Consider the following 121,896-nt stretch of genomic DNA (forward strand, 5'->3'; position numbering starts at 1 on the left):
ATTCACAGTAGCCAAGAGTTCATCCAATGACCCATCAGTGACTGTGAGTTGTTCCTGCCTTTATAGAGATGAGGGCAGAACTTTGACGGTGATGGGCAGGTGGTCCCACATCTTTGGGGACCACCCACAACACAAACAGAACACAACAGAATACACATGGACATAAAGAAACTAAATAATCAATAGCATGTTAATACAGAATATGAACAAAATAAACAAAAACAGCATTTGAATCTCAGACAGGGGCAATCCTGGTAAAAAACATGATATTAAGAAGACAGACAGAAGGTATAAACTAATCAAACCAACAACAGGATATTATAAAAAATAGAAAGAAGAAGAGAAAAAGAATGGTCCAAAAAGTGTTCAGGCTACAAACTTATAAAAATCTCCCCAGAGGAATTACAGTACTTCACACAATACACATGCACAATGCTGCATTGTTCCATGAAGAATGGGCATGAAAGTCACACTGTCAAGGAATACAAAAGGCTTAGATAACTACCTTTTATAAACATTCTTGAATATTTCATGGAAAAAAAAGAATAAACACAATATGCTCTTTTACCATATATTTTCAAATATCAATGTCTACAAAGAGAGTCAAATAAACAGTAGATAGTTAGATAGATAGATAGATAGATAGATAGATAGATAGATAGATAGATAGATAGATAGATAGATAGATAGATAGATAGATAGATAGATAGATAGAGACAACTTTTTTCTAATTTTGGTTCTGTACATTACCACAATGAATTTTAAATGAAACAACTCAGATGCAGTTGAAGTGCAGACTTTCAGCTTTAATTCAGTGGGGTGAACAAAACGATTGCATAAAAATGTGAAGCAACTAAAGCATTTTTTTTAACACAATCCCTTCATTTCAGGGGCTTAAAAGTAATTGGACAATTGACTCAAAGGCTATTTCATGGGCAGGTGTGGGCAAGTCTGTCGTTATATCATTTTCAGTTAAGCAGATAAAAGGTCTGGAGTTGATTTGAGGTGTGGTGCTTGCATGTGGAAGATTTTGCTGTGAACAGACAAAATGCGGTCAAAAGAGCTCTCCATACAGGTGAAAGAAGCCATCCTTAAGCTGTGAAAACAGAAAAAACCCATCCGAGAAATTGCTACAATATTACGAGTGGCAAAATCTACAGTTTGGTACATCCTGAGAAAGAAAGCAAGCACTGGTGAACTCAGCAACACAAAAAGACCTGGACGTCCACGGAAGACAACAGTGGTGGATGATCGCAGAATCATTTCCATGGTGAAGAGAAACCCCTTCACAACAGCCAACCAAGTGAACAACACTCTCCAGGGGATAGGCGTATCGATATCCAAGTCTACCATAAAGAGAAGACTGCATGAAAGTAAATACAGAGGGTGCACTGCAAGGTGCAAGCCACTCATAAGCCTCAAGAATAGAAAGGCTAGATTGGACTTTGCTAAAGAACATCTAAAAAAGCCAGCACAGTTCTGGAAAAACATTCTTTGGACAGATGAAACCAAGATCGACCTCTACCAGAATGATGGCAAGAAAAAAGTATGGAGAAGGCGTGGAACAGCTCATTATCCAAAGCATACCACATCATCTGTAAAACACGGTGGAGGCAGTGTGATGGCTTGGGCGTGCATGGCTGCCAGTGGCACTGGGACACTAGTGTTTATTGATGATATGACACAGGACAGAAGCAGCCGAATGAATTCTGAGGTGTTCAGAGGCATACTGTCTGCTCAAATCCAGCTAAATGCAGTCAAATTGATTCGTGATACAGACGGACAATGACCCAAAACATACAGCCAAAGCAACCCAGGAGTTTATTAAAGCAAAGAAGTGGAAAATTCTTGAATGGCCAAGTCAGTCACCTGATCTTAACCCAATTGAGCATGCATTTCACTTGTTGAAGACTAAACTTCAGATAGAAAGGCCCACAAACAAACAGCAATTGAAAGTCGCTGCAGTAAAGGCCTGGCAGAGCATTAAAAAGGAGGAAACCCAGCATCTGGTGATGTCGATGAGTTCAAGACTTCAGGCTGTCATTGCCAGCAAAGTGTTTTCAACCAAGTATTAGAAATAAACATTTTATTTCCAGTTATTTAATTGTCCAATTACTTCTGAGCCCCTGAAATGAAGGGATTGTTTTAAAAAAAATGCTTTAGTTGCCCTCACATTTTTATGCAATCATTTTGTTCACACCCACTGAATTAAAGCTGAAAGTCTGCACTTCAACTGCATCTGAGTTGTTCATTTAAAATTCATTGTGGTAATGTACAGAACCAAAACTAGAAAAAAAGTTGTCTCTGTCCAAATATTTATGGACCTAACTGTAGATAGATAGATAGATAGATAGATAGATAGATAGATAGATAGATAGATAGATAGATAGATAGATAGATAGATAGATAGATAATGCATCATGAGTGGGCAGGAGGAGGAGTATAGGGACCTAATCAATGACTTTGTTAAATGGTGCGACTCAAACCACCTACACCTGAACACCAGCAAAACCAAGGAGCTGGTGGTGGATTTTAGGAGGCCCAGACCCCTTATGGACCCCGTGATCATCAGAGGTGACTGTGTGCAGAGGGTGCAGACCTATAAATACCAGGGAGTGCAGCTGGATGATAAATTAAACTGGACTGCCAATACTGATTCTCTGTGTAAGAAAGGACAGAGCCGGTTATACTTCCTTAGAAGGCTGACGTCCTTCAACATCTGCAATAAGATGCTGCAGATATTCTATCAGACGGTTGTGGCGAGCACCCTCTTCTACGCGGGTGGGTGTGCTGGGGAGGGCAGCATTAAGAAGAAAGACGCCTCACGCTGGACAAACTGGTGAGGAAGGCAGGCTCTATTGTTGGCATGGAGCTAGACAGTTTGACATCTGTGGCAGAGCGACGGGCACTCAGTAGGCTCCTATCATTTATGGAAAATCCACTGCATCCACTAAACAGTGTCATCTCTAGACAGAGGAGCAGCTTCAGCGACAGACTGCTGTCACCGTCCTGCTCCACTGACAGACTGAGGAGATCGTTCCTCCCCTAAACTATGCGACTCTTCAATTCCACCTGGGGGGGGCGGGGGGTAAACGTTAACATTATACCTGCATTACCTGCATTATTATTAATCTTTAATTTAATATTGTTTTTTGCATCAGTAAGGTGCTGCTGGAGTATGTGAATTTCCCCTAGGGATTAATAAAGTATCTATCTATCTATCTATCTATCTATCTATCTATCTATCTATCTATCTATCTATCTATCTATCTATCTATCTATCTATCTATCTATCTATCTATCTATCTATCTATCTATCTATCTATCTATCTATCTACTACTTCCCCTCATCTATTACAATTCTTTTATTACTTGTATTATTTGACTAACACTTTCATTCAAGGCAACTTACAACATTTTTACACAATTTTATTCATCTTGCCCTCTCTGTTTGTCTGGGTCAAGTTTTGCAAAAGCACAATAAATATATAAATAAACAAATTTTACTAATATTAAGAACAACCCTGCTCAAAAACACACAAGAATTACTAAAAAGACAGAAAACCTCTGACGTGGCCAAAGACAAGAGAGCAGTCAGAGGGCATTATAATGGTGTACTGCCACAGGTATGAAGGAGACCCAGTGGCATTTCTTGACAAATATTCTCCTAAATAATTTATTCAGTATTTCAAAATATTACATTAATTTTACTCCATATTATTTTAGTCTAGCACATGCAACGCAACAACACAAACATACAAATCTGACCTGTTTTTAATTTTTTTTTATTAAAAGCCCCATCACCTCTTTGGCTGCAATTGGCTGTCCCCACCTTTTGTTACAAATTAGGAAAATGTATTCATTTTTGATGTTCACATTTTTTTATTAGAACAATGAAGGTGTTTTTAAAGGTTTTGATTACTTAGAATTCTTGTAATATTGTTACTTAGGTTACTGCTGCAGGATTCATTTGGAATTTTATTGACATTATGTTTTTATTTTACTGTGTTGCCATTTAGTTTTTTGTGGGTGCCCAGTATGGTGGGTGCAGCAATGCTCCCAACCTCCTCCTCCAGTTTGTTGCCATGACACAATACATTATTGTTAGGAACATGGTTTCTGGAAGTTCCAATGTCTGATGTTACCTACACAGTACTTTTTACAGCGCTACAGCATGCTATGCAACATCCATGATTGTGGGTTCTTTATAAAAAAAAAAAAAAACTTTGTGTGAAATTTTCTTTAAGGTTTTGGATTCTGACTTCTGGCAGTTCTTTCTTTGACTTCATTTTTTGATTAGCATTTGGATTTTGGTGACAGATTTACAGTCTCTCAGGTTTTAACCCCCATAACATAATTAGGTTATTTGTTCAACTCTAATATTTAGGCCTTCCAAGTTCCATCTCTTTGGTAGTACACTCATAACACTGAAACTTCACCCTGATGAGGTTACTGCTTAGTTACCTGTGCTTTTTTCTTACTTCAAAGAGCCAAATGTGGCTAATTATTCAGCTATTGTGGTCATCACATCCATACAGATGCCCCCTTCCTTTCTTGAAGCACTTGATACACAGATACATTTTATTGAACCAACCAATCAAACAATATTGCCTTCATATAGAGCATTTCAAAGAGAACACCATCCCATGGCATCTTACAAAATACACAAGAATAAATTTCAAAGCAATAAGCTGAAATTCAAAGTGATTTAAATGTGTTTCAGCTGTTCTGGTTCAAATTATGTGTGTACCTGTTCAGTGCCCGTGCGTAGTCTGTACATTCTCAGCATGTCTGTATGACGTTTTCATTCCAAACCCTCAAAAGATACCCATGCAGTCCAAAACTATTAGGAAAGTGACACAATTGTTATTAGTGTGGCCCTCTACTGAAGCCTACTAGTATCGAGATGATACAAAGGATATGAACTTTCATTGTAGACTTTCAGTATTATTTTAATTAAAAATGAGTGAATGATATGGAAGATTAATTGGCAATTTTAAGTTGAATGTTCATACAAGTGGGGACCTGGGTTCGCTTCCCGGGTCCTCCCTGCGTGGAGTTTGCATGTTCTCCCCGTGTCTGCGTGGGTTTCCTCCGGGCGCTCCGGTTTCCTCCAACAGTCCAAAGACATGCAGGTTAGGTGGATTAGCGATTCTAAATTGGCCCTAGTGTGTGCTTGGTGTGTGGGTGTGTTTGTGTGTGTCCTGCGGTGGGTTGGCACCCTGCCCGGGATTTGTTCCTGCCTTGTACCCTGTGTTGGCTGGGGATTGGCTCCAGCAGGACCCCCGTGACCCTGTGGTTCGGATTCAGCGGGTTGGAAAATGGATGGATGGATGGATGTTCATACAAGAGTAGGCTTTGTAATGGACTGGCACCCTGTAAAGAGCTGTCTCTTCTCTCCTCTCTTCTTGGAACTCCTAAAACATTTCTAATTCCTATGTTCCTAGATAGATAGATAGATAGATAGATAGATAGATAGAGTAGATAGATAGATAGATAGAGATAGATAGATAGATAGATAGAGATAGATAGATAGAAGAATGGAAACAAAACCTCCTCAAAACTACATTCCTTATCTGCGTATTAACCTACTGGTGCACTTCTTTATATGTGATGTTTAGTCCATTTGTGCTTATTTGTGTGTATGATAAATGCAACAGTGGTGGTCCGGGGAATCTTGGGCGGCCAGGGGGTGGTTCTTCGGTTTATGGCCCCGCCCCTTCTCTTCCTCCCCGCTCCATGTGTCTGCTTGTTCAGCACCACACGATGGACAGAGACTCCAATACGTGAATGTGGCTGATTATTCAGCTATTGTGGTCGTCGCATCCATACAGACGCCCTCTGCTACTCCTAATTTTAACCGGATGTTGAAGGATTGCTTTTGCTAATTAATTGCACTATTTTTTAGCTCTTTTACCTGTCTATTATGGAAACCATATCCCCTTTTTTCTGAATAAAACACCCAGATCGGAATAATGGACTCGATTACTGCTGAACAGGAGACATCGCTCAGGTGACGCCTTTTATTCTATTTATTCGTAAAGACAGCGGTTGCATGTAAACAGTTGTGATATTGAGCCGCTCTTGCTACAAAGCTAATACCTTTGTATTCTACCGCTAGCTGATTTTTGTAGAATTCGATCTTGTACCTACAGCAGGTGGTGAACAGCTGTCCTTCTCGTACCTGTGGTTAAATAGCTTTCATTTCATAAAGGCTGATTTTTTTTTTATAACAACTTGGAATTATCAACTGTATTTTCTCTCCTTTTTACTTTCCGACACTCGAGAGGCGGAAACCGACAGCTTAAGAAAAGCATAATATAGCGTTTGGTGAAAGGAGGCTGGGTGTCATTGTCATTATCATTATTCCTAACGACAGTGGAAAGCGGTTTCCTCTGCTTAAAATTGTCTTTCCAATTTAATATGGTCATTACTACATCAAAGGTGAAATCATTTTCATTGTACCGGCAAATTATACTAGGTTTTCTGTAGAGAATACATTTCTTTTAGTTAGCGACATCTTTTTGAACTGAAATCTTACCATTGGCGAGAATTTGTCTCCCGAGAAAAGATCGAGTACTTGGCCGATTAGACCGGCGAAAATTGTCTTTTTCCTCAGAAAAAAACCCCCTGATTGTTATGGTTGGCCGACCACCCGTTTTTTTTTTTTTTAAAACAACAACAACAACAACAATGTATTCATGTCATCACGTGGGGATCTTTTTTGTTTGATGCTAGCGTAGCGTTTACAACATGATCGATTATGACGGATACAGTAATACTCAGAAGTTAGCAGTTGTCAGTTTAAATCGTAGTCAACTTATAATGCTTCCCATTTCATGCAGAGGTAAGTACTGCAAAAAACAACGCTAAACTGCAGACGGTTTGCTTTTTATTACATTTTAAATTTGCCTTTATGCCGATATGCAGTAAATTTGTATGCATAGTATATGCAGGCATAAGTGGTATCAAAGAATAACAAATACATGAATAAATGATCATGTTGGGCCAGGAGAAGCAAGCTAGAAAGCTAAGCAACCGCCACTTTAGCGTCTAGTCGGTAAACATGGAGCATAAAGCAAACAACTAGGTGAACTTCAGCACTATTTAACACTCAATTTGAATCCACATGTTTTCATTCACAGATAGATAGATAGATAGATAGATAGATAGATAGATAGATAGATAGATAGATAGATAGATAGATAGATAGATAGATAGATAGATAGATAGATAGATAGATAGATAGATAGATAGATAGTACTTTATTTGTTCCATGATAGAAATTTAATATAGAATAGCCACATGTTTATTGACCAGGATTATTTCAGAATGAGGCTATCATTTGTCCTCCTATTTTGACAGCCTTCAAGTGGGAAGTGGTTTTTGAATAATGTCCTTCAGTTTTTTTTTACAAAATATATACTTTAATCTCTAGATGAAAAGACTATATTTAAAAAAAATAGAAGATGAATATACATTTATATACGCTTATATGAACGATGTATTAAAATATAACAAAATTGAGGGATGTGATGGACTATTGTCTTATCTGCAGTTGGTTCCTACCTAGAACCCAGTGCTTGTGCATTATATCACACAATACTGAATTGGATAAATGAGTTCCAGAATCTATATAACAAAATATATATGACAAAACCCAAGGGCAAGATTTCCACCAAAATCCATGTAACTATTTATCTATCTATCAAAAAAAAAAAAAAAAAACACTTATTCCCAAAGTAAAGCCAGAGGGAGATGGAAGCAATCAGTCCTGTAAGGGACTCTATTCCATTATAGAGAATATTTATACACCTTTGAAAATAAGAATACCCAGAGGAAATGGCACAGACATAGGGAAAAACATGCAAACTTCAGAAAGAGCCATGGATCTGTAACCAGATCTACATGTCTTTGAGGCAATTGTTCTTCACAATTCGTCACCATGCCATTCCATCCACAAAAAATCTGTTTTTAAATATGCAACCGCTTTGGAAGTGGCTTAGATAAAGTATGTACTATTTTTTAATTAGTCATTGCAGATATAGGGTCCTTTAGGGTATCTGCATATATTCTATAAATGCTTGAAGATATGATCAAAATTCTTAAACCACCTTCTGCCTAAAGACTGCTTTATGTATAGTGTGTTAATATTATGGGAAGGGAAGAAACAAGACATGGAAGTAGCAATTTTTGCAACACCCTCAACATAAATCAAAGTGAGAATGATTCATTGAAAAATGTATGCTGTGCAGTGTATGCACACCCACAAACATACTGTACAACAACATTAATTTATATGTTGTTAATGTCACTCAAAGTGCTTTACAAGATGAAATAAAAAGGAAGTTAATATAAAACATAAACAAAGAAGATTAGGCAATAATATTATACAGTAGGTAACAAAGAAAAAGGTAAGATCAGATGGCCAGTTGGACAGAAAAAACAAACAAACAAAAAAAAAAATCTCCAGTTAGGCTGGAAAAAAAAACATACTGCCATCTATATGTTTATGTACTGTGTGTGTGTGTATCTGTGTATATGTATATATATCTACTCTCTATATATAAAATCCTAAACCTAACAGTGCAATGATTTTGTGCAATGATTTTATGTGACTTTTCATGTCACGTTTTTTGTCACGCTTTAATCGGACTTATTTTAAAACCTACATACTCTATATATGTTTGGTATCATTCTTTTCAGAATTTATCGAACATTAATGTGATGTTGCTAGATTTTCAGATTCTTATTCCATTTTAAATTATAAACTAAAAAATAACAAGAACTCACTTCTCACAAGACAAGACTTTGTGCCAAGAGATTTAACCACACCCTGGGCTGGAAATAAAACACAAAGAGTAGGACAGCTGCTGTACAGGCTTTTAAATGTTTGAAGCGCAGTGCGAGATGCAGGTCAAGTGACATGGCAGCAGCAGCAAGCCAGCAGCTGATCGAGCAAAGAGGAGGTGAAAAAAAACCTGTATTTGTTTCCCATTGTATCACCGTTTAAGAGGGGGTTTTGGAGGAGCAACTGCATCTCCTTGGGGTGTGTTCAGCCCCCCTCTTCACAACACGAGTGGCAGAGACGTGAAGTGGCTGGTGCGTAGTGCAGGCCTTGGGGTTTGGCGAGCGAAGCAAGCGGGGGGGGGGGGGGGGGGGGGGGGGGGGGGAACCCCCTAGTATATATATAGTGCTTTTTTATTTATTGTAGAGCTGCTGCAAATTACTGTACATCTTTGTCTACAAGACCATTAATATGGCATAAACTAACAGTAGTAATTTTTTTCGTTTAAAGGCTGTATTATTTTAGAAGCAACAGAACATGGAATAGATCAGATAAAGTGTCTTACATGGTTGCATTTCTATTTGAATTTTGCTATCATGGGTACTTTTTGTGTTATTCTTGTCTATGTGGCCTTCCACTGTTTTGTTTAAATACATGCATGCTAAGTCCTTATCAAAGTATTTGTGGACAACAATGGACTGTTTTCTCTGTTAAATGTATTGGAAAGTACACAAACCCTGCTATAAATATCTAATTCAGCACAGTAAGAGGAGAAATATGAAAATAACTTTTTATTTAATTAAAAGAGCAGCACAGTTATAAATAATAATTGACCTTGAAATCTAAAAATGGTATGAACAAAACCCATGGCCTGAGGCTCTACCATCCCTGTGGATCAGAGCTGGAATTCACTGTTGTACAGCATGTTACAGCTGATAACTATCACTCTTTTTTCTGTTTTAACATAGCCTTCAGTGACATTGCAGTTTGGGCAAAGCTCGCTGTTATTTTTATTCCTGCTTTCTTGTTTACTTTCATTGAATATTTAGCACATTAGAGTTATTGTTTGCAGGAGTACCTGGCTAAATGTGTCTACTAAATATATAATACCATTATTATACTGGAGCGTAACTAAACTGACAGACAAAACTATCCTCTATAACAGACATAACACTGGTAGACAGCCATACTAAAACTATATCTATTATTGATATTGTCGTACCAAACACACAGAACTTTCAAAATGCACAAACATATATAATGCAGAAGTACACAGAACTGACAGAAAAAATATGTCACTTGGGCAGAACACACAAGGTGATCATCGTGGCCATTGTTGTATCCACCACTGGTGTCTCGTACACTACACAAAAGCCTACAGACATTACATATACAGTAAATCAATACACATACTGTACATAAAACTACAGAAAGCAGCCATTTTAAATGCATGTCATAAAGTAAGGAAATTCTTTAACACAAACGTGATCCTGTAAACCATATATGCATATACACACCACATAAAACTTCCTTATGTGTTGGCCTAGGCTTGAAATAGGCAGAAGCTAATGGACTATCCCAAAAAATATTTTGAATAACAATAATAATAATAGTATTAAATTTATTTATGACAATCTCAATTTAAATTTCCCAGCTAATATCTCATTTGACCATGTAATTACTAATCCTTTGCAAACCTTTTGTTTGGGATAAAAAAACCTGGCAACATAAAACTACAGAAATAATCTCCTTTTAATTATTTGTTCCCTAATAAGTGAAGGTTATAGAGGTTAGGAGTTTATCAAATGATACAGTAATGCAGTGTGAAGATGGCAGTACAATTTCCCTTATGTATGCAGCAGCTGAACAGGCTCCCAGTGCCTAATCTGAAGTGGCATCTTTCATTTTGTAATAGCCTGATGAAAATCAATTCATTATAAACAGAATTACCTTTCTTTTGTTAATGGTCTAGGCCTCAAATATATTAATTTTACTCAAACAATGCAAATATAAAGTACACCTTGAGACTAAATCCTCAGTTGAGAATGTCCTGTCCACCTCTCTAGATGTTTTTTTTTTGCACATAAAACCACTTTGTGGGTTCAGTGGATTTGGAGTTCTGCCTCCATTCCAAGTGGCAGCCAGTATAAATAGTTTCATTCTTGTGTTTTCTAGATTCACAAAGCAAATTCCAAAAGTACTCATTCTTCAATAGTACACAATAAGGGCACTGAAAGTTTAAAATGAAACTGACTCATATTAGTTCTGTGTACCTATGAAATGGTCCTCTAGATCTCTCTACACTGAACCCTCCAACATCTCTATGCAGTAAATTTGTAGCTGATGCTCTCTGTTGTGTGTATCTACTGGACATTATCAGTGTTTAACTTCCCATAAGGTCTAAACTGAGTCTTCTTGAAAGTTTAGCAAGTTAATTAACAATAGATAGATAGATAGATAGATAGATAGATAGATAGATAGATAGATAGATAGATAGATAGATAGATAGATAGATAGATAGATAGATAGATAGATAGATAGATACTTTATTAATCCCAGGGAGAAATTCACAAATTCACATAGCAGCCAGTCAGTCATTTTCAAACCCGCCTAATTCCTGTACGGGGTCATGGGGGTCTGCTAGAGCCTATCCCAGCTATCATAGGGTGTAAGGCAGGAACAAATATTGGACTGGGCACCAGTCCATGGGAGGGCAAACACGCACACACACCCAACCACACACTAGGGTCAATTTAGGATGACCAATCATCTAACCTGCATGTCTTTGGACTGTGGGAGGAAACCCACGCAGACACGAGAGAAAATGCAAGCTCCACTCAGGGAGTAACTGGGAAGTGAACGCTGGTCTCCTTACTGCAAGGCAGCAGTGCCACCATGCCATCCTTAATGATAACAGTGCTCATGTGAATCTAGAACTTTGATCGCTGTGATATGCACCTTGCTGAAGTAATATGCAGATATACAAAAATCAAATAAATTATGTACCTTTCTTTTTGACCAGTAACACACTGACCTTTGGAAAGTGTATCAGATTAGACTTGGGGTATAGTTAATCAGTAGAGTTTTAATATTTCACTGCCTGTCATCTCTATGTTTGTACATTTGTCTGTGTGGTTTTCTCTTCAGGCAGTCTCTTTTCATGCAATTTCTAAAATACTTGTTAATTTCACTAGCAACTCTAAATTGGTTTTGTTTGAGTGTGGTGGGTTCCTACCTTGTGCTGTCACCCTGAGGTGGATAAATTGTTTATAAACTGAAAGGATGGGTGAATGGATGGAATATAGTTTGTTAATCATCTGTTATTTTATACAGTGATTTTCCACAGTATAATTGTTCACAGTCACTTTATAGATGGATCATGGGTGGCTTCAATGACTTAGTTAAGTTTACTGAGTTTAGTGAGTCAGCTGATAAGGAGTGAACTGGAGAATTTATCTTTTCTTTAGACTATAGTGCCTATCGGTGGCACAGTGGTAGCGCTGCTGGCTCGCAGTTAGGAGACCTGGGTTTGCTTCCCGGGTCCTTCCTGCGTGGAGTTTGCATGTTCTCCCCGTGTCTGCATGGGTTTCCTCCTGGTGCTCCAGTTTCCTCCCACAGTCCAAAGACATGCAGGTTAGGTGCATTGGTGATCCTAAATTGTCCCTAGAGTGTGCTTTGTGTGTGTGTGTGTGTGTGCCCGTGCCTTGCGCCCTGTGTTGGCTGGGATTGGCTCCAGCAGACCCCCGTGACCCTGTGTTAGGAATACCAGGTTGGATAATGGATGGATGGATAGATGGATGGATAGATAGTGCCTATCACACAAATACATATGTAACATATCATTCACAAGCACATTGTATTAAATTCAGAGTCATGACAATTACACAAATATACTTCACAACTTTTCCATTTCACGTAAGCATATTTTTCCACAATAATGTGAACTTTCAAAAATGGTTCTGTTTAGAATTGAGTTTGGTTTTGTTCATAAATGTATGTTTTACTACTTACCTTAGTGAAATGTACAGTACTCTCCTTTACATTTTACTGGCCATTTACTTGCTCACAGAGAACCTCCTAAAATATTCCAGTATACACAGTAGACAGCTGCTGACCCATTGTTAACAATGACCATTGAACAAACTGATGACTAACACATCAGTGGTCACTGAGATACACTTTCTCCAGGCCCTCGCCTTCAACAGTTTTATCTGCTCCTTGTCTCATTTACTGATAAGGAATTTCAGATCATGGTGTCCTTTACACCTTATTCTAGTATTTATCGCCTGTATGAGTTTTACCTTCTTCCTAGACCTCAACTGCTTTTAGAATCCCGCTATATCCTGATCCTGTTTTGTACAAATGTACAGTATATAATGCAATATTTTCTTGGTTCTAATGTCTATTAAAGTCTTCCTCATTTATCTATCTTCCCATTCATTTGTATCTTTTCTGTACTGCTCAACTCAAGCTTAAGCCAGCACGGTCAGGTGCAAGTCAGGAAATAACCCAGGACAAGGTGTTTGTCTATTGCATGACATACTCATAAACCTAAGTTTTTCACATTGGATCAATTTACAGTCAGCAATCCACCAAACACAAAAATAAGGGAAAACCAGAACAGATGAAGAATGGACAGAGACACAGTGAAAATGTACAAACCTCACACAGCTAGTGCTCAACCTGAGATTTGAACCTAGTCCCAAATGTATTAGTGATAACCACTGCATCAGTTTTCCTTCATCAAATTGTCCCATTTTTTTATTTTCCCTAATCAACTGATTCTTACCTCCTCCTGATCCAACTGTGAAATTTTGAATGTTGGTGTTTCTGGATCCTCATCTCTATCACATTATCCTATTGGTCCACTTCTCCATCTCTGTTACTTGGGCCTTTCTTTGGTATATAACGTCATCTTTAGCAGTCAATCTGAATTTCAGTCTCCCCTTATCCTCATTCCTAACAGTCACTCTTCGTCCTCTTTGTATTACAAAACATATTTTTTTAGTGCTCATGTGTTATCAAGTCAAGTTTATTGTCATGTGTACATAGTATAATGAAACTCTTATCTTCATGTCTCCACAGAACAGTTGGTAATAATTTAATACCAACAAGGATATGCAAAGAAACAATTATATATAGCATGCAACACTGTTTTGTTATGTTATAATATTTTTTCTTATGATCGACTGTTCAGCAATGTCACGACCTGTGGATGGAAAGCACTGAAGTACTCCTGTTATTCGTCTTCACCTCTCATATGGCTTGTCACCTTTGTCTTCTGGCTGACATCTCAGACAGTCTTCACTTCACTCACATCCCTGAATTTGCCACTGAGTCACTTCTCCTCCTCTTGTTTCTTCATCCTGGATCTAATCTGCCTCACAGACTCTCGTCTCCTCCTGATCCACATCTCTGGCACAGACACATACTGCTCCTGTTTCTCATCATTTGTATGTCTTCTTAGTCTTCAGTCTTTACTAACAGACTGATGCTTATTGCTTAGTTGACTACCATTAAGAAGTAACTTAGCGTGTAAAATGCCAGCATTATCCTATTCTGTCCTGCTGGGTTTAATCACAAGATGTACAGTACATGTTCCCTGAGATAGCCACTGGCTGTGTGGACAAAGAACGGAGAGGACCAGCTACGTCCAGCTAAGCTCTCAGAGTCATTTGATAATCTTCATGTCATATTAAGAGACTTGCAGGCGCTGAAAAATCTAATCCTAGAGTAAACTCTTTCATCCCATCATCCTCAATTTTTTTTATGCCAAGGAAATGATTAAAAAAATGATTACAAGCAAAGCAGTCTGTTTGGTAGAAATTTAAATGCAGTCTTTGCTAGGACAGGAATGTAATTTCAACACTATTGGTAGTGATTATCATTACTTTTACAATAACACAATATTGTGTGATACTTTACCTCAAAGAAATGTTAACACTTTAATATTCTGTCATGGACTGGCTTAATTCCTTATGCCTGTTACTGCCAGAATAGAGTGTGTCCCCATGCAATTTTCTACTGGGATAAGCTGATTTAACAAAAGGATGGAGTGATGTTTTAATATTAAATTTTAAATATCTATCGCTCATTTCCACACACTCATATTCTGAGCAGGAGACAAGGTAACCCAAATAAAGTGAGAGTGGGCCATTCAGCACTTTTCTGTCTGTCTTTTCCCAGTCAGCTTGTTCCTGTTCTGTTTAGCATTGGCTAAGCTATATTTAGACACCCATCTGCAAAGAGAATAACGTCACACTGAGAAGACACACTTCTGTGACGCCTTGTGTGTCTGGCTGAAGCCCAGCTTTGAAACGTTTGCATAGTAATTGGTGTGAAACCCCTGACTGGCCTCCAAGACAGGGTTTTGGGAGAATGGGGAGGGAAAGATGAATCACAATCTCATGTCACTTAGGTGTGAGTCGTCTGCAAACTGAGGCTTTCAGTTTTCTGTGCCATTCTGTCAGGGAATAAATTGCAAACCGCTGAACAAAGTCAACATGTATGTAAAATAAGAGAAAATGTTACCACTACACTTACTGTTTACTTTTAATGAAGCAGTGCCTTTTAGTCAACAGTCAGTGTGATGTCAGGTAACTTTTGTGGGAGTAAGCAGGTCACCATCAGATAAGGTTTGTATAGATGACCACAGGCCAAAGAAGTGGGGTCAATGAACTTGGGCATAAGATAGATAGATAGATAGATAGATAGATAGATAGATAGATAGATAGATAGATAGTGTGGACGCTAGGGATCGCTGTTGCCCCCTTAAACCCAACAGACAGGCACACAGGACACAGGGTAAAAGCACCAAGAATATATTTTTTAATTATTTTCTTCTTGCACAGTGCCTCCAAAGCACCACAGCCACAATAAACACAATACTCAATAATAAACACAATATTCTCTCTTCTCCACACTTCCCAGCAAGTGCTGTCCGCCTCCTCCTGACTCAGGCTCGCTTGCTGAGTCTCCAGCAGTCCTTTATATAGTCCTTGACCCAGAAGCACTTCCGGGTCAGATGGAGAACTTGTGTTCTGTGCTTCCGTCCCCGTGACTTTGAAGTACTTCCAGGCTATGTAAATAGTAGGGAATCCCCAATCTCCCTGCAGCGTCTCCTGGTGGCACCCACGGTACCCAGCAGGGCTGTGTTACCGAACTCCGAGTCCCAAAGTGTCCTACAGGCATCCGGGGCACCACTGCAGTCCAGATAAGCTGCCATCTATCGTCCTGGGAGAGGCAGTGTCCTTGATAAGCTGCCTTTCCACATCCTTCTGTTACTGGGGTGTCCCAGCTGGGATAAACTGACGGCCATTCTTTACAATAGAAAGAGATTGTTTTTATTCTATACAAAATCTAAGAATTCATAAAAGACCCGAGAAGCTTCCAGTAGTCTCCACAACCTATAACTAACCAAAACTGTCAATCACCCTAATCTGCACTTCTTTGGGAATGTAGGGGGAAAGTACTACAGTGCCACCGTTTATTCTGTTCCAGTAAATAATAAATGCAGATAAAAGGCACCACAGTGCCAGAACATACTGTAAATGCTAATCATTAAGTTCTTTTCATCAGCAGGCTTTGAGCATTTTACCATTCAGAATGTAGCAAGTTTGGCAGCTGGCTTTAGCACAGACCAATAACTTCTTCATAGGTCCAACGCAGTTTCAAAGTGAAACTTGCGTTTTCTCCTGTTGATGGCAGACTACAGGCACAATCCTTCTAAGAAGCACAAAGTACACGCCACTTTTAAATGTCTGAAGCGTCAAGCCTTTGGGAGTTTATATAAATTATTCTGTCTGTACAATGCAGCTGAGTTCAGCTAGAATCATTACACGGCTTGAGGATGGTGCATGACACTATGGTGCACACTGATTTCATGATGAGACCATGAGAGGATCTGAGAGTGATAAGAGGGCCTCGTATCTGGGATGTAAAAAAGCAGAGTGCAGCTTTGGATGAGATGTATTAGTGTAGGTCAGCATAGAGTCAGAGGAGCACAAGAAGTGAAGAAGTGCAAGATCTCCTTCAAGTATTACTCTTTGGATGTTCCAAGTTGTTTTCTTGTTATTTTGCCTTCACCCTTACGTACAACTTGTATGGTCATTGTTAGGGTATCTGTGATACATGGCTGTCTAAATGTTGCTTGTGCTTCTCACTCCTGTGCTTGTATCGCACATTTAACTCTTTAGCATGTGTTACTCTCACGGCTCAACTAAGCATATGCTTTTGTCACGTCTCACTCTAGCGTTAATATGTTGATGATTCTCTGGGACTTACTCTTTGCCTGTATCTTCTAAGCTTAGCTTATACCTCTGTGTCTCAGTCTCGTTTGTGTTCTTTATGTCCCTCTATTCACTCTTGTGTACTCCTTGCTTGTAGCTCTGTATTTTACATGTGTTAAACATTCCACATGGCTGTGTAACTACCTTTATTTATTTATTTATTTATTTATTGTTTCTGTCTCAAGATGTCACTCGTGGGTGAGTGGGCACTGATGTGAAATGGCACCTTGCCCCCTCCCTCCATGATCTTGAACTGGATTAAATGAATTTGAGAATGTTATGTCATTAGTGTGCATATTCATGTCTAGCTCTCTCGCCATTGTAAATATGCTTATCACCATTGCATATTCCTTTCTGTTGACTAATTTAGCGTTGAATGCAATTTGTTCATGTTTCTGTACCTCACCTTTGTGGGCATTTTTCACAAGTCTCTATGACTCACACTTGTATATGTTTTTCTCCTATCTCTCCTTGAGTTTGTTTCTTTCATGTCTGTTATGAAGAAGGGGCCTGAGTTGCCTTGAAAGCTTTCATATTGTAATCTTTCTAGTTAGCTAATTAAAGGTTTTGTTTTGCTTAACTTCTCACTTTTCATTTTACAAATGTATGTGCCCATACTGCTTGGGCTTCTGAGACTCACCAATGTCTGTGTGTTAGCAGAATCTTACCCTTTGCGTACAGTATATGTAGATCTAGCCATAAGCTGTATGTATTTAGCACGAGTCTGTATCTCACACTTAAGAACACATGATTCATTCTTGGTATGTATTACACTGGGCCTCAGTATTTTTCCATGAGTTTTGAGTGTCTTTCTGCCTCACCGCTTTGTATGCATTCATCTCATCTTTGTGAATGACCATTGTTGCTCAAGTCTCCCCCCTTGTGTATTTATGTCTTATGATTACATTGCACACCCATGTGTGTGTAGTGCTAGCTTCTTTCTGGCCTTGTGTTAGTGTGCATTTTTCTTACACTTTTTCTCTTTGTAGATATGTTTCATGCCTCTGTGACTCACCCATCTCTGCTCATGTCTCAACATTGTAAATGCAATTCTCACAGCTTTAGTGGGTGGATTTTTCTCACATCGATGTATCCCACCCTCTGTATTTATTCCAAATGTCTGTGTTGTTTGTCTATTATTGAATAAACCACAAAATGAGTCAAAATGCAAACCAGAAGTCAATACTGGGAAGACTAGAAAGAGCACCACATTCCTAAACACTAAAGAAAACCCAAAATCAAAGAATGTATCACAGTCATTGAGAAAAGTCTTAACAATACCAAACATCAATTTTCTAAACCCTCTTTATCCTGGGCAGGGTTACCAGGAAGCTGGAGCCTATCCTGGCAACCACATGGTGCAAGGCAGGAACATTCCCGGGACTGGGCACCAGTCCATCACAGAATGAACACACACATATGAGGCCTAAACTAAAGTAAACATTAAGATATGTAGTTTTTACTTTTTATTCACAAATTCTGATGTTCAGTATATCACACTGTCAGATTAAATAACAGACATCAACAAAGTCACAGAATGCAACTTCTGGGGGCATATCTTTAACACAGGGTGACTGCACCCTAACAACCACAAACAAAGTGCCAGCACCTGTAGAAAACTGAAAATTAAAAATGTAAAGTTAAAGTAAATTATATGTCTTAGAAGAAAATTACAGTCTCAAAACAAAAATAACAGAATAATTTAAGGTGCAAGAAAAAGGGTTAAATCTTGTCACGTATTATTTTTGTAATTTTTCTTTTGTGTTTCTATTTTTCTTTTCATTTTGCTTCATTTGTTTTAAAATAATTGGTTGTAGTGGTGTGTAGTATGCTGGTAGAGATGAGACACCGGTAGAAATTTGTCAACCAGTAGAAATTTTATTTATCATTTTTAGCATGGTAGAGCACATTAGGAAGCCGCCTTTTTTACTTGTCACAAAAGGCGACAAGGAGAGTTTTTAAGAAAGTAGAAGAAAACTTTAAGCACAAATACAGTTATTGATTGATTGATTGATACAATTGATTGAAGATGGGGGATGGGGGGGTTCTCCTTGGACTTACATGGATCATATAGAAGTGTTTGCAGCGTGTGGCTTCTCAGTGGGGGAACCTGGATTCACCAATGCCTTGTATGTCAAAGTGCTGCATATCTTTAAAGTTAGAAACCGACGGAATAGGAGAGGAGATGTTTTGTTTCATACAAATAATTATATTTCTTCATTTGAATATCTTTTTTTAAAAATTGTCCATCAATATCAATTTCTGTAGAAGGAGAATTCTGAAAAGCAGTCATGTGACAAGTGTAAAGGCTTTCTTGAGTAGGCTAGGGTTTGGATTGATAGCCTCTGCTGTGGCAGTATTCAGTCAATGGAGATGGACATTTTCTTTGGTTTCTTTTTATGTAACCTTTCTTTCTGGTCATAAAGATGTTTTGAAGGGCAATATTAAAGTCTAGTTAGGCTTTCTTATTTTTGTTCAACGGCAAACCAAAAGAATTTAGAAGAATAGCTCTTTGAATACTTATTTTTTATTGTCAATCTTGTTGCACACATTTTCAAAGATTCTGTGTTTGTATTACACTTTTTATTCCTAGTTCGTCTTATTTATTTAGTTTATACATTACAGGTATTTTGAATATAAATTAATTAGATCAGCTGACTTAAATCAATCTTATAAAAAACAACTTAAAATACATTTGTTTAGGAAGGCATTTAATTTACCCAGACATTATGAGTGGTAATGACATTGTGCATGCATGTGCTCGGGCCATCTAGTGACAGTTAGTTAAGCATGTGTGCAGTGTGCAAGCAAGTTATAAGAACTAAACAAAAGTTAAAGGTATACATTTAATCCTAGAAGTACTGAGGGATATAGTTAATTCACCCAGTTTAGGTTCACAGAAAGGCAATGATCATCCCAGCAACTCTGGGCATAAGGCAAGAAGCAAACATGATGATTGGTATGCCGGTCCTTTGCAAAGCACAATCATACAGCAATTCAGAAAATAGTGCTTGTGCTATCCAGTATCAGAAACCTATAAATAAAGTACAGTATCTGTTTAGCTATAATCCAGTTATTTGCAAACAGATATTTTGAAATAGTGTGATCTGGTAGTGAAGTAGCCAGTGTTCATACTACAAATCATCAGGGGCTTGGGTGAGGACAGAAAAAGGGGGTGAATGTTATTTACTTCCCAGCACATGAAGGACTAAACAAACTTATGTGCTACCACTCTGTCTATGTTAAAACATCTCTAGCAGACTTAATAAAAAACTAAAATGTATGGTTAAAACTAAATGTAAACCTTAAGTATGTTCAGTTCTTATCACTTGATTTCAACATACTGTACATCATGCCTACTTAATCTCTCTGTCAATAGCTGTCAGCAGTTGAGAAAAGCACAAGTGTGCATGATGTTAATGGCAGCAGCAGGCAGTGTCTTTATAAAATAACGCAATACATTTTTTTTAAGTTGAGGGTATTGGCTATGCATATATTCTCATAACTTCTTTGCAATAAGGTTAATTTTACCAAAGAAAATAATTCCACACATAATTTTTTGACATTGATCTTTGATTCTCATCTTGGGTTTGGCATACAATCTTTTTTACCTGCCATGTTTGACTTCTGCTTCAGATCACAACTATTCTTTACATTCTTTTCCCTCAAGTCATCTCCTGGTCCATTTTGATTGTCTTTTTCAGGACAGTCTGTTTGTTTTTAATTCTTGATAGATTGCCTTGATTCCAAGCTCTACTGCTCTGTTTGGCTAGAACTGCTTTTCAGATATCAGTCTGTAAGCACTTCCAGGTGCTTACTTCTCTTTGCCTCCTCTGCTTCTTTGGTGAGATGCCATAATCATGACTTGCCTGTGGCATTCTTTTGCTACAAAGCTAAATCAATGATTCTAGTTCTTTTCTTGTTCACAAACAACTTTTGTAAAATGGAAGATACAGTTTTTGCAGAAGCTTAAGAATGTTGCTCTAGGTTCTGTATAGCCTGCTAATCCCGAATCCCATGAGAACTACCTCTGGGTCAAGGCAAGTTTCCCTTCAATCAGGAATACCGGGTTACAGCAACCCACAGTGGCACCTCTTGTCCCTAGAATCCTCGAGATACCTCTCCATAATATATATACAGCAGGGCCCCATTCCTAACACATTAGTCTCTGCTGCCCACAACTGTGCAGAACCTCACAGGGTTTGCATTAGATAAGAAGTCAATCATATGTGGTAGTGTTCATTTTTGAGTATCAGCAAACCTAAATGGAAAATGCACATTTTGTCCATCGTCTGCTCATCCTCCCACATCCCAAAGGCTTATAGGTGAAGTTAATTGACATCTGGTGAGTGTGAAAATGTGTATTTTGTTTCCTGTGAAGAACTTTTGTACCATTTAAGATTGGTTCCTCTCTTACACTCAGTGCTGTTAGGACAGTCTTTTCTGTGGCCCACACATTGATCTTAAATCAGATTAAGTAGGTTTATTAGTGAATTTTGTCCTTATCAGTAATGGCCACGATGAGCCCATGTTTTCTTTTATCACTCCACTGAATGCCATTATTTGGTGGTTTATGGGCACACAACAATTAAGAAGTGGGAGGTAAAATTTTCCTAACAGCATGAACTTCACCGTTATGTCCCATCTGCACATCAGTGAATACAAATGTAGGTTATATTTACTTTTAATCAAACTTATTACAACTGCCATCTGTGACACTATATTAGAAATGCAATAACATTTTTATTAGACATATTTACTGTGAGAATGTTATTATCATTACCATTTATGTAACTTTGCCATTCCTAATCCTAAACATATTGTTTGCATTAACAATATTATCTGCTGTACATCCATTCATTTCCTGCCCCATCTACCTAAGGCAGAGTATAGACAGCCTGTGAACATGCCAGTAGTAGCAGACAAATGGCTGGAACCCAAACTAAATAAAATGCCAGCTGAACTGAATGTATTTAATAAATTCTTGGATATGGTCTCTTTTTGAGGTCATTTTATTGAAATCACACATATGAGAAGTAAAAATATTACATCTGCTTTAATAAAACAAAAGACAACTGCCCCACAGGCATTTCAAAGCCATGTGCCTTTCCATGACAAATGAGGGCTGGTATTGTGTCATCTATTCTGAGCACCAATAAACCACATGACTTCCCTGTAGCTCTCAGTCATGCTGCTCGAGTTTGGCATAAAGAAGTACTATGGTAGGACAATTCAGCACAAACACACTTTATAACAGGTTGCAGCCAAATTAAACGACCAGCCTCCTTGATTTCCTTTGAGTGTTGTTGCTATCAACATGCTATTAGTGAATTTCCCCTTGGGATTAATAAAGTATCTATCTATCTATCTATCTATCTATCTATCTATCTATCTATCTATCTATCTATCTATCTATCTATCCATCTATCTATCTATCAAATGAGAAGCTACACTTGTGCCACTTCCTTTGTGTACCCAACAATTCCTGAGATCCAACAATGCACAACAAATGCCTTCCCCAGTAAAGTGTATTGAATGTGAGGGCTAAATATAAAAAAATTGTAAACATACACATTTACAAATGAATCTTAAAAAGGATGGCAGGACGATATAAACTATAAAATGGACACACAGGTATTTGTCTCTATGGCTTGCTGTTTCATTTCATACTCCTCTCAGTGCCCAGTTTCTCGTTGAGATGACATGTTGCCTTTTTGCTTTATTATTTTCCCTGTTGTGCTTTGCTGAAGAAGGCGGAAAGAAGATGGTGAGAGCGTGGGTTGTATGCAGGAGTCTCTTTGGCAGGATCTCACCACAACCACCCCTCTTGCCATCTGCTTTCAGTGAAAATTCAAAAGTGCATTTGAAACAGCTCGGGCTTCTGTCACACTGGTTTGCATTTGGTTTCTCTGTGTGTCACCAGAGCTGTGTTTACCATACAGGAAATAACCAGTGCCCTAAGTTTCAGTTCAAGGTCAGCACCTGCGTATGGTCAGCATTTCCTTCTGAGGAGATCAGGAGTCAGTTTTAAACAAGTTCCCGGATATTCTTTGTTTGCACAGTCCAATTATTAAACCAGACGTTCCATAAGTATAAAAAAATATTGTTAATTCAAGGCATAGTCTATGCAAACTTTATACAGTCCAAGTCAAATAAATAACTGAAAACTCTTGGCTGGCAGTTAAGTTAGAAACTGTCCAGACTAAGTAGTGGTGCCCACAGGCAACGAAGTGTATTAAAAAGAATGACCCAGCGGTAAGGGTCATTTTAGCATAGTGGTGTCCAAGAGCATCATAGTTTAATTCATCTGGTGTATCAGGCTATACGAACACATCAACATTCACCTTAAGCAGACCAGGGCAGATATTAGCATCACCATGTGCATGAAAGGGAACAAATTAGTATGAATCCAGGTGAAGCAGACTAACCAACTGCATTATCAATGAGATAAATGTTCTCTTGATTTTAATTGGGTATGAAGAAGTCATAGCAGAGGCTGTGTGCTTTGTGGCCTTCAATCCTACAAATGGCATGTCTACACCCCGTAAGTAGTCATACAGACACAACACTATCTATCTATCTATCTATCGATCTATCTATTGTGACAGATAGGGGGCGCTGTCGTCCCCTTGAACACTCAGATCAAACATCAGACACCAGATAAAAGTCCAATAATAATATTTATTAGGACAATAATGTGCACAAAGCACCCTCTTCTCCACAATACTCATTAATACACCAATACACAATAAACAATCAATCCTCCACTCTCCCACACGCGTTGCCACCCTTCCACCCAGCTCAGCTCAATGTCTGGGATCTCCCACAGTCCTTTTATAGTCCGTGACCTGGAAGTGTTTCGCTCTCTGTGTCCATGTGACTAGGAACACTTCCGGGTCAGATAAAAACTCCTTTTCTTCAACCCGGAAGCACGTCATTTCCTCTGTCCACGTGCTTAGGACGCACTTCCGGGTTGTAGGGAAAATACTCCTTGTTCCTCCCTGCAGCGTCCTCTAGCGGCCCCCATGGTATCCAGCAGGGCTGTGGATAAAAACTCCATTGTTCAGGATTCCCTGCTGGTCTTCGGGGCACCTCCATGCTGCAGGGAGGGCTCCATCTGGTGGCCTGGGGGTATTGGCCGGGCAGACATATGACTTCTAATAAACAATATAGTATTTCAAATGTTGTAATATCTTTTTTCTCTCACCTTTTGTTTACAGTGAGATTCTTAAAGAACAGCAAAGACCTGCAGAGTCAAGGACCAGGCTGCCCCAAACTGAGGGACACTACACATCCAGCTTGTCCAGATCAGATTCCGCACCACATCTATATCACCAGGCTTCGGAAGATTGTGGTGGATGTGCCAAAGCTTCCACCTGTGAGCCTCCTGTTCTAAGAAGTTGTCACCATTGTTGGCCCAAGGCACCAACTACAGGCAACACTCGACTAGATCGATACCCACTCATGGCAAGCCCGCGACTGAATTGCCATTCGGTCAAAGTCAGCCCTCGGCTGGACTGCCACTCACTGACAGCAAGTCCTCGACTGGACTGCCGCTCAGTAACAGCCAGCCCTCGACTGGACTGCCGCTCAGTTACAGGAAGCCCACGGCTGGATTGCCGCTCAGTCACAGAGAGCCCACGATTAGACTGCCACTCAGTGACAGAGAAAACTCAGCTGGACTGCCATTCAGTCATGGCGAGCCCTCATATGGACTGCCACTCAATGACAGCGAGCACTCGACTGGACTGTCGCTCAGTGACAGCCAGCCCATGTCCTAAAGGCCCGCCCATTGCAGTAAGAACTGCCCACAGCTGTAACTCCTCTCCAGGACCCTCCTGTCGAGACCGAGTGCATTGTCACTGGCTGCAGGGATCACAAGATTCTGGAAACCATCAGCCATTACAACATCACGTGGTGACAGTCAGGTAAGGCCAATCTGAATGAAAACATTTTACAGATAGGGTACAAACCACTTATGGTATTTATAGTCTGTAAGTAAATAACTTAATTCATTAAAGTGTTTGGCATATTCCAGGTGCACAATATTTATCACACTGTGTGGCAAAACAGCAGAATATTACTAAATCTACTTTATTATAGGAACGGGCAGCCAGCCACATGGACACCAGGGAGGGAGGTGGCATAATGGCTGCCCATGCCAGAAACATACAAGAAATATGAGAACAATCTCTTTGCCTCCTCTGCTTCTTTGGTGAGATGCCATAATCATGACTTGCCTGTGGCATTCTTTTGCTACAAAGCTAAATCAATGATTCTAGTTCTTTTCTTGTCAACTTTTGTAAAATGGAAGATACAGTATTTGCAGAAGCTTAAGAATGCTGCTCTAGGTTCTGTATAGCCTGCTAATCCCGAATCTGTTCTGATGCATTCTGATGTGAACAAGAATTCAAAAACTTCAGGTGGCACATTAAAAATATGAATGCATACTATTAAAAGATCTAAAATATGAAATTAAACAAGAGTAAAAATAACATTAATGGTATCTGTTATCAAGGGGAAGGCAATTAAATACAGGGCCTGCTTTTTGCTTCATCATTAGAATTAGAATCAGAATCACTTTATTTGCCAGTGTGTTGGGTACAGGAGTTTGTCTTGTCATCTCTGGAAACTGTTCAACACAGATTATCACAAAAAGAGCAATATACTGTAATTGCAAACATAATCAGTCTGGATCGGATGTGGATGTCTGCGACACATGGATCATATTTTCGACCATGGCTCTATAGAAGTGAATAAGCAAAACAGAGTCAAATGCTACATTTTTGAAAACCCAACCTTCTTGTTTTTTTTCCAGACAGGAGAAGCCAAACCGCATTCCCAGAAGGTCAGTAAATCTGCATGTTGTTGTATATGCCTTCGGACTGGGGTGTCCTGTCCTATTGTAAAATTGGTGATCTCCGCAAATGGCAAGTTTAGTAAGAGAGGATAGTCATCTAAAGGAAGAGACACAATAGAAAGAAAGAACCAAAAACTTTGTCCATTTCCAACATTGAAGAAAACTAGACCCATTATGATGCCAAAATTGGGACACTACAATAATAATGGTAAGAGATCAGTTATGAACAGCCATTTTGATGTAAAAATGTTGAAATGGAAACAAGACCAGACATTCAAATGATCGCTTATGACATCAATCCCTGTTCTGACTACAAAGTGGCGTGAAGGGACAAACCTTCATCATACAGCCACAACCACCTAGCTGCAGCCACAACCAGTTTGATGGCAAAACATCAAACATTAAAATTGCACCCTTTCTCATGGCAAACCACACTGAGTGGACAACCTGCTGCCTAAGCTTACCAAAAAGGCACAATTAGGCAATCAGGCAAGAAAACCAGTGCAACTGTATTAGAAAAATCAAGAGTGTAACACAATAATATTGTCAAGTGATCAATTAAGAATGTCTTCCCAAATGAGACCCAATCACTCACAGATTTATTTAATTATTTACTCAGGAAGTAGAAGTATGGACACAAACAAGAATCATAACTTAAGGGCAAGGGTATGGTGGACCAAATGTGCATATGTTTGCAGTTGGGCAAAAATAGATGTTTTAGTAAGGAGAGCTCGACTGCAAACATGTAATTCATCAACAAAGCCATACTCAATATTTCTTTACGTAAGGAGTGTTTTCTTTTGTTTTTTAGATAAGGTTCCAACAATAATAATAACATAATGCATCCGGCGCCGCCGTGAGTGGCAGCCTTTTCAGCAGCTCCGTGTATGACTGTATATGTATGTGTACTTTTCTACTTTTATTTTTCTATTTTTATTTATTGATCACTCCTACCACTTTATTTTATGTGGATTCCTTCCCTGGACACACTTACTTTTACAACGTGGGCATGGATTTTAACACGCCGAGACTCGCCTATTCAAGTACTCAACTTCGGGCGCTGAGAACAAATGCCAGTGCCGGTGTGGTTCCATATTTACCCGACGAGGTAAGAAGGCGGTATCGTGGCAGCAGAGCCGGCACTAAGCTAAAAAAGAAGCGGCTTGCGAGAAAGTGGCGTTTCAAGCCTTCGGTGCCTTCTGTGATTCTGGGGAATGTAAACTCAATCTCAAATAAGATCGACGAACTGGCTGCGCTGGTGAAAAATGTAAGGACCTACAGAGAATGCAGTTTGTTGTGTTTCTGCGAAACGTGGCTAAATAACACCATCCCAGATGCCAACGTGGAGCTACCCGGGTTTAGCACAGTTAGAGCGGACAGAGATGCAAGTACCTGTGGGAAGCACAAAGGAGGAGGACTCGCTCTCTATGTTAATACACGGTGGTGTCACTCTGGACATGTTAACGTCAAAATCTCCACTTGCTGCAGGGATATCGAACTGTTGGCCGTAAGTTTACGTCCCTACTACTTGCCCAGAGAGTTTGGACATGTCATTGTTGTCATCGTGTATATTCCTCCTCGGGCAGACGAGGAGTCAGCGAGTGACATCATCCATTCCGCTGTTGCTAAGTTACAAACGCAGCACCCTGAGGCGCTTGTGCTAATCGCTGGAGACTTTAACCATGTGACGCTGGACAAAACATTACCTGCATTCTCCCAGTATGTGGACTGTAACACCCGGGGAAATAAGACTATTGATTTACTGTATGCAAACGTTAAAGACGCATACAGCGCCACCCCGCTGCCTGCGCTTGGGAAAGGAGATCATAACCTGGTTCTGCTTCAGCCTCACTATAAACCAAAAGTTAGAGTCCTACCTGTAACCACACGATCATTCAGGAAGTGGACCCCGGAGGCTGAGAATACTCTGAGAGAACTTTTTGGAACTACAGACTGGGATATCCTGCAGGGATCTCATAATGAGAACATTGAGGAAGTTGTTGACTGCACTACTGACTACATCAACTTCTGTATAGACATTGTAGTTCCAGTAAGAACAGTACGCTGCTATGCTAACAACAAGCCATGGATTACAAGTAACATCAAGGGCCTTTTGAATCAGAAGAAAAGGGCTTTTAAAGACGGTGATCAGCATGAGCTCAAGCGCGTGCAGAAGGAACTCCGAGTCCAACTCAGGGCGGCGAAGGAGCAGTACAGGAGAAAGCTGGAGCAGAAGTTGCAGAATAACAGCATGAAGGAAGTGTGGGATGGGATGAAGATCATCACTGGCTGCAGCTCGAAGCGGGGTACCACCATTGAGAGAGACGTGAAGAGAGCAAACCAAATGAACAACTTTTTTAACAGGTTTGACCACCCTAACCCACTCTCACTCTCACCTCGGAGTACTGCACCCTCCACACATCCTTCTGCTGATACCAGCATAGGAAAAACATCCCCACCCATAATAACAACAGCACAAGTGAGCAGAGAGCTGAGGAGACTTCGTGCCAGCAAAGCAGCGGGTCCAGATGGAGTATCGCCACGACTGCTGAAGGTCTGTGCATCGGAGCTGGGGGGTCCTCTACAGCGCATCTTCAACCTGAGCCTGGAACAGGGGAGAGTCCCAAGGCTTTGGAAAACATCTTGTATCACCCCAGTCCCAAAGGTATCACGTCCTAGTGAGCTGAATGACTTTCGGCCTGTTGCTCTGACATCACATGTGATGAAGACCATGGAGAGGCTGCTGCTTCACCACCTTAGGCCACAGGTTCAACACGCCCTTGACCCTCTGCAGTTTGCATATCAGGGAGAAGGTGGGAGCGGAAGATGCCATCATCTATATGCTACACCGATCCCTCTCTCACTTGGACAGAGGCAGTGGTGCTGTAAGAATTATGTTTCTAGACTTCTCTAGCGCCTTCAACACAATCCAACCTCTGCTCCTTAGGGACAAGCTGACAGAGATGGGATTAGATTCATACCTAGTGGCATGGATCGTGGACTATCTTAAAGACAGACCTCAGTATGTGCGTCTTGGGAACTGCACATCTGACATTGTGGTCAGCAACACAGGAGCGCCACAAGGGACTGTACTTTCTCCGGTCCTGTTCAGCCTATATACATCGGACTTCCAATACAACTCGGAGTCCTGCCATGTGCAAAAGTTCGCTGATGACACTGCTATCGTGGGCTGTATCAGGAATGGGCTGGAGGAGGAGTATAGGGACCTAATCAATGACTTTGTTAAATGGTCCGACTCAAACCACCTACACCTGAACACCAGCAAAACCAAGGAGCTGGTGGTGGATTTTAGGAGGCCCAGACCCCTCATAGACCCAGTGATCATCAAAGGTGACTGTGTGCAGATGGTGCAGACCTATAAATATCTGGGAGTGCAGCTGGATGATAAATTAGACTGGACTGCCAATACTGATGCGCTGTGCAAGAAAGGACAAAGCCGGTTATACTTCCTTAGAAGGCTGGCTTCCTTCAACATCTACAATAAGATGCTGCAGATGTTCTATCAAACAGTTGTGGCGAGCGCCCTCTTCTACGCAGTGGTGTGCTGGGGAGGCAGCATTAAGAGGAAAGACGCCTCACGCCTGGACAAACTGGTGAGGAAGGCAGGCTCTATTGTTGGCATGGAGCTGGACAGTTTAACATCTGTTGCAGAGCGAAGGGCGCTCAGAAGGCTCCTATCAATTATGGAGAATCCACTGCATCCACTTAATAGTATCATCTCCAGACAGAAGAGCAGCTTCAGCGACAGACTGCTGTCACTGTCCTGCTCCACAGACAGATTGAGGAGATCGTTCCTCCCCCAAACTATGCGACTCTTTAATTCCACCAGGGGGGGTAAACGTTAATATTTAACATTATACATAGTTATTGTCTGTTTTTTTCACCTGTATTATTATCATTCTTTAATTTAATATTATTTATTGTATCAGTATGCTGCTGCTGAAGAATGTGAATTTCCCATTGGGATTAATAAAGTATCTATCTATCTATCTATCTATCTATCTATCTATCTATCTATCTATCTATCTATCTATCTATCAATCAAACAAATCATTACTAAAACCCATTGCTCTGAACGGCAAAGATACCAGAGTAATAGGAAGGCATAAGTAGGTGCAAAGCAAGGCAGAACATAATGATATCATCATCAAGGAGACACAAAAGAATGTCAACAATAAATGAAAAAGAAAGAAGACAAATGAAATGAACTACTTCATGAGGTAGAAGTACAGTAAATAATAAGAAAAGTTATGTCAGACATTTGAAATATTCAAATATGTGCTTCAATTCAAACGGTTAAAGTCCAAATATGCTCAATTGTAATAGAAATTTGTCATTTTTCACCCACTCATAGTGGGCCATAAAAGGCCATGTCCCTAGTAAAGGAGTAAAAATAAAATTTGTAATAAAATAATACTCGCAATCACTAAACTTTAAATAGTCTAAAACAATACTCCACCTGATTATGCTTGAAAGTTATAATTTGTAACCTTCTAGGAATTTGCTCTTAAAGGTCTAGGACCACCGGTAGACAATCCAATATCAAAAATGTTATCATATTGATGATAGGCATACTCAAAATGGTATAAAATGACACTCCACATGCCTATATTACTGATTCCTTTTTTTTTTTTTAATTTTGTGAAAAGGAGTAGTTTTGATCCCTTGTGTCCCACTAGGGGTGAATCCCTTGGGTTGGTTGATGTGGCATGCACAACTTTAAGTTCTTCTGATCATTTTTGCCAAAGACACCTATTAGTTTACTCATCATACGGTTGTCATTTCCTGCACAAAATATGGTCAAAAATGGCCTAAAAATGAAGGTTGTTGGGTTGATTGGTCAAGGGAACCCCAAAAAGCCCAACGTCTTGCATAACTAGATATTAAGATGAGTTGAACGGTATATCATATGTGGGAGTTTTCTTGTACCAGTGTAAGTGATTTCAAAGTGCTCAAAAGTAATTCTTATGATTACAATAAATTCCAAAAACCAGATAAAGCAACCAGAGATCATGGACAACACACAACTGTAACAGAAAGTCCCAGTGTGGGAAAAATGGGGCTGCTAGGGGGCAATATGGTAATGGTGTCCCAGAATTTTTGAAGATGCCAGAAAAAGAATGAAACAATGAAGGAGTGGGAGGAGAGCATGGCTCCCAGTTAGGATGGCTCTTTCCCTTTATGGCAATAAGCAGATCAGGAGCTGCTTTGGAGATCTGGCCTTTAAAAGCAACAATCAAGACAGTGCAATGAGTACACCATGTCATCTTGAGTCCCTGCAGTTTAGGAGGGCATTCCTGATAGAGAAAGAGATTCTGAGGCTTGGCTCAGAAATAATTCTGGGATTGGATATAATGGCCATTTCTTGCCCTGGAAACTCTGAGTCTGGCATTAAGAGATAAGCTGGGCAAATGCTAAATGGTGGTGCAAGAGGGGCCAATATCTACAGAAAGAGAGACAGAGATAATAAGGGAGATAAGGGGAGCCTTAGTAAGGTTTTGGGAGGTGAGAAAAGAGAGGGATTCACCCACAAGCTAGTCATGGCCGGGCTATGTAGATGGGGGTGCTTTTAGGAAGCACTTATGTTTTGTCTTTAGTAATTTGGTGGTCTCCCTGTAATTATCCTTTCCTAGCATGACTTTAACAATGAAAACATCTATTTGTGTGTCATTGGGAGGCTCTGTTCTGTTACACAATCAAACTCACTCTCCCTCTTTAATTGGTTGACAGCTATTCACAGCTGATTGCTGACTGGCCAATAGTGCTACTCTCTGCCTTCTCACTGCTACTGATTGCCTGCTCCCTGGCTGGCTTCCTAATTGGCCCTCTACCTGACTTCTCAGATCCTTTGTTGGTAAGCACCTTAATCCTCTTCAAAAATGTCTCTAAATAAATTTACTTTTCACTTCTGATCTGATTTTTCAACTTAATTTTCCTCTATTTATCTACTTGTTAGTAAAGGAAAAACATTTGGCTACGCAGAAAATTGTGCTTTGCAACGTGTGTTAATTTCTCATCTGAATTAACTGTGCAGCTGGACACCTATGTTTTGTGTTCTCTTCAAACAACTGTAGTTTACTTTTCTAATCCTTTGCAGGGATTTGAACCTCGAGGCACACAAATTGGGAAACGCCTATGTGCATGGAAAAAGCTGCAGGAGGATACGGGGCCTGACAAGCCACTGTCACTGTTTCCCAAGAAGCTGACAGAGCAGGGCTCAATCAGGTAGGAGTGATTGACGTATCACACTGTTTCCTTTTAGAAGCAAAAGCTCCCTAATTGGAATAAATTCTTTTAAATTGTGGTGTTTTAAGTAACCAGAAACTATATAAATATAATGTAAAAGGTGATATCCCTCCCATAGTGATATGGCAGAAAAAGAATCACGTAAGAGAAGAAATATAACTTAGCTTTCTTTACTGACGATTTACACGGCATTACAGACGAAAGGAAGCCATGACAACATTTTGTGTATAGTTTGTCATTTTCATCACTGCGCTGAAAGGATTTTCGGGACGGATGACATAATCTTCCGTCCATAGGCTTCAAAGTGTCTTGGCAGTAGTCCAAGCCTTATATACTGGTTTCTCCACGTGCAGGTCCCCACGTTGGCAAATAGTCCATTTCCAAACAAGGAAAGAAGATTTTGTGCTGACAGAGGACAGATATATACTATTCTGTCTTTAGGCTGACTATACATTCCTCCAGCTGTCTTTGTCTATCTTGTCCTATGCTTGGCTTGGCAATTCTAAATGCTGAGCCCCCTTGTACTAAATCTGGCTCAGCTATGCACGTACAAAGAAAAGCAAAACAGATTTTAAAATGTCTGCACAGAGACAGTGACATTAAACTTAATATTATAACAAACTTATTATAACAAACACTTAACTTTTCATTACAATGGGTTCCTGCTGACTGAGATTTGGTGATAGAAAATGACTAAGTTTGGGTGATATTGACAAAGATTCCTCATAATAAGGTGTAACAAGTCAAACAACTCTCTCAATGCTGCCGTTCAGAAAGAAACATTCCTATGTACATTGCTCACATATAGCATTCAGGACATACTGTAAGATGGCTGAGCTTATCAAGTGTTTAACATTGAGGGTACCTACTATAAATCAAAGTCTGCTGCAGTTCAGACAAGAAGATGAATATCACTAATGACAGCATTGCAGCTTTAAGAATACAGTACACAATGCACAGTTCACCAGGACAAAGAGGTGAAGAACAGACGAAAAAAGAAAAAAAAGATGCAACTCTTCTGAAGATTGGCAGTGCTGTGCCCATACAACATACAGATTGATGGTTATTAAATCTGTCTTATAAACAGCCTGTTATATATGCAGTTAATACCTGCATGAGATATCAGGACAAGTATAAACTAAACAAATGTCTTGTGGTAAAAAAGATAGCAGAGAGAATAATGAGGCAGATTGGGAGATTGGCGGGGTCTAATGAAAGGAAGGGTCAAAACCGGGTGATTGAGAGCAACCATAAAAATAGTCAAGGTGGTGAAACAAAAATAAGAGTCAAAAAGGAAGGCATGGTGTGATAGCAGTAGATGAAAAATAAAGATTCAAATAATGAAGTAAAGTTGGATAGTGGACTGCCTTTGAAGATGACCTTTAAACCTGTTGCGTTGTTAGCATCAGGGTTACAACCCAATGAAGATCCCCCTAACTAATAATAATAATAATAATAATACATTTTATTCATATAGCGCCTTTCCCATGCTCAAGGCACTTACAGAATATAATAAAGAACGGCAGTGTATACAGTATATAGCATTGTACAAACCAGATAAATAAATAAAGAAGATTAAGACAGTGAATTCTGAAAAAAAAAGAAACAGACAACATAATTGATGGTCTCGCACACACACACAGGTTACATTGGCATCTTGACAGAGAAGTAAACTGAGAGAAGGGTAATAAAGTCAAGTAGAGCTAAAAGCCTTCCTGAACAGATGAGTTTTGAGTTGTTTTTTTAAAAGAATTCATGGAATCAGCTGACCTGATTCATTCTGGTAGGTCATTCCAGAGTCTGGGCGCTATACAGCTGAATTATGGTGGTAGCATCCTGCTAAATAGTATTCAATATGGTAACGCCTGTCATTAACTAAACGGCGGCAGAAACAGTTCAAATAGAACACAAATTCCAAAACCAGACATTGTAGCAAGAAATGATTGTAAGAAATAAATTAATTGCCTTTAAAATCACAAATGGGAACTCTTAGAAGCACAGAATCCTTAACAATAAATGACCAAAAAATTGAACAAATAACTACATCATAACAAAATGAGCCTGAACCATTGAATGGTCTTGTCTCATTTCTAAAATTCAGTTTCTCTCACTTACTCCCATGGCTATCTGATTTTAAATGCTGAGCATGGTTTTTTTACTTTTTGACGATGATCACCAAAATTCCAAAATGTAGATAGTATTAACTCTTTGAGGGCTGAATATATTTTCCAAAAAACAATGGTTTCATTCAGAAATCAACATAAAACATCTGTTGCTGCATGCTGTGGCTGCCAGTTTGCCAAGAATGTGCGGCAGGCTTGCTGCCAGGCTGTCTTTGCGTGGCTGGGACACGGTAGCAGTGCATTATAATCTGGTTTCTACCTTTTATCATTGTTAAGTGGCAGTCCTCCCTGGCGAACACTGTCAGTACCATGATTAGCTGGGCACCGATCAGCTGAAGCTGGAACCTCACATTCGTTTTCGATCACTTGTATCAAAAACTGAGTCCAACAAGTCATAGTCCAATTCAGAGGTAATGGGCAAAGCGTCATTCACAGAGTATTTTGCTTTACGCATTCACTTTGACCTTTTGCCAGAAGTCAGTGCCATTTTTGCCATTGTGTGCACCTTGCTACTCACGAGAGCACAGGGAATCTCGGTCAAACCAATGAATCTAACTTTCCTTCTAGCAACGAGAGTCCAACTAAAATGTAACGGTTGGTTTTGTCACAGTTTACAGTTGATTACCATCGTCAACTCCTCCTTTTGACAAAAGTTGACATCAGCCCTGAAAGAGTTAATAAAACATCAGGTTCAATTCCACTGCCTTCACTGGAAGACATCATTTCAAGAGAAAATATTCAAATAAAAGCTTGCACAGAAATTTGATGTCATTTTCCTATTCATTTCCTTAAATCACATATCTGTTTCTACAGCAGCTACAGCCAGGCAAGCGACCCACTTGACAAGGCAGACCAACGACAGAGGAGGATGGTGGACTGGAACTTCATACAGGATGCGTTCTTCTGTGACTCACCAGGTACAGTGGGGTGTAGAAGAGTAGGGGTGTGCAACAAATCTTTATTTTATATGGACTTTTTACTTCAAATGTCCTGTACAAGCATTTTAAACAAAGGCTTTATTTTTCTATCATAACTGGAGTATACGCAGGCTCAGTGACTTTTTAAGGTCATTCTGGAAATTTACCATGGGGTTTGAATTTCCGATTATTTACTTGCCTTTCTTGCTGTAATCATGACTTTTATTGCATACTAGCTGTCTCCCGCTGCTCCAACGCCGTAGTAATGAAATAAGACAAACTTTAAAAATCAATAAACAAACAGGTTTCGCTAGCTAAGCGGAGGCAAGGTATGCTCCAACATGTGGCAAGAGGTAGCCTGAGTTGAACGGAGGCTGGCGCGTGAGTGAGGAGGGCCCCACTCCCCTCCCCTCAGCCTGCAGTCTTTTTCTCAGATTAGCGCAAATAAATCGCTCTGCAAGTGAACAGTGATACTTGGCATGATAAGAGAAGTCACAAAATCAACCGGAATGTTCAAGCAAATTATAGAAAAAAACCCAATGTAAATCCATTAAATAATTCTCTCGTGAAAAGCAGACAGACATGCAGACAGACAGGCATTGGATTTGATAGATAGATAGATAGATAGATAGATAGATAGATAGATAGATAGATAGATAGATAGATAGATAGATAGATAGATAGATAGATAGATAGATAGATAGATAGATAGAAAAAGCAGTATGCTAACAAGAAAACAGCACTAAAGTTTATAACTTAGCCTACTACTTCACCTCATCTATTACTATTCTTTTATTACTTACTTGTATTATTTGGCTAAAACTTTCATTCAAGGCGACTTACAACATTTTTACACAATTTTATTCAACTTGCCCTCTCTGTTTGGGTCAAATTTTGCAATCCATTTTTTACCCACTTTACCCCATGTTTTTTAGTTACATATGACCAAATAAACCTTAATATAAGAAAAAAACATTTTTTTAATTTTTAGTGCATTTTTGAATAAAATCATGCCACTTAATGTTTTTTTAATATATATTTTTTGAGATAATTGGTTACCTTTCTTTTGGTTTTATAATTGGAGCACAGGTAGGTGAACACATAGTCGGTAGGAAGACCAGAGTTTGAAGGACAGAGACCCTAACCACTATGGCATAGTGCCTGCCTAACGCTAATTACCATTAGAGTAATACTACAAGACTGTCTTTGGGATCTCATGGCACGCAAGCTGGACTTGCCTTACCACAGATGAATGCCTCCTGGCACTGCCTTAATAATTTCATTTAACGTGAAAACAGGCTGGTGATTTTGCTCACCATGTATTGTATAACAGTACAAAATTAGGACTTCTTGCTGGACAGCAGTGCTTAAAGCACTTGAGCTTTGGATTCTAGCCACTGTGTAACTTTGTGTGGTGATGTACTCTACTGTCATAATGACCCCCTTGCTTTTAGGGTATCTCATTGTATTTAGTATTTCACATCATTCAAAGCACATGCACTACAGCCGGCCACTACGGCTAAGGTGGTTGAGTAGTTCAATAAATTTATTCAACCAGAACAAGATGGAATGAAATATATCTTAGAAAAAGCACAATATAAGTTATATTGAGGAACTTGAAGTAATGAGTGAAATTCAGTTTTGAAGTGAGGCCAATTTCTCTTTCTTTCCTGTTCTTATGTGCTTTTACTGTTACAGGGGAGAACTATGCACAGCTGGTGTATCGCTCTGGAAATTCAGCCAGCCTTTGGAGCCTGCAAGCAATCCGCAGCATGTGCGAGATGGAGCAGACCTGGGTGAGTGGAGAGTCTTCTACTCTACTGAACCCTCTTTACCCCTACACTGTGGTAGGCTGAGGTAACCATGCAACCTGTTTTTCAGTTTGAAATGTCCTTAATGACCAGCTTCTAAGCAATTAGGCCTGCAGAGAAGGTACTAATTACTAGTTGTCCTTTTATAATTTAACTACTCATGTTTCCACAACAATGTCTGTTCTGTAGTTGCTTCACAAGAGCAGGAACTTCTTGGAATTAATGGGTTACACTTCTTAGAATGCAATAGCAGCACATTATCTACAGTATATCACTGTCTGTTTTAGGTACAAACTTTCCATTCAAGGATTTTTTTCCCTGTTCCTGCGGTGCATTTTGGGAAATAACCACACCCTCCTAAGGACATCATTGATAACCTTTTTATCTGACTGCCTACTGCTGCATGGTTTAGAGTGTTGTAAAAATCTGGTCATTCCGGAAGAGACCTTGCTAACATGACACAAAGATATACAGCAGGGGTGTGCAAAGCCATTCCTGGAGGGCCGCAGTGGCCACGGGTTTTTATTCCAACCCAGTTTAATTAGAAAACAATCCTTGCCAATAATTACATTTCATGGCTTTTTAGTGCTTTAACTCTGCTATGTCAAGTCATTCTCAAATCCTAGATTTTTTTTTTCCATTCTAAAGATATCCAAATATTTTGAAGTGTAAAACGGATGGGTAATTCTCAATCCTTGACTTTTTTGTCTTCTCTTTCCTTCCAAGTATTTAATTAAACCAAATAGTGCATGATAAATACACACAGGCGTAAAGGGTAACAAGCAAAATGGATAACTGCTGGTTTCTTTTGTCATTTGCATCTTATTGCTAATAAGGAGCAATTAAAAACCAAGAATGCAGCTGTTTAAGACTTAAATAAGCAATAAGGGTTCAAAATCTTAACGAGGGAGATAACTAAAATGAAGCAGAAGTGTTTCTAGAGCAATTAGTGCTTCTTAAGCAATTGGGTTGGAACAAAAGCCTGCAGCCACTGCGGCCCTCCAGGAATGACTTTGCACATCCCTGATATACAGGATTCTGAACTACATTACAATTTGTTTTATTCATTAATTAAAAGTAAGGTGGAAATGAAACCCTGTACAAAGTGTGATTCACCAGGGGCAGGGTTACTGACCCCTGTCCTAGGAGGTGAAATGACCTCACTTTGCTTTAATGCTGAAATGCCTTCTTCTCTTCTCTTTTAGATCCGTTCCCATGCTCATTTCCAGGATCTTTGTGTCCGTGAGGGTGAGGGTCAAGGAGGAGAGTGCTGTCCAAGTTGGTCTCTTGGAAACTACCTGGCTGTCCTGAGCAATGCTACCTCCTGTTTAGGGCTAAGCTCCTGGCAGGTGCTGGACAGCTTGAAGCTCCTGAGGTACTGTGCCCCCTACTACCATGATGGGAGTCTAGGGCCATCCTGTGGCGAGAGGGGAAAACCTGGCCGTTGCTCAAAAGTGCCAGAACAATGCAAGCGATCCAGTGCCGTCTACCATATCCTGCACTACCTGGTGGACAAAGACTTCCTTGGTCCTCAGACAATTAATTACCAGGTTCCGTCCCTCAAGTATAGCCTGCTTTTCTTGCCAGTCCGAAGAGGCAATTCAATGCTGGATATTTATTTGGACAACTTGGAGGGTCGTGACCTGACTTATGGAAATACAACCATTACCGGCATGGACCTTGGTATCAAACAAAGGCTCTTTCACTATTACTTGGCCCGAGACTCGGTGTATCCTGTGCTGGCGGCGGTGACGTTGTTTTTTGTCGTAACATTCTACATCCGCTCTGTCTTCCTTTCAGCTATGTCAACTGCAGCTGCTCTAGGCTCTCTCATGGCTGCCTACTTCTTCTATAAAATAGCCTTTGGACTCTCCTTCTTTCCTTTCCTCAATCTAGCAGCGACCCTCATTCTTCTGGGCAGCTGTGCAAACCAGGCATTTGTGTTTACTGATTTCTGGAATCTGCAATTGTTCCAGAAGCCTTCATTGACCCTGGAGAAGCGGGTGAGCCGTTCACTACAGGAGGTGGGATATCTTATGACAGTGTCTGGCCTGACCTCCAGCGCTGCCTTCTACTCTGGCTACATGAGCAGCATCACCGCAATTCGTTGTTTTGCCATCTACCTAGGCACAGCTTCTTTAATAAGCACACTCTTTGCTGTGGTTTGGCTGCCATGTGTACTGGTGTTACGTGAGCGCTACACTGTTACCACAGCTGCTGAAGCCCCTCGTGGAAAGACCTGCTGCATTCTGACTCGTGGAGGATTCTGGGAGTCCAGTTCCCGGAAACGTTGCCTGTTTTCTCTTGTACGCAGGATGAGGGAGCTCAGACGGGGCTTGGCAGACACCTCAGATCTGCTTTTTCAAAAGATCTTGCCTTGCGGCGTAGTTAAATTCCGATACATCTGGGTTTGCTGGTTTGCAGCAATGGCAGCCGGAGGGACTTACATTACCTGCATTGACCCTGGCATGAAGCTACAGGCATTGGAAGGCGTCATGGCTCAGCTTTTCCGTTCTAGTCACCCTTTTGAGAGGTACGACTCAGAGTATAGGCACCAGTTTATGTTTCAAAGGATAAAAAGTGGAGAGGAGAGGCCTATGAGTGTTACACTGGTTTGGGGAGTTCTCCCAGTTGATAATGGTGACCACTTGAACCCCAAAAGCAATGGCTCCTTGATGATGGATTCAGAGTTCAACATGAGCAGCTCCGAAGCACAGACTTGGCTATTGGGTTTGTGCTCACGTCTACGGAACCAAACATTTTACTCTCCTCCGACTTCTTCTTCTTCTGACGAGGAGGAGCAGGAGTGGCAAGGAGACAGCGTGTGTTTTATGGAGCACCTAGTGAAGTGGATTTCCAGCAGGCAGTGTTCACAAAGTGACAATGAGAACAGCCTCTGCTGTAGTAATATGCTACCCCCATTCCTTCCACAAGATCTTCAACACTGTCTGGGCATGATGGCAGCTGAGAGGCAAGCAGGAGGCCTGCCTTTTGACAGTGGTGGGCCACGATTTGACTCTGAGGGCAGTGTGGCAGCTTTAGTGTTAGAATTTCGGACCACACATTTCTATAGCTTTAACTATAGCCGCACTATGAGCTTCTATAAAGCAATTGACACCTGGTTTGAGGAGGAGATCTCCAGGGCTCCAGCAGGTCTACATAAAGGATTTTTTGTGAGTTATTTGACACTCTTTGACTTGCAGCAATGCCTGAGTTCTGAGACCCTGTTGGTGACAGGCTTTTCCATTATTCTTGTCTTTGCTGTTTTCCTCCTGACCACCTGGAACGTCCCCCTAAGCCTATATGGGGCTATTGCAGTAGGGGGTACCGTTTTTGTGACCATAGGCCTGATGGTTCTTTTAGAATGGCAACTGAGTGGAGTTGAAGCTCTATTCATTTCAGCTGCTGCAGGCCTTTCTGTAGATTTTGCTGGCAATTACTGTGTTTCCTACAGTCTGTCCCCACATTCAGATCGCCTGGGAAGAGTGGCACACTCTCTCAAGAAAATGGGATGCCCAGCTGCTGTGGGTGCTGGTGCTTTTTTTTGTGCTGGGGTCTTCATGCTACCTTCCACTGCCTTAGTGTTCCGGAAGCTTGGCATATTCCTGCTGCTGGTTAAGTGTGTAGCCTGTGGGTTTGCCACCTTTTTTTTTCAGTCCATTTGTTGCTTTTTTGGGCCCCAGAAGAACTGCGGCCAAATTCTGTGGCCTTGCAATGCTACTGACACCTACAAAGAGGATCCTGTTCCTGGCCTGCTTTCCCCTAGCTCAGCAACTTGTGGGGGGACATCTAACTATTCAGTCAATGGTGCTTTTGGCTGTGGTGGACGGTCCAGAGCAAGAAGAAGTTTTGGAAAGGGTGCAGGAGAAGCAATGCACATTCATCAAGGCCAACAAAGGCAGCGGGTTAGGCCTAGTGGTGGAGGCAGGGACTTAGAACAGTATGAGCTGCAACCTCTGGCCAGACACTTAAGTGACAGCTTTGAAAATAGTACCTGCACCAGTAAGTTGTCCAACAGGCCTTCTGTCCTCTCAGAGGATATCCAGTTCCGCAGTCTGACTCCTCAGATGAATTCAGACAGGCGGGCTACAGAGGATGACTATGACAATGAAGATGCAGGCAATGGGAACCTACAAACTTGCCCTCCTCCTGCTCTGCAGACTTCTTCACCCTACAAAGAGAATGTTCTGCGGTCAGTGCTGATTCCTGCAGCAGAAATAACCCAAAATAGACTGCTTTGTAGGAGATGCAGGGGCCAAAAGCAGTGGAATCCATCCTTATCGTCCTCTTCTAGTTTGGATGATATTGTGCTCAGCTGTCAACTGCCAGATGGAGATCACCAACACTCTGTTGCTCTAGAAGGGGCAAGTGGCATTCTTTATGAGCGTCATCAACATCGTTGCCTCTTGTATTCCCAGTCACAGAGTTCTTTTGAAGGCCTGGAAGACTCAAATGAGACCTGTTTAAGTGAAGTAGATACAGGACTCGCAGCTGACACCAATGTGGAACAACACCCTGGGCACCTCAATGGCAAGCGGGATACATTACGTTTGGCTTTGAAAGAGACAGTGTTTGACACAGGACTATCTAGCACAGGGAGGGGATGGGCAGGCCACACAAATGCTCCTGTAATCATTCCCAACAGCAAACCTGACCTGCCAGATGTATGGGTCAAGAGAGAAAACGACAGAAGCAATAATAGCTGATGAAGATTCCGTTTTTTGAAGTGGCACATTCTATTAGGAGGGTATGGGTGGTATATTTAAATGCAATGTGATGCCAGGCTCCTTAGACACAGAGGCATGAGATCTGTTGCCTTGGATGATTATTGCTATTCTGTTTCTTCAGGGATGAAACTGCTACAAACAGGCTGCTCTACATGGCAGTGTATTAAGTTTCCAGAGTCCCAAACATACTGTCTGTGACAGCCCAGCTGTATTTTCAAGAGGGTGCAAACAGACACCCTTAAAATAAATGATAATTAGCAACGGCACGATAAAACCCTTGCCAGCATTACCTAGAAGCCATCGTGTCTCTGACTGGGCAGCATCTGGTTCTCTTACATTCAAAAACATGCACTTCTTCAGATATGTATTTCAGCATATGTAAGAGGTTGGACTTTTCAGCCTAAAGAATTGAATCCCATCATAATATACAGTATCTTTAAAAAAAAAAAAAAAAAAAACAACAAACGCATACTCTAAAAAAAACACTGACAATGTGCACCTGCTAATTACATAGAGAATAGGTCATGCTTTAATAAAGAATATTAAAGCCCCATTCTGCAATAAAGCTTCTACAAGATGTCAGCCACAGTAACTCAGGTTGTGCAGACACTTTAGTCTCGGGTGGAAATACCTATAATTGGCTAAAAGCAAACCATACAATTCAGAGTTGTATTCAGTTTGGACTGCACCTTGATAACAACCATTATTAAAATGGGTATACATTTTTAACACTATCTACATTTGAATCCTAGTTGTTTTATGAAGACAGTCTCTCACAGACTAACTGATGTCTAAGTTTACAGAATTTTGTCCTTCTTTGCTTTACCACTGTCACCTTATACGTATTCAATTGACCATTGTCTCATGCACATTAGCAGGTGGAAGCAGTTATTTCTTGCGCATGGTTGTATGTACCATATTGACCAGTGTAACTAAAGATGTTCTCAGATGCCATATGGAAAGATGTTTGAAAGAAGGTGACCCTAAAATTCTTTATTTCTATTGGGGGAACTGAGTTACATAGAAGAAAACAGGAGGTTGGTGTAAGAATATCATTACAGCAATAAAAATCAGCATGCACAGTCTTAGTTCTGCAAGGCCATAATAGATTAAGGATTTGGTTCATATCTATTTATTAATACTGAATATTCTGTTATCTGAACTCCTTTTGTAAACAGATGACTTGCACTAGCTCTCTATTTTCTCTTTAACATATTAATGCGGAGGTAACTTTTACTCATCTATGAAATTCAGAAAGATGCTTGCCATGACTGTGACCTTTAGTACAAAGAAGTCTCTTGCATTTTTAGATTATTTAGAACCAAATTCTTTGTGAAGAAGTTTTAGTTCTTGTTTCGTTTATTAACCAAGCAATTAACTAAGAGTCGCACACAAAATTGGGGTGTGGGCAACAGCTAATAAGCTTAATTTTTTGCCAATGTGAGTAAAATATTTTGTTAAAAAAGAACTGAGGGGTACAAATCCAGGGGCACAGTCTTGGTTCTGCAAGGCCAGAGTAGCTGGAGGATATGGTTCATATCAATTTTGTTAATTTTCCCAGAAAAGTCCAACGTAGGTTTGTAAGAAATTTATAGACAAGGTACAATAATAGTAGTTTGAAAAAGACAAATATCTGATTAAATTAAATTTCTTTATAATTAAAAAAAATTGCTTAGATCAAACATCTACAGTAGATGAAGCCCCTTAAGACCAGAAATGTTGTGTCTTGTTGTGGCATAGCACAAATAAGAATAAAAGAGAGAGAGAAAACATGAAATCACCGGGTTAATTGTAATTTTAGGAGGCTATTTGAGGAAGCAGGAAGGATTGTGTACCACCAGGATGACTTTGTAAAAACACAGAGTTAAAGAAACAGAAGACATGGAGCAGAACTTAAGAATATACTGGGTGAATCAGAACACACCCAGCCTCTTACAACTAATATTGCGTAGACTGCAGTACACTTGCAAACAAATGTAGTTCTGCAGGTCTGAGAAATCTGAAAATATCCTTGTGAGAATAAGTTTTGTTAGAAAAAGTACCATAGAACAGCTCACACTTATAAAAGGGGATTATAATACAGAAACATCTCTCAAGGGTGAATTAATTCCAATTTGTATGTCAGTAAAAGTGCAAAAACACACATCTAATGAGTTTAAAATTTTGTAATTACTAGGAATGCATACTGATACATGTCAACCATAATCAGGTTCTAAATATTAGTGGCTTTAAACTACTGACCCATAAAAGTAGTACTAAAAAATGTAAGTCACGATAGAAATGCATCTGCTTCCATGCCAAATGTAACATCATCCAAAAGGTAATCTTCCAAAACTACTTAGTCCCATTTTCAAGATGATATTATGAAACTGTTTAACTCATACAGTATTACGCAATTTGTCTCAGCTCACTCAGTACAGGGTTGTAAGGGTCCAGGACCCTTCATTAAATTGCTTTCCTTTCATTATTTGCTTTATTTGCTTCTACCACAAAATAACTTTTACTAGATTTCCTCTATTAATAATGTACAGTATACACTGAGTGACTACTTTATTAGTTTTATTTGCCTAATAATGATATACAAATTAGCAAGTAATGAATTTCTACTCTGAATAGCGTGTTTCATCTTAAGAAATAAAAGCTTGATTTGACTAAGAAATGGTGATCTGCATTATGCTGAATTTCCTTTAATTTTTTTCCCCCCAGAATCGTCCTAGGACTTTTCTAGCTTTGAGTAATGCAGAAAATTGCTGTGACAAAAAACGTTTGCAGATGGGTACACAGCTGCTATAAAGGGATGGAGGTGAAGGTCGACAATGTTGAGATAGCCTCCAGATATAGCTGTCCTTGTATCAAAGAGACCCAGTGTGTACCCTACTCCATTACACTTTCCAACCATTGCCTGCATTTTAGACAACTAGCAAGCAGGATCCATAGACTCAAAGAGATTTTTACCTAATCCTTATCTTATTGTCCCTATGATTAATTAAAACTAGGACTCAGAAATAATGGGAATATTCCTCCAATCCTACAATATCTTGTATTTTCAGGTGGTGCAGTGGTAGTGCTGCTGCTTTGCAGTAAGGAGACTGTGGAAGATTGTGGGTTCACTTCCTGGTTCCTCCCTGTGTGGATAGCGCTTTGAGTACTGAGAAAAGCGCTATATAAATGTAATGAATTATTATTATTCTTTAAACCACAGTAGAGTGCTGACATAACCACCCATAACAATGCAGTCTGTTATTATATTTTATTTCTTGCAGCACCACTGTTGTACTTCCCTGTTACTTGACTGATTGTATCTCAGGTGGGTTTCTGTATATGTCATGTCATTCTTCTTTGGCCCCTTTAACCAGTGGTCTTTTTTTGACCACAAAACCACAATTGGGTAGATTTTTTTTAGGTAATGGCCCATCATTAGTAGACCCATTGTCTTCTCTGGAAATCCTATAGAGTTGATGTCCCAACACATGTATGATGGCACCTTTAATCTCTATCACTTTCATGTAGTTTAAGCCATTGAAATCCTACTATTTCACACATTATTATCGGAAAACATGAATGAGCATTCAATTATGTGCAGTGTGCAAGTGGACCTAATAAAATGGTCACCCAGGATATATATAAATTCATCAGTTCATTTAATAACCTGTCAGTGGCTATAAGATCATGAAAACCAAAATAGGGGTTTGGCTAGTGGATAAAGGGAGTCTAGATCTCTTGACGCAGGACTCACAAATATATTACGGTTATGCATTTAAATTCTTTGTTAATTGTGGTGATGGAGATTGGCAATTAACATATACGGTAAGTATGAATCTATATATATAAAATCCCTATGTGCGTCCAGGTGTCCGTGTGTGTGTGTCTTCTGGTGAAGTGCGCATGCGCTGGGCACGGTGCGACGCGCGATATTACTGTCAGAGAAAGTTAGAGGCGTTTTACGGAAATACAAACCAGTATTACTGCGAGAGGAAATTAAAGGTACACAATACAGTGACACATATTACAGCCACATACAAGCCAGTATTACTGTCAGAGGAGATTAAAGGCATATTACCGACGCGCACGCCTGTATTACTGCCAGAGAAAATTAAAGGTATATTACGGACGTACAAGACGGTATCCTTCAATAAGGTCGCGCACAAAAAGGCGAGCCCTTATTCGCCGCGCTCAATTGAGGTCGCCCTTTTGAAGCTCGACTTTTTGTGCGTGCCCTTATTGAATAGAGCCGTACAAGACAGTATTACTGTCACAGAAAATTAAAGACACACAATACACGGCGGCAGCCCACGGAGAACGGTCAGCTCAGCAAGTAAACATCAACAAAAGAAAGGCTGAAAGAAAGAAAAATACGACCAACAAAAACAATGAGGTCAAAGTCCCTTGCCATTTAATATAGACTGCTCCTACTAATGTTTATGCACTACTGTTCCAGCGCCCGTTATTGTAACGGGCTAAATGACTAGTTTCACTATAATCTGTACACTTGATACTTACACTACCAAACCAAAACAGGTACCATTTACATTTTCAGCTTAACTGCTTTCAATGTGGAATTATAGATGTTCATGCACTTGGGCTTTATAGCACAGTCCACGGGCCTGTTTGAACTGTCTGTCTTTTAGTGTGTCCTATACTGTTGGTAGAAGCTCTGGCTGCCCAAGACACGGGAAAGTACATTAGATTAGAAATAATTCATTTAGACATGTGTTATACACTATTGGGAAAGAAAATACTGTACACAGGTCTAAGCAGAAATATCACTTGCCTTTCCCTGGTGGCAGTTTTTGACAAATTATCGTGATTAAACATTCTAAGTGCCTTCTTGCACAAAATCTCCATAAAGTCATCCTTTGCTTGACTGTTCATGGTACCTTTGATAATGAACAGTGTAGGATGTACCAAGTACCAAGAGGATGAAATGCAAAAGATTCTGACATCTTGTGTAAGTCTCAAAGGGTTATTCACACATTATTTCTGTGAAATTTAGTTTGCAATTAAATAAGAAATTCAAGTGAGTCTACATGCCAGTGAGTAGAAGTGAACAATTTTAAACTTTTGCAAACTGCCAATGAATCATCTTGGCTGCAGGTTTTCCTTTTTGGCTTCTGCTAGCTTCTGTGTGCCAGCCAGTCCAGAATGGATTTTTGCCAAATGCTTGATGCTACTGTGTAGGCACCAATTCTTTTAGGGGGGTTTAGGGGTCCCTGGATATGTATATTTGCATTTGGCCTTGCCTTTTAATTTAATGAATAGTGAGAAACAAAATGTTTTAAGAACTGAAAAATGTCATATCTCAGAACCTAACACAGACCATTATCATTAAGTCAACAGTGAAATATTAACTGGGAATTGTATGGAAGCATGGGCCACTCAATTCCAGAAGATGCAAAGGCATGGCAGCCATAGAGGTGTTGGCCACACTGTGCATGTAAACCTGACCAAGAAAAGAAGCAACCAGGGAAGAGAGCTCCAATAAGCTATGTGCATCTTCAGGGCAGATTATTTTTTATCAATTGACTGTACAATATTTTAGGTGTATTATTTACTGTATAATTAAAAGGGAAAAAATCTTGATGGACAGGTCTCACAATGACCTAAAATGCAGAGTACAGAATAATGACTTTCCAACAAATGTAAGACTGCCTATGGTTTTTAGAATTACATTTTCAGAATTTGAATAGTTTAAGTTTGACTGAAATATTTAATAAAGTGATAATAAATTTTATTTTCAATGACATTTTTTCTGTATTCCTTATGTTGCAGAGTTTAGAAATTCACATGAACAAAATAAAGTCTGAAATAAGTCTCCAAATTCTGAAGTGGGACAGAAAAACTTTACATCAATACCACAAAAGAGAAGAAGAGTTGAAGGGTAATTCCATATTGAAACTTGAAAATGTGAGAAACAATGTGTTTCTAACTTTCCTTTTATATTTCAGTATGGAACTAATACTTATTTAAAACATGTTCAGAAAAAAATATATTATTAAAACACCTGTCTGTAACAAAAGCAACCAATTTTTTAACAGTCATGATGTAGTTGGCAAGAAAATTTTAATTTTCTTTTTTCTGCCATATTGTTAATGTTATTACTTAAAAGTCAGAAACACAAAGTCAAAATAATCCTCTTAAAGTCAAAACCAAGGCATTTTTCTAATCAAGATGTTGAACTGTCTAAACAGATATTTTTAAATAGGGTACACACATATAAGTTCAACCAAAACACTCAAACCTAAGACAAAGGTCCAGGCCAAAGAATCCTTTCCAACTGTAGGTTTGCGTGAGGAGAAAAATAAAACTCTTTTAACCAGGGGTGAAGCCAGAAAATCAAGATTCATAACACCCTAATTTGCTCAACCAAGATTTTCAAAATACCCGATTAAAATTTCCTTCAAATATTCCCTGAACTTAACTTGTTAATGCTCAGCATTGCAGGGAAAACCACTACAACAATAAGGGGCACTTGTTTTTTGCTATTCTGTATCTGCGAGATCTATTACCAGCGCATTGATCCTAAACTAAATCAGTTTAATGTGGATGTAGGACTCTGCTAAGACTGCGTATCAAATATCATGTTTTTTCATGAATAAAATAATGATGGGACAGCAGAGGCTTTGGAATGCTTCAGTTAGGGAGCTCATGGGGTTTGCTCATAGCTCAATCAGACTCTGATCCCCTACCTTTCAACGAGGCCAGTTTCCAACTAAAGGTGAAGTGGTCATGGACTGAATCATTTCCAGGAGGTCATAGTTCGCTCCTGAAGAAGAAAGGTATAGTCTTTGAGGCTGAGGGAGAAGCACCTACCACAAATTGAAAAGTACCGCTTCCGAGTCTTTACATGAGTGATGGACAATATGGTCATAGTCATAAAGCAAGAGTTAGGTGCTTGGATGAAACTTTAGATTTATTTCTTGTGAGAAATGCCAGGACCATGATAATACAATGATATTTTTTCAATACTGACTTATATTTATTATTCTTTTCTTTTCTGATTGAAGTTAAAGTTGAAATAAAGTTACAGAACAAATGTGACAATCTGCTACACTTAAGAAAAAAAACATTTAATCAAGTCCACCGAGGTGTTTCAACTGTAAAAACAAATTTCAAGCCTCTAAATAGCGGAAAATTAGTACAGTACGTAGCACAGACACTGGTACATCATCTGACTTTATTTCTTGGTTATGGCCTGTGGCGTTGCCATCACCTAAACAGGTGGTTTATGATTTAAGCGAATAACTTTAATATATGAATTACTTTGAATATTTTCAATTGTGGATTCAGTATTCTGTTAGCTACATTCACGTATGCACTCAGCAGCATGTTAATGGTCTCCGTTCACAGTAATTTAATTATTAAACCTGTTTTCAGGTTGCAGCGCTGATGTTAAACAAGCAAAGAGTGCTGAACTTATTCATGACTTAAACAATGTTTGGGGAAAAATATAATGTCATATTCCTATGGCCTTTCTTTTCCTGAGAAACATTGGATTCAGAAGCCAGTTTCCCCTGCTCAGGACGTGTAAGATGAATATGACATGTGGTTTCATGTGAGGCTTCTTCCACCCTAAACACTTGCAGTCCCATTGTGTGAAACAGAAATAAACTCTTGCAGTACACTATGTGTTTCTCTACTTCTTTCACTATGTTAATTTGGAGAATACATGATTTATAAGTGTATTAAGTATAAATCAGCTTTTAATTGACCCCGGCACCTGGAGGGGGGAAGAAAAAAAAAAAAAAAAAAGAGGCACGTAACGGGTTCTTCTAGATCAGTGTTTCTCAGCTTCGGTCCTGGGGACCCCCTGTGGCTGCAGGTTTTTGTTCCATCCAGATTCCTAATCAGTGACAACACCTGATAGCACTGATCTCATTTAATTAGTTGGTATTATTTTTCTTTTATCCTACATTCAGAAAAGCACAGCAGCATGATTTTTACATTTATAAGACATTTAGAAATATTTCTGCTTTTGCTATTGATTTAAATGCTTAATTCTCTTTTGTTGATTCCATCATATTTTGCCCTCTGTGCAGTTTTTCCCCTTTGTTGTATCTTATTAATGAGAATTAAAAATGAGCAGAGCAGACACGCTGGCAAACAACACTGAATAATCAAAGGCTGCAACTACTTTAGCATCAGATCCACTAATTAGTAAATGATGGATTAATTAAACAATTAGAACACCTAGAAAAGAAGAATGAAAATCAAAATGAAATTATATATATATTCCCATATAACTTCTTGGTACATTTTTATATATTTTTCTTTTTAACCAAACTTAGTTTTCTAATTTCTATATTGTTCCCAAAACACAGAACTTGGGAAATAACAGTCCAATTAAAAACAGAAGCTGGTTGGAACAAAAACCTGCAGCCACAGTGGGTCCCCAGGACCGAGGTTGAGAAACACTGTTCTAGATGAAATGAAGTACGGGCTTTTTTGCTATATTAGAAAACAAAAGGTTTATCTTTTTTACTGTTCAGAAGGCAATTATCATAACAAAACTAAAACGATTCATCCAAAAATCCACTTAGGTTTTTCCTGGAAGAGATTGCAATCTGAAAAATCTCACAATATTACACACCACATTCCATGTAACATGATACTAACTACAGATTTTTCAATTCAATTTTGAGTACTCAGTGCGTACTGAATTCATAGGTGATCACTGAAGCCCTGCTTTGTAGTTTGATTTTAACTAACAATGCATTCTACTTCTTTTCCCTTGAGACACTGTGAAAACCAAATGAGCGTAAACATGGACAAAGCATTGTGTATCACAATCTCTGCAGTCACACTACTGTCGGTATTTGATATTGCTTCTCTTACACCAACTGATCACAAGCAATTTATGTTGTCACAATGGAGAAGGAAGTGTTTAGAATGCCATCTATGGGACTCAAGATGAAATGCATTTTGTTGTGCAAATAAAAACATGGATTACAAAAATGTGGAACTTTAAAATACAAAAACAGAAAATAACATTTCCACTTCTTGTCCCTTATGTGTCAATAATATGTTACAAAAATATTACTTTACTGTATTTTTTCCCTTTACTTATACTCCCCATCGGTTGTAACTCATAAAAGAAAGCATTTGAATCAAAGAAGATGCATAATATGAAGCGGTCACAGTTACAGTAAGTACTTTTTCTGTATTGTATCAGTTGATACAGTATATGGGCAGATTTGTATAATAATTAGACATGGTTATAAGAAAGAGCTAGACTTCAGACTCAAAGCCTCTGAATTTTATTACATAGAACATAAATTACAGAGTATTAGGAAGAGGTTAGGAACATGCACTGATACAGTGCGTTGCTGCACACACCACATGACAAATCAACTCAGGATCCCAGATTAGGACCTGAGTGCAGCCATGCAATGGGTGACACCTCAGCACCACACTAGTTCAGATGGAGTGGAACAGTGGCTGGAGTGCCAATTCTGCCATCAACCCCCAAGTTTTCCCTGCAGGTTGAAGGGCCTACCTGCAGGACTGGATGCAGATTAAAGTCACACCCAGGATGAAGCAATTGCAGGTTAAGGGCCTTGCTCAAGGGCAGACTATTAGAAACATGGCCTGAAGATACTAACTGATGCAGTGGGTGCTATCAACAGTGATAAAGTTACTAGAATTGTTCACAATGACAAATGAATTCTGGGCCTTACACCGTTTTTTTTTTAAAGAACAAATCCATTGATAAGGTCATCTTTCCAGATATACACAATGCCCTCAATTTCTTGAAAGTTAACACATGAATATTTGGATATTTCTTACGGATTGCAGCTCTCCCTTGTACAGAGATTTTTTTTTCTGTAAAATAGCCTTGAATCTTTGAAATCTCGGTTTGTATAAGGCTATCTGTAACTGGATACTAAATTTCCTAAAAGGCAGACCACAAATGGCAAAGATGAGTACAAACACCTCATCAATACTGATTTTTAAACACTGTACTCAATGAAGGCTAATGCCTCAGAGCTGTACTGTGCACTCTTCCTACACCCAATCATTACCAAGTCAAAAGTACTCATTGTGAACTACAAGACTCTCCAAAAGGAGCCACTTTCAGATCAGCATCAATGGAGAACTACAGAAATCTACTGTACTTACAACCACATTCAGAGAATGTCGGAGGACCTGAAGAAAGAATAAGACAATATCCCACAATTGCTGATAACTCACCTACTAAACGTGCAACTCCTTTTGTTGTAAAGGCATTACTATGTGAAACACTAGCTCTTTGGTATTGCAATAACCACAGCATTAGTGGAAGCCTAAAAGTAAAGAGGAATAGCACAAGGGATAAAGTAATTGGCAGTCTACATTACAACACAAATCATTATTCTATAGTCCATCTTTCACCATTGACCAACATCACAAGCAAATATACAAAGCAGTATAAAAACAACTTCCAATTAAAAAAAAGAAAATTAAAAACTGCTACACTAGTGCCTGAAGTGGAACAACAACTTTACATAACTGCAAATTCAACTCTCGTCTGATTTAATCACAGTTCCCTATAATACAACTATTGCTTTTATACAGCACAGTCAAACAGGATGTCCTAGTGGTGCACTAGACCTCCAAGTTCCATAGTTTTGAGCTCAGTTCCTAACTAGGTTACCATGTCTCTGTGGGCTTTTTCTTTGGGCATTTCTGAATCTCTTCCAGAATCTTGTCAAAATTGAATTAGATAGTGGTGGTGGATTTGGTTTCAGAAATGTTCTTACTAAGTTAAACATTTTAAACAGTTACTGTGTGAAGTAGGAGTTTTGGAACTCTGCCTGTGCTCACTTTTTTTCTGTAACTGTAGTACAGCTCTAAACCTGTACTCAGTAAAATAAGCTGAATTTAACAAAGCCCACAGTTTTCCTCTCTCAACAGGAGTAACACTGGGATCTTCAAATTCAAGACTGCTCCAAGTTTTTGTCATCTGCAAACATGCACATTAGGTGGATTAAAAATCTAAATCAATGTGTTTTGTGATGGACTAATACCCAGAACAGGCACCACCATCGACACTTTTAACTGGATTAAGCAGGTTAGTGAAAATCAACAACCTCTACAGAGTAATAAAAAAATAACACATGCAGAGAAGGCAAGAGCACTGAAATAATAATTTTAAATAAAATCAATAAGCTGTACAGAAGATGCACTGCTCCTGAAGTTAGTTGAGGTTGTACATTTTATATAATGCTCCCCTACTGCATTTTACACATGAATAAAAATTATTTTAAGATATAGAGACAAAAGAAAGTGAAAGTAGATGATCAAGGAAAAACAAAGATATTTTCATTTAATAAGAATGGTGCTATCACACTGCAGTCCTACCAAAGTAAACTACGGATATGGCTGCAACAAAACTCTAGTCACTAGAGTCTGCAGGCACAGTGTGGCATCATTCCAAAAGTAGTTGCTGTTTCAGTATCTCTGGATTGGCTAAAGTGAATCATATTACTTAAAGCTGCAGAGATCACAACCATAGTGAGACGAGTATGGTCAACACCTTCTTTTTTTTTTTTTTTTATAAATATGAAGATGGTTGGGGTTGGCTCTATTAGACCCCCGTGACCCTGTCTTAGGATATAGCAGGTTGGAAAATTACTGACTGACTTACTGAAGATGCCTCAAGTTCTTTATTCATCATGCCAGTCTTCTCTAGCCCAAGCTGGCAGCTCAGTGGAGTATTTAAAATCTGGTCCTTTGTAACACAAAGCATGCAAGTACATAATAAGTTCTTTTTCCGTAGGGTCCTTCCTCACAATCTTACACTCACTACACAGAGGATCCTTAGTCACAGTATTTTGCACTCTGTCCACAGAACTATCTGTGTCCACCTTTTCTGGTTCAGATGGCAAGTTGAAGCACTTTGTATTTAAGCTGGTCTCAAAAAACTGTTCATTGCCTGCTCCATTTTGCATATCGTTTAAGGAAGCCGGTTCCTCCGAAGAAACAGAACAATCAGCTATTTTGCAGTTGGCACCAAGTTTTTCTCCTTGTGACCCAGTGTTATAAGATGTGTCCAGTGTGAGATGAGGAACACTGCCCTTGTCTGTAATGCCAGTTTCTGTTGGACAATCATTTCTCTGTGGCTCCCCTTTTTCATCCAGGTCACCCTCAGTAAGGTCCAGGAGATGAAGACTTTCTTTAGCACGGTGTTCAACTATTAGTGCCCGTAAAAGTTCCTCATTACTAAGGTTAACTTGACCACCTTTACCCCCTTCTGGCCCCCAGGCCTCCGAGCAGTATATAGGATCATTAAGGATTGGGTGACCCAAAAACTGCAGGTGTACCCGAATCTGATGTGTGCGGCCAGTAAGTGGAAGACAGCGTACTACACTGGAGCGGCCATTTGTACTCAGCCTTTGGAAAACTGTGCGGCAGGGCTTACCCTTAGGGTCCACACGGCACACTCCCACCTAAGCAAGAAAAAGGATGAGAAAAGATAAGGTACTTAATTTTATTTTTCATTCTTCCATATTTGTAGTGAGGAAAATAATAAAACTGAAAATGAAATGTTTAAATTATGAGAGAATTTCCATCCATCCATATTTCATATCTTCCAAAGCTAACACACAAATATAGTAAATTACCCTACAAAGGAGGGTGTCCAGCAGCTGCTAAAGGTCTTTTCCCATTCAAATGGGCATGTGCACAACAAGTTATTTTTTGGACAGCTTATTGTGTCTCCCTAAATAAAAGGTGCTATTTAAAGTCAAAACATGTATCAAAGATCTAAATCACGTTGCCTATTTTTAGCCCACAAGTAGGAGAAAGGATTCATGATGTGTAGACTATTAGTGGGAGTCACCGTATATACCACAATATGATGATACTACAATACTTTGGCCAGTATAGGAAACCGTAATTTATCTTTTGCAAAATATTTTAACGCAGTGATTTCATTCTGCTGTTTACAGCAAGCTGTTTTTCACTCTTACTTAATTAAATAAAGGTAAAATTGAATTCATATAGGTCAAAATGTGTGCATCTATTAAACCTAATAAGAATAACAAAAATATTATGACTTAAAATTCCAGTAATGCCCCAGTATATTTGGCTTAAACACATTTCATGAATATCTGCTCATTTTCAAGTCATTTCATTGAAACATTATGGAAAAGATGTGTGTGTCACAGGATGTCTTCCCAGCCTGCACTACTAGATCATACCCAAATGTTAAAACTTGCAAATCTTCCTAGAACATGTGCAAGACACAAATTTGACAGTATCCCTCATAAACCTAATTATTGCAACTCACAATAAAAATTTAATGTCATGTTTTAACAACCCATCACAGTCACTGAAATTTACAGTATACAGTACTTTATAGTGGCATCACAGGAGTTGGGATATGGCTGTGATCAATACCTTCCTGCATGCTCTCTACTAACAAGTTTTTTTTTTTTTTTTTTTTTTTTTTAAAAAAGGTGTGGTTTCACAATCTTTTGCAAATTAATACATCTGGAAGACTGTTGAATATTTGAATGCAGAAGTTCACCACAGATTGCCATAACTGTGTAACATCAGTTGAATTTTTAATATTTAAAAAACTAATGCACAGTCCAGATGTAGATTCCATTATGAAATTGTCCACTGTATATTTAATGCTTATTACATCTTCTGTAACAATTTTCTATTTATATATTTCATTATTTGTGCAAATTATAACTTCTAACTATTTTTGAACGCTCAAAAGGAAAAAAAATACTGTTTATGATGTTCCCTTCCACAGACAGTGACAATTGAGCTTGTCAGCAGAAAGTATGCACATTTCTGCCTTTTTCAGTGGCACAGAAAGTGAACCACTCTTCACTGGAACCTCTCACATCATTAAACAGAATGGAACATGTTAAGCTGAAGATTGCTACTGACATTTGGGTTTTAATATAAATGAACACAAGGAGTTTTGTTAAAGCTGATATTTATAGAATTTAAATTTATATTTCAGTTGAGTAGCTGGTTTGGATCTGTTATTTAAAACCAATGTCTATTTTCTGGTTCATTCGGTTTTCTAATTGAAATAACAGATAAATGTGACGTTCATCATCATCACTAATGCACTTAGTACTGTGTGCTTTTCAAAATTACTATATGGAAAAACTGGCAATTGGTATTGACCTTGCATAACCTATTTTGCTGCACACTTTAATAATCTTATCTTTGAACTCAAGAACCAAGACCAACATGTTATATATAATCCAAAGGAAAGTCACACACCCATTTTATAACACTGGTTTCATTCAAGTTTAGAAAGTATGGTTGTTATGTGCATCTGCAATTTAACAATTTACACAATCAGATTGAATACCACATTGCATATGTAAGATTTATTATAATAATTGAAAAAATGGTCAGATATAATAAATTTTATGTGAAGTGTATAGCTACTTATATTAATGCCTTACACACCACAGCCAACTACTTATCATGAAGAAATGCCATGTACTATACTTAATTTAAGATCAAAATCAAAACAGACAATAGTGTACTATTTTTATTGATTACAGGCAAACCCAAAATCCAATGTTTCGGAATTCCAATACTTCAGAATTCTATTATCAAGGATTTCCTTCTTGCACTGTGTTATATCATTAAATAATACAATATCCGAGTACAATAAAACCTCAATTATTCATTAGATGTCGAGACCGAGGCCGTGACGGATAACAGAACAGCTACTTTAAAAATTATATACCGTAGATTAGTTTAGTGAGTAGTCATATTTATTTACAAAACAAAACTATATTAACAATATAGTTTAACAAAATTAATGAATTCAAATAATATTGTAACAAGCAGCGCAATAAGCAAATACAATTCAGGGGTACTGGATTTTTCTGTTTTACTTGGAGTCTTTGTTCTGTAACAAACGGTGCCCTATCTTAAACTCCGTTATCGGAGTTACAGAGCACATCTCCAAAACAATAAAAGAAACCTTTCCCTACAAATCACTTTATCTCCTACCACTTACAATTTTTGTCTCAATATCGAAAACATTCCTGCTTATTGTCTCCTGACTCCCTACTCAAAACTTCCTTATAACACAGAAAAGTTCTGAAATGCTGTTAAAACTGAAGGTACGTAACTGACACTGTGGTGCTGTGGGAGAACACTATGCACTGGCATAAGGGAAAGTTGTTCCAGCGTGTAAAGGTCACAGTGTACTGCACAGCAGTAGTAGTACTTTGGCCCTGATGGTTAATTGAGACTGATGGTAATCGAGGTTTTATGGTACTTTGTTATTGGAAATGTCTTTCAAAACAATGTGGCATTTAAGGTGAAACAATAAGCTCACTACTGTTGGGGATAGTCAGAAACCAATGTCTTTCAGTCGATGGCAGAAAGGCAAAAGCATTAAAATTTTTTATTTTATTAACCATTGAATTAGGCACAATTACAGTTGATATTATTTCTCTTACATTAAGGCAAAACTGTGTAGGTTACACTTACATGACCTCAAGGCACTGTAATATGTTCATTTGGTGTTAAATAAATATGGACATTTACTTGAAATACACACACAAAAAAGATAAAAAGTTAACAAGCAAAAACAAAGCAATAGCTCCCACCTTGTATGAGACCACCAAGATTGGTTCCTCACAGATCACCTCCTCCTCTGGAAACACTCCTCTTACTCGGCATACATATTCCTTCTCTAGCTGAAACATAGAAGAACAAGCATCTCAAAAAGTTGTCTGTCAATACAGAGTTTATCAAGAATTTACACAGTGCAGCAGCCTCAGATTATTCTGAAAATGCTTAAAAAGAAAACAACAACACAGCAAATTTAGACAACGCTATAAAATAGGCAAAAGAAAGTAAACTCAGAGTTTTACATGTACAGGTTAAATTGCAAAAAAACAAAATCAGAAAGACAGGAAGAGCTAAGGTCAAGAGGCAGATAAAAGTAAAAAGATTGCTAGAGTTCAACAGCTAGTATTACACATTAGAATAAAGACACAGATTGACAAGAGAGGAACAAACCTGTCGGTCACGAACCAGTTGATCTAGTTTCTGTGATGCTTCTAAAGTGCGAGCGAACAGTAGTACCCCTGAAGTCAGGCGATCTAGTCGATGGACAGTGTGAAGACCACTAATCCCATGCTCTTTTCCCAAAATGAAGATAACGGTATTGTGGCGGAAGCGGCCACAAGGATGTACAGGGAGAGAAGCCGGTTTGTTAACTATTACCAGATCATCATCTTGGGCAAGTATCTCAAGTGGTTGGGCGCACACTGGTGGTTCATGACGGTGGACAGTATTCTTCATGAAGTCATTGTGCTAAAAGAAAAGAGCATTATACTCAGACTGTTATTACTTACTAGAGAGTGATAAACAGACTTCATAGCACACTCGCCAACATGTATCTTTTCCACTTTTCCCTCAAATACTGCCTCCGTTTACACCTTCATTTCTACAATAGTACAGTATGTACTGCAAAAAAACAGCAACAAAAAAATGAATGATTTTATTTATTGTTTTTAATTAAGAGACAAGGGGGCTCCCCCTGCTCGCTTCGCTCGCCTACCCCCGGTGTTTTGAACCCGTGCCCGCTGGTCAGCCGTAGTTTCAGACGCACGTTGTAGGAGCTTGCGTTGTTTTGAACCCGTGCTTGCCCTGCCTCTGCGGTTTGAGACGCGTGTTGTAGGCGTATATCCGGCAGTTGAGCTCGTTCGGTTTGAACCTGTGCCAGTTTTGCCCCGCAGTTTCAGACGGTGGATAGGAAATAAAGAACGCATTGTATGGCAAATCACAAAGATTTATTGGAATATCTCTGTATATACAATATTTGTAGTAAAGATGGTTTGTTATCCTTGAATGATTTTTTCTTGGTATTGGAGTATTTATAACTTTAAGTTTAATGTCAGATGAACGCCGAACTCATGAGAAGGCTACATAAAGTTGTCCATGTCCAAATATGCGCTCAGAGAGGTATATGCCAACTTTGTCCATGGTCTGTGCTTGGGATTTGTTGATTGTCATGGCAAATGCAGGTTTACTGGGAAACTGGCGTCGCCCAAGTGTAAATGGCAATTCAAGGGCAGAACTTGTAAGGTGAATTCTAGGAATTAAAACAGTATTGTCAGTATGTGATCCTGTAAGTATTTTTGCTTCAATAACATTGTTTGACATGGTGTTGATGACTAAACGTGTACCGTTGCATAAATTCTGTTTAGTATTAACGTTTTTTAATAGCATGACAATTGTTACGATTTTAAGGTTAAGATTGTGTTGTGGCAATCCAGCTGGGTTAATAGTGCTCAGATATTGTAAAGGGAAATTAAGATGTTCAATGTCGTCTGCAGAATCAATTTTGTCAGTACTTAGAAAGAGGCGGCTTTCTCCAGGTAGTAATGCAATGACTTGGTTAATTATGTGATCCACATCAATATTCTTTGGACATAATATAGCCCGTCGCGTTAACAGTGGTATCTGGTCTATTGTTTTGGAGGCGTGAGCGCAACTACATTAGTTCTTCCTTGTTTAGCGTTAGTAACATGGATAATGGGTTGCACTTATTGTTAATACGTAGCGTTTTCTGTGGTTGAATTGTTAAAAATGTATGACTGTAATGTGATGATTAAGTTATGCTATATAGTCTTCACATGTGAGGATGACGAACCTTTAATACGGAGTGTTCGTTTATTCTTATTGCCCATCAGGTGTTGTGCCTGTGTCTTGTGTGGTTGCACTGTAAATATTGTATCACTGTAATGTGATTCAAATATGTTGTGGAGTCCGTATTTGTGTGGTTTCTGTAGTATATCGTGTTTTTGCTTGTGGGTTATTAGAGGTGCGTGGATCATGCATGTGTAGTGTGTTTGCGTGCTGTCTCGCGCTTTCCGTACTCCAATTGATTTGTGACCCTTTCTGGACTCCGTAGTCTGTCCCGTTTTGCTTTGGGGTAGCATATCATGTCGGGTTTGATTTGTGAACCTTTCTCGACTCCGTATTCTGTCCCGCTCTACTCTGGGGTGGGGCGCTGACTCCTGTTGTTTGTGTGATTGTATCACTGTAATGTGATTCAAATATGTTGTGGAGTGCGTATTTGTGGGGTTTCTGTACTATATCGTGTTTTTGCTTGCGGGTTATTAGAGGTGCGTGGATCATGCATGTGTAGTGTGTTTGCGTACTGTCTGGCGCTTTCCATACTCCAATTGATTTGTGACCCTTTCTGGACTCCGTAGTCGGTCCCGTTTTACTCTGGAGTGGCGTATTATGTCGGGTTTGATTTGTGAACCTTTCTTGACTCCGTATTCTGTCCCGTTTTACACTGGGTTTGGGCGCTGTAATCTCGGGCTTGATGTGTGACACCGTGTGGACTCCGTAGTCTGTCCCGTTTCACTCTGGGTCGTGTGTGTGACTCCTCCTTTTTGTGTGCTATGGGCTTTGTGTGGCGCCTGCGTCTGACTCCTCGTTTTTGTATGCTATGGGCGCGTTGTCTCATTTCTTATTTCTGTTAGTGGAGGTGGGCTTTGTGTCTCATTTCTTATTTCTGTTAGTGTGTGTACTCCGTAGTCTGTCCCATTTCACTCTGGGGCTTTGTGTGGTGCCTGCATCCGACTCCTTTTTTTTGTGTGCTAGGGCGCGTTGCATAATTTCTTATGCGTTGCCTCATTTCTTATTTCTGTTAGTGGAGGGTGGCTTTTTCTGTGGAGGGGGGCTTTGTGTCTCATTTCTTATTTATGTTAGTGTGTGTACTCCGTAGTCTGTCCCGTTTCACTCTGGGGCGTGGGTGTGATTCCTCTTTTTTGTGTGCTATGGGCTTTGTGTGGCGCCTGCGTCTGACTCCTTTTTTTTGTGTGCTATGTGCATATCCAGTTTACCATTCTCGTTGGAGGGGGGGCTTTGTGTGTCCACGGGCAGGTCCCTGCGTCCATATCCGGTTTACCATTCTCGTTTCCTAATATGGATCATCCTCTGCAAGGCTGGCACTTACTGGCATTGCATTCAGCACCCCATTTCTAGGCAATGCAGTCTTGTAATTAAGACAACTGCAGTTTAAACCACAAGGGACCCGGGTCAATACTAACTGCCAACTGTGAAAAGAAAACATGTGTTTTTCTATAATTCAAAGCTTATAAGCCTGGTTATTATTGGTTACACTGACTAAAGTCATGTCAGGATAAGTTGCTATAAGTTTGCTATGGTTTATGGGATCATTAAAAGCAAGCTTTTGACTGAAATTCTGCTAAGAATAGATCAGAACATTATGTCCAGTCTAGGTTATGTTGTACACAATTAGGTTCCTTAATTTGCTTGAGGATTTTAAGGAAATGAGCAGTTTCAGGGCTGCAGGAGACTTAAGATATTTTTTAACATTTTGTGTACACTGCTTAATCATCTATAAAACTAGTAAGTCTTTGATGTCTCTGAACTGATCAGAATAGAGACTGATTTCTCTTTTCCAATACAATTGATGTATTGATCAAACTCATACTGACTTTGGTCTATAAGAAAGGGGAATTTGCCTCACGGAACATTCAGGATGGCCTTCTGGCAAATTATGCCACTAGCCTATTCTGTAACGATTAAAAACTCATGGTATATAAACAACTCAACCATAGTTCTGTGTGAGCTATAAGGAAAACAGATTAAACAGAGATTAACTCTTTGAGGGCTGAATATAAACGCAACGGCTTCACACAGAAATCAACATAAAACATCTGTTGCTGCATGCTGTGGCTGCCAGTTTGCCAAGAATGTGCGGCAGGCAAGCTGCTAGGCTGTGTTCACATGGCTGCACGGGGCAGCAGCAGCAGTCACGGTCACAGTGCATTGCAACCTGGTTTCTACCTCTTATCATTGTTAAGTGGCAGTCCTCCCAGGTGAACAGTGCCATAGGCTGTGTCAGCCTCATGAATCTGTTTAGCACCACGATTAGCTGGGGACCAATCAGCTGAAGCTGCAAAACCTCATATTTGTTCTCGATCGCTTGTATCAAAATCAGAGTCCGACAAGTCTTAGTCCAATTCAGAGAGAACAGGCAACTCGTCGTCCATGGAGTATTTTGCTTTACGCATTCGCTTTGATCTCTTGCCAGATGTCAGTGCCATTTTTGCCATTGTCTGCACCTTGCTACTCACGGGAGTGCAGGAAATCTCGGTCAAAACCAATGAAGCTAACTAAAATGTAACAATTGGTTTTGTCACAGTTTACAGTTGATTACCGATTATCGTCAGGTCCTCCTTTTGACAACAGTCGACATCAGCCCTGAAAGAGTTAAGAAGTGACATGACTAAAGTTTTCAAAATTACAAATTTTAAAATATACTTTACTTTAAAATGAGTTCATTAGGAACATGGGGACAGTTTGAAATTTGCTAATAGTAAGCTTTGCACAAACATTACAATGTTTTTTTTGAAACCTAGAGAATCACAGACAAATGGAATAAATTACCAAGCACTGTGGTACAGAGCTGGATTTTAAGGGCACTCAAAACTCAACTTGATACTGTTTTGAATAAATCAGGTGAATAGGATTGGCAATCTTTGTTGCGCTGGATGCCCGGTTCTTGTCAAAGGTTTTCCAACTAATGTGCCTTTCCCTATTGAAAACGGTTGCTTAAAAGAATGATGAATTGCTTTTACACCCAAAAGTAAGTGAATCATGGGTAAATTGCAATAAGCTGCCGAAAATGCACCAATATCGCTTTATGATATGTATGAGTGTATGATATGTATCATATGATAATATCGTAACGGTTGTTTTGACATTTTGCAAACTGAAATTATTGAGTATGTCACTCACTTTGCAAAAAACAATCAAAAACACGCCTTGAGAGTCCACACATTCATTGTCTCATGTAACCTAACAGGATAGATTACTGTGCATGCCTGCCCGGTCAGTGCACCACAAGTGATGATAGCGTAGCTGCCTAAAACATAGTGAGCAACAGTGCCAGGGGATAAATATGGTCATTCAGTTGTCTGGCAGTTCCAAATGGGATCTGTAAGGTCACATGCATTAATGGGCTCTAATAAGCAGCATCCCACCCCTGGCAGCAGCCATGCACCAAAAGTTGCTAGAAAGAGGCTTCCACTCCAATGACCATGAATTGAATTAAGTGGATTTGACAATGTTACTTTTTGTAGTCTCTTCCATAAAACGTCATGTCAATATCCACTTTAGAAACAAATAATTCATTCATTCCTGAGCAAGGATTACAGGGGAGCTGTGCCACACCAAATAAATGTCATCTCAATTCAAATGAGACTAAACAATAACTCTCCCGTCACCTTAAAATTGACTATACATCTTTCTCTGCTTTCAGCATTCAAACAAACTGACCCCAAAGTGTTTAGATTATTACTCAACTATCGTTTTCATTGCTAAGATGCAATTTAACCTCATCTGTTACCAAATATATCTTCTCGTTTTCTGTTGAAGTGTCTAGTTACAATATGTTAAGTTCTGAATAGTGCATAATGCGCAGATTCATTTCTACATTTGATTTAGACGGATTTATAAAGCGCTTCCGTTACTCTATATTGGGACTACCTACATTTTAACCCAAACCACGTCAGCCTCTGTTTTGTGTCACAAAACCTATTGTGTCCGTCGGAGGTTTTACCTTCAGAGTGATCCGGAGGTCCTTTATCGGCTGTTCGTTCAGTCTGATCCGCCCAATTCGAGCAGCCTCCTCATAGTATTCGATAGTCTCCGCCCGGAACTCGGAGCTGAACACCTCCAGAAGCGTCTTGCCAACCCAACGGCCCTTACAGTACGTCTTGAAGTCGAAGTAATAGGGTCGAACCTTACGGAGCCCCCCTTCGAAGTAATAGCTGGTCTCCTGGAAATGTTCCGGTCCGAAACTGATGCCCGGGTTTCGCTTCTGCGGTGGGGGCACGTACCTCTCTCCAGGTGGAAGTTTCTTTCCGCCGCGTCCTCTTCGCCTCTTCTTACGACGTTTCTCAGACACGTCGTTCTCATCACTCTTCCGCTTGTTGGTCGGTTCGTTTGGGTGTGTACTGGCACAGCCATCCTCAGACTGGCCGGTACCTACAGCATTAGGCGAGGAACTTTCTAGGGAGTCCATTGGAAGAACTATGGGTAGATGTAAACCAGGTGGTACAGCTGTACAAACACTCGTCTGTCTGATTCGCCACAAGTTTTCCCAACTGAATGTCAGCACCTGGCGGAGATACCATAAAGTGGCAACACACAAGTTTTCGGAGAACAGATTTCCGATACTACCTTCACGAGTTAGAATGGACGCCGCTTCGATGTTGTGGCATTCAGTTTCACTTTGATGCTGAATATCTTTATTCACAAACTTTTGGCTCCATAAAAAGGCGAGAATACGATTCCCATTTGCAGTTCGATTGCAACTAACAAACCAGGTGCTGCGCGCAACCTGCACTCCGAGTTCGCCGGTACTTATCAATGCAAGCCAAAGCATGGATTCTACACGCGAACCCTGCTGAGTGACTAGGGACTTACGTCACAAGTCGCGCTCGTGACGCGTAATGAGGGGGACTGGGGCGATGCCTGAGAAAAAAAAATCGCAACGAGTACAGAAATCTTCAAGACAGACTAAAATGAATCCGGAGCTCTGACTCGGTTTATTTTGTTATAATGAGCTGGTAATATCGAAAGAGATAATAGAAGAAAAATACAGCAGTGACAGAGGAGTTACGTTAAACAGAAAAAAAGTCTGCATTAGTGTAAGCCGCTCTAATTCGGAGTGTTCAAAGAAATTTAATAATTTACTTCATGAGTTTGAAGTGCATTATAAACACGAACAGCAGATTCAGACATTTAAAATATCAAAATGTATGCTCAAATTATAGTATAAAGTATAAATCGTCTCGATTGGAACAAAAAAATGGTAATTTTTCATAATGTGATAGAGGTTCATAGTTGGCTAGATTCCCAGTAAAGGATATAAAATATGTAACAAAAAAGTAAAAAAAAAATCATATTTGTGATCACTGACCTTCGGGTCAGGTCCGGTTGGGGAGCATGCACTGATAACAGCGTGTTGCCGCACCCACCACAGGGCACTTGGGATCCTGGTTGGCAACCCCCCTAGGCAGACCTGTAGTCCAGTCCCACCCTCTGGAAATGACCATTTATCTGCCACACCCGGGTGTTATGTGGGCGTCCCTATAGCCTGGGCCAGGTCCTCAACAATGAGGATTCTGCGAGCTGCATCACCCTCGGGGAATCACGCCACATAGCTGTAGTGCCGTAACTGACGCTCCCTCACAATGCAAGTAATGTGCCTCATTTGGGACTCCATGAGTAACCACTCATTCAACACAAAGTCAAACCAGCGGTACCCAAGGATTCTTCGAAGAGACAGAGTACCAAAGGAGTACAGTCTTTGTCTTGGGTTACTGGGTTACATCCATGTCTCGCAACCATATAGCAAGACAGGAAGCACCAGGACTCTAAAGACTTGGACCTTTGTCCATTTGCATAGATATCAGGAGCACCACACACCCCTTTCCAGCGACCTCATGACCCCCCATGCTCTCCCAATCTGTCTACTGACTTCATATGAAGAGTCACCAGAGACATGAATGTCACTGCCAAGGTAAGTAAACCTCTCGACAAAGTCGACACTCTCTCCACAGACAGACACACTGCTGATGACTGTGCCCAAGAGGTCATTAAAGGCCTGGATCTTGGTTTTTATCCAGGACACTCGCAAGCCCAGAAACTGACCTTGAAATAGTCTAAAACTCATTGTGTTTGAAATGTGTCATTTTTAAACTTTTAGAAGTGGCTGTTAGACGGTTAGGACCACCAGTAAAGAACCAAATATCAAAAATATTACCATGTTTGGTATCAGTCTCCTTGAAATACCTATAAAACAACTTTGTCCCCTCATGACCCATTTCGGTAGCCTGAACCTTGCGGTAGATTGATGTGGCATGCAAAACTTCAAAACCCTTTGATCATTTTTGATGAAGGCACCTATCAGTTTACTCTTTATAATAAGGGTCAAATTTCCTGAACAAAATATGGTCCAAAATGACCCAGAAGGTAGAGTTTATTTGGGTCTGGAGGGCCAAGAATAAGAAGCAACCCCAAAAAGGTTGACATCTTGCATAACAAGATATCAAGATGTGACGAATGGTATATCATATGTCAGGGTTTTCTCATATCAGTGAGTCAGGAGGAGCCTAAGAAAAAAAACCTCAAGTGATTTCAAAGTGTTCGTAAGTAAGTTTATAAACCCAATAGTATTACAGCCAAGTTGCAAGATTTTTCAATTTTTTAATACAAAATCCTTCATAAACATGTATTAATTACATCTCACGTGCAATATTGTAGCAGAGTGCTGTTCTAGCCCACAGTGACTCTTTGTATTTTGTTGCTCTTTTAATTCGCTTGCTATTCTTAGAAGGCCTGCGCAATTTGCTACACTAGGATGGTGACAGAGTTGCTGTGGCGGGTTCACCTTTCTATAACCCCCACACCCATCAGCCACCCCCTAATGGGTGGTGCTGAAGCTGCTTGACTGAATAACATTCTGCCAGCTCAGACTGTAATCATTTCCATCCTTGAAACTGTTGCTGTACTTATTTCTCACCTCCACTACTGCTACTAGATTCAGCATTATTACAACAAATGACATTCTGAGTCAATAAACATATAGTGATCATGAGAAAAGGCAAAATCTTAAATGTAAAATAAATGCAAGAGTTTTTGTTCACTTTTTATTTTTCCATCGTTGAAAGTTAGTAATGTGTTTCAATTTCAAGAGATTAAAACACTGGGATTTGCAAATGACTTCTTAATTTTGTTAATACAAAATTTTCCAGAAATCATAATCAGGTTAGGTCAGGTTGGGGAGCATGTACTGCTATATTCCTTTGCTGGACCCACCACATGATGAAACAGTATGGGATCCCAGTGGGTAACCAGCTTGGGCAGACATGTGGTCCATTCCCACCTTCCAGAAATGACCATCTATCTGCCTCAGCCAGATGTTATGAGGCCACTCGGGTCCTCAGCATTGATGATCGTGTGAGCCAGTTCACTCTCAGGGAATCCCGCCACTTAGATAGATAGATAGATAGATAGATAGATAGATAGATAGATAGATAGATAGATAGATAGATACTTTATTAATCCCAAGGGGAAATTCACATACTCCAGCAGCAGCATATTGATAAAAAACAATATTAAATTAAAGAGTGATAAAAATGCAGGTATAACAGACAATAGCTTTATATAATGTTAACGTTTGCCACACCCTGGGTGGAATTGAAGAGTCGCATAGTGTGGGGAGGAACAATCTCCTCAATCTGTCAGTGGAGCAGGACAGTGACAGCAGTCTGTCGCAGAAGCTGCTCCTCTGTCTGGAGATGATACTGTTTAGTGGATGGATGTTCACATGGCTGTAGTGCTGTAACTGGCGCACAATGCAGGTAATGTGCCTCATTCAGGACTCCACGAGCAACCGCTCGTTTGACTTAAAGTCAAGCCTGCGGTACCCAAGGAGTCTCTGAAGACATACAGTCCCGAAGGAGTCCAGTGTTCATTTCAGGTCACTGGATAGTGTCCATGTCTCACAGCCATATAGGAGAAGACGAAGCACCAGTACTCTAAAGACTTGGACCTTGGTCCTTTTGCAAAGATATCGGGAGCACCACACACCCCTTTCCTGTGACCTCATGACTAATGCTCTCCCATTCCTTTTACTGACTTCACAGGAAGAGTCACCAGAGACATGAATGTCACTGCTGAGGTAAGTAAACCTCTTGACAAGGTCAAAACTCTTTCTGCAGACTGACATACTGCTGCTATAATCAAACTACATAAGTGTTTTTTTTTCTTTATGTTCTTTTTGAAGGCTAAAAAATGATGGCCATTCAGCAATACAGTACAATGCTTTGTGTAAAAATGCTGCCACCTATCAACAGTCCCATCTGACTAACAAAAAACATCCTTTCATCCATTCATGTTCCAGCCTGAAGCTAACTTTTCCTTGCATGAATCTGCCACATTCACTGTGTGGTTGTGTTCTGTGCTGGGCTGACATCTCCTCAAGAGTTGCTTTCTGCCTTCCATCTGATTCTGCTGGGAGAGCATGAATACAGAGTAGGTGGAAGTACACATGATTCCACAATAAAGGGGAAAATATGGGCCTTTGAACATTAATCATCAGGTAAACCTGATGAAAGCTTAACTGTCCAAATACAACGTTTCAATGTTTCTTTTTATTATATAGAATTGAATTAATTGTCAGTGGTTTTCAAACTTTTTCATTAGGCTGACATTACTGATATGAGTTACATATTCTAGCTGTTCCACTAGTCTCCCTAATAATGGCATTCTTAGAAATGAGTCACTCATTATTCTGTCATTTTTAAATTAACAATAAATATTAAAAAAGCAAATATATTTAAGCAAGAAATTTTCTTTGACAACAGAGATCTAATTAAGTTGTTAGACAATGAGTATGAATCTGGTGGTGAGTCAGGTGGGTGAGATGAGAGCCCCCAGCTTGTGTCCTCATGTCAGATATAAGCAGAGAAAAATTTCTTCTGCGCATCATCAACTCCGTCCACACAAGACGATGTCACATATTTTTTAACCTCTAAAAAATTGTGATGGATGGCTGGCAGCTCAACCCGGCCGGGATTCCCCTGGAATGGAAGGATGGGGGAAGGCAGCTACTTACCGACACTGCCTCCCCCAAAATGCTAGATGGCAGCTTCCCTGGAGTGTAGCGGTGCCCCAGATTCCCACAGGGCATCCCGGGACTTGGAGTTCAGTTTCTCAGCCCAGTTGGGTGCCACCAGGGGGAGCTGTTGAAGGACCTGAGGACTCATCCATTCCATATAGCCCAGAAGTACGAGGTGGTCACGAGGACGGAAGCCCCGAAGTACTTCCGGGCTGAAGAGAAAGGGCAGTTCCGGGCCAAGGACTATTTAAAGGACTGATGGGAACCCAGCAAGTGGGCCGGAGTTGGGAGGTAGAGGACAGAGCTAACTGGGAGGTGTGGAGGAGAGAATTGTGATTTAATTGTGATTACTAGTGTACTGTATTTACTTGCCTGTTTATTGGTGGCGGTGGTGCTTGAGGAACCATTGTACAAAAAGAAGAAATTAAAACAACTTCTTGGTGCTTTTAACTCATGTTGTCAGTGTCTGTGTATTGGGTTAGAGGAGCAACACCGCCCCCTAGTGTTACAAAATGTTTAATTTCATTTCAATAACAGAGACCAGGAGCATGAGAGTACAGTGCTTCTGCCTCTCAGTATTAGGGACATGGCATGGAGGTTTTAGCTAAGTCACTGTGTGCACATGGAGTTTGCATATTATGTCCTCTCCTATCAGTGGTGTTTTTGTTATGCATGCACCCATTTCCTCCCGCTAAAAATGGGTGCATTTTAGGTTTTCACCTTTACATTGGCCCAGAAATTACAAGAGTTGGCAGGTGCTCTATAGTAGAAATGCCTTACCATCTGGAGTTGGTTTTTACCTTGATGCCAGTGGTGATGGGACAGATTTAGGCTCTATTTGATCCTGAAGTGGAAAAAAATGGTTCCAGAAAATAAGCAAATGAATTGAACATCAAAGACCTGAAGTAAGTGTTAACTGAAATTATCTGAGCTCGCTAATGACTCCAAGTGAGTATTTGAGACACATTTTTTGACAGAAGAGAATACAGTGACAGATCCTTGTCACAGCTCAGGCTTGCACAGTAGGCACCTTCTTGAGTATATTAAAAAGACAAGACACTTAAATTAAAGAGAATATGCTATAAGGTGTGTCAGAAAACAAAACATAAGGTGACCGGATGATCTATAAGGAAATAAAGTGAAAAGCTAGAAAAGCAGTTGAGAAGGCACAAGAAACTAAGAGATGGGAAGTTACAAGTGAAGTGTAGATTGAGAAAGGATTATTTTCAGGATCATGAAACACATGGCAAAATAGAATGAAGCATATTATCAAGGGAAGAGTGGTGCTCACAAGATTTCATTATGGGTTGGCCTAATGTTGTGCACGCACACATGCACATAAAGGGCCCATGCATAGTCTTATCACTCCTTTAGTGCGCCAGACTAACATAAACTAAAAGAAACCAAAACTGGTGTCCCCAAGACAATGGAGGCAACTGCATCTTTTACTGTCACTTACAATGAAGAGCTAGTCCTTCCGGTGCTCCCCACTATTAAAAGTGTCCCTTTACAGGTGCTAACCCTGTGGGAAAAAAATAACAACCTTCTCATATCAGGTCCCCTGTAATTTATTACCTCAGTCACCCAATATGTGCAGATAAAGCTTAGAAATACACGCCTAAATATAAAGCTCTTATTAACATACACCATGGACTGAAAGTCAAAAAGCTTCACACCAGTCAAAAAAGAAAGAGAGTTGAGGATATGAAAGCTGAGTAGTGCCAAAGGATGCATCTGTGTGAGGGGGGCGACTTGTCTTAATTCAGAAGTCAGGCTTGCTCCATGGACGGTGAGTCTGACATCCAGATAGATGGTTGTTCTCTGTAGCCTCAGGCAATTTGTCCTTTATGTCATTTATCTCATGTAAGGTATTGGAATCCACAGTTTCTCACAAATAATAAGCTAAATACTCTAATAAAAGCTCAGCCTAAGAGCTTGGGTTATTAAAGTATGTGTAAAATATCAAGAATGCTTGTCTGTATGTATCAAATTCCCTTGAGATGGATGCATTCCAACTGATCTTGTGAGTTGTAAATTAACCAACCATTCTGACTTAGGGTATTCATATCAGTTATACACTGAACAGACATTTAGACAAAATACATGCATAAGTATTTTCTAACCTAGAATTAATAAATTAGCCTATAATACAGAATCCTAAGAGCCTCTAAATAATAGTAAAGTTTCAAATGTATAGCAAAAAAAGGTCACAGTGCTTGAAAAATTCTGAAAGAAACATTGCGATTGATAGGAATGTTATTAAGGATAACTGGGAGAAGTATGTGGAGAAGATGATGAATTACAAAAATTAATGGGTTAATAATATTTTTTATAAGAAACTACAAGAACAGCTGTAAGTTTTCAAAAGAAGAGGTCACAAAAATGCTGAAAAAGATAAAGGTTGGTCAGGCAGCGGTCCCAAATAAAGTAGCATCAAAAATGTGGAATGAATAGGAAGGTCCTGGAGTTGAATGGGTGATAGACCAGTGTAACATGATTGTGTTTGAGGTGTGTACCCCACCACATCACAAAACGTGTGCATGAGGCTAACTGGGAACAATGTGATGGTTCAGTATGTGTTATTGGGGTTTCTGCCTTGCCTTCAGTGTTACCAAGATGTGCTTGAGCTCCTCAAGTACCTAAATCTGATAAAGCAGGCGTTTAAATGAATGGATTAGGAGAGAGATTTAATTTATAACTGTCAGGGCATGTTCAAGGACCATTTCCACACAATGATACTTTTTTAAGGCACAATACTCAAAATTTGCTGCATGTCATTCAGAAAATGGGTATTTGAAACAAAGTATGTAAGGGAAGAAATTGTATAATCCAGTACATAACTGATAAAAGATTGTTTATTGGCCATATAATGGAATCAGTAACAAATCTGAAATTAAAAAATAAAAAATAATCTGTGAGTGTGTGTCTGTGTATGAAGCAATCAGTTACGCTACTCTGCTGGCAGCTTATTCACCACTGGTGCAAAGTTAGACTCTTTCCTGTGTCTGATGTAGAAGGAAGTTTACTGGTTTTAGAGTTACTGTGTGCAAAGACAAATGGATGGTAAGATACAGGCATATGAATGTGGTTGTGACATAAGTACTGTCTTTTTCTTTTTTAAGAAATCCCAAAAATCAAGTTTTTTGTCCGTGTGGTGGTGCTTTAACATTTGGGATGTTGTGTATACAATAAACAGCAATAAAATACAGAAGACAAGACATTTATTATTAAGTTCATCAGCAGATTGAGGTATAAGTAAATGAATTGAAGTTCAATTAAAGAATGGTATTGTAGGTGCTGAGAGTTGATTAATATTTCAAAGAGTTCCTCCAAAATGGTTCATCAGACCACTGTTGAGTATCCACAGGAACTCTTCTTTAATTTAAATGGTGCTCACAATTCATTCCTAGAAATAAGAAAAAAAAAAATTAGGTGTTGATAATAAATTGTAAATTTAACAACTCATTTGGCTTATTTTTTCCACCCGCCAAACAACTGCAGTTCCTATAGCACAGTGCATATGTTAATAGTGTGAAACATTATATTTTCTATGTGGAAAATTAAGAGAGCTTGTTTCTCTTGGTACAAAGAAATAATAACCTTTTATCATTAATACCACTAACAGGTGTTTTTCCTTTTAACAGGAGGAAAACTTGTGGCCAAGTAGTTTTTGAAAAAAAAAAACATGATTTAAGTACAGCTATGTGGAAATGCTGGTGTAGTGTGACAAACACAATCACACGTGCTGAATCACATACACGCATAATGGTTTGAAGGCAGATGTGTACTCAAGTGATATGATATTTTTACTAAACCGTGCCACATTCACAGCCAAGTTCCCCGTTCCATCAGTACTTCCAGCTTCAGCATGGTACAATCTTAGATTGAGGTCAACATCTTCATGTAGCACAAGCCAAGAAAGGAGACTGCTTATGTTTGCATTTGCATACATTGTTTGGCTTCCTGTGCTTGTAAAAACAAGGGAGTACTGCCTTCTAGTGCTATGCTCTTTACTTATGGCCTGTGCAATCCACAATGGCGTGATCTACTTTCTCTGCATCAACTTGATGCTAACTGTCCACTTTGTACATGAGAGGGCAAATATTCCTTGAATTGTTACAAAAAAAGAAACCTTTATTATAAAACTTGCAGCAATTCCCTTTTAGTCACCTTTAAAATGCACTCCTTGAGGTGCAATGTTCAACCACTTTTTCTATTCCTGGAAACTTTTCCTATTTTCCTCTTTTGTTATTGTGTCAACAGCCTCCTGCAAGTTTTTTTCTTTTTGGATTTCTTACACAGTAGAAAATCTTCTTACTTTGTCTCAATTTTAATTTTGGGAACAAAAAAAAAAAAAAAACTCCCAGGGAATGAGACCTGGTGAATTTGGGTGGTGCAAAACAACAACCACATTGTTTTTGGTCAAAAACTACTCTTTGACTAACAATGCAGTGAGTGCAGGTGCACTTGTCATGGTGTAAAATGCAGCTTTGTATGCACCTCTGCTCCAGATGATTTTTTCCTGACGCTTTTCCACAGCCGCCTAAGCAATTCGGTGTAATGTTGCTGATTAGAAGTCTTATTCATAGGTAAACTCTTTATTAACAAGTCTGTCAATTTGCAAAAATGTAACTGTCATTGTTCTAATGTTTAATGTGACCTGATGTGCTTTGTGAAAAAAAAATTGCCAAAGTCACGATTGCATGATTATAAAATTAATGTCAGAAATGCACTCCCAATCAACTCAGCAAAATGCCACTCAGCAGACTAATTAATCAGACTGTAGGCATAAAATTCCTAGTAGCATAGTCCATAACTACACCCTACTCTTGTGCTGTCGTCCAGTTCTTGGAATTTTCAGGTCCCCCCTCATATAGTAACAGCTTTGTTGCTGAATCAGACAGTTGGCATCATGTGTTATAAGTCAAGGCAGAGCATAACCATCCATCCATTATCCAACCCGCTATATCCTAATACAGGGTCACACTGGTCTGCTGGAGCCAATCCCAGCCAACACAGGGCACAAGGCAGGAACAAACCCCGGCCAGGGCGCCAACCCACTGCAGGGTGCACACACACACCAAGCACACATTAGGGACAATTTAGGATCGCCAATGCACCAAACCTGCATGTCTTTGGACTGTGGGAGGAAACTGGAGCACCCAGCGGAAACCCATGCAGACACGGGGGGAACATGCAAACTCCATGCAGGGAGGACCTGGGAAGCGAACCCAGGTCTCCTTACAGCAGCGCTACCACTGCGCCACCATGCTGCCCCAGAGCATAACCATTGATGAATTATTATCTTTATTCACTCAGGGCAGGTCAAACAAATCTGGCAAGTCTGGCATCAAATTTTAGATAACATCTGAGATTAATAACAAACATGCATTAAGTTCTATTTCTTACTTGGAGAAGGATCCCACTCAGTTACCAGGGAAAGACAGTCTGCAACTGTGGTGATGTCACTTGTTGAGTCTTTCACACGTAATAGGAGAAAAATGACTGCTGAAAATATTTTCCTATCACATTCCATTGCAAACACTTGTCAAAAAACAAGTGTGCCAATTAATTGAACTGCAATAAAAAAATAGACAGGTGCTGCCATACTTCTGTGAAAAGTGCAAAGGCAGGGCAAGGTGAGAGGATGCACACAAAGCAAAACACAAATAAGTAAGGTTCCACTGTTTAACATTTGGGAGCCACTCACAAACTGCAAAAATAAGTGCAGACTGCTGATGTGTACAGTTTTACAATCAGTTCATCATTCCTCTTGCAACTTTATATACAGTACATAGTTTGTGAAACAGGCAAGTATGAGTGTAATATTTGCAAATCATTTACAGTATTTTGCACACCATAAGGCGCACTGGATTGAAAGGCGCACTCTCAATTGCGGGGCTTATTTCTGTACTTAAGCCATACATAAGGCGCACCGTATTATTCGGCGCATGCAAAAACAAGGTAACAGAAGCAAAACAATGAGTTTAGTTAAACCTTATTCTACTACGTATTTAAAAATACACTCACATTGTTTTTTGATCAGTTTGTTGTCACAAATCCATCGAAGTCCTCACCTTCTGTATCTGAATTGAACAGATGGGCAAGTTCGCCATCAAACATGCCGGGTTCCCTCTCGTCATTGTCGGAATCAGTCTCGTTGCCGGGTGGCTGTTCAGCAATGATTCCAGCTTTCGCGTAAGCTCGGACAACAGTCGAAGCAGACACCTTAGCCCAGGCATCCACAATCCATTCACATATGGTGGCGTAACTCACCCGGCGCTGCCTTCCAGTCTTAGTAAAGGTGTGTTCGCCGTCTCTCATCCATCGCTCCCATGACGCTCGCATCTTCACTTTGAACGCCCTGTTTACACCGATGTCCAGCGGTTGGAGTTCTTTTGTTAATCCTCCTGGAATGATGGCAAGCTCCGTATTCATTTGCTTCACTTGTTTTTTCACAGTAGCGGTGATATGGGCACGCATGGAGTCGCAGATCAACAAAGACGGTGATGCATGGAAAAACCCACCCGGTCTCTTCACATACACCTCTCTCAGCCACTCTCTCATTTTCTCCTCGTCCATCCAGCCCTTTGGATTGGCCTTAACGATGACTCCGGCTGGAAACTTTTCTTTTGGCAGCGTCTTCCTCTTAAAAATGACCATAGGTGGTAGTTTCTGTCCATTACCGTGGCAACCAAGAACAACAGTGAAAGCCGATTTCTCATGCCCCGTGGTGCGTATGGATACCGTGCTGGTCCCCTTTTTCTCCACAGTATGGTTCACGGGGATGTCAAAAGTGAGAGGGACCTCGTCCATGTTGGTGATGTGGTTGGGCTGGATTTTTTTGTCGGTAATCTTGTTGCTGCAGTAGGTGCGGAAGATGGTCAGCTTTTCTTTGTAATCCGCTGGCAGTTGCTGCGCCACGGTAGTTCGTGCGCGGATGGCGAGATGGCGCCTTTTCATAAAACGAAAGCACCAAGACGGACCTCCTTGAAAGTGCTCGAACTTCATGTCTTGTGCTATCGTTATTGCCTTCAGTCGAATGGTGACTGTAGAGACGCTTCTCCCGGCTGCTCTTTGTTCAAGAATCCATTGTTCAAGTTGGTCTTCCAACTCTGGCCACCTCGCCTTGTTCCCGCGGAAACTCTTTTTTGTCTTTTTAACTTGGCGCAATTCATTCTCCTGCTTCCTCCACTTCCGAACCATAGATTCATTGATTTTAAATTCTCTCGCTGCTGCTCTATTCCCATTTACAACCGCGTAACTGATAGCCTGTAGTTTGAATTGTGCATCGTAAGCATGTCTCTTCTCTGATGCCATTTTCAGGGTCCTTAGCCAAACAAATGTGGTTTCGCAGTGCACCAGTAGTACAATATACCTACCTGCCGTAGGCGTGGCGGAGGTAAGTGTACGTGGCTTTACGTAATGTTCTGCAATTGGTTTATCGCTGCCAGCCTTCATAGTGTACGTATTACTACGTCCCTATGTCGGCAGGAAATGGTCTGACAGTCAATCAAGCAGAGCGCTTACTAAAATGCACAACAACATTTTTACAGATTTTGGAACTCAGTGCACACATAAGGCGCACCGAATTTAAAGGCGCACCGTGGATTTTTGAGAAAATTAAAGGCTTTTAAGTGCGCCTTATAGTGCGCAAAATACTGTACACAGCAAAACACTACTTTTTACTTAGTTTATTATTTTAAGTTTCCAGCTTATTGAAAAATATTATTTTCCCTTTTACAATTAAATACTGAAGTGTTTTATGCCAAGCAACAGTGCAACTTTAGAAAGTCGCTTATGTCAGCATCCCTTTGGGACTGTCTTGATCCAGACAGAACAACACAGTGCCAGGTGAGAAGATACATACTCAATATAACAAAAGATTAAGATGGTATAAAATGTCACCATGCCAAGAATCTGTTCTGACTGCTGTCTGTTTTATATTAAGCTGACAAGCTACTTGCTATCTACAAATGTTTGCAGATGATTGCAGTTCGGTCCAGAGGTTTGTTTTTTTTGGCAAGTGTTTGCCATAGAAAGTGAAATATTGTCAGTCGTGACTTTTCTCCAATTACTTGTGAAAGACTCAAGAGATTATGATAGTGTGAAGTATCACCATGCTAAGAAACTGCACTGACTGCCTGTGCAGACTATTTTATAATAAGCCTGTAAGCTGCTTGCCATCTATAAATGTTTGTCATATCCAAAGGCATATGTGAGTATGGTTGTAAATTTTCAAACTATCTCTATAAAAAAAATTCTGTTACACTTGATATTTTATGTTTTTCGCTAATTGCAATATGATTGTTTTGCTTTCACTAATAAATACTGATGCAGTTTTCTTCCAGGTGTAGTGCAACCCAGTGATTTTTTTTAAAATGAAAAAGTATGGAAACATTTAAACTCAAAATACAGTGGTGCCTCATAGTTCAAACAATTCTAACTTTGAACGTTTCACAGTTTAAATGCTAAATTCGAGAGAAATATGATCCAGAGTTCGAACGATACCTCTACATTCGAACTGTGTGCGCAATGAAAAAAATACAGCAACAGATGGGGCTTATGATAGAGCGTAAATGTCATACATTATGTGCAGCCTTAGTGTTAGTACACCAGCTGTTGCTGAAATACCTTCTCTGTCCGGTCCTGTCCTGCTGGTGTACTATGCAGCCTGCTAACTCGATAGCTGTATCTGGAATGAGTGAATAAGTCGAGGTCTCTGTAATTAGCAGAATGCAACCATCCTTAACAATCTTATTCGCTGCAACCCGTAGCTTCAATTTGTTCATCTTATTTGCTAGGGATCTTGCATTGGTGAGAAAAATACCAGGAAGAGGCAGCTTGTGTGGCCGCCTTCGAAGCCTTGCCAGCATGCCATACCCTCTTCTTCCTCCTGTCCCTGCACTGCCTCCGTCTCCTACCTGTGGGGATGGTAATCCACAGGGAGCCCTGATGCCTGGCTATGTCCACCGGGATGTCATGGACACGGAGGAACCCAGCTATAACAGTCCATTCTCTGCATTGTCCTATTTTTAGGAGATCGTGCCAGCTGTAGACATTATATGCCCAGCAGTATGTTATTATAACAAACAGTAACACATACACAAAAGGACAAACAATGCCCCGAAAGGAAGAGTACCAAGCTGTTGTGTCTATACATTTCATTTTGTTATACAGTATTTACATATTTTATTTGTTTTCATGTTTTAATTTATTATTTATGGCATTTTACTGTGTTACTTTTACCTTAAATTATATGTATTTGCTTTTCAAGTTTATTGAAACGGGTATTGTTTAGGGTCTGGGAATGGATTAATTCACTTTCCATTACAGTAATCCCTCCTCCATCGCGGGGGTTGCGTTCCAGAGCCACCCGCGAAATAAGAAAATCCGCGAAGTAGAAACCATATGTTTATATGGTTATTTTTATATTGTCATGCTTGGGTCACAGATTTGCGCAGAAACACAGGAGGTTGTATAGAGACAGGAACGTTATTCAAACACTGCAAACAAACATTTGTCTCTTTTTCAAAAGTTTAAACTGTGCTCCATGACAAGACAGAGATGACAGTTCTGTCTCACAATTAAAAGAATGCAAACATATCTTCCTCTTCAAATGAGTGCGTGTCAGGAGCACGGGCTGTCAGAAACAGAGAGCAAAGCAAACAAATCAATAGGGCTGTTTGGCTTAAGTATGCGAAGCACCGCGGCACAAAGCTGTTGAAGGCGGCAGCTCACACCTCCTCCGTCAGGAGCAGGGAGAGAGAGAGAGAGAGAGAGAGAGAGAGACAGATAAAAACAAAGAGTGAAAAATCAATACGTGCCCTTTGAGCTTTTAAGTACATGAAGCTCCGTGCAGCATGTCGCTTCACTAAGCAGCTGCACACAGAAGGTAGCAACGTGACGATAATCTTTCAGCATTTTTAGACGAGCGTCCGTATCGTCTAGGTGTGCAAACAGCCCCCCTGCTCACACCCCCTACGTCAGGATCAGAGAAAGTCAGCGCAAGAGACACAGAGAAAAGTAAGTTGGGTAGCTTCTCAGCCATCTGCCAATAGTGTCCCTTGTATGAAATCAACTGGGCAAACCAACTGAGGAAGCATGTACCAGAAATTAAAAGACCAATTGTCCTCAGAAATCCGCGAACCAGCAAAAAATCCGCGATATATATTTAAATATGCTTACATATAAAATCCGCGATAGAGTGAAGCCGCGAAAGGCGAAGCGCGATATAGCGAGGGATCACTGTACTTCTAAAGGGGAAAACTGATTCAGACTTCAAACTATACAAAGTTCAAATGGCCTACTGAAATGAATTAAGATCAAAGTACGAGGCACCACTGTATGAAAACAACACATGCTGTATACCAAGAATTATTTATTTTTACATTCATTCAAGCTCTATTTGGCTATCTAAGTTATAGGGCAGGGTGGATGTGCTATCAGGATGCTGAGCTGATGGGCCATTGGCAAGAACTAAGGGGTTCAGATGCCAATGCATTATAGTACTAAAAATGTGTTGTGGTTCTAGTGTTAAAGGGCAAAATGTATCTTTCCTGATGGAGTATCTCATATAGTTAAGTTAAATTTCTATTGACCATAGGTGGGCTCACCACATGCAGGAGACTTCCTCCATTGTGGCCACTTTTATTCAGAATTCAGAGAATCGGCAGTCGTACAATGGACCAGTATTTGTGGTTGGCTAATCTCAAAAAAGTTGACAGCCATTGACACTGGAGCTTGGACAGTGTAGGTGATCTTCCATTTTTGCTTCCACTTAGGCAGCTCTGCAGATACCGAGTGTAAACCAGACTGATACCCCTTTCCCTTATAAGTATAAATACACTAAAATATCTACCTATTCACTAGTCATCTAGTAATTAGAACCCCATCCTCCCATTTTTTATATTAACAGAATAAACCAATTCCAAACCTATCTGAATGACTTGCATTTCCTTTTCCTTGGCAATTCCAACTCCTCCTCTACATTTGCTATGCCATAAATTCTATATCCAGGTCTGTTGTGGAGATTGCCAAGGAGATAACCTCCCCAAATGATCAAGCTACTTCAAACAAATCCTCTTTATCAGTAGGAGAATTGTGAAAAGCAAGCTCATACCTTTGCATTTGTGCTGTTTCATCTGTCAAAGGTATGAATTGAACACGCATCATTTTTTTTATGACCACAGTACCGTCCTCTTGTTTGTCATGCTGCTCAAGGTACTGTATCCCACCATATTTCCCAACAGGCAAGACCATCCTGCCACCTGGCTTCAGCTGTGAAAGAAGCTGCGAAAGACAGATATAATATGTTCAGAATTAACCTGCACAGATTTCAGAAAATATTACCTATGTGCACAGTGCTGATAGGCACAAGTCATTTTAATTTCATTCATGTGAAAACAGTTTATAGTCACTCTGCATTCAAAATGATTTCCTATTGACGTCAAGGACATTGTTCCAATGAAGCATGACATATTAGAGAGTTTGTTGTCCACCCTTTATACTTCTTACATCTTACCGTCTTAGGAACCTCGACTGTGGAAGCACCAACATAAATGACATCATAGGGAGCAGCAGCAGGATATCCTAAACGCCCATCACTGACTGAAGAGAGGCGAAAGATTAAATGCCAACTTTGTGCATAAATGTTTGAATTAAGTGTATTCTACTGATTTAATATGTTACTCTTTAACAACAGCATATTATTATTATTATCATATAATTTCAATTAATATGCTTTTCTCCTCAGCTATGACTTACCAAAGAACTGGATGCGGCCACCAGTAAGAAGAGTGGGGTCATCACTATTGATATTGGCAATTGACTGTTCCACAAGCTCAGGAATGTGTTCTATGCCAATCACACGGCCAGTAGGACCCACCTAAACCAAGAATGCGAGGTTTTGTGACACACCATCAGGGATTTCATTTTACATTCAGTAACTTGAAAGAATTACATAATATTTTGTCTTATTTGACATGCACCTAAAAAAGTAATTATAAATGGTCACCATGGGTAAAGATGGCATTCAGTATCATTAAAAAGTGTGGATACTTACCATTCTGGCAAAACAGCTGGTGAGATAGCCGCTCCCTGAACCTACATCCAGTACAGTAGCTCCTTCTCTCAGCTTATCATTGAGTGCATCCAAGGCATAGGCATGCTGTTGGAAGAGAGGTAGGGGTCAAAGGTTTGCTTAATGTCTAAAAGTAGAGTGGATTACAAGAAGTGAACATTGATCAATTCACATACCACTCTGTAAGTGCAGTTACTGGATGAATAAATAACGAAAGATTTTTTTATAACAGAACTAACAGAATAGCTACCTCTAGACATTGTTAATGAAAGCAGAAAATAAATCATGCATCAGTTTGTTTTCATTGCAAACCAACACAATAAGGCAGTAGTTAGTGCTGCTACCCTAAAACTTTACAATGCTGGTTTCAAACCTTTACCAAGACAGATTGTATACGTAGAAGTAGCATACTATTCCCATATCTGAACAGGATTTCTCTCAGTACTCTGATTACCTTCTGGTGATGTGCAGGTTCGGTGGGCTGAAGAGTTTAAGATGGTACTGTATAAGTCAGGGTTGGGAAAGTCGGTCCTGGAGGGCCGCAGTGGATGCAGGTTTTTGTTCCAACCCACTTTTTTAATGAGAAGTCGATTATTGCTGATGAAGCACTTGTTGCTTAAGTGACATTTTGATGCTTCATTTTAGTGGTCTCGCTTGTTAAAATTCCCCACCCTTAATTGCTTGTTTCAGTCTTAAACAGTTTCAGTCACTGTTTTAATGGCTCCTTACTAGCAATAAGATGCAAATGACAAAGGAGCCAGCAGTTCTCAATGTAACTTGTTTCCATTTACACCTGCGTGGATTCATCATGCACTATTTGGTTTAATAAAACACTTAATAGAAAAATGTGACAAATTAAAAGTTATCCATTTTAGGCTTCAAATCATTTGGATGATATTCTTGGAAAGGAAAAAAATCTACACTATAAGAAGCCAACATTGCAGACTAACAAGTCATAAAATTAAATAAGGTCTGAGATTGGCAAGGATTGGTTTCTAATTAAGCAATTGGGTTGGAATGAAAACCTGCAGCCAATGTGGCCCTCCAGGATCAACATTGCCCACCCCTGGTGTAAGTGAGTGTGGACATACTGTATGGGTGAGTTTGGCTTCCCATTCAGAGTTGGCTCCTGCTTTGTCAATAGTGCTGCTGGAAACAGACCATGGCTCCACAAAACCTGTATTGGAATAAGCAGTTTCTGGAAATGAATGAATGAATGAATGAATCTACTATATAACAAAACACTAAAGTCTGTGTCTCCAGTCCCTCTGAGCAATCTGATTAGTCAGTTTGGCTTTGGTGTGATTGGTCGGCTTGGCTTTGGAGACGTGACAAAACAGGAAGTGTGAGTGTAAGACATAGGAGGAGAAACATCATGCGAAGAGACACCTTCAAAAACAGCGCGTATAAAAGCAGACAGGAGGCGAGTAAGGCCCCTCAAAAATAATGACAAGAGTCTGAATAGCAGGCTTTATGGGAACATGCTCACGAAAGAAAGCACTATTGAATAGAGGTTCAGACACATGTGGATACCGAGGAAAGGCACTGAAGGTACATGTAGGGGAAGGGATTTCAAATATTATAAAATGGTTCTATTACCTGTCTTTGACAGGTAGCATAGCTAGTATTTTAATATTAATGTAATTAGCAGAATCATAAATAAAAATTGATCTCTTGGTTGAAACATTTACACTGTAGAAACCATCACATCAATCTATACTAATAAAAGGCAAAGCCCTCACTCACTCACTCACTCACTCATTCATTCATCACTAATTCTCCAACTTCCCGTGTAGGTGGAAGGCTGAAATTTGGCAGGCTCATTCCTTACAGCTTAATTACAAAAGTTAGGCAGGTTTCATTTCGAAATTGTACACGTAATGGTCATAACTGGAACCTCTTTTTTGTCCATATACTGTAATGGAGGAGGCGGAGTCGTGTATCGCGTCATCACGCCTCCTACGTAATCACGTGAACTGAAAACAAGGAAGAGCCCCAAAGAGCGCTGAAGAAAACATTCATTACACAATTGAGAAGGCACAAGAGAGCGGCTCACGTGAACTGACTGAATGCAGCACGAGTGATCAGTTTGATACTGCGGAAACAAAGCACGGTGTAAAACGTAAGTTTAAATTAAGTTTATAGAAACGCTACCGCTGCCGTTTGCAATACCATATTCACGAGATACAAGTTTAATGAGAAACGCTCCCACTGCTGTTTGCAATACCATATTCGCGAGATACAAGTTTAATGAGAAGACACGAGGTATAAACGACACTTTGGATGACTTTGTAACGGATTAAAAATTGCTGTAGCGAGAAACTTTTAAGTGCCGGGTCTTAGCTAACTGCATGTAGAACGCAGCACGTCGGAAACAAAGCACCGTGTAAACCTAAAGTTTAAATTAAGTTCATAGACCTACAAAAGCCATTGATTTGAGGCAAGATTGCTTTTCTCCTGTACAACTATACGTTGCATTCTTAACAGTAAGCTTGCACAGCTTGGTTATATTACAACCGGAGTGCTGAACTGACAACGTGGTATACAAACAGAACTATAACAATCGTAAAAAAAGAAAAAAAAAAAGCGAAGAACCCGTGGATTAAATAAAAAGGCTCCTTCCTTGGCAAAGCAAGGAAAAAGGAAGACCTTATATGCCGTTCATTTATAAAACAGCGGAAAAGCTGTGTTAAGGCTGCTTCACAAAAAAACAGATCCTTAACAAATTGTTATTGGTATATTTTCCCTCAATTTAAAAAGGTTTTCTTTTCTTCTTAATAAAAATTTAAAAGCAGTACTTCGCGGGGATTTAGATATATATATATATATATATATATATATCTATATGTCTATATATATATATGTAGATATGTATATATATGTGTATATATATATGTAGCTATGTATATATATATATGTAGATATGTAAATATGTATATATATATATATGTGTCTGTATGTGTGTGTATATATATATATATATATATATATATATATATATATATATATATATATATATAAATGTATATATATATATATGTGTGTGTGTGTGTATGTATGTATGTATGTGTGTATATACAGTATATATGTATGTATGTGTATATATGTATGTGTGTGTGTATGTGTGTGTGTATATGTATGTGTGTGTATATATATATATATATATATATGTGGATGTGTATATGTATATATATATATATATATATATATATATATATATGTATATATATATGTATATGTAGATATGTGTATATGTAGATATGTATATATATGTATATATGTTTATGTATAAATATATTTACATAACCTCTTTAACACACTACTTCTCCGCTGCGAAGTGCGGGTATTTTGCTAGTGTTAGATAAATGAAGAAAAGAATTCTCTACAAGTAGAATAAGCTGGGTAAACAATGGAAAATTAATGGATGTAATAAATGTACGAAAATCAGACACAGCAGATCAAAAGCAGATCACATTTGTGGATAAAAGGGAAGAGGAGGAGGAGATTAAAAATGGGACCACCTCCAATGCACAGGACTTGGTTGTGAAAAGTAGGAGAGAATATGATTCAGGTTGGACAAGGGCTACAATGTCTCTCCACCTTATGCATATTTTTGGTACATTTGTGATTAGTGGACTCATCCTTGAGGACCAAGACCTAAGTTTAACACCACAGGAGAAAGGATGGGAAGAGAACTTAAGGATACCTTATTTGACTCCAGCAATAGCCAAGAGGGAGGATCAGCAAATGAGGACATCCATTGCCAAGACTGGATGCCTTGTGTAAGCCCAATCTATAGTTCAAGATCCAGCAAGGGAACTCCACACTCAACTTTGTCACAAATCAGTGTGGAGCGTTTAATAGTGGGTCTTCTGTGTTCCACAGGAAGACAGATAAAAGTGAGCTTACATTAGATCAGTACTTAAGGAGGGAGAGGAAGTGGAAGCATTGCATTAAAATATTGTGGCAGGGGACAATATTCTTTTTTACAATAGTCAATCTGGAGATGAAAGATAAAGGCATAGATGGACAAGTAGTTAGACACTCTCACATTATTGACATGTACCTTTACACATCTTATTCAAGCTTTTCCCAGTCATATACAGTATTGGAAAAAAGCAGATATTGAAGCACAAGGCATTATGCTGATAAGAATGGGGATAAGGAAGGGCTGCTTGAAAGTGCTAAATTTGAAAAAGCCACCAAGGAATCCTTAAGTGTTCCCCTTCCTCTTTTCCCTGTTTCAAAAAAGTACAGAATTCTGGGTCATAAAGAACAAGTATGTAGAAAATATTTTTTCAATAGTTTGCTGGCCATACACTGTCCAGCAAACACTTGGCCACATGGGGGTTAGCACCACAGCATCTTGTGTTCAAGTCATGAAGTGTGTGTGGTTTGTGTGTTATTGTGGCTTGTCCATTTACATCTCAAAGCGGTTTGATTCTAAACTCGAGGTGTTGCTGTTTTAATTTAGGTAGTTCATAACCATTGATTTTCCTGGGCATCAAGGCTGTCATTTTACTTAACATTTACCTATATGGCTGTATTTTGTCTGGCGATGACATTGTCAGATGGTGTCACAATAATCTGATGCTAATCAAGACAGACCAGGCACCAGCATCCTATCGTCTGATTGATTTTTTCATGATGTGAAAAATGTGTGAACTTGCGCAGCTCATTACAGTAGTCATTAGCAAAAGACAAGACAGATATTATTAGTTAGGTATGCTAATATTATTGTTAGGAAAGCTTTAATATGGCCCTGGGAGGGCAGCCTCTTCTTTGAAAAAATGGCAGGCACAGTTGTCATGTTCATAAATATAAAAAGGTGTTCATGTTAAGTTAAATTAATGTAATTCCACTATGTACATTGGGAAACCTACTGTACCATTTTTGTGAATATAACAGGTGTTCACATTGGGTAAAATTTAATTAAATTAAATTAAAGTAAGGTAGTTAGACAATGGCAACAATTGCTGAAACTAATTATACCTCAGAGATGGTTTAAAGAAATGCAGTGTGTGAAATAAAGGTATCAATGTTACATTCAAAATAGTAATTTCACTATTGTAAAGAAAATATGGTGATTTTCAGTTAAATAAACTTAAGGTAGATATACAGTATAAAGAAAATACTTCCGTGATTTAATTTTTTTAAGCGTACACTGGACTTAACCGCATTTCCCACATGAAGGGATGGCAGCATCAGAGTATGGCTGAGAAAGGATAAGAACACTAGAATGCACATGCAATAAACGGCACACTGCAAACATATACCAGTTAGCACACCTATAATCCATGAAGAATACAGTAATAAACTCACCAGGAGGTGGCCTTTTATCAATTTTAACACCTTTTGCCAGAATTGGCAGTCCTTGCCAGCAGCAACAATGAGTAAATATCAAAAGACACTCCATAGCTCTACTCTGATCAGTGTAATGTCTTGTCCTTGAAGCATTCCTGGTAGAAAATATTCTTTCTTTTTTACATTATTGTAGCAACATTTAAGGGAGCAAATAATACTGGTCTTTTCATAATTCATCACTGACTTGTATTGCATAGCCTTGACTGAGAGAAACTCAAACTTTAATTGTAAACAAATGATAAAAAATGCTCCTTTCTCTACCAAGTGGAGGGCCTCCACTGCAAAACTGAAAGTTCATGTTGCAAAAAATAATATTAGATAAGAATATAAATTGAGAATATGATGGACAACTAGAAAGAAGATTAAGAAAACTCAAAGTTGAGTTTGCTATAAATAGTTTGATAAGAAGTAAAAATTATTTTGGGGAGCTTATTAATAGTTTTGTATAACAGCACCATCTGGTGGTTCTCAAAGAGGCTGTGCCCCTTTAGCTCCTAACACAGAGTACACCACAAGTTAGAAATAAACCGAACATGAAAATGTCATTGGTGGCTTTGGAAAAGAGCAAAATGAAAATTCCAGCATTATACTCATACAAAGCAAAGAGAAAAATAAAACATAAAAAACAAGCCTATGGGCATTCAAGCACAGAATTAAGGCTTAAAAGGCCTTACAAAAGTTTACAATGTAGAACAATCCATGCACAACAGTTAGGTGTTCATGCCCACTTTCAGAATTGCAATTCTTCCACTCCTGCCAGATACAATCAGCTAACTTGAGGCTAAACACCTGCACAAGGTGCATATAGGATGAACATCTCACTCACCAGATGAGCCGCACTGATTCTAGATTTGTAGCCTATAATCACAAGTCAGAAATACAGCACTGTCATAACATAACACTCCTGGGACATTATGATGGCCAGCACTTGGGAAAATTTATTTTTGGCACTACTTCATTTAAAAAGTATAAAATATATCAAACTGATTCACAATTTTCCATTTCTACATACATGCACAACTGGGCATTGGGTCTAGTAATGAAAGACGCTGCAGGCATTTCATTCAGTTTACCAGGAGGGACACTGGCCATAGCACTCTGAATTTCATTCAAAACATTCTGCTCATTTCTTGCATAATTAGCTCTTATTGTTAGATATTTGGTTATTTATAGTATTTTTTAGGTTGTGTTCTTCATTTTGTTTTCAAGATGTTGCTTAAATATATATATAGTTGTGTAATGTATAATTTACACATAAAGGATATTTTTACGTACATTCTACTGCACATGCGAAATTATGTCCATTAACTTGTCTTACCAATTTTTTGTGGCCAGTCCTGGTAGGGATTGATTTTTGTGTAATGGCTGCGGTTTGTGGCCATCAAGATGTTAAATGCTCTTTCTGTCTTAATAGTCCCTACTTCTAAAAAAGTAAAAAAAGAGAGAATTTATATTGTGGAGTTTATTGAACCATTGAAGTTGGCTACTCTTTGATATGCACAGTATGAATGTTGAACATACTAACACTCTTCCAGCTCCCAAATTATAACAATCAGAGCCCCCCACAATTTGTCCACATTTATTTACTCATAGATACCCCTGAGTTTCGTCATCAGATCTTCTTGAGAAGTGCCATTATAAACCCAGGCCATTATTTCAGAACTTAGCATTCCCATCAAGAACAAAAGTGAAGCTTTTCGGATATCCATAATTATTCTCCACTGTTGGTTCAGCAAACCACAGAAGAAAATATATATTAACAGCCAGACTTTAAGAACAGAATTATTTATGTTAAGAACATTACTTCAACCTATACATTTTCAAAAAACATTTTGTTTCTTAGGTGGCAAGGTGGTGCAGTGGTTAGGGCTGCTGCCTCACAGCTCCAGGGCCCTTATGCCCCAGTCATCATCTGTGTGAAATTTTCAGTTTGTCTCCATGTCCCTGGGTTTTCTCCAGGCACTCAACAGTTCTCTTGCATAATCCAAAGAAAGGCAGGTAAACTTAACTGGCATCTCTAAATGGATGTGTAATAAGTAAGAATGGCTAATTGTGTGAATGTGCCCTAGCATGCCATTTAGGGTTGGTTACTTTCATTTGCTTGCTGCTGCCAGGAAAAGGATGAAAGTTCCCATATGCAAATAAAAAGGTAGGTGGATGGATAGATGGGACTTACAGACAGTCGGGTACTGAAGTAAATTGGTGACAGTGGATGCAAGTTTGGAATCCAGTCCTACCCATCACAAATCAGAGTGAAAGTTAAAGTCATGGTTCTGAATCAACTCCAGAGGATGAAACTGGCAAAGCCTAGTTTTCTTACTCAATCACAATGAACTCCTTTGCGAAATTTCTTGTTTGACTACAAACTATTTTACTGTCAAAGAAGACAGCTCAGACTAAATGTAGTATAAAGACAAGTTTATACTTTACGCACATACTGTACATAAATTTCTAATCAAGGCAAACTGCACTACAGCTCTTCATTGTTTCCTATGCTAATATCTACTTCTAATCTAATTCCTACCAATCATTTTCTGAAGCTGCTCACCCAGGGCTTTTTCTTGTAGCAACATGAGCAAGGCAGAAACTAAACCTGATCATTACTGAGCACACTTACACACACAAATTAGGTCATTTCACATTGTCCAGGTAACTTAGGCGTTTCCAGAAGAACTTAATATGAAAACAGGGTAAAACATGCATGTTCAACACAGATTTTATCCTGGTTGGGAGTGAAACCAGGGTTTATGAGCTGTGAACCAGAATTACTACCTGCTGTGCTGCTACCTCAACCTAAATCTGAGCCTTCTGTTAATATATTTTTTTTTTACTTTTTAATCAAATGATAAGCAGAATAAACTGTTGTTTCATCTAATATAATGAAATTGTAATTTGGCAATTCCTCCATAAGGTATCTAATTGCAGTAAACACAGCCTCACTGTTTTATTGTGCAAAGTGAAGTCTTTGGTCATTAGAAAGGTTAAATGATGTAAACCATTATGTTAATCTCAAACTTTTATTTTACAGGTAACTTTTTATAATGAACACCATCTTGAAGTGCCTAATAATTTCATAATGGTTTAAATGACTAACTCAATTTGAACTAGAGTTGTTATAGCAAACATCAATATGCGCTAAAGAAGCTGAACACATAACTAATGGAATGCATTTTCATTGTGAATGGCATTTTGTATTGTATCCTACTTAAATTACTCTCTTTGTTAAGCTAATATGCAATTTACAAAGTGCTAAAATTATTAACATTTTCCCACAGTCACTAGGTTTGTCAGGTTAAGACGCTTACATGCTGTCAGTTGTACTTTCAAATGGCACAGCAACTAGATCAGAACCCTGGGTACAGGTGGAAATGTTGCAATACTGATCAACAGAAATCAAATGCTCCCCCACGCAAGTTTCATTCCACTATTCCTGTTATTTTTTCAAAAGACCTACACGTGAGGCCATGTTGTAGTGCTCCTTTCTGAGTAAATACCATGAAACCTGCATGCATATCTATATGGATTAATAAAAACATATTGAATGAACTCAATCCACGAGATCTTCTCACTGACTCACTACATATGGTGCAAGCTCAACGAAACTCCGTCCAAGTCAATAAAGCTGTACTGTACTGTACTGTATGTAGTACATGCTCAGGTGTTAAGTACAAAATATTTCCCCCTCCTCCATTCTGGTTTTTGCAGTCACAGCGGGTTAATCTACGAGCTGCCAAAAGCAAATAAAAGAGTTAAACTTCATACACTTAACTCGTTAGAATACAGTTTCCGTATGTACTATATTTAGTTTTGCACCTTGAAAAACTCAGTAAGCTATAGCAAGAAAATCTTCATTTCAAAACCCACCACTTCCGAAGAATATGTACTCCAGTAGTGCTATATCAGCAACCTGTCACTGACGATCAGTTGAAGCAGGCAGCAACGGGGGCGTTACCAACAACTTTTTAACCAAACAGCAGCAGGAAAGCAGCCGGCTTAGCCACGTGATCGAGATTGACTAGGCCATAGACCAATCAAATTTCAACTGGAAACAACGCTTGAAGACAATTGGTTCAATGACGTAACGCTTAATACAACATGACAGGAAGCTGATCCTCTCTCACTATTCAAATAATTTAAAACAACAATTTTTATATTTTATTGATAAAAGGCAGAATGCAAAATTATTGTGAGAGGTAAAGTGAAAAATAAGTTGGCGCGGTGTTACTGAAAACAGCACATTTCCATTTTTGTGTATGTTTTCATCACTTTAACCCCATTTAAAGGACCGATCGGATACGGCCTATACAGCACAGATGCTTCAGAACTGTCTATGAATCCCTCCTATCTGCCTTTAAGAAGAAATAAATAGAATAAGAACAAGATCCCCTTAACGTCCATGAGGACCCTGTAATGTATGTATATTTGATTTGTTTATATGTCTGTTCGTGGCTAAATTAAGTGCAGTGTCCTGAGAAGATGGTTTGGCTCCGACACCCGTGGTATAAATGGAATAAGAATACTATAAAAACCGTTAGGTCAAGTTTATTGTGTTGTGTGCCTATAGAGTACTTACTTACATGTCTATTTAGAATATATGCCAAAAATACAATGCATAAATAAAAAGTATGAATAGCATGCGACATATTTACACAACTATTTTAGTAAGTATGTATTGTTAAGTAATATACTGTATATTTATACGCCCAGTGTATGTTACAATGTTTGAGTTCTTTTCATTGATTGAATTCTTGTGATTGATTATTCGGTAACATTACAACTTGTGAATAGAAACTGTACCTGAATATAAAGGTGTGAGTACCACTTGCCCAGTGCTGTTTGCCAGAAGGAAGGAGTGAGAAGAGGAGCGGAGCAGGATTGCTGAGGGCTCCAATGAAACTGTTAGCCTTTCTATGGTAGGTTATGTTATTTAAGAACAGAAGGCATCTGGATGCCAGTAATGTTTGTGCCACTCTCAGCATGTTCTGCACTGCTTTATGGTCTTAAGCTGAGCAGATGTTGTTCCAAGGTGTGATGCACGCAAGGATGATGGATTCCACTGTGCACCCGTAGAAGTTTGTGTGAATAGATGGAGAAATCCAAACTGTCCTAAGACATTTAAGGAAGTAGAGGCACTGGCAAGCTAAAATGTGTCTATCACTCCAAAGAAATTTAAAGTTGCTTACTCTTTCGGAAGTAACCCCTCTGATACAGATGGAAATGTGGTCTGTCTTGTTCTTCATGAAGTATTTTACCAGTTCCTTGGTTTTTCTAACAATAAGGGTGAGATTGTTGTCTTGGTGTGTTTGAGTCAAGCGATAGTTGTCTTTTCTATAATCTCGCTCATCATTGTTGGTGATCAGTAAACTAAACGATGGAGACGAAGCTGTTTCTGCACACACAGTTGGAGGCAAACGAGGAGTACAACAGGGGCTCATCACATTACCTTGTGGTGTGGCTGTATTAACAGTCAGTGTAGAGAATGTGATGCTGCCAGTCTGCATGTGCTGAGGTCTGTTGGTTAGGATGTCCAAAATCCATGTACAGAGTGTGTCACTAAGTCCTAAATTGAGGTTTCTGGTTGTCAGGATTTGATTGCACAATAGTGTTAAATGCTGAGTTGTAGTCTTTAAACAGGACTCTAGCATAACAGTTTTTATTATCCAGATGTGCCAGGTTGATGTGGAGTGCAAGGGATATGGCATGTATCCTCTGTGGACTCCAGGTACAACATTGAAGCATACAGCGCTCAACTCTGTAATGGTCAGTGCAATTTTCTATTCTATGGTGTGTTGGACTGGTAACATCACTTCAAGAGAGGCCCACTGAATCAACAGGCTAATTAAAGGCCAAGCTCAGCTTTAGGACGCACTCTAGACCCCCAATTGTGAAGGAGAGAATTAAAACAAAACTGAGTGCCATTATGAGCAATGCTGCACATTCTTTCTCTGACACACTAACACTGAGGACTTTCAACGAACTAATTATTCAGCAGAAGTGAGTCAAGAAACACTACTGGGGCTCCTTTATACCAAGAGCAATACGTCTGCATAATGCCTCACTATGTCAGAAGTTTTCCTTCTTTTTATTTCAATTGCTTTTTAGTCATTCTGGTGTGCGTTTAGACCAGGGGTCTACACAGGGGCAATTATTTTTTATGGGGGACCACAAGAACTTGTTGAGGAAGGTCGAACACAATCTGTCAACTGTTACATTATAAAACACATTTTATATTTCTTTTTTTCACCATAATAAAATTAATATGGACCACTTATTCACAGATTTTGTTTGATTTAATGAACCATGGAACATACTCACACTAGCATGCTTTCTGACACAATCAACATTTCCTGATCGTGTAACACAAAAAAACTGAATAAGAAATACATTTTACTGCATTCATCGCTGAGAGGGCAGAAGTTTTTTTTAAAATGTTATCCTCATTGCAGCAAGAATTGAGAATTTAGTGGACAGAGGAAGCAAAAAGCAGATGGTTGTTCTAGAACCAGAAGGAAAATCAAATAGAGAGAGATGGTGGAGATGTGCTTCAAGTGTCAAGATGAGACAAACTAGGAGGCATCAAGGCCATGATTAAAAGAGAGCCATAAGCATGGGCCTTACTCCAGGAAAAGAGGCCAAGTATGGCCCGTTAAAATTCTTGAAGGATAGGGGCAGCAGTGTTAAATAGTGTTGTACCAAAGTGAAAATTCTTGGCCAAAGCCAAGTTTCTGAAAGCACTGAGTAAAATGCTTTTTTTTTTTTTTCATTTTATTTTTTGCCAAATTTAAATCAATTTTACTTTTGATTTATACTTTCCAATGAAATTCAATTATAAAGCTGATATTGATGAAAAATCCTTTTATTATTGTGGCTTGTCTTTTCAAAGGAGACATATTAAAAAAAATCTCAGCATTTCTGCAATATATAAAATTATTTTACAGTCCCTCCCTTTCAAAGATCCAAGAGGACAATGGGAAAAAGATCTATCACTCAACATATCAGAAAAGGAGTGGAAGGTAGCGATGCAGAAAATTCACTCGAGCTGCATATGCGCAAAGCATACAATTATTCAGCTTATAATAATTTTTTTGAACACATCTGTCTCGCTTAAAATTGTCCAAAATGTTTCCAGGACAAGATCCAATCTGCAAATGCTGCAATCAAGTCCCAGCCTCACTGGGTCACATGTTTTGGGCCTGTACCAAATTAACATCATTCTGGACAAAAATTTTTAAATACCTTTCAGACAGCCTTGGTGTCATAATCCCTCCTAACCCACTAACAGCTGTGTTTGGTGTTCTTCCAGATGGGCTTAAAGTGGAGAAGGACGGACAAACAAACTGTGATTGCCTTCACTACACTATTGGCACACAGACTTATTTTGCTAAACTGGAAGAATCCTAACTCTCCTCTTTTAAGCCAGTGGGTAATTGATGTTCTTTATTATGTGAAATTGGAAAAAATCAAATTCTCAGTTAGAGGATCTGTGCAGAAGTTTTTCAAAACCTGGCAGGATCTAATAAATAATATTTTAGAATAAGCTCTTAAAGCAATGAGGAAATAGATTCTCTTCTCATTTTGTTTTTTTTGGTTTTTTTTTTTTATCCGCCTATTAAACTTATCAATCTATGTAATCTGACCAGCTTTAAGATTTACTCCGCTGGCCATGCTCTCTTTCTCAGGGGTGGGGGTTGGGTTGATTTGTTTTCGATCCTATTTTTTGTTAAAATTTGATCTATCTGTATGGAATATTTATAATAAAATCAATAAAGTTGGAAAAAATAAATAAAAATCTTCGCTGCAATCATATAAACGAGTGAATAAAATATTAACATATTATGAAGAGTCAGCTTGCTGGGGTGCTTTGCCTGTGCCTTGGCTGGCAAATGATAATTGTTTATTAAGCTCAGCTTGTTAAAATAGCATTGCCTTGCATTCTAATTCTGTTTTTCCCTGTATGATCCCTTCTCCTTCTCCCTTCCTTTGTCTGTTTTCCTTCTGTTTTCAGATAAGGGCTGTGCTTTCTTGGGTATGCCTCTACTACTTATTCGTCATTGTAAATAACCAATACGGTCCTCTAAAACTGGTGTCCATTCCCCATACTGCAATGCAGTGTGACGTATCACTCATTATTATAGGAGCACGAGAACGTTTGAAGGTTTCCTCTATATCTAGCACAGGAGAGCAATTGAAACAGCATCACACATTCACCCAAAAAAACTGTCAATTTTGCTTATTTGGCTGAATATTGAATGCAGTTTCGGTGGCCAAATATTAGTTGCATTTCTAGTTTTAATAAGACATCTTGATTGCTTTGTTCTGCATAACTCACTTGAGAGAGCTGCTTTACCCAGGATGAAGCAACTGCCTGTCCCTAGTGTCAGTTTTTTTTTTTTTTTTTTATTTATATAGCACATTTTCATACAAAACGTAGCTCAAAGTGCTTTACATAATGAAGAAAAGAAAAATAAAAGACAAAATAAGAAATTAAAATAAGGCAACATTAGTTAACATAGAAAAAGAGTAAGGTCCGATGGCCAGGGTGGACAGATGAATCAGTGATGGGGAAGACTGTATTTATTATAAATAGTGACACCAATCTCCATTTTCACTCTAGCCTCTGACCAAGATTTTTAATTTTGTGTTGTGTTATGGCATGGTTTTTGTAGTAACGTAGGCTCTCCAATGGAAATATAAAATAAAACAAAACTGAAAGTTTTAGTAGGCTGCTAATAAACAAGTCTTCACATCACTCATGCTTTAACCACTTTGGAGTCAGCAGCTTAGTCACCAATTTGCATTTTGAAAATTTGTTGTTATTATTATAAACTTTTTGCTTGTGTGTTTAGGGTTACCTTAAACATATTGGTGGTATGCTTGACATTTAGTAATGTTTCTCTTCCCGTTCTGTTTTGCAGATTCAATTATTTTGTTGTCTACCTGAAAAAAATAATGATTGACAGCTTTGACTCTTGTGGTGTGCAGTCCAGCGGGGACCTGTGGGCCCAAATCTGCTCCACCTTACCTAGCACAAATAATGATGCAGGCTCTACGGAGGAGGTGTTTACAGACTCTTTTCAACCTGAGCCTATCCTTTCAGTGTGTGAAGGCCAAGTAGAAAATGGGCACCCACAAACCAGTACAAGTATGGCTTCGTTTAATATGTTTCAGAATACTTGGGCCCCCATGCCTGATTCAGAGGTGTACATTGCGAGCTTAGGTGAGTTTAAAACTGTTTTTTAATTTCTCAAACTGACTGTAAATCCAGTGTAAAAAGCATAACTCAATGTCCTTTTAATTTCCTTTAGAATGCTATTTGACCTGTGAAATTTGCCTGTAGGCTGTAGAAACTTAAGGATCCTTCAAATTTTGTAGTTTTTTATTTTGTTTGTTTTTACATTTCATTTTGTATTTTTAAGAAAATCGTCTCCGAAGGATTAAAGGTCAGACACAAGAAGTGACTTCGCAAGGTATGCTCAGAACATTGTCCCAGGCCAAAAAAGAATGCTGGGACAGGTTCCTCCATGAAGCAGAGGAGTCGCATCTCTACCAAGAAGGAAATGATTTGGACCAAAGGTAAGACATTCACAATAAAATACAACTGAACATACCAGCTTATTACAGAAATCAGATACTGAAAACCAAGCGTATTAATCTACACTGCTGTTATCCCCCCCCCCTTGCTTTTTTTCTTTCATCCACCTCATTGACTGCTCTTTCAAGCGTTTTTGCTGTTTGTCCCTGACAAGCTCTTCCCCGTTAATGTGAATATTATCTTCATTTGTTATTTTTCCTTGTTTGTTTGGGCCGCACGTAATAATTTAAAGTGGCATTAATCTAAAATGTGCAAAAATAGTTCCCATCTTTTGATAGTATGGAATGAAATTCAATGTTTAAATAGTAAGTCTATGACTGGAAGGTTCCAAATTTGTCCTGTTAGAGTGAGCACTGCATTGGTTGGTGTTGTTTCCTGTCTGACACCTGATGCTGCCAGGTTGGGCGGTGGCTACATGGTACCCTGAATTGTATTATGCTTGTTAGAGAAGGTTAATACTGTAAATCAGCTACATGATATGTAAATCGTTACCCAAACCTATGTCATATATGCTAAAAATTACTAAAATAGAGTACTTAGTAAACATTTTCTAGGAACATTTTATCAATTTTCTGAACATTACTATTCTGGTTTACTTTTGTGGGAAGCTACATTCTATCCTGGTAAGGCACAAGTTGTGCAGTTAACAATGGGCAGAATGCCTGACTATCACACGAAGACTCACACACATATAAAATGTAACATGCAAGTTGTTTGTATGTGGGTGAAAACGGAGGTACCTAGGCAAAGGACATATTTGCAAACTCTACACTGGCAGTGCTGAGACCAGAATCTGGACTGAATTCTCTAGAGCTGTGTGGTAGTAGTTTGCATCAGTGTACCACAGTATAGTCTTCTTCGTAACAAAAGAGAAGAAAAAAGTAAAAGCTTCAGGATGAGACAAACTCCTGCCGGCCCCATTCTAGTACAAAGAGAATGTCTAATAGACTTACACTATTTGTATCTCTCTCTTTGTTCTGGCAATGCACAGACAAGTGTGACCTAACAGTATTCAAGGCTCAGTTTCTTTACATTTTTCTACAGTGCTCTGGAACAACTGAGAAGATGGCTACAGCCTGAGAAGGTGGCCATCAGTGCAGAAGAATTGCAGGCTCTCCTTCAACCAGAGCCACCTCATTTATGTTTTGAACACCTGGAGCAAAATGACCAAAAGGAGGAAGGAGGGGAAACAGATAAAGAAGAGAGCCAGGTGGCTGAGAAATGAGCCTCTTAAATTTTCCAGAGACAGAGAGGCCCTGGCTTCATGCACCTTCTCCCTCTTTATTGTACAATGTCAGATACAGAAGAGAACACTTTCCTGGTCCAGAAGAGCAGTTGTGAATTAATGTGTTACTTGATTTTGTGTATGAAAGATATTTCTTACAGAACAGATCTTTATAAGATGCACACAAATGGAGAAGAATTAATTTCATTACACCAAGTAGGTTCTTTTGTAGCTGGATTAATTTATAAAAATAAAATGATTGGGAAACAAATAGGTCTTACTGTAGAGGTTTTGTTTCACATTGATTCTTCAGCATTATTTATAATGTGGTTAGGACACATTTACAAAAATTAAGTTATAATGCATAACTTTTCGAATTTGTGTTTGGAAATAATTTATCAGAGAAATAAAATACATTGAGTTAAGCTGAATAACGGGAAGCTGGGCTACATCAGTGATTCCCAAATTCTCTTTTAGCACCATCTAGTGGCTACTGGTCTTTATTCTAGCAAATTACTGAGCAAGACCTTGTGCATTTTATGTTGCTCATTTCCAAGAAATGTAAAAGTTGTTTCAATTCAGGATCTATTTTCTTCTAGTTATTTTCATTCAATTTTTTACTTTTTTGTGATTTCTTTTGTTATTGTTTCATCCATTTATTGTAAATGGCAAAAATGGAGAATAGAATCATGTTTATATCAGTATGGTGTTAATTAAAATATTTGAAATATTTATAAACAGGATTTTTAAACTTATTTTAAAAAAGGTTATCTACACCTTGATGGAATATGTACTGTGATAAATAACCATGTATAAATGGTCTGCATCTTAAGGGCAGTCTTGTTACATGACAAAAGTTTGGTAAGCTGTCAATCTTAAAATGTATTAGGTCAAGTTTTATAGTGTCTGACATTATATGGTCATTTATATAATACTAAACAGCTGAAAGTTCATATTTCCATTAATTGCAACACCACATGACTAAAGGGAAGGCTTGACAAACATATGTGTCACTGAAATGTGCAAACTGATCTTTTCCTTAGATGGATTAAGCTCTGCCTTTCCAGAGTCTGTCCTGCCTTCATCAGACTGCACAGGATGACCTAACGCTGAATGAAATGCCATGTCATGACTGGATCAGCTATTGAAAGCCAATTTTGAATCTCTAGTTAACCTCAAACATACATTTTTTGGGAGGTGGTAGAAAAATGAAGAACACGGAAATTTCACACAGATGACGACTGAGCTAGGAATTAATGTCCTGAGGGCTATGTCTCCCAATAATAAACAGAAATATGTGAACACTAGACAAATATGACCAAAAGTCACTTCAGCATTTATGGAGAAACTGGAGAGCAGACTTGTAATGGTGCAAACCAACTTCAGCAATACAGAGTCTAAGTAAAGTCTGCTAAAAAATTAAACTGATAAGAGTTGTGGTTAAAAGTGTAATGTGGAAGGTAAGAATGATAAAGCTCTACCTTAACAATGATAAAGAGAATGTACTTAAAAATGGAACAAATTGGAGACGAGAGCATATCATTTTATCTGTATAACGCAGGGGAGGAAGAACATTAGATAGTTGTGATGAGTACAGGCCATTCAGCTCAAAAAGCTTGTCCCCCTGTTTATCTAGATTGTCAAAAATCACATCAAGTCAAGTTTTCAAGGTCGTTAATGTCCTACTCTCTTCCACACTACCTTCTAATTTTTTCCATGTGTCTGTGGTTCTTTGCGTGAAGAAAAACATTCTGACATTCCAGCCTTGTCCCCGTATTGTTTTAGAACTCATTTTAAAGTAGCAGTCTCAATCCACTGTACTAATACTTTAATCATCTGAAACACTTCAGTCATGTCACCTCTTAATCTTTGTTTGCTTACACTAAAAATCCTTCAGTCCCTCCTCATAGCTCATACCACTTAGTCCCAGAATCAGCCTAGTTGCTCTTCTCTGGACTTTTTCCTAGTACAGCTATGTCTTTTTTTGTATCCAAGAGGTCAAAACTGCACACAGTACTCCTGATGAGACCTTATCAGTGACTTGTATTCTACACATTGTGCTATATAATGTAAGATTCTGTTATCTGTTTAATGGCTTCTGTACACTGTCGGCATATTGATAGGGATGAGTCCCCAATGACTCCCAGGTCCTTCTCCTAAGAGGCACCTTCATGTTATATTTACATGCATTAAATTTCATTTGCCACATGTCTACTCAGGCTTGTATGCTCTCCAAGTCCCTGTGTAACGATTTGGTTGATTCCAGACTATCTGCTGTTCCACCTAGTTTAATATTGTCTGGAAACTTAACCAGCTTGTTATTTTTGTATTCTTGTTATCCAGATCATTTTATTTATATCCTCTTTAATAAAACCCCTGTGTGCGTCCAGTGTCCGTGTGTGCATGCGCAGGGCACGGTGCGATGCTTCAAAGGCCGCCTGACGCATCACACAAGACAGAGAGGGCAGGAAAAATAAAATATCGCGCGACCGATCCAATCGGATTTCGGTAAATGAGGTAGGACCTAAAACATAAAACACGAAAAATCCAATCGGGTACTGAGACGCGGAGACCAGCTTCCCCATTGTTGTGCAAGTGTTCACTCTGAGGATGTCAGATTTGCGATTAAGAAGCTTGGCTCGGGAAAGTGTAAAGTGTTAGTCGTTGAAGGGGTTTTCCTAAATATACGAATTTTCATGATATTACAATACAATGACTTTTAAAAGTAGATTTATTTTCACGCACATTAAATCAGTTGCTGGGGAGAATCTGCTGATTACCCACTGTTGTGACAGAAAATTAAACGCATATTACGGACAGCAAAGCCAGTATTACTGTCAGAGAAAATAACAGGCATTTTACGGAAAACATTTAATGAGGTAAAAGGTCCCTTGTCATTTAATATAGACTGTTCCTACTAATGTTTATGGACTACTGTTCTAGTGCCCGTTATTGTAACAGGCTTAATGTCTAGTATGTATATATATATATATATATATATATATATATATATATATATATATACACATAGATAGATAGATAGATTAAAAATAACAGTGACCCAAATACTGTCCCCTGAGGAACACCACTTTTTACAACATCTAATTCTGATACCATTCCTCACACCATAACCCTTTGCTTTCTGTGTTTTATCCAATTTAGCACCCAGGATTGCTTCTTCAGTGTCTGACTTTGAGTCACTGTGGGACCCTGAGCATGTCACTTAACCAGCTTGTGATACTTTTATAAAAAATATGTGTAAAAAGCTTTGGAACAATGTTTACTGAAAAAATGCACTATGTAAAAATTAAGATGAGTTCTTTTGATCTACCTGTCTAGATAAAATGTTAAGCTACTTTATCATGCTCTTACATTGCTTGGAGGGACTTTTTTATGGACTTTGTATACAAAGTATCACCAGGTTTCAACAATGTCTTTGTTGAACAAAATCCTCAAACCCCTTAAACCAAAGTCTCCTTACACAAGTTTTCCCAGCAATTTTCGATCATAGACTTCATTTCCATAACCTTAGGGAGCTGAGGGTGGTCATTGGTGTGTTCCCGAGAAGGCCACTCGTCTGGTCTGACATACCCGGCGACTCAGTCCAACCAGTCTGCGACTTGCCCAACAAAGCCAAACAGGACTGATTTTGTCTTAAGCTGAAGGGATGGGCTCCATGTACGTATGAGAACTGACAACCAAATTGTACACTCCCAGAAATACTCTACATATAATGCAGTGACGAGGAGTAAAGAACGCAGGTGTTTTGGACCTCATCTGCCTAATGTCTCCTGATTTAGGAACCACAACAAGATGGAAAAAATAAATAAAAAAGGGACAAGATTGCAGCTGAAAACTCCTTCACGAGAGTCTGGCTCGGTCAGATATCACGTTATTGGCTGAAGGAATAAGTGGTGCAATACTTGGAATACTTTGGAAGTGTTCTGGAAAGTCATCACAAAGTCACATAATTTGACATACCGTTCAAACGGCAATCGTCATCTTTGACATCCCCCTAACTAGAAGTCATGTAATGTGACATTAGCTGTAGTGCAGGAAGGGCAACTGGCTTCCCCTCAAATATGGAACGTCTTCAAAAATACATTGCTGAATTGGAAAGCTGTTCACTGAAACTCTCCAGAATGCTTTTCTTGACTACTTGTATCTAATAAACCAGCCGAGGTCATCTAACTCTGATCCTCCTGCTGTTCCAGCTCTAGGCAACAGCTCATTCATGTCTCTGGTTTCTAGAACTCTCTATCACAATAAGTAAGACTTCATCTGTCTCAACATTCATATCCGGACTGAAGACCCACCTCTGCTTTCAGGTAGTTGCTAGCCCTCCATTTCTGAATTTTGATAGTTCTTGTTTTCTCTGAAACAACAGTGTTTACTACATTTGTGTAATTATATTATTTTGGCCCACACTTGAAAGCTCTAGAATGTATTTATTTTCATCCATAAAAGTATGGGCACATGCATGGGCTCTGTGTTGGACCAGCACATAACCAGGAGTTGTGATGTCAAGATAAATTCTGGCATTTAAGCCTGAATTGGATTAAGCAATATTGAAGGTGTTATTTTTAGATACTTAAATCATATATACTGTATGTTTGAATTCTCGTTTGGACTCTTCAATTATCTTAGCAGGCACATCTGTGGATCAAAATTGATGCAGACAATTGGAGGACAAGCAAACTCCACACAGTAAAGAACTGCACAGGACTCAAATCTGAAATGGAGGCTCAATGTGACAGGGCTACTGACTAATGCGCCACTTTGCCACCCAGCCTATATTTTAATCTTGCCTACATTATATTCTTTTTTTTTTACTTCTAGCAAGTTTTTTTGCAGTTTGGGGTCCTATATATCTGGTGGGTTATCCCCTGCTTTTCTCAGTTAGACCGATTATAAGAACAACTAAAGAGGAAGTAAGAGCATTTAAGCCCCTCATTCAGGAAACAGAATTGTCTGGCACTGCCCCTACTTAGTTTTTGAAAGAGTGAAGGCCGCTTATGGTCTTAATTATTAGGAGACAGCCACCAATGTCCATTTTCACTTAACTCTATTAAAGTTCCACTCTCCATTCGGACTAGATTGGTCCTGTAGATGTTCTGCTGTTAATTGGGGCTGGATTTCTTTAGGGATTTTGTAGCAAGCAACCATTAAGAGTTCTAGTCTGAGGAGTGAATGGGGAGCAAAAGTACAAAAGCTACAAAATTAATTTCCTTGAAATGGTAAAGCTGCCCTAGTGTGCAGTCCGTAATTAAATCTGATTTATTGTAGCCTCAGTCGAGAGTTGCTTCATTTTCTGTGCCATTTGGTCTTTGTATAGCCATGACTCAGCCCAAGTATTGTTCTGTTTTAATATTTCATTAGTTGTCCCAGAGTCTTGCTGATTTGGAAAGGGTGTGCTGGCCTTGTGAATTAACAGGGAGATGGAAGTAAAACAAACAGGTTATGTTAATTGGTTTAATGAATTAGCAGCAGCAAATTGGCTCTGGTGTGTCTGTGTGCGTGAGTGTGTCCCTGTTCCTGTCCCGGGATTGTTCTTGCCTTGCACCTTGTACTTGCTGGGATAGGCTCCAGCCTCCCAAGGCTCTACTTGGGACAGCCTCCCAAGACTCTACTTGGGATTAAGCGAGCTTTAAAAATGGTATTGTAGAGAAACAAACAGGATGTGTTAATTGATTTAATAATTTGTAATAAAAATGATAACTCTATAATTTTGAATAATTAGGTTGAGTCTTTTGATGAACCCCAAACCTGAACATGCCTGTGCCACCATCAAACCTTTGTCTTTGCACTGCAAGTTATAATTTGATCATCACCAGAGATGCTCAGTTTATTTTTGATATAAAACTAAACTGTGTAGAACTAAAAGTGGTGATCCTCATCTTAATGCTTTGCTATTGAGTTAGGTGTGTCTGTATGCTAAGAAAGTATGACCTTCACTCACCACTGATCAAACAAGGTTAGCAGATGCATATTAGTCCCTTTTTTAACACTTTTAAGTTTGTGGAACATCTGTAGAGAATGTGGTAAAATTCTTTCAACATACATCCTAGAGAGCGAATCAGTCCAAAGACCATGTGAGTGTAAAGATCAATCAGTCTGGTGGGATTGGTTTCTGCGTTGTGGCTATGCAGCTGGGATAGGCCCAAACTCCTCATGTCCCTGACTTAGACAGAGTGGTTTGAAAATGTTATGTCATTATTCTATAATCCTCACATGTATTTATTTTAGAGTATTAAAGCAGAGCAAAGTGATGGAAGGTGAAGGGAGAGGCAAGTCAAAGAAAAACCTTGAGGTCTTTCTCCGCAACCTGGGATCAATCAACTCCTCAGTCCACTTTATGAGCCCATCTATTCAACCAGCTGCCCATTTTCCCAACCCACTTACAGCACTTACCTGATTCAGAGAAGTGTGCAGGAGCAACCAGAACATCTGTTGGCAGCCCTAATGCATAATGAAAGAATCGACTCTGAGAAGAACACCTGCATGTTTCAGGTCCCCAGTTTATCAAGCCCACACATCACAGCTGGTGTGCAAGGAAAAACAGCACATACTTTAATTCCAAACCTTAAGAAGTTGTATCTTCATGCAGAACTGTACACCTTGTGACAGGACAGGACATTGTTTTGTAGTGGTGTTCTGCCTGTTGCTTTTGGTAGCTTTTTGGTTGCTAAGGATACAAGCCAGTAATGACTGGAATAGATGAATGGATGAAATACTCCCTACAATCAGACTCATTTACTGTTTAATGGAGAAGCTCTTATACAGAACTCCTCAATTTAGTTGTACTCACTGCCTTGCAAAGTCATAACTGTGGGATGAGTGTACTCTCAGATGTGACATTTTGGGCTTATCAACATCAAGCCAAAGTCGCATTTGTACCTCATGTTTGTTGGCCCCTTTTATAAACCCTCTTTAAGAAGTTCTTCACTTTCAAGTCAGACTTCAAGACAAACTTGAACACTTCTGGTCAGCATGGTAGTGTAAAGATTAATGCTGATGCTTTATAGATCCTCTGGCTGCCTTTTCTGTGAAATTTGCATGTTCTCTCTGCATCTCTGTGGCTTCTTCTTTGAGTACTCTGGTCTTCATTCCAGAGTCACACATGTGAGATCATTGGTGATTCTAAGTCGGCCCTTTTTGTGGGTAAGTGCACCCCATGATGGATTCCTTCATGCCTTGGGCCAGTGATCCTGAATTGGATGAAGTGGTGTAAAGATACAGGGGGCCAGGGCCTGAATTGGCATTTAGAAAGGGTTAATCACGAAAACAAAGCTGTCCCGGTGGGAATGCCAAAAGATGGCAGAGCAAGAACAGATCTATCCTCAGGGCCTTCTAGGTGCACATCCAGGAGACCATGACAGCAAGGGGCCTTTTCATCAATTAACACATCCTACCACATCCCCCTACCCTAAACAACACTCCACCCACACACACTAGCGGAAATGAGCGAGTTTCAATGTGCTGAAATCAAGAATAGGAAATACCGTGCTGCATTGTTAAAATTATGATCAACTCTCTGTTAAGGCTCCATTCTCATTACTAATGTCATTGCTCAATTCCAGTTTTTTGCTCAGAACGGAATGACCGGTCTTGATGGTTCACATTCATAAGTACAAATGACCTGCATCTAACTATAATGTAATGTGAACACATCTTTCCTCCAAAATGGCACACAAGCACACATTAATGCATTTGTGCACAAGTCATCTGCATCACCAACAACAAAAAACGTCATATTTGAGAGAAAACTTGTACTGCGTTCCATTTACCTCGGATGTCGGAGCTGGGAATGACGTCATACCCAAATTGACCACATTTCATAAAACATTGGAAAAACAATGTGGATGCCTTCAGGAAAACCTTTGTTGTGCTACGTCTTTGGGAATACAGACAACTACAGAACAATGCATTACGTAGTATTTCCCACAACATCCAAACACTGTAGCAACATGTCCACTGATAGAGGTTAACGAGACACAAATAGTCAGAAGTTCTAATAAACAGTCCACCTTTCACTAAAGTTTGTGGTAAACTTCACCATTTTGGATTGAGTTAGAAAAACTCAGCTTTGACAGACCAGCCTTAAGTTTCTGAGTAGGAAATCAGTCTTGTGGAAGGTGTTCTAGTTGACAATTCTGACTAAGAACTTAGAAATTCCATATCCATTCTGGAGACAAAATAATATTGGAAGAACTATGGGGAATGAAGAATAAGGGCCTGCTATGAGCGCTGATGGGTTTTTGATTTGATATACTTTTTTAATCCCCGAGAGGAAATTGTCTTTTCACATGACCTATAGGGTTCAGAGCACAGGGTCAGCCATTGTACAGCACCCCTGGAGCAATTGTAAGATTAAGGGCCTTGCTTGAGGACCCAATAGAGTCATATCCCTTCTGGAAGTAACAGGATTTGAACTAGCAGCTTTCCAGATACCAGCATAGATCCTTAGCCTCAGAGCCACCACTCCAGGTCACCTAGGCTTTTTATAAGAAATTGGCTGAGAAGTTGGCAGGGTTACTTGAGGAAGCTGGGTATCATCTGGATAGAGCATCTCAATAGCTGTACAGGGCTGGGTCTTTTTTAAATGAGACCTGAAGTGTCCCATGAGGTGCTCTAAGTATCTGACAAAACAAAAGCCAGTGGTCATAACCTTGGAATCAGGAGAGGAGCAGTTGGCATGGGCTCATCAGGCAGGAGGACAAATGACCAGAGTGGTTCTAAAAGGAAGTGACGGGGGTCGTTGAAAGGCTTGTCAGTGAGTAGTAATTGCTGGGAAAGTGGAAAAGCCACATCAAGGGCTAGAGAGGGATTCTATATAGTATAAGGTCAGCTCAAAAGAGGTTCTAGTCTTTGTTATTCTCATTGCTTGTTGTGCTTTGCAAAACCTATCTTTGTTTATATTCAATTAACTGTCCATTTGCATTTACCTGGTTGTGTTTGGGTTCAGAGATTATCTCTGTGGTACCCCAAAATGTCACAGGGAGTTTGAGAATGTTACGTTATGTATTTAAGAATGCTTCTCCGTTCTAATAATTCACAACTAAGTGCTGTTTTTTTTAAATAACAGGGCAGAGGTACTGTAAATTAAATAATTAAAAATAAAACTTTTTTAAGAATATAACACATTCAGTTTGAAACTAAATGAATTGTTGCTCTTAATAATTAAGGATAATTACAGTAATTTTAACTGATGTTGACATTAAACTCAACAGCCTACAATCACACATCTCATTCAATAATAATTTTGTGAATAATGATGATTTTCTTTTAATTGCATCATTACATGAACGATGTCTGAATATACTGAAGACTTTCCTGCATCTGGTTACAATTTTAATTATTACTAAGGAAGCAAGTACTGTGTCATCCATTCATCCTTATATTTTCAAAGTGTTGAATCTTTTCTTTTTTCACATCCATGGATCATTTCACTTTCTTGGCACTTGGCTTTTTTCTCTTCAGGATATACAGAGTATTTATATAACGCTCACTGCCTAAGAAAGGCAAAGAGTATTATGAAAAACCTCAACCATCCTACATCCATCGCTTTTCTCCCTCCTCCTTTCTGGTGTGTTGGTCAGGACCACTTACATGTGCACCACTCATTTGATCCACAGGTCCTAATGCGGCTCAGCAGCCACGTGAGTATTTTTTATAGATCTGCTGATGTTGCTTTAAATCAATGATGCAATATTCACAGTCAGGGTTTGTTTTCATTGTCGGTTGTTGGTATTGAATTATAGTCACTAGTCTGTGAGAGAAATGCAAGTAAAAATTTCATTATATTATGGACACATGAAAAAATAAAGTTGTGGAGAAGCATAGTGTATGAAGTGTGCAGCAGACTGGAATCAAGGCAAGAAGAGACTCATGACCTGGCACACTCACTCTTTTGTCCACACTTGCTCACACATGTCCAGTTTGAAGATGTCAGTCCATCTGATAGGTAGGTCTTTAGTTAATGCTAGGGTAACAGCACAGTGTAGGCATGGACAGGATGCAAAACATTCAGAAAACAAATAAGTGAATAACGGTAACAATCAAATGTGGAAATACTGTGGCTTTTGAAGGGCCGCCTGAAGTACCACTTGTCTGGTGCTTGAATCTTTAGGGCCTACTACTTAGATACAAATTTGGCAATGAACAAAATAAGTTTAACCTGACTTTAAATAAACATGAATATCATTTGATACTGCAGTTGCTGAGGGCCATGGCTCAAAACTCAATGATGTGCTTATCACAATTAACACGTTTACATGCACCTGTTTGCATAACCTGATTATTCACAGAGACCTGATTTCTAAAATGCCATATACAGTAAACCAATTATTCCAGTTAGTAAAATTGAGTTATTGACTTCAGAGAAAAATGGTTAACAGATTTCTCATTGAACAATCTGATTATGTTGTCATGTAAACCCATAACTAAGTTGCTGTTAAGCATTTTGTGGTGTGCGCATGTCCATTGCACTCTGTCAGCCTGGGCATGTATTTGCTTCACACACACTTTCAGTAGCCCATGGGTAAAAACATCCACAAAATTAATTTCCAGAGGCTAATGTTCAGGCAATCACATTATTCCTTCTCCTGGCTGAAATAATCTGTCTAAATGTTTCAGAAATCGCTAAATTTGTACTGATGAGCTGAACATACAGTGTTAAACTCAGCAACACAATCTTGAGAACAGTAGGGTAACGCGTTACATAGTCCAATTACTTATTAAGTGACAAGTAACCTAAGGCAATACTTATTTTATTGCAGTAAAAGTTCCTACATTATTATTATTCAAGCAGCACTGGGTGTAACACAAGACGCTCACGTACCGGTATGGTCATACATAAATCAACATAAAATACTTATTTTTGACAAATGTCACTCTGTTTGATGTTGTAAATTCACATACTTAATACATACTTACTACATACCTGTTTGTGTTATCACTCATCAGCTGAAAGGCAGTTTATGGAAAAAAAAACAGCTACTTGTGTTTCGTTTTCGATTTCCAGATCACTTGCTTCAAAATTGGACTTCAATAAGTCAGAGTCAGATTCAGCAATAATATGCAAAAAACAAAAAAATAAATATATAATGCACACAGAGTATTTTGCGTTGCTCACTTGCTTCACTCCTTCGGGCAATGTTGATGCCATTGTAGACCTTGTTTACTCTGCGCTACTAATGCACACACAGGGATTTGATGTCAAGTCAACAAGTCTAAAAGTCCTCCTAGCAAAGAGGGCCTACCTATAACGTAATGGCAGGTTTTGCCAACATTTACAGCTGATTATTGCCTTCTGCCCCTAGATGTCGATTAATGTCAATATCCACCCTCAACCCCTGCTGTCAACAAAAGTCGACATACACCCTGAAAGAGTTAAATGTGTTCATGTAAATGCAGTGAGTGAGTGGAAAGTTTGTTTCGTGATGCAGCCTGTGTCGACAGAGGGCAGTCTTTTCCAAAGAGAAACGTCTTCTCTGCAGTTTTTACCGATTTACTAATTAAGACCCCAGTAACTAAAAAAGAACTTTATATATTTTAGCTGCAAATTATATTCTCTTTGATGTTTTTTACAGTGTAGGGTAAAATCAAAGATAAACATTCATCCATTATCAAACCTGCTTAATCCAGTTCAGGGTCATGAGGGACAGAGGCCAATTTGGCAACATTGCAGCAAAATTAAATAGACCTTTCAACACTAAGAATTTATATGAAGTTAAGAATTCTGTAAGTATCCACCTGTTATAGTCAATATTTAATAGAGAAGTTAGTCTTTTTACAGAACACTACAATGGACCTGCTCACTGTCCACAGTTGGTTCCTGCCTGACTGCAAGTATAGGCTTTAGCCCATCATGATCTGAAATGGATTAAGTAGGTTTGACAATGTTACCGTATTGGATCCAGTATTCTGGGTTCCATTCCTGCACTTGGCCATTATCTGTGTGGAGCTTGTACTTTCTTCCCATGTTTGCATCAGTTTTTCTCTGATGTCCCCAAAACAGGCAGGTGTGCTATTTGGCAACTCTAAATTGAACCCTTATTAGTGAGTGAATATGGGAGTGTTTGCAGGAATAGGTTCACCAGTGGGCCTTTTTCTTGTTAGGGTTGCAAGGAAGAATTCCATTGTATTATGCACAAATAATAAAAGTGAATTTGAACTTGAAGAGCCAGTAATGATGGGGTAACTGACAGCATTGTCAGAATATTTTCCATCTTATTGCCAGAGTAGTTTCCATCTTATAAAGTTCCTCCACACTCCCAGCAGAGGACTTCTCTGTTATATTAATGTCAAAAAATGAAACTTCTGAAACCCTTTCTTCACCCTAGGTAACTCTGATGTATATACTGTAGACCATTTTTGGCCCAATAGCAGGTCTTTGTGCCTTAATTGGGGAAAAGGTATAATGTTTTTTTTACTAAATTAATAATATAAAAACAAAAACAGTATAGTCCAAGATAACATAAGTTAATGCAAACAAAAGTTGCATATACATGATATAAAAATGTAAAAGAAACAGTCGTAAGAGGAGTTGGGTCCCAGCCTGGACAAACCCCATTCAATTAAAAATAGTAGTAAAATGTAGTAGAGTAGTAGTATTTAATTAATGTAGTAGTAGAATCACGGCCTGGTGTTTCATTTCACAGTCCATTAGTCTGTGATCCTCCAAAAGTTCTCCCAAGAACTCCTGCTGGTTAAATGGGTGCCTTTACAGCTCGGAAAAGCTTGGCTTGGATGGAGCAGAAGTGAGGTGCATTCACGTTTCTGTCTGCATGAGGACAGTAGCAGATATGTTACCCAAACAGAGACTACAACCTTTATTATGTATCTACACCTGTGTCCTTTCAAATTGCTCACAGTAGGGCACTTAACAGACTCACATGTGTGACAATGAATTAATATAATCAGGTTACTATGGTTTATATAGTATGTGTACTGGTAATCTGTGTGCTTCTTTATTATGAAGAATGCTGTATATTGTAAAATGAGAACAGAATGGTAGTGTAGTGGCTAGCACTACTGCTTCAAGGATACAATGGTCTGTTTTCAAATATTGGGAGCAGTTGTTGTCCTGAAGTTTTTATGTCCTTCTCATGTATTTGTGGATTTTACTCCAGGTACTCCAGTTTTCCACCTATGTGCCCAAAAATGGTCTGTTTAGAGTAACTGATAATTCCAAATCAAGTGAGTTTGTTCATGACTGGCTCCTGCAATGGAGGCTCCCATTTCCTGCCCTGCACCAAGTGCTGTCAGGATGAGCCAATTGCCTTGTGACCCAGGATTGGATTAAGCAGGTATGAGAATGTCATGTTATATACAATGAAATGAATTGAATGAAACCAAAAAAATAAACCTAGGATTAAAAGCTATTGAAATGAGTGTGTATAGTCTGTAGCCACAAGGGGGAGCACCTATTTGCAAACCATTCACTCCATTTAAAATAAGCTCAGCCGGAGATGTTTTGTTGTTGTTTATCAGGAGTAAATTCATTGAAGCAGAATAATTACAAGCTGCAGAACAACAGGAGCTCGGCAGCATGATATGTTGGGGAAGAGTTCTGCAGAGGTAGATAAGATCCATTGCAATTAGCTGGCACAGTGTGTACTGGCCAATTTAACGAATCAGTGCTCTCTTATCCTTCTTGCTGAATCTCACTGGAAACACTGCTTCTTGTCTTTAATTATTGAATTGTTAGGTGTACTTAGTGACAAACGCCTCTGTAGTTCAGCATCAAGATGCATGACATTTACCTCGGGGCTGAGCTACTTTAATGAATTTATTGCATCAGTGCTGCACTCAGCTAATGGATCAACTGGCAAATTCACCCCAATGGAACCAGACTGTGGACACATGCAATATAAGGTGATGCCGAGGTATCCCCACCAATAGACCAGTACATACTGCGTGTGTGAGTGTTTGAGCAGTATACATACACACACACACACGCACACATATAACATTATGCTACCACCACCATACTTTCTTGAAGGCACGGTGTTTTATGAGGTGTGGGCACACATGTCTCTTTGAATTTTGGCAAAAAAGCAATACGTTTTCTCATCTGATCACAAAACCATTTCCAATTGTAGCCGAGTCACTCTCATGCTTTTTGGCAAATTCCAGATGTGCCACCTTCCTTACAAGCCAGTGTTAGATGGTGCTGTTCATGCAGTCAACTGGTGCACTTTTACTCCAGTCTTATTTGCTCAGCTCTGAAGCACTTCCAAGTGATTTATGGCCTCTCTGATGCTTCTCTCACAAGTCTCCTTTTTGTTTGTATCGATAGTTTTAGTGGAGAGCCTTTTCTAGGCTGAGTCTGAATGTTCTGAACTTCATTCCACTTCTTGATAATTAAGCCAGCAGTGTCCATTAGGAATTCCAAATACTTGGATATTGTTTTGTGCTCTAGTATCTTAGCCAGCATTGGACATCAATGTGTGAAGAAAATATTGACACCGGAGTATAAACTGTAATGGAGAATCAAAGAGTGATGATGTGTGAGATAGCTTAGGGGGTCACTCTTCACAAACAAGAGGAAGGTCTACGCATGCTGAGTTCTCAGAACGTTGATTACTGACGTAGAGAATCACTACAGCCAATGTTCCAAGGAGAATCTCCAACTAATGAATTCAGAATAGGAGAAATACAGGCAGCATTTCATAACAGGGTTTGGGCTAGGCCCACTACTTCCAGTAAAGGATAATCTTAATGCTTCATCATACCAAGACAATTTGGACAATGCTATGCTTCCAACTTTGTGGAAACAGTTTGGGGAAGGCCCTTTTCTATTCCAGCATGACTGTGCCCCAGTGCATAAAGACATTGTTGGATGAGTTTGGTGTGGAAGAACTTGACTGGCCCACACAGAACCCTGACCTCAACCCCATCAAATACATTTGGGATGAACTGGAATGGAGATTGTGAGCCAGACCTTCTGGTCCAATATCAGCGCCTGACTTCATAAATGCTCTACAGAATGAATGGGCACAAATTACCACAGAAACACTCGAAAATCCTGTGGAAAGCCTTCCAATTAGAGTGGAAGTTGTTATTTTGTTATTTTTTATTTTTTTTATTGTTGCCAATTGGGTTGACTGCATATTAAAATCTATGTATAGAATTCAAATTGTTGTTATGTTAGGACTTTGACTGGGCCACTCAAGGTCAGTCAAACTTTCACTACATTGTGCTTGGGATGAATGTTCACTGAAAGGTGGTTGTTCCCCTAAATTGAAAACACATCCCCTGCAATATTTTCTGCCACTGTACTTCATTTTTTTCATCCCTAATAAGATGCCCAGTGTCTGCTGCTGTGAACCACTTTAAGACCCTTTTGTCACCATTGCTTACATTGTTTATTGTAATCTATTGCTTTTCTTGTTTTGAACGGTACGGTGAATCTATGTTAGCCTTCCTAACTTTTGACTGTGTCAGCCCACCACGGTATATACTGTATATCACAAATTCTGGCTGCAATCAACCTCACTTCAGAATGCCTCTCAACCCTTTGCGCTCTTTCATGCGCACCATAGCCATCATCACTTTCACATCAGGTCATCTCCTTGAGCAGAGGCGTCACTCTGGTAAATCTGACACCTGTTTAGAAACTCAATTATTGTGACCTACTGTCCTTTTCAAAAGTCATTAAAGTCAAAGACACAAGCCCCAGCTGAGAAACTTATCATACGGTGAATTACACTCACAAAATGGGAAAATGCTTCACTGCAGTCTGTTTTTTTTAACTGAACCAATTTAAAGAAATAATAAAGCTGCAAAAATAAAAAGAGGTTAAGCATCCAAGAATAAATTTCTTGAGGTGGTAAACAGAGATAAAGTAGCGTGCAGGGTAGGTGAAGCCCCCAGCTTTGACATCCCTTAAAAAGAATGAGTAGGCTTCCTTCTTCCTAATGTACTGACACATTTCACACTGCATCCTATTGATATTTAAATGTGATTCCCCTTTCAGGAAGATTAGATAAAATTAAAAATAATTGGACCCTCAGCTCAGTGGAGCAATGTTCTAGTGATCCGCCCCCAAAGGCTAATTAGCCTCTAGCAAGTCCTTCTGCACAGTGAGCTTCCTGCCGCACTGGCTGCCTCCCTCCACACTTTCCTGTAACTTCGATGAATCTAGCTTCAGTTATTTTAGTATTTTTCTCTTTTTTCTGTAGTTTATATTTGCATGTAACACCCATAAGACTGGTGCCCTGTGCTGCCTGATATCCAAGTCTTCAGCCTCAAGTAGCCTCATGTAAATTGGATTTTCTGTGTTTGACGATCCTTATTGTGTTCTACAATGATCTACAATGTGTTAGGGGCTTCGTGTGGTTCACTCTAACAGGTGGGCAGACTAGTGTAGTGGCTAAGGCCGCTGCTGCAGATCCTGCTGTGGGACCCTCACTAAGTTACTTAACCTGTCTTTGGTTCAACTGTAAAATATCTCTGTAAGCTGTTGAAATGTATACCAACTTTGTATGTCACCCTGGATAAAGCTGTGTACTAATTATAAAAGAGAACATCTGGATGTCAGGCTAACAGGCAAGCGTAATGATGCTGGACTATATGTGTGTGTTATAATACCACAGGATGTTTCAATTTTCTTCATTTTTTAGAGAAAACATGATAGCTACAGCTAATTCTGTCATGGTGTCATCAAATGAACTAAGAGATTGACAACATGGAAAAGAGAAAATGTAGTTGTAAGAAATGAGTACAAAATAAGGTCCATGAAAATGTGTCCACAGTAAACATAGGAGGTATAATAAACACGAGAAGATATATGAATAGTTGAGATGAAACTCACACCAAGGTCAAGCAAACGGTAAGATGAAATACTTTTTAAAATATTTTTTTCAATGATGATAAATATCAGATGTACTGTATGAAAGCCATTTGAATCATCACTTATCAACAAAAAAGCTGGGATTATTAAATGGACTTTAGTTATTGTGAGAAGAGACACACGCAGCTTTACAGAACATTTAAAAAATCTTTTAATTCTTTGAATTCCATCTGCTCTTAAAAAAAAGAGAAATATTTGTTACCCTCTTCCCGGGCGTTTTACCAAAAATATAGTGATTTAAAAAAAATGCACACTTGAAGTTCATTTAAGAATTCCTAGCTTTTCTTAGCTCCATTTGATAAATGTTGTTCAGTGCAAACAATGTTCTCTCTAACCTTTTTTAATTTAAGTAGCACTCCAGATGATTTAGTACGGCCTTAGTATTCCTGTAGGTCCATTTAAAAATGTCAGACCAAAAATAAAAAGGAGAAGCAAGATGGTGCAGTGGATTTTGCTGTAGTCACAACGGATCTAATGTTCTAGATGTTGTTCATGTTAAGTCTGCACATTGGTTTCCTATGGGTATTCCAGTTTTGAAACACATCCCCAAAGACATGTGGGCCACGATAATTGGTTATTCCAAATTGGCTCTGTGTGAGAGTGGGAATGTGAATAGGTGGGCAACATCACAGACTGGCATCCCATCTAGAGCTCTTTCCTGCCTTGAGCCTAGTACTGTCAGTCTTGAATTATGATAAACCTTTTTGAGAATGTTATGCTGTTGTGTTTATGTACTGCATATTTTATTTCATTCTTGCTTTTCTTACTAAACTGTATCTAGTACTTGATTTTTTTGATAAAACACATAAAAATACTCATGAAGTTATTTTTGCATTATTAGCAGTAATTCTCTCAAATTGCCCATTACAGCTTTCTTTTATACATTTAATATTTTGTGCCAATAAGACCTATGCTGAGCACTGTCATCATATTTCCTTATAATTATGTTCTGTTCATTTTCTCGTATTTCCTTTCTTATCCACTGAGGAGATCTGCTAGTTTTCCTATTGCCTGTAATTTTTACCATGAATGTATCCTGCATTATGTGATGTGTTCTTTGAAAACCTGCCCTATTACTCCGCAGCAGGTTCCACAAATAGAACTTTATTCCCAACTTATTCACTAGTGTCAAATTAAATATAATAGGATTCTCTTTCCTTCTCTTAATGGTTCAGTAACTTCTGTATTCTTCATTCTGTCTTTTGTCACCTGTCATTTGCACTTGCACAAGGAGCACACATTTAGCTGTTTAGTGTCGACTTTACTACAGTACAAGAAAAGCCAAGCCACAGGACTCCTGCACTGTTCCTAAAGGTATAGCTAACTGGGCAAACCCAAAATGGAGTGCTGATCTGAACAAGTCAACATGAGAACAGACATGACAAAGAGATAAAGCCAATGTTGTTATTATTATTTTAATCAGTAATCCAAAGAACGGTTGATTAAAATAGAAGTCAAAAGGCACAAAACCACAGAGCACAGCAGAGGTAAATGTATCCATAACATTGTATAAGCCAACTGCAACAGCACAGGAAATGAGTTAAAAAGCAATAATACTAACATATTCCTTTAATATTCTTTTAAAAAAACACAGGATTGGCAGGCTAGACACTTTTATAAACATTGGCAGCACAATGCTGGAGTGTAATTCTTCTGATTGACTCCCTCTTTTATTCCTCTTGTACCACACCACCACATGACTGTCACCTGATTGATGTTGCAAGGCAACAGACACTCATGTGTGGCCAAAGGCACTTTACAAGCTAAAGCACACAGTGCCCTCCTTAGTGTGGGGCTTTAAATCACGTCGTAACATTAAGAAAAGCAGACAGTCCAACACAGACCAAACAGGAGTCACAGTCCACTACAACTCCTACTGTGAATGAGACAGGAACACAGAAGCAAACAAATACAAGGATGGCATGAGAACCCTAGTTGCCTCACAACCTGCTCTTCTTTTCTTTCATGAAGGAGATAGAAGTCATTTAGAATGGACATGCCAAGGAGGATGTCAGTAGGATCAAGTGAAACAGCCTAGCCCAAGAAGGTTAAGAAGGAGGCTGCCCCTTCTGGTTACATGTTCCTGGGTGAGTATAAAAGGGAGTGAGAGTGGTAGAAGGTCAGTTTGCCAGATACTGTCCTACTGACTAGAGCCCCAAACTGAGACGCTATTGCCTATATACTGTAAAGAAAGAGTTCCCTAATCTGCTAATCATGGATTGAAGTAATTTGAGCCGTCATCTTTTAGTGATGTATAAAGCACTGTAAATTTCATTGAATAATAGTACTTGTTCCATTTGTCACCTAAGAGTGCCTCAGTATCCAATACACCCTTGCCCATTAGTGGAAAACAAAGATTACATCCCTGTATTACAATATTTAATCTTCACCTTTAAAGCCAAAAATCATCAAACCAAATTCATAATCCAAAGTAAAAAACCTTGAACAAGAAAAGCCAAAATAAATGGTTAAAAGGCTGCTAAATGTACAAAAGGAACAAAAAAGGGAGAAGAGAAGACAATTAATGAAAACTAGTGCCATTGCAATGAACGTGACGTCCAACGGACGTGAGTGTCAGTCGGCTTTGCACTCTAGGAACCAAGTTACACAAACTATTCTATAACATTTCAGCAATTATTTACCACTCTGATGCTGATCTTTCTGATCATAAAATAGGTCATTACGATAGCAACTGACAAGAAAAATTCATAATTAATTGCAGAGTTGCAGTATTTGAGGGTTCCTCTGTAGTGCCTCCTTCTCTTGCATGATTTGGCTCAAAATCCATTCAGCACTTCGTCATCTCATAATAGGTTTAAGTTTCGAGTTTGGTATTTTTCCATTCTGACATTTTAGCCCTAGACCATCCTCAAGAAACTGTGACACACTGACATATGCAGAGAGACACACACAGATCATTGAGAAAATGTTGAGATCTGTTAAACACCTGAGAACAATTTTTGACGAATTGAAAGATTTCACTCATCCCCCATAGACAATAGGTTGTGGTGGGGAGGATGCAAAGCAAAAAGAGGAAGTGAAGGGTCAACACCACAAAAGACTATTGAGTAATCAGATTAGAGAAATAAATACTTCAACAAATAAACTCGGATGAGGAAGTGCTTAAAAAGATGACCTTCTAACCCATCAGGCTTTAATCCGGAGGTCACGACCTTCAATGAAGCACCCCTAAAAATACATGTGCTGATCTAATGATGGGATAAATAAATAGCGCTGTCTGTAAACAGCCAAATTGGTACTAATGACGGTGCAAAGTCTTTTACAACACAAAAAAAATAAGCAATGCTTCAATAAACTAACTTCTGAATTAAACCCCAAAACGTGTGTAGGAGTATACCTTTAAATATACAAACACCCATACAATATTTTAAAGACTGTAACTGGGCGGAGTGGTGGCTCAGAGGCTAAGGATCTGCGCTGGTATCCCGAAGGTTGCTGGTTCGAATCCCCGTCACTGCCAAAAAGAGATCCTACTCTGCTGGGCCCTTGAGCAAGGCCCTTAACCTGTAATTGCTCCAGGGGCGCTGTACAATGGCTGACCCTGCGCTCTGACCCCAAGGGGTATGCGAAAAAACTAACAAACACTGTTGTAAGTCGCTCTGGATAAGAGCGTCTGCTAAATGATGTAAATGTAAATGACACTTACAGCTTGTTTAGTGTCTGCTCATTGTTTTTTCAAAGATAGCACAATCTCTCTCAATTGTTTTCTCTGTTGACTGTGTCAAATCTTGCTTGGTTTAATGTTTAATGTCTTCGAGTCTCTGTCTATGTACATCTCACATCTTGCTTTGCCCTATACTGTTGTTCGTTTCTCTCTTAGTGCAACTGGCATTGTGTGCCTGACTTCGATTCTGAATTTGTCAATTAAAAACAAGAAAGCTCTCTCTTTGTCTGCCTCTTTCTCCCTTCAAAGTCTTTTCCCAGGGCATTACATGTCGGTCACTCACATAAATGAGGAAAGGCTGCTGTTGGCAGGAATTTCTATCGTTGTCACTGAGAACATTTTACACATTTGTCAGTTTTCATATCAAGACTATGTGAGCTTGACATGAAAATTCACAAAGGATTTACCGCACTTCATGAAATGCCCGGGGTTAGCTCTAAGGACCTCTGTTGGAATGCTTTACCACCCAATAGCATGTGTCCAGTGCGAGTCAGTTTTGCACACATAGGAAAGAAATGTTAGTATTTGCCCAAGCTTTACTTGCAAAATTAGTGTAACACAATTGGACTATTTCTTGATTTGATCAGAACAAATATGGAGTGAGACCAAGACATTTAATAAGAGGGTAAATTCCATGGGTATTAGATATTCTCAGAGGCTGAGTATTTGGAGGCCATTGGTGTCAGCCCACAGGGTTGACTCTTTTGGATTAATAACTTCACAAAAGATACTTAGGGTTGTGATTTTAGAGTACTTTGAGCTGGCATTCTTGAAGAAACTGACCTTACAGTCAACATCTCCTTCATCTCAACAGGTTGGTGCTCTTTTATCAGCCTACTTTAGAGTCCTCTGCTACCGTGCTAAGAGACTCATCACCATTTTGTGATGCCAACACTTTTGATGAAGCTACTGAGAACTGCTTTTAGCTGTGACTTGTGAGTTTACTCGCAGATGTTTCATACTTGAAGCAGTGGCCACTGGACTCTGCATTATAGTTTGATACATGATATATCTTTTATCTATGTTTATACCGATTTTTGCCTGATTCTATAAACTCAGTTATGTTTCAGTCAGTTTGTTACCTGCCTTACGTTTGTTTTTACTTTTTGGTTACTTCTGTTATTTTTGAATTATTATTTATTACTTATTCTCTTTTTGATGTAAGTTTTTAAAATATTGTTCTGTTTATTTATTGTTTGGCACTTACGTTTTGTGGATGTATGCTGTTTACTTAAGTTCCTTGTTTTCTGTGAGTGGACCCCCAAGATGTACCCACAGCTTTCATATTTCTGGTTGAAGTGTGAGTTCCTCTGCACATCATTAATTGTCGTGGAGTGTGTTTTATTATTGTAAGTATTTTCTTGGATTTTCTTGTGCATTTTTGCTGTCTTTGGTTACTAAATACTGGATTGTGAATTTGTCACTTGTTAGCCTTTGGTTACCTTTTAGGTAAACTTTCATTGCCTGTTTTTCTTTATTTTTTAATTGTTCAAATAAATTTTTCATTTATAATGATTTTTTAAGTGCCTGTGTCACTTTAAGCCAGAGATTTATGAAAAACCTCTTCCTTGAAGAGCACATTTGTGTATTATGAGCATTTAAATCTGCCTGAGCTGAATTTTGGGACTGTGCAGGCTTTGAACCTACTTTTGAGTTTGGGGCCAGGCTGCCTGGGGTTAGGCCTATTTTAGGATTAGACTCAGTGAATTCTTGCTCTGGATAGAAGCATTTGCAGGCATATTCACTCATTTTTCCTTTTTATGCTGCATTAATTACACTTACAATATAATACCAGGTTAGAATGACCAGTCAGTTTATAACTAAATGGTTTGGTGAGATAAGGTCATCCCAAGGGAAAAGGATACAGTACAGACAGACACTTTTGATAAGATTAGGGGATTTGCACATACTTATTTACATGAGGGCCAGAATCCCATGTGGAAACATGGCATAAAGGTCACATCACCTGAAAAAGCTCATCCTTCTGAATGTCTGCCATACCGTCAATGCAGCTACCTCACATCTGAATCAAGACAAGCAACATGACTCTTCTTGCTCACTTTCTCCCTTCCACAGTTGAATCTTTGGTGGGCACTACTCATCAGCTGTCATATCCTTATTGAAAGTATCATTTCTAATTTGGTCAGCATTAACCTTTTTGTCTTTGAGACTAGGGTGTATGTTTTTCAGGTATTTACAGACTTTTCTATCATTCATTTTTGATATTTTTGCTATGACTTATTTTATTTGCTAATGTTTCTTTGTGTTTTACTCCTATACTTTGCCTTCACATCTTGAGTGACTGAGGGAATAAAGTAAATAAAGGGCATTTGGTGTGTGTAGACTGTGACTTCTCTCCCACAGGGGTAGACGACTGAAGAGAGATGTCTCCAATAGTAAGCAGCAGGATGAAGTAACATGCTGTTGGTAAGTGACACTAATAGACCCCCCTAGCCTCCTTTGTTTTACAAACACCCATTTGGTCTGCTCTAGGATATGTTAGTGAGTGCCTATCTGAAGAAATAAAGGACTAGTAGGTTGTGCTGACACCAACTATAGCCACAGTGTTAGTGTATGTGTGTGTGTGTCCAGTTGAGGATGTGCAGGAGTAGGCCAACCATTAACAAATCTAATAAGCCCCAAGATGAAACAGCTACATATGTTTTTCACATCCAAATTTATGTAACGGGACAGTACCATGCAGAGTACTGAAACTCTTTATGCCCTGTATCTGTGTGGACACCCGGAAGCAATAGTGTGTGCTGTAACCTGGACAGGCAAGTGCCCAGCCAACCAAAACACAACGTGTTTGAGCAAGACCTTTATCCCAGATATATAAAAGGCTTTCATGGTCATTCAGAGACAGGTAAACACAAAGTAATAGAAATCGGCAATGAGTAAATCAGAGTTTGGCAAATCAAGGCCTTCTTTTTACTGAATCAGGCCCCCTCAACACTGTAGGGCAGAGTTCCTTGGTAGTGGATTTGTTTTATGCCTCTGGAGAGTCCTGGGCGGAGTTCCATTCCACTTGGCAGCTGACAGTGATGTCCTTCCTGTACTCGCTTTCAGGGTCTTGACCTCACTAGGCTTGGCAAGCACCCTAGAACTTGATCTCACTTAGATCTTCTATAAGATACTGCTTTTCAGGAAAGTAAAGAAAACTTCAGGTTCAGACAAAGTTTGCTCTGTGTGAGGTAAACTTTGAATTGGTAGTCAAATCTGTAATTTAGACAGAGAAAGCAAACCTTGGAGTGTGTGCACTGGAATTATAAAGAATTGAGATAATGACCAGCGACGCTGAATTGCACAAGAGGGCTTCAAAAAGTGAACAAAGTTTATTAACACCTGTAAGTGTGCTGGACATGAAGTGCAAGATTATATTTGAGGCTGACTAAGTGGTAAGCAGGACATTTGTTAGTGCTAAATGAGAATGTTTGGGAAAACACGCAGACAGATTGTATTTAAAGATAACTGTCGAGCAATGAAACACAGCAAGACTGAGTTGTTGAGAAAAGAGCTAAAGTCTAAGCACTGACTGCTGCCAATATGCCCTCCTCAAATATGGGAAGGAATCCAAAGATTGGAAGTTATAAGGCAGTCAGTTTTTAGCAGGCAATGGACCCCACTTTATAATCAGAGCATGACAGGAACTTTCTGAATATTCCTTTGACTAAAATTTGCAGCAAATTACCTCTATATAATGTGCAGACATCCAAAATCTGGCATGTGCACCATAGCTGAGCAACTACACAACACACAATTTCTCAAAATAATCAACAAAACAAACCATGAACCCCCATTGAGCCTGGTATGCAGAGGCTTTGCCAGTTTCTTTGCAAGGGCTGCCTTTCTCACCTTTCCATCATCAAAACAGCCGTCTCTGCCTTCTCCCATTTCTTTATCTTACCTAAGATAATTGTTCCTCCCTTTACTAAAGTCGGTTTTGGCAAGGGGTTGCCTTTAAAGTTAATCGTGGTTGTTAATTTGGGTCTATCCGTGCAGTCAGTGGTTGATGGGGGGGGGGGGGGGATGGGGCTCCACTGTTAAATCATAGTATCTTCTCGTGGGCCTGGTAACACTGGCTTTCTGAGTTCAAAAAGCCAGGATTATAAGATGAGGCCTAGGTTGCCTGTCCTCTAATGCAGGCAGTTCTTTGACGTGCTACCATTCACTTGTCTGGAGAAATGAATTTGCCTTCTTGCTGAGGAACTTATATTTACAGGGTTACTGTCCTCCTACCTGTCTACCCACATTGGCACTTGGACAGGTTTTTTAGTCACCAATGCAAGATCCTTTTTTTAACAGCACATAGTGGAGTCATCACCTGTCCATATATACGGTTGCGTTAGGTTCATCTACTCTGACATAAGCTATCTAGAAAAGAAGACTGTTATAATGGTAAAACTATTTTGAGATGGGATCACTCACTTTCACTGCTGGAGCAACTTCAATAATATAATATAATATAATATAATATAATATAATATAATATAATATAATATAATATAATATAATATAATATAATATAATATAATATAATATAATATAATGTCTGCTCTCTATATATATATATATAAAATCCTAAGCCTAAAAGTGCAACGATTTTGTGCAATGATTTTATGTGACTTTTTATGTCACGTTTTTTGTCATGCTTTA

The 121,896-nt window shown here is 39.1% G+C and overlaps 4 protein-coding genes across 4 annotated transcripts; 2 read left to right on the plus strand and 2 right to left on the minus strand.

Moving 5' to 3' along the window:
- Window positions 1–5,635: 5,635 nt before the first annotated feature.
- On the plus strand, window positions 5,636–43,605 carry disp2 (dispatched homolog 2 (Drosophila)). Its single transcript, XM_051919846.1, has 8 exons — window positions 5,636–6,013; window positions 24,297–25,004; window positions 25,895–25,924; window positions 31,688–31,811; window positions 32,055–32,182; window positions 35,140–35,243; window positions 36,942–37,039; window positions 38,260–43,605. Exons 1-8 carry the CDS (start codon window positions 5,976–5,978, stop codon window positions 41,758–41,760), a joined length of 4,731 nt encoding a protein of 1,576 aa, XP_051775806.1. The 5' UTR covers window positions 5,636–5,975; the 3' UTR covers window positions 41,761–43,605.
- A 7,203-nt stretch (window positions 43,606–50,808) lies between these two features.
- On the minus strand, window positions 50,809–64,264 carry rpusd2 (RNA pseudouridine synthase domain containing 2). The gene is made up of 4 exons (XM_028821460.2): window positions 63,365–64,264; window positions 57,775–58,071; window positions 57,360–57,449; window positions 50,809–54,206 (listed from the first exon to the last, which is right to left on the minus strand). Exons 1-4 carry the CDS (start codon window positions 64,190–64,192, stop codon window positions 53,424–53,426), a joined length of 1,998 nt encoding a protein of 665 aa, XP_028677293.2. The 5' UTR covers window positions 64,193–64,264; the 3' UTR covers window positions 50,809–53,423.
- A 7,374-nt stretch (window positions 64,265–71,638) lies between these two features.
- Window positions 71,639–87,631, minus strand: pcmtl (l-isoaspartyl protein carboxyl methyltransferase, like). Its single transcript, XM_051919847.1, has 8 exons — window positions 87,478–87,631; window positions 87,199–87,303; window positions 86,707–86,738; window positions 80,499–80,603; window positions 80,201–80,321; window positions 79,959–80,044; window positions 79,557–79,726; window positions 71,639–71,840 (listed from the first exon to the last, which is right to left on the minus strand). The coding sequence occupies exons 1-8, from the start codon at window positions 87,587–87,589 to the stop codon at window positions 71,828–71,830; spliced, it is 744 nt and encodes a 247-aa protein (XP_051775807.1). The 5' UTR covers window positions 87,590–87,631; the 3' UTR covers window positions 71,639–71,827.
- Window positions 87,632–89,945: 2,314 nt separating this feature from the next.
- ccdc32 (coiled-coil domain containing 32) lies at window positions 89,946–97,417 on the plus strand. The gene is made up of 4 exons (XM_028821995.2): window positions 89,946–90,292; window positions 94,796–95,097; window positions 95,297–95,453; window positions 96,517–97,417. The coding sequence occupies exons 2-4, from the start codon at window positions 94,830–94,832 to the stop codon at window positions 96,695–96,697; spliced, it is 606 nt and encodes a 201-aa protein (XP_028677828.2). The 5' UTR covers window positions 89,946–90,292; window positions 94,796–94,829; the 3' UTR covers window positions 96,698–97,417.
- Window positions 97,418–121,896: the final 24,479 nt, after the last annotated feature.

This window comes from Erpetoichthys calabaricus, chromosome 16, assembly GCF_900747795.2.
Source record: "Erpetoichthys calabaricus chromosome 16, fErpCal1.3, whole genome shotgun sequence".
Lineage (NCBI taxonomy): Eukaryota > Metazoa > Chordata > Cladistia > Polypteriformes > Polypteridae > Erpetoichthys > Erpetoichthys calabaricus.

Bases quoted from the DNA above. Each gene is read 5' to 3' on its own strand.
- disp2 (XM_051919846.1), top strand. From the start codon at position 5,976: ATGGACTCGATTACTGCTGAACAGGAGACATCGCTCAG. The intron at 32,183-35,139 runs GTAGGAGTGATT...CTGTTTCTACAG, and splicing joins ACAGAGCAGGGCTCAATCAG to CAGCTACAGCCAGGCAAGCG. The intron at 37,040-38,259 runs GTGAGTGGAGAG...CTTCTCTTTTAG, and splicing joins GCGAGATGGAGCAGACCTGG to ATCCGTTCCCATGCTCATTT.
- rpusd2 (XM_028821460.2), bottom strand. From the start codon at position 64,192: ATGCTTTGGCTTGCATTGATAAGTACCGGCGAACTCGGAGTGCAGGTT. The intron at 58,072-63,364 runs GTAAAACCTCCG...CTTTTCTTTTAG, and splicing joins ACCTCCGGATCACTCTGAAG to CACAATGACTTCATGAAGAA. The intron at 57,450-57,774 runs GTTTGTTCCTCT...TCTATGTTTCAG, and splicing joins AACTGGTTCGTGACCGACAG to CTAGAGAAGGAATATGTATG.
- pcmtl (XM_051919847.1), bottom strand. From the start codon at position 87,589: ATGGATATCCGAAAAGCTTCACTTTTGTTCTTGATGGGAATGCTAAGT. The intron at 86,739-87,198 runs GTAAGACAAGTT...TTGTGATTATAG, and splicing joins GGACTGGCCACAAAAAATTG to GCTACAAATCTAGAATCAGT. The intron at 79,727-79,958 runs GTAAGATGTAAG...TGTCTTTCGCAG, and splicing joins CAGTCGAGGTTCCTAAGACG to CTTCTTTCACAGCTGAAGCC.
- ccdc32 (XM_028821995.2), top strand. From the start codon at position 94,830: ATGATTGACAGCTTTGACTCTTGTGGTGTGCAGTCCAGCGGGGACCTG. The intron at 95,098-95,296 runs GTGAGTTTAAAA...TGTATTTTTAAG, and splicing joins GGTGTACATTGCGAGCTTAG to AAAATCGTCTCCGAAGGATT. The intron at 95,454-96,516 runs GTAAGACATTCA...ATTTTTCTACAG, and splicing joins GGAAATGATTTGGACCAAAG to TGCTCTGGAACAACTGAGAA.